This window comes from Triturus cristatus, chromosome 4_2 (assembly GCF_964204655.1).
Source record: "Triturus cristatus chromosome 4_2, aTriCri1.1, whole genome shotgun sequence".
Lineage (NCBI taxonomy): Eukaryota > Metazoa > Chordata > Amphibia > Caudata > Salamandridae > Triturus > Triturus cristatus.
Genome location: NC_140586.1, coordinates 791,002,104 through 791,146,282, shown reverse-complemented (window position 1 = coordinate 791,146,282; position 144,179 = coordinate 791,002,104).

The following is a 144,179-nucleotide window of genomic DNA, read 5'->3' as shown; positions in this document are numbered from 1 at the left end:
CAAGAGTATGATGGGACTCGCATTCACAGACAGCCTACACCCACCCACATGGCCCAGCAAGATCAACCTGAACCATACTCGCCTCACAGGGAGTGGGAAGGGACCGACAAGATGTCTGACACTGGGCTCTGTTGTGGGGAGCACAAGGCCATGCTGGCAAATGGCCAACAACAAGATAAAACTCTGTCTGTGACAAGCTGGGAAAAAGCAGTGTACAGGCAGGCATCTGTTATAAAAGTAGAAAATGTCATGTTTGTGAACCAACGATGCATGTAGAAACATAAATCACATTGTGTGTCTCTTCCAAACACAGGTCGTGCTGGGCACCCACTGACAAATGACGAGGATCCCCAGTCCCAGACTCTGTTGGACACTGAGCTCTCTGGTCTGACTCTCTCACTGTCCTCTTCGGATGACGACGACCAACCTGGCCCCTCCGGTTTGAGCCATTATGCAGCACCAGCAGCAGCAACATCTGCCCCCCCTGTACCCACGCCTCCACCATCTGGACACCAACAGGGCACCCCCACCAAGACAGACAGACCAAGGACAATCAACACCCACAGCACAGGGACACAGGACCCCCCGGAAGCTAAAGCCAACACCACTAGCAACACCACCCAAGGGGTCCCAGGGTCACCTGTGCATACCGCCGCTGGTCCTGCCCGTGTGGAGAGGGGTGCTGGGAGGGGTGGAAGGCACAGGGCACGCCTTGCAGAGGGGTCTGGACTGCATGATGACGCCCAACTGGCACGCATCATAGATGCGTACCAGGATAGCACCGGAGGATTTGGCCAGGTAGTGGGGATCCTCAAGGACATAAAACAGGAGCAGGTTGCCCACCATGCCCGCATGGAGGCAAAGTGGGATGCCCTTACTGCGGTGCATCGGGACATACTACAATGCCTCCGCCAGATCAACACCAACCTGTCCCCACCCCCCTGTGTGCCCACAACATCTGTCGCAACACCATCTGCCAGCGCCACAGGGAGGGAGGAGGACTCTGACGGAGAGTCCTCTGCACCGCAGAGGCCTGCACATGAGGATCCCCCCCCGGAAGAAGAGGGGTCGTCCGAAGAAGGACATGTGAGAGGCAGATGTCCCAGCACATCCCCCAGGGCCTCTAAACCTGTTCTGGACAATGTTCTTTGTGCGCAACCTGTTCACCTTGTCCAATCGCACACAACTCGCCCACATGACATGGAGGGTTCATGTTGGGCCAATGTATCAGATGACTGTGGACTTTACTCTGGACATTTCATCTACCAGCACTTCCAACTCAAATGTGAACTTTGGATTCCCAAACCACTGTACAGCACCCACCATCCTGTGCACCTCACTCACACATGTTTGTAAATAAATTCACCAGTACACCATACTTGCCTCTGTTGTGATTCCAACTTGTCATGTTCAGGGTGAAGTCAATCTGCTACACAACACAGTGCATGCCAAATACTGCAACAATGTGACCAACGTAAGGTCAGTCATGGGGATGTGACACATGTGAGGGAGACACACCACTATGGCAACACAAAACATACTCACCATGGCCATGTGACTCATCACACACAATGATGTTTACCTGAAACACATTGGCATGCACAGACACAACACCAAGCACAGTCAGTGGTTACAAGTCCACAGGTGAGGTAAGCAGATATCACTCAGATGTGGGAAGACAGACAACGCACATAACAAAGCGTAGCACAGGTTCATTACACATCAGCAACACGTTTATTCCACAATAGTTGCCCGGTAATTCTACGTAACAGTGGACACACACTCACAATGTTTTGGAGAATGGAAGTCCAGGGATGTGTGGTACATCAGTTAATGGGAATTGTCAACTTCCACGCTGGTGTTGGCTTCTGGGTGTTGGGGGTCAGTGTTGACCACACAACAGGCAAAGGACCCTGGGAAGGACAGACAAGATACAGTCAAAAGCACAGACGAACAGGAGAGAAATGCAATACACATGCACAAAACATGTTGCAAAACACCTACACAAACACTAGTTAGCAGTACTACCCTATTGTGGAGTACACACCACCTGAATGGACACATCACAGTACGCATCCAGTCAAGTGGCACACAGACACACTCAGACAGCAACAGAGCTGGCTCAACACATTCCTGGCTACCTCCATACATTCACATAACAACCCTGGAAACTCACTTTCAGGTGAAGAAGTTGTTGATGAGCTGGGAGCGGACGTCACCATCATCTTCATCATCACTGGCATCTTGGGCCAGGCCGGGATCCTCCACAGGAGCCGAACGTTGGTCGTCGTCATCGTCATCCTGGATGAGAGGCACCTCCTTCCGCACCGCCATGTTGTGTAGCATGCAGCAGACAAGGATTATTTTGCACACCTTTGCAGGCTCATATGGGAGGGCCCCTCCGGTCTTGTCCAGGCAGAGAAAGCGGCTTTTCAGGAGGCCGAATGTCCGCTCAATCCCCCTCCTGCTCCGACCATGTGCCTCATTGTAGCGCATCTCGGCTGGTGTCACAGGGTTCCTGAGGGGTGTCAGCAACCACGGCATGTTGGGGTATCCGGAGTCACCTACATACACAAAAATGAACAAGTAGATGAGTTTGGTAGGAGTGCGGAATACAACACTGACAAACACACACAATGAGAAACAGTCAGTACACACCGACAAGCCAGGCACGCTGAGCTAGCATCTGTGACATCAGCGTTGCAATGTGACTACTCCTCATTATGTAGGCATCGTGCGCCGAACCAGGGAACCGTGCACACACATGTTGATCAACATATCAGCAAGACAGACCACAAGAGCATTGATCGAATGGTAGTGCTTCCTGTTCCGGTATGCCTGCTCATGTGCCTGTGGTGGTATCAGGGGGCAACATGTGTCCCGTCAATGGATCCAATGACGTTTGGCATCCTCCCCAGTGTAAAAAAGGCATCCTTAATTTCAGGGAGTTCATCTTGGCTCGGGAACTTGATATACAGGTCGAGGAATTGCAACATGCCCTCCAAGACATCGCGTAGCACCCGACTAAACATCGTTTGCGACATACCACCAGCAGTAGCCACAGTGTACTGGAAGGTACCAGTAGCAAAGAAGTGCAGGGCTGCCACCACCTTCACCTCTGGGGACAGTGCTGTAGGGTATGTCCGGCCAGGTAGCAGATGTGGCGCCAACTGCTCCGCCAACTCCTCAATCAGTGGCCTAGTGAAGCGGTACCGTCTGATGCTGTGGCATTCCTGCATGGTTGCAAGGTCTGGGAACGGATGATGCACAGCTGGTGCCCTGCAGTCCAGAGATGCACAAAGGAAGATTGTCAGTACATCCCCCCATGTGGCCATGACCTCTCACATGCTAGTTCATGACATTACACAATGTACTGAGGTGTGTGCTGTTGGTCATGGATGCATATGTCACCTACAAGACCACCACCTCACATCTCAATTCCACATGTCCACATGAGTCCCATGTAGTGCAATGGGCTAATCATCTGGCTGTGTTACCCAACCTATGTGCTGCTGCAACGTTCAAAAAACCCACCCCAGTGACTAATGAGGACTCATGTCTCCCAGGCATCACAGATCTTTGCCATGCAGAAACCCAGCCTCCCTGTATTGCCTCATCAACACAGCAATGGACATGGCGTAGCACGTACACACCACAAGGCAAGCGTAAGTCTCACAGGTAGTGGCCACTGTTGTTCATGCCGGCCCTACATGTACGTCTCTTAGACACACACCCCATCAAGGTTGATGCATATACCACATGGATGTGGAGACTGTCACCCATTGGTAACATGTGATCAGACACATCTGAGACACAACATGCACACAGACTGTGGGTGCACATCAGTATTGGGGCTACAGGTCTCACTGTGATGTACATGCCATCACCCCCAGGACTCAGGGTGTATGTGACATGCCCCAAACATATCCAACCTGACACTGTGGCCTTCACTCATGCCCATTACTGTACAATTGCACATCACAGTGCTAATGTGCACAACACACAAAGGACTCTGCCCCCATGTACAAGATAACAGCCTGGGAGTGGCTGCACAAAGTGCCAGACAAAAAAACTGCTGTGGCCCCGTCAAACACCCAGGGAATGCAGCCTCACATGCCATGGGACACTGTGTGGCCAATGCTATAGTGTGGCAGGTGTGTGCAGGTGTCCATGGCGAGTATATGTGTGTTGCATCCGTCTAATAATCACACTAATGCGGTCCGACGCGGGTGACAATGCGTACGCATTGCACGGGTCATGTCCGAGCGGTGTGCATGCCTTGTCATTGAATGCAATGAGGTCCAACGCGGGTGACAATGCGTACGCATTGCACGGGTCATGTCCAAGCCGTGCGTACTCCTTGTCATTGAATGCAATGAGGTCCGACGCGGGTGACAATGCGTACGCATTGCACGGGTCATGTCCGAGCCGTCCGTACGCCTTGGCCATTGAATCGTATGGAGACGGGTGCATGTGTACATTCAAAATACGCGTTAAACAGTCAGTTGAACGAGCCAGGCGCACCCATTGGCTCAGGACTGTCATGGAGACGGATGCGGATTCAAAACTTGTATGAGTTGTGCACTTGAAATTCAGTTGGATGCCTACAACAATATTGCAATTTCAAGTGGTCCATGAAGGTGAAGATTTGAACGATGCGGAAGGCATGTACGAGTCGTACTTTTAAATGGATTGGCCAGATTCATAGAATGCAACCGTGTTGGACCTATCACTTTGGACACATGGCACAGAGTCTGCCTCTGCAGCACAGATATAAGGCTGGCTGGCCCCCAGGGGGCTCACTTGCCTGCACTACATGCTACTGGACCACATCCCTGCTACCACTGCTGCTGGCTATGCATCCTCTGGCTCCTGCAATGGCACGGACACTGGAGAGGGCCCCAGCCTTCACTGAGGAGGAGAACCAGGCCCTGCTGGACGGGCTCCTTCCAGAGTACAGAAAGCTCTATGGGACACCATGGGAGCAGGTGAGTGTGCTGTCCACTGCCTTCCTAATTAAGCATGTTTTCTGACTAGCAGTACTAGCAGTGTGTACAGCAGTGGCAAGCATTATCACTGACTACTTTCATCCACCAAAGTGTGTAGGGTCATGTACTGAATATTTTTCCTGCTGCTAAAGTGCATTTTTGCCAGCTTAAACTATCTATGCATTGTTAACATGTCAGACATGCATGTGAGTTTTTATTCCCCAGGGTTGCACTACCTGTGTAATTATTTTCCCTTTGTGATGATGACATGTATATCTAATTGTGTGCTGCACAAATCTGGGGCATGTGTGTTAATGTACTTTTCACTTTGTGCTCCTCACAGTTTGATGCCCACCAGAAGCAGGAGATCTGGCTGACCATCGCCCGGGCTGTTCGTTCTGTGGGGGTCTACAAGCGCCGCATCCGCAACTGCCAGAAGAGGTGGCAGGACCTTCAGGGCTGGACCCGGAGGATAGCTAGAGTCCAGCTGAAGCTGTCACCTCCACGCAGGAGGGGCGGACACTGGACCCTGACTCCCCACATGCTCCGGATACTGGCGGTGGTCCTCCCAGACCTGGATAGGCAGCTGAAGGCCAGACAGCAGCAGGAAGGGGGTAAGTCCATGCCTGATCTGTGTACTATGTCTGACATGCAAATAGCAGTCTTTTGTCCGGGTCACACTTCCACATTACGTAGGTCTTGTTGTCCCAAAATCAGGTCCCTCATCTGTGTGATGCACCCTCCTCATCTGTTCCACAGGTGTGGCCCCTACAGTCTTTTGATTGTGTCACTAGGGAACTGTGTCCCTGCAGTCAGCTATGTATCAGGTACCAGTCAGCATCCGTTCCTGTGACTCTGTTGTGTGTGTCATGGGTGGGTCAATTGTTTACACAATGCCTGAGATCTGACATGTGAACTGTGTGTGCCCTTGAGATGTGTACCAATTGCTGGTCTGACTCGCAACATGTTTCTGGGGTATTCAATACAAAACCATGCAGCAGGGTACTCCAATTTTTGGGCATCAGGAGTAGGTATAGCAAGTATGCCACAATTGCTTAGCCACCTGACTACTGTCCGGGGCAAAACACTGTTTCACTTAGTCCTGCCCAGTCCTGCCCCCTCAAGGACATTCAGAAACACTCTGTAATCCACTCCTGTGTGTGAAATTGCAGGTTGTGCTTTGTGACATGTGCCCTCAGGTCTGTGCCTCTGTGTCATTAGGGTGTGGCTTGTTGCTACGTACAACTGGGGTGTCCATGATTCCGAGGGTCAGCATGACATCTGCAATGTGACTGTGGGAGACAAGACCTGTGTGACATATAGGTGTGTGAGCATCTCACAGCGCACAATGGTGTATGCAACTGTGTCCCTCATGCAGCTGGGTTATATGCATGGCAGACTGTGATTTGTTAATGTACATGGATTTGTGTTTGCTGAGACTCAAATGTCTGATTTTCATGATGTGGGGTCTTCTGGGTCCTGGATATGTTGTTTGCATGGGATGGGCAAGTGCGCTGGTCATCTGCAGAGTCATATTTGCCCCTGAGCTAGGATTGTGACTCCGTGCATATTGTTGTTGTCTGGATGCCCTGCCCCTGTGACAGGAGACACTGTTGACTGACTTACAGGGCATCCCAGTGCCATGGCATTGAACGTGCTATGAGTGAGCCTGCGTTGTGTTCAAGTGTGTACCATGCACCCCATTGTGTTCTTGCCCATCAGGACATGAGTACATCATAGTGTGTGTTGCTGGCATGCATCCCAAGCATGTGAAATGAGTCTCTGCCGATCCCTTCATCCAGACACCTGTGCTGAGTCAGTCGCAAGAGATGTGCTGTGGGTCTAGTGACATACTCCTACATGTTCACTTGCATGTTCAACTAACATGTGGGTGGTGCATGTTGGAACATTGGGGTGTTAGCTAGGCCTGGGCAAAAATGTTGTTCTGTTCGCGGAAATTGCGATAATTTGACATTTTCGCGTTCCGCGGAGAGCGCGAAAATGTCAAAATTTCTGCTTTCCGCAGCTTGGCGATAATTTGTTTCTTGCTCGCGCTGTAAAATAATACATTCTCGCACGCGCGCGATCGCCTTACCTGAATCCCTGCGTTCGCCGACAAGTTTTCTTGATCCGGTCGCATTCTCCGTGAGATGTTGGATTGTTTTTAGCCATTTGCGCTGTCTCGCGCCCGCAGTGACGTCATGCGTTGCGCGATCACTTCTTTCTTCTCGCGATCATGCACCGCGAGACAACTCAAAACAAGATGGCCGCGCCCGCGAGCAACCACATGGGTAAGTTGGCGACCCACAACCATGCAGAAAATCTCGAGAACATGCGGGGAAAAAAATTCCGCATCTTCGCGATATTTCCGCTTGTTTGCGATAATTTTAAACATTTTCGCGATAATTTGCGAAAGTGGATTTCGCAAATTCCGCCCACCCCTAGTATTAGCATCCAACATGCAACAGACATATGTGTGCAAGTCAAGGAGGGATATGTGTGCCATGGTTGATGTTGGAAATGACAATTGTCTTATTCTAAACAATGTTGGCAGTTTGAGCTGTGTTCAGCTGATGATGCCAGGGCTTGCCCTGTGATGTGATATACTCACTGTGGTGTGTGCAGTCGATGCAGGTGACTGCTGTTGTTCTCTTACTTCCTATTCTTATCCAGATACATCCAGGGCCACAGGAGGGGACAGCTCCACGGAACAGGAGGAGCCACAGTGCCTTACAGGGACAGAAGGAGAGGAGTCAGGTGGACCCAGTGGCACGGAGGGCGAGTTGAGCCACACAGAGGAGTCGTCAGCACCATGCCCGACAGCTGAAGGCCACAGCAGCTCTGAGGATGACTCCCCTGTGGAGGTGGGTGTCAGCAGCCACCAAACCACAGCTAGTGAGGCTGTCTCTGCCATGATGACCACCACCACCACCACCACCACCACCACCCCCCTCCCATCAGCTCCTATCCCAGAGGTCCCTGTGGGCTCCCATGTTCGTGAGCATGTCTCCTTTGTGCCAGGCACCGCACCCCCTGCCCCTGTGTCCCCTGCTGCCCTGAGTGAGGAGTCTGTGGACTTACTTAGACAGATGCATGTGGGGCAGACATCAATACTGAAGGTCCTCCATGCACACACAGGTCTGTTGACACAACTGGTGTCATTCATGGAGGGCATTTACTCAGGCATGTCTGCCCTACAGAGGACCAACCAGTCCGTGGCCTCCTCCCTGCCGGCAGCAGAGTCCCTCCTCCAACAGTCCCACACCCCTCCTACCCCTGCAGCACCCACAATTCCTAGCACACTACCTGTCCGAAGCACAGAAACCCCCAAACCAAGGTCTAGACGTGCACACAAGCAAGCGCAGGGGACTGATTCCACATGCACAGGGGCTGGTTTGCTGACACACACATAGTCATCCACAACCACTCCACGGTCCTCCGAGACCTCTCCCTCCCAGCCCCCTTCCCTTGCCTCACCTGCAACCCCATCCCCCCAGAAGCACTTCCTCTGTGACCTTGGCCTCTTCCCCACCGACCCTGCAGATCCTGATTACAAGGGGAAGAGGAAGTCCCCACACACAGAAGGGAGTGCCCCTCACACCCGGACACCCTTCCCCAGGCGCACTCAGACCGAGACACCCACCCGCAAGTCCCCCGGCGCAAGAAGAGCAAGACCCCCCCGCCAGCACGCAGCTCCAAGGCAAAGTCTCCGTCCTCCATCCCCCAGGCCACCACTCCAGAGGTTCCCCGCCACTCCCTGCCCCGGGTTCCCCCACACACAGATACACCATCCCCAAAATGCTAAGGCCATCCCCCCAGCACTTGCTCCTCCACACCTGGTCAGACAGTTGCTGCCACTGATGTGGGGACCGTGTCACCACCCCCTGCCCTGCAGACCTCACCTGTCCCCCATTCCGCTCCCATGGATGCAGGCACTGCTTTGGAGTCCACGCCCACCCCGTCTGACTTGGGCACTGCAGTGGTGAGCCATCTGACCTGCCCACTGGAAATGTGCCGGCACCCACCCCATCTGACTTGTGCCCCACAGTTGTAACAGCACCACCACTTCAGTCATCTCCACTGCAGTTGCAAGTGTCTCGCCTTCATCCCCCACCTCTTCACTGCCTCCTTCTGCTGTGCCCTGATCCTGTCCCTGCGGTGCCTGGCCTGCCCCCATGTATGCCCCTCCGAGGGGATGACCCAGGTCCGTAGCAATGCAGGCAAGCAAGGTGTGACAGTTGTCACTCTAGTTCACTCCTTGACAATTTGACATGGACTGGCCATTGGCCTTTTGGTTGCACAGACGTTTCGAATTTCATATACTGAATTTGTAACTCTAGTTCACTCCTTGCCCTTTGGACATGTACTGGCCATTGGCCTTTTGTTGGAACAGATGTTTCACTTTTCATATGCTGAATAAAGCTTTTTACTTTGTCCCTGTGAACTTGATTTAGCTGTACATCATGTTGAGGTTGTTTTAGATTCCCTTGCACCTGTAATGCTTGGTTTACAATGTTGCATACTGATGTGTTGATGTGAGGTACTCCCTGTGGTCCATGAGATATGTATCCTATTCTGGTGGGTATCCATCTCATCCTTTGCAGCTACCTGGGTGTGTCTGGATCAACTATTTGTGTACATCTCTCTGTGAGCATTTAATTGCCATGGTCACATCTGTGGCTTGCACCCCTGCACATATGATGTGCTTCCCATTGTCCAAATTGTCACTTCCACATACTTCGTGCTCATCACTACTGGCCCTACAGGTGTGGGCATCATTTTAATAGGAGAAACTGGGTCCTCTGTGCAATTTGCTAGACATATGTTTGGGGTATGTGCAGCTGACTTAGGGGTGACTCCCATACCCAGGCTGTTGTGACCAGAGCCTTCATTGTGCGGTAACTGATGGCTGACTGACCAAGTGTTCTGCAGACATGAGTGGGACTTGCGGTGAATATGTTTGGCACAGCTGGGCTCCCACAGGAGTTGTGTCTCCTCAAGTTAGTGTGTTGTCCCGTGACATGGCCTGGGCCCATGGTGTGTGTTGTATGTGCATGTGTGTGTGTCCACATTAGGCCTGGGCTAAATATCCGTTCCGCTCGTGGAAATTGCGATAATTTGACATTTTTGCGTTCCGCGGAGAGCGCGAAAATGTCAAAACTTCCAAATTCCGCAGCTTAGCGATACTTTGTTTCTTGCTCGCGCTGTAAAATAATACATTCTCTTGCGCGCGCGATCGCCTTACCTGACTCCCCGCGTTCGCTGACAAGTTTTCCCGATCCGGTCGCGTTCTCCACAAGATGTTGGATTGTTGGTAGCCATTTGCGCTGTCTCGCGACAGTTCGCGCCCGCAGTAATGTCATTGGACGCACGATCACGTCTTTCTTCTCGCGATCATGCACCGCGAGAAGAGTGAAAACAAGATGGCCGCGCCCGCAAGCAACCGCATGGGTAAGTTGGCGAGCCGCGACCATGCAGAAAATACCGTGAACGGGCGGGAAAAAAACATCCGCATCATCGCGATATTTCCGCGTGTTTGCGGAGATTTGTAAAATTTTCGCGATAATTTGCGAAAGTCACTTTCGCAAATTCCGCCCACCGCTAGTCCACATCCCTGTTCATACACAGACAGTGTTCCCTTGATATGTTCCTGTTGTTGATGCTTGCTGAGTGGTACTGGGTTAATCCCACTACTTTTCCAATGGGCTACCAGATGTGTGGGTGCATGACTCACTACTGTTAATTGGTGTATCATCATTGTGATTTGTCAGTTCTGAGTGTTGATGATGTTGTCAGACACAGATGGGACACAGTGAGGGTTCCTCAAGGCACTTGTTTGTTCGCAATATCATGTAGTTGTCCCTAGGTGGTAGTTTTCAGTGATTGAGACATTTGTATGTGTGTGTGACTGCTCCCACTTGTCGGGTTCACGGCAGCGATGCTGGCAGGTGTCAGCATGGGTGCCTTGTGTTCCTCCTTGGCATCTGCATAGTCCTGGGACTGTGGCAGGGATTATGAAGGTCACATGAGCTTTGAGGTCATGGCCATGTACCGCATACTGTGCAGTGTGTCTGTCATTCCCCAGGGTTGTAAACAGTCCTTGTGTGGTGTGTGTGTGTGCCTTAGTTCCTGCCAACATTCCTGTGTTTGTCATGTGGGCATGTGCAATGTCACTTGTCCATGTGGGCTTCACAGATACACTTTGTTGCAGTTCAGGTGTGTGGTGTTGATGGTGGACTGATGTGAATGTTTGCATGGATGGTCCCCTAGCTCCCGTTGGTCCATGGATGAGGGGCCATGCTGAGTGATTTGTGTTTGTGTATGTGTGATGTACATTTGTGGCACAGGACACATGTCTGGGATTCCCAGTTTGTACGACATCTGCCTTTGTCATCACAGTGGAGATGTCATGCATGCTTGTGTCACACCAATGTCTTGTCCCTGGGGATTGTGCTGTTGTGTGTCAGTCTCTTGCTGTGTTAGTTGGTGTTCATTCCAGCTAGTGTCACATGTGTCTGTTGTGCTTCCTCTCATCTCCCAACACCAGATTGCCCAATGAGGGTGTCCCAATGATGGTTTACTTTTGTATGGCACTGTGTCCACATTTGTGTCACTGTGGTTCAGCCCCTCTCATGTGTTGTTTAGTTGCCTGTGGATACTGTGACACACACACACACATGTTGTGTCCGAAGTGCAGTGTGAGTTTGCCTGTTTGTGTTTGTGCATCTGCACCAGTGCATTGGTATTGCTGTTGTGGGCCTTTGTCTGGATGCTGTTTCTGTGATTTTGCATGCTGTCCCTGTGAGTCATTTCACATCATTGTGCACATTCATCCTGGTTGTTGGGTGCCATTGCTGGCATGGAATGTGAGTTAGTGAGCTGACACCTACAGTCTACACATGTTGTTTTGGTTGGTGTGTCTATTTTCGAGATGTGTGCATGCTTGGTGATGGTCACTTCTGTTGGTGTGTCATTGTACGCTGTGTGCATTGTCAGGCCCCATGTGTGGTGTTTGTCTGCACATGGCCGAGAGTGTTATGTTTTCACAGCACTGTTTGCCTCAACACATCTCTGTGTGTATGGGACACAACCACTAGTTTGCACCAGAAGTGTTTGATGTGTTGGGAGCAGGGATCATACATGCTGTTTGTTATTTGCAGCTTTGACCATGATGACACTTACCTTTTGGTCACTGTGTTGAGGGGGGTTTGGTCCCCATCACCACAATGCTCCACATCTGCTGCATTTTGTGAGCCACTTGACTTCTGTTCTACACAGTGAGGGGGTGTTCTTTTTACATTGCCACAGTGCTATGGTGATGCTTGCCTTCTGTATGTCATACTCATGTGTTGGTCACACATGTGTTGTTACTTACATTGTATGCTCGTAGCCATATTCACTGTTGTGGGCATTTGTCACAGACTACACACTGTTGTCATGATGTCGTGGGGGATGTATTTTGCGGACATACCTTATGTTTGCGTATGCTGGATGTGTTGCGCATCACCCATCCTATGGCTGGGGGTGGCAGGGGTAATGGCCAACAGGTCCCCTGTGAGTGGGGGTGGCAGGGGTGATGGGAAACATAAGCCCTGTGAGTGGGGGTGGCAGGGGTGATGAGAAACATAAGCCCTATGAGTGGGGGTGGCAGGGGTGATGGGAAACAGAAGCCCTGTGAGTGGGGGTGGCAGGGGTGATGGGAAACATAAGCCCTATGAGTGGGGGTGGCAGGGGTGATGGGCAACAGGTCCCCTATGGGTGAGGGTGGCAGGGGTGATGGGCAACATAAGCCCTGTGAGTGGGGGTGGCAGGGGTGATGGGAAACATAAGCCCTGTGAGTGGGGGTGGCAGGGGTGATGGGAAACATAGGCCCTATGAGTGGGGGTTGCAGGGGTGATAGGCAACAGGTCCCCTATGGGTGGGGGTGGCAGGGGTGATGGGCAACATAAGCCCTTTGAGTGGGGGTGGCAGGGGTGATGGGAAACATAAGGCCTATGAGTTGGGGTAGCAGGGTTGATGGGAAACATAAGCCCTGTGAGTGGGAGTGGCAGGGGTGATGGGCAACAGGTCCCCTATGGATGGTGGTGGCAGGGTTGATGAGCAACAGGTCCCCTGTGAGTTGGGGTGGCAGGGGTGATGTGCAACAGGTCCCCTGTGAGTGGGGGTGGCAGGGGTGATGAGAAACATAAGCCCTGTGAGTGGGGTTGGCAGGGGTGATGGGAAACATAAGCCCTATGAGTGGGGGTGGCAGGGCTGATGGGAAACATAAGCCCCGTGAGTGGGGCTGGCAGGGGTGATGGGAAACATAAGCCCTATGAGTGGGGGTGACAGGGGTGATGGGAAACATAAGCCCTGCGATTGGGGGTGACAGGGGTGATGGGCAACAGGTCCCCTATGGGTGGGGGTGGAAGGGGTGATGGGCAACATAAGCCCTGTGAGTGGGGGTGGCAGGGGTGATGGTCAACAGGCCCCTATGGGTGGGGTTGGCAGGGGTGATGGGCAACATAAGCCCTGTGAGTGGGGGTGGCAGGGGTGATGGGAAACATAAGCCCTGTGAGTGGGGGTGGCAGGGGTGATGGGAAACATAAGCCCTATGAGTGGGGGTGGCAGGGGTGATGGGCAACAGGTCTCCTAAGGGTGGGGGTTGCAGGGGTGATGGGCAACATAAGCCCTGTGAGTGGGGGTGGCAGGGGTGATGGTCAACAGGTCCCCTATGGTTGAGGGTGGCAGGGGTGATGGGCAACATAAGTCCTATGAGTGGGGGTGGCAGGGGTGATGGGCAACAGGTCCCCTATGGGTGGGGGTGGCAGGGGTGATGGGCAATATAAGCCCTGTGAGTGGGGGTGGCAGGGTGATGGGAAACATAAGCCCTGTGAGTGGGGTTGGCAGGGGTGATGGGAAACAGGTCCCCTATGGGTGGGGGTGGCAGGGGTGATGGGCAAAATAAGCCCTATGAGTAGGGGTGGCAGGGGTGATGGGCAACAGGCCCCCTATGGGTGGTGGTGTTAGTGGTGCTGGCCATGCAACCCCTATGGTGGGCTGTTGTTAGTGGCCAGGATATGTATCCCCTGTGTGTGTGTGCGCCATTTTGCGGGTACGTGTCATTTGTTTATGTGGTAGGTGTCTGACTTACCGTCTGCGCCGTCGGCGTCAGTCCCTGATCCGGTCATAGATGTAGAGTACTGGTATGACCTGCACGATGGGATTGATGATGTGTTTGTGTCGTACACGCTGCTTGTTGCTCCGTCTCGTACCCGCTGCAAGCTGTTCCGTCTCGTAGCCGCGTATTGATTTGTGGCGCGATTCGTAGCTGATATGCTTGTTTTCCGGATGCTGTGACGTGCCGTATGTGACGAGCCGTCCGGCGCGTAGGAAGTACGCATCGTACTTGTCATGCCGGAAACTGCTATGGATACTGCTTCCGGGCGACACGGTTCCTCTTTGGGAGTTACGGCTCGGACGGAGAATGGGTCTTGATTCACAGCCTATGTGTCGGTCATGTTTTTGGCACTTATGCGCATCGTACTTCCTATACAGGACGGACCGACTCCGGGTACGTGTCGGTCGCAGGGTAAGGCTACGGACAGCTGTCCGACCGGCCATCGGAATCAGCCCCTTTGTGTCTGTGAAATTTACAACACTTACACATCTTCTTCACTGCACTATTTATCACTTCTTTGAGGACGTCGCAGGCCGGTCTCTTCCTTTGATATTTACAATCTAACAAGCATTTGAGAAGGCTCTTTATTTTAATACAATAGGTCTTGCATTTGCGAGAGTTTAAGCTATTAGTATTGTAAAAGACAATGCCTTTTATTTCTGTTTTAAAACCCAAAACATAAATAAAGGGTATTGTCATTTACAATGCCAATAGCTCAAACCCGCGGGAATACGAGACCTATTGCATTACAAATGCTTGTTTTTAAAAGTAGGGGGTGCACAACCCCCTTCCCCAAGCCACTAAGGGCCCCTATCCCCTGGGGCCCATTCTTTTTAAATTAAGATGAGGGGTGTATGACCCCTCCCTGAGCCAACAGTGGGCCATTGTATTCCATCCAAGGGACACTATTTCTAATGGGTGTAGGGGGATCTAGGTCCCCTTCCCTGAGCCACTATTTGCCACAGTGACCCCATCCCTGGGGCCTTCTTTTTTATAAAGGGTAGGGTGCTCACTCCCTTCCTCTCTGAGCATATAGTGGCCCCAATGACCACATCCCCAGGGTCCCAGGTGCTTCTGAGTAGGTGCCCCAGTGCCCACCAGGGACACCCACCAAACAATACATTTGGGGACACATGGAAAGCCCCAGGGTCCCTGGGGACTCGACCGCCTCTAAGCATGCACCTATCATCGGTGCTGCAAGAGCCGAGCATGAGCAATCTGAGTTTCTCTGCCGGCAAGAGCGTGAAGGGAAACAAAGTTCTGCCACACCCATTGGAACATTCTTAAAGCCCCCGCTGAATGGAGGTAGACATTCTTTCCCTTCCTTTGTTCCTGCAAGGAGGGAGGCATGCCTGCGCCCATCTGGTGGGAGCTTCAGAAATGCTCCCTGAAGGTGGTAGAAGAGGTATGTTTCCCTGTTTGCACACTAGCAGGCAGGGCAACTACTGTTTCCCGGGATGGCCTTCCTGCGACAGTTTTTGAGTCAGTCCCAGGGAATGGGGCCCTGGGAGCTTTTACAGGTTTGGAGGGGGGGCGTGAACCCCCCTCCTTTTTATTTTAGATCTGCCCTGGGGGATGGGGTTCTCGAGGCTAATAGAGGCTCTGGAAGGGGGGCCCCAGGGCCTTTTTAGGCTCAAGAAGGAGATCAGCATGCTCCCCTCCCCTTTAGTTTGAAATCGATCCCAGAGGATGGGGTCCTCGGGGCCTCACTGAGGTGTGGGGAGGGGACAGGCAAGGACCCCTCCTCTATTTTTTCAAATTCAATCTGGGCACAGGGGATGTTGTGCCCAAGCCATGCACAGTATTGTTTTTGATTGTTTAAAACTGTATATTTTAACTGACATGTTCACTTAGCTATGAAGTCTCTTTAACATTTGTTTCTTCAGTGAATTTCATTATTTTTTTAAATGCAAAGTAAGATATTATTGCTATACCGAAGATTCTGTTTTTTTTATCTAAACGTGATATTTTATTACCATACGCAACACCAACCCCACGCCGCACACTGTGTTATCCCACAGGCAGCTAACCCCCAGCTTCACACAGTCTGTGGCTGTGTGCAGCGTGTGGTTGGCCACAGGGCTGGCCTGTGGTTCGGACCAGCATGTAACTCTCTTCAGGCAACCAAACCCCTGCTATACACTGCCTTTGGCTATGCGAAGCATGGGGTTCGCTGTAGGGCAACCAACCCCACTCTGGCAGGGGATTCCCCCCACAGCAAAACCACAGCTTTACTGAAAAGGGCCTGATTATAGTTGATAATGTGGTGCGCAACCTTGTGCACCTATGTGAATAATAAAAGGCAATATTAAAACAGATAAAACCTAACATCACACCTCCTACAGCTAAAGACATTAAAGAATTGATGAAAAAACTTCAAAAACAAGTATGTACAGAAAGACAACCAAGTTACATTGCTCAGGTTTTGCTCAAATATGCACATACCATCTTGGGTGGACTTTTTTTCTCATCTGAATTCACTCCTCCAGGGATAGGAGTGTCACATCTAATTATATATTTGGACTCCAGCTTTCTAATTCTTAATTTTAAGTATTTTTTCCAATTCTTCTTTACTTTCTTTAGCTGTGGGTGGAATGATGTATGTTACGGTTTATATGTTATAATATTGCCTTTTGTTATTCACACAGGTGCACCGGGTTGGCCACCACATTATCAACTATAGAGCAGGACCACTTCTGTTAAGCTGTTAGAACTGCCAACTTTAGGGTGGTCTTCCTCCAAACATTTTACCTTATTCCTCCATTTGTGCTAATTTTCTTTTTGCGGCCTTAGGACTCTTCTTTTTTGCCACTGCTGACCAGAGCTAAAGTCCGTGCTCTCACTCCCTACAGCACGGTAAAATTCGCCAACACTCAATTGACACATTTAATTTACTATTAAGGCCTTAGTAAAGTGGTGCTATCTGTAGTCAGGGCCTGTAAATTAAATGCTACTAGTAGACCTGCAGCATTGATTGTGCCAGCCACTTAATTAGCCCTTTAAACATGCCTCATGCTTCCGATTGAAACCTGTTTGGGCAGTTTAGACTGCCATTTTTACCTAACAAATTAAACATTTTGACAAGCTTAAACTTTTCTTTTTAATACACATTACTCACCCATAGGGAAGGCCCTAAAAAGCCCATAGGGCAGGGTGGAGTGTATTTAAAATGTTGGACAAGTTATTTTGACTTTTACATGTCTTGGTAGTGAAAAACTCTTACATTTGTTTTTCACTACTGCAAGACCTACTTCACCCATAGGATAACATTGGATTAACTTATTACATTTAATATGTGATAACTTTCAATTGGGAGCAAGTAGGAATGTCTGGGTTGGATTCTAAAAGATTGTACTTTAAAACCCTGTTTAATGGTAAAGTCAGATATTAAATACCAACTGTGAAAATGCCACTTTTGGAAATTGGGTATTTTCTTGTCCCAACCATTTGGTGCCTGCAGCCTGTATCCTGTGTCACATGATTAGGTGTAGCTGGCACTTGGTCTTTGGGTACTACTCCCAGACAGTGAAACAAAGAGGGAATAGGTGTTGGGAGGATGTGCCATCTCTGACTTGATATGGGGGAGGAGTTGTCACTTACCGCATTTGCACAGCACAAAGGCTCTGCCTTAGCACCCTCACAAAGTGTTTACACTAGTCTTTTGTGCCCACAGACAAGCTGTGGCCAGGGCAGAGAAGAAATAAATTCTCAACACCTCTGGATGTGGAAACCTCCAGAACCTTCTCCTACTTCAAAGCTGGCATCAGGTATAAAAATTGGACCCTCTAACTCAACGCTTCATTACACATTTGGACCTGTGGAAGACTCAAATGAAGGACTGTGGTGCTGCTTTGCTGCAAAAAGGACTGCTACTCTGCTGCCCTGCTGCCTTCGAGAACCATACCTGCATCTTGAACCCAGGACCTCCAGAATGGATCTAAGGGCTAGTTGGCGAGCCACCTGATCATAGCCTCAGGGATAGAAGAAGCACCAACTACCTTGAAATCAGCACCTGGACTCAGTCTGCTGTGAGTCTTGCCCCCGAAGTAGGCCACCTTAGTCCTGGACCCTTGAAAGTGGGCCTGAATGTGCTTTGCCAGCCCAGCTGTGGTCTTTTTGGCAGAACCAGTGTAACGCAATGTATCTTACAGCTTCGCATCAGAGCAGCATTTCTGACCCAGGCCCTTGCATCGCAGCCCACAGCAACTCCGAACCACTGCTGCGTGAAGCATCCCAGATGCAGGACCTTGCCTCATAAGCCTTTGTTGACGTCATCCTTGACAACAACACAGTAACTTGCATCACAGGTCTCGTTGATGGCCACATCAGTACCAATGCTGTGCGATGCAACTCCGATGTAGGATCTCGCAGCGCAGCCAGCAGCTTCTACGGAACTGATACTGCATGATGCATCCTCAACACGGGAACTTGCAATGCTCCACAACTATTTAAGTTACTTTGTTTAGCGGGACTAACTTGGTCCCTTCATTGTTGTTGGTTTGAACTTGTGACTTTGTCCTGGTCCGACGCTTTGTGCTTTTAGGCACTATTTTTACCTAAATCTTTAGCAATGCATATCTCCAGTTCTACCAATTGGATTTCGGACTTTTTGGCCTCATATAACCTATTAAATTTCACTCTATTTTTTTTATTGGTTTGGGATATTTCTTTTGTTGTGTTTTCTCATTATTACTGTTTGAAGTGATGCATAAATACTTTGCATATTTCCACTAAGTTAACCCTAACTGCTTTGTGCCAAGCTACCTGAGAGTTAAGCACAGTTAAAAAAATTGTGTGACTTCACCCTGACAGTAATTGTGGTTGCTGCTTGAGTAGGGTTGCGCCTCCCTCTACCAGTAACCCAACAGCCTTCATTGGTGTTCAGCGGTGATGATTAGGATTTCTGTTTGTGCAGAACCATACAGTGATTTTGAGTAATACCCATATAAATATTGTGGTTCTAACTAGAGTTTTCTTTTAATTCTCCTTGATTGGCTCTTTTGCCACATTTACTCACATTCCAACCTGACTGTCTGTGGCAATACCTGCAGAAATTGAATTTTAGTTCACCAACCTGTGAAGCTACACTGTTGTTGACATCAACAAGTTCTGCAGGGAAAAGGACTTGCTACCAAGAAAAGCACCAAGACATTGTACCTTCCGAAAGCTCAGAGGGCCTAGGTAGAGGCTCACCAGTTACAGACACCAACAGAACATATGGAAGATGGAAATGGTGTGAAAGAGCAAGAGGGAACTTGGGTGCAGGTCCTGAATTGTAGCACATAGGGTAGGAGGATGGCTTGTCTCCTGAATTGGAACTCCCTCCCAGAGCAGAAAGCAGTGCGTCCTCACAAGAACTGTCACCAGAAGAGCAGGCGTACAGGAAGGCTGAGAAGGAGCAACAGGCAACAGCCAGCCTAATTCAAGATGAAGGAAACAGCATCCCAGAGAGCCCTGGAGGAAAAGAAATTCGCCATGGAGTAGCAAAAAATGGCCCAGGAGCTAAGTCTCAATAAGCTGGTCAACAGAGCAAAACATGTGGAGTCCAGAAACAATGGTGGCAGCCTACCTGCAGTGTCTGAGGGGGCAGCAAGCTCCACCTACCTAAATACTTGGGACCCTATTACAGATTGGCACTTTTCCTGTTTGCACCACATCACACCTGTAAGCAGGTGCGCCAGGTACAAACAGTGAAAGTGTGCCCTATCATGTAGAATGCGCTACCATCAGGGCAGCCGTGAACTTGCACTGCCCCCAGGGCAGCGCATTCAAGAGAAATACAGAGCCGCTGTTTAAAAGCTGTTCCGTCTTTCTCTGTGCAGGCGCCAAACACCTTCACTTTAATGAGGGATTTGAGACCCCCTTTCTCCGATCCAGGGGCGCACTGACAGTCCTCCACCATTTAGGTGGTGCACTATCAGTGCGCATCCTGACAGCTTCTTTGCCTCTGCACCCACGTCTATAATACGGAGTGGGCACAGATGCAAAGGGATTCCCTCATTTGCGTGGGGCCACCCACCATGCAAATAAGGGAATGTCCACATGAGAAAGCGCTGGTGCTACATGTGTGCCAGTGCTTTCAGTATTACAGAAGGGGCCGCACAAGCGTTTACGGCCCCTTCTGTAATACTAACGTGCCACAGGGGCACGCAAAGCAGGTTGACATGCCTGTTGTGCCCTTGGGACATGCTCTGTAATAAGGCCCCTGCTGCCCAGCAATATGGTAGGGGATGATATTGACAAGTGGTTTTCTGCCTATGAGATGGCCCTCAAGATGCACAGGGTCACAGAAGCATTTTGTAGGGTATCACTCTGGAAGCACATACATACAGTGGGGAGGGATACATTATTTACACTGGATGCGGGGGACCAGATAAAATACTTCCGCCTTAAAGCCATCCTTGTTACCAAATGTGGCTCACTTCACAGAAGTACTGCATTAGATTGAGGGGTAGTCAAAAGATGCAGAAGCGGTCTTGGGTGGATTTTCTTGATGATACCAGCGAAGCACCAGAGTTGATGATTTTACTGGGTCAGACACTGAGGGGCATATTAACAAGGCGGCGATATGAAATTATCGCCGCTTTTGCGTCCGTTTTCGGGCGAAAAGCGGCGATAATTTCATCGCCTTATCAGCAAAGACACGCTATCGCGTGTCTTGCTGACTTAGCGCCCGTTTGCAGCACGCCTCCGATCGCATCGCTAATGAGATGCAAAGGAGGCGTGCCTGACAAGACTCCCTTGGGAAAATATCGCGAAGGCAGCTTCGCGATATTAACAAGGGAGGGTAGCGATTTTTACAATCGCGTTATGTATGCCTTAACGCAGGAATTTAACGTCTGTTAAATTCCTGACTAAGGCATACTTAACATGGGGGGTGGATTTTGTGGCTAAGACCACAGGCCCTATCATCTAGGATATCGCCGTTTTCCACCATGGAAAACGGCGATATCCCAACTATCTCTGGAATTCTTATCGCCTCGGCAATGTGCGTTGTTAATAACGTGCAAACCTGGCGATAAATTCCAGAGATAGCCGGCGATAAATATACAAGCGCTAAGCGCGCTTTGCGATATTTATCGCCGGCCCTTGTTAATATACCCCTGAGAGAGCATATGTTCAATATCTGTTTTACAGAGCTGAGCCAGCACCTGATTGATAGTAAACTCACTGACCCCAGTGACCTTGCAAAGGAGGCAGACCTCTGGGTCAGCATCAAAGTGTCCAAAAATGTATTGGGGCGGTGAGAGGGGGGTACTCACCAGAATGGTGTTCAGGGGTCTGCCAGAAGAAAGAGGGGCGAGAAAAACTTAAAACTAAGGAGTTCCATAAACGTCTCCAAAATAATTGCTGAGGGGACAGCAACCAGTCCCAATCTGAACCAAAGAAGAAGGGGTTATTTGGCAAACAAACAGGGAGGTCCGTCCCCCACTGTTCTGAGTGTTACATATATGGGTACTCCAAGGGAGGCACCAAATGTCCCTAGAGGGCGGATTGCCCCACTGGTGGGCAGACACCTGGTTGACCAGTGTAGCATTTGGAGAGGAGATGGTCTCAGTTAGCTTGGGCGAGAGTGCAGAGGTTACATTAGTGTCCCAAAGGGATAGAGAGATGGTGTCTAAAGCTCAAATGCCTTCAGACACTTGAAAGTACCAACAATGATCACCATCAATGGGCAAAAGTTGGAGACTGAGAGACACAGACGCCAGTATAACTACTATGAGGTGTCATCTGATGCCTCATAGCAAGTAATTCCTAATACATTCCACCCGGTCATAGTTGCAGACAACCATGAGAGTCATCAGCCAGTGACCCTTTGATTGGGGCCGGGTATCAGGTTTTCTAAAAAATAAAAAGCTGTGAGCCCTACCATCACTGTATATTGTCTGTTTTGCAATGACCTAGGAAGTAAAGCGCAGGTCACACCCAGAGATGTTAGGTTGGTTGAATGGCTCTGTATGACCACTTGGTCCATAGCTCCCCAAGAGTGGAGGCAAGGAAGTCTAGAGCCTAGAAGAGTGGCCCAGGCAGCTGCCAAGAGTAGAAAGGGCAGGGAGCAAGCGAAACAGCCCCTGACACTCCCATGTTACTGGTTTATGGGGTGCCTGAGGAAGCCATCCCTTAGCATACCGCAGAGGACATTGCTCTCCTGGTAGACCTACCTGAGCTTGCTGAATGGCAAGTTGAGGGTAGGTCCACCAGGGAGGCATTCTGCAAGACCCAGAAAGAGTGCCTAACTCTAGACGCTTGAGACAGAAATCTGAGACCCAGGCATTAGGTGATTCTTCTGGTGATCACCTTATCTATTGGGAGAAGGACCTTATGTATAGTGAGCCTAGGGTTCCTAGACCTGGGGCAGCCTGTGTGCTGGTGGTCCCCCAGTGTTACAGGGCCTTTCTACTGGGGATGGCTCATGGCATAGCCCTGGCAGGACATCTAGGGGCAGGACAAGACCTTTGTCAGGCTTGTCCTCCATTTCTATTGGCCCGGATAAAAACAGCCTTGGATACATTTTGTAAGGGCTGTCTCACCTGCCAGGCCAGTGGGAAGATAGGGCAAAAGCTGAAGGCTCCTCTGCTTCCCTTGCCTGGTTTTGGAACTCTCTTTGAGATAGTTGGCATTGACTTTGCTGGTCCCTTGGATCCCAAAACAGCCTTAGGCAACAGGTTCATCCTCGTTTCATTGGACCATGCCGCACAGTACCCAAAGGCCATCCCTCTGAGGTGAGTGACAAAACCTGCGGTGGCTAGGGCACCGATGGGGACTTTTACCCGAGTGGGAATCCCCAAGGAAGTGTTTTCACCAACTTTGTCAGCAAACATGAAGTCTATCTGGGATGTGTGGAGTAACCTACAAATTCTCCACATCCTATCTTCTTCAAACCAACAGACTTGTTGAGAAATTCAACAAGACCTTGAAAGGCTACCTGAGCCCATGAGGCGGAAGAGGGATGTCCTCTTGTCATGCCTGCTGTTTGCCTACAGGTAGGTACCACAGAAGGAGGTTGGGTTTAGCACATTTCAACTTCTCTATTTACACCCTGTTAGGAGACCTCTTAGCCTAGTAAAAGAGGGGTGGGAGCAATCTCCCAGGAAGTCCCATCAGGATGTAGTCAGCTGCATGCTGATTCTCAGCAACCAGATTCAGCGCTTCTGGAAGAAATCTAAGAAGAATCTTGAAGCCAGTCAAGAAGTCATGAAACTCTGGTATGACCAGAAGGACACTGTTGGAGTTTCAGCCTGGCCATAAGGTGTGGGTCATATATCCTGTGGAGCCCAGAGCTCTTCAAAATCATTGGACAGGCACATATTTGGTGAAGGAGCGGAAAGGGGCTACCACTTACCTAGTAGATCTCAAGACTTCTAGAAAAGCCTTAAGGGTGCTCCACATAAACTGCTTCAAACTGCACTTTGAAAGATCTGAGTTCACCATGCTCCTGGTAGAAGAGGAGAGTGAACCACTCCCTGACTTTCTATCTTGAAAGGAGTATGAAAGATCAATAGAGCGTGTCAACCTCTCCCCTGATCTGACTCCAGAAAAGCAGAGGGAATGTTGTCAAATGTTGGGACAGTTTTCCTCACTTTTCTCCCTCACCCCTTGGCTTACACACCTGTGTACCCATGACATGGATGCTGAAGACCGTATGCCTGTTAAAAACAAAATTTACAGATTGTTGGACTAGGAGAGAGCTAGAATCATGGAGAGGTCTCCATGATGCTGGCTTTAGAGGTGATTGAGCCCTCTTGCAGTCTCTGGTCCAGCCCAGTTGTGCTGGTGCCTAAGGCTGGCCCACTGGGTGCCACCCCAGAACTGAGGTTGTGTGTGGACTGCTGAGGACTCACTTCCATCACTTAGACTGATGCTCACCCCATCCCCTGAGCTATGAGTTCATAAACAGGCTGGGCTCTGCTAAGTTCCTCAGTATCTTTCATCTCACATCAGGGCTTCTTCCAGTTTTGGGTGATGCCCTTTTTTTAAAGCATGCCACTGCCATCTTTCAGAGGTTGGTGAATGGGGTCCTAACTGGGAAGGAGGCATTCTGTGCTGCCTACCTAGATGACATAGCTGTCTTCCCTTCCAGCTGGAAAGAACATGTACATCACCTCCAGTGGCAGGCGGGAATGACTATGAAGGCCAGCAAGTGCCAGATAGGGCAGGGGACAATTGTGCATCTGGGCCATCTGGTGGGTGGGAGAAAGGTGCAGCACCCTCAGGCCAAGAATGAGACCATCCTGGCCTGGCAAACCCTCTAAACCCAGACCTATATGAGGGCCTTCCTGGGCCTCAAAGGGATACTACAGGAGATTTGTTAAAGGGTATGGTATTATTGTGGCTCCCTTAACTGAGCTGACTTCCAAGAAGCAGCCCAAAAAGATGATCTGGGTGGAGGGCTGTCAGAGATTTTGACCCCCTCAAGGAGGCAGCACCTGTACTCAATTCTGACTTCTCCAAATCGTTTTTTTTGCAGAAGGACACTTCAGAGCATGGCACAGAGGCTCTCTTATCACAGTTACATGAGGAGTGCCTAGACCAACCGGTAGCCTTCATTAGCAGTGGGTTACTTATCTGAGAACAGAGATGGAGTGCAATTGAGAGAGAGCCCTTTGCTGTGGTCTGGGCATGGAAGAAGCTTAAACCATACCATTTTGGGACTCACTTACAGGGTCAGACAGACCACTGGCACCTTAGATGGCTCATGCAAATGTGGGGTGAAATTCCTAAATGGTTGAGGTAGGCCATCTACCTACAGGGAATGTAGCAAAAGAGTGAGAGGCACTATAATCACAATAAACACAAGTCAGAATAGAAGTATCTATTTATAGTTCCAAGTATTCAACTGGAAGTTCTTTTAATTTCAGTTTCATCCACAGCCAACGCGTTTCGCCCTACAGCCAGGGCTTCTTCAGGGCTGTAATCACATACAAACATATTAATGGCCAATATTTACAAAAAAAACAATGTTGTCAAAAAAACAACCTCTTTAGCCAGGAATCGTGCATGTTTGTTTTGTAATAACATCAACTAAGAAATATGTGACATACCCAGCAGAACACAGTAAGAGATAGCACCCTTTGTGTTGAGAAATACTTTAGAGATTTCATAAAAACAACTTTTACATCTTTATTCTTCTAATGAGGAGACGCAGATTATGTTCCAAAATAGAAATAGTAAAGTCCTATGTCATAATTATTCATACATCAGTTGTAAAACTATAGAGTAAGGTCCGAAAGTTCTCAGGGATAAAAGGAAGGCAAGAAAGAATTTGATCCTACACCCAACAAGAAGTGCCCATACCAGTTAAGTACATGCTACACCCAAAACACGAATGTGGGCTTACCACTATTATGAGTCATCAGAAAACTAATCTCTATTCCTCTGAAGGTATTCCAATATCTGTTCGGCATTGGGAAATATAGAAAAGTTTGAACTTCAGTGCTACTCCATAACATAGAAGCTTGGATCTACATACAGCTTTTGCCAGACGCACCCATGAACGAGAGAATTAACATAATTCACAACCAGCTCTAAGATACACCAACCCTCGCCAAGTGCTCGAGTAGGTCTAAAAAGTTGTGTATTTAAAAAGTTGCAGTCACCGTGAGTCAAAACGTAACTAATGCGTAACTGATGTAGATACTTTAAAACAGATAAGCTTATCCTGAGTTATATCTCAAAGGCACACACCACGGTGACAAGGCTAGTCAAAGAGTACCTGTAAAGAATATGATGCAGCATTAAGGGTATAGCTCTATGTAGTCCGGTTAGATATTCAGTAGAAATGAAGCAACAACGGTTCCAGAAAATACTTTCATAACCTTTGCCAGTAAAACAGATAGATGAAATAGGTCTACAGTACTGGCCATTCCAACAAATTGGCACTAGAGCACCATTCAGAACATCACAACTACTAGCTGTATTCGCCGCAAATACAATATTATAAATCGGCCCACGCACATGCTTGCGCAATGAGTGTCACTTGACGTATATCCACAGAAACTGCATGTACATCAGTACTCACAAGTATTATCGATAATCCATAGCACATCATGATTCCACAGTTTGTCAGCACGTCATAGTTGTCTTCAAGTTGTCCAAATGCATTTAGTGCCCCTACGACATAGCCATCCGCTGACATCTAAAAGGTGGCTACGGTACTTGTCACTCCCACACCACTGAAACAATGGCCCCAGTGTTCCAACTAAACAAAACCACTTCCGCCAGAACCTGAGATGCAACAAAGTGTATAGTGCTCCCGCAACACTAGACCGGCAACCATTATGCGTCAAGTCAATACGTATACTCACTTCCGCCATAATTCCCCAGTATTGTGTGTCTTGTGATGTCGGGTGTAGACCAAGAGTAGTGTCAAAAAGAAAGACACATGAAAATATAATACATGGAGGATATACAGAAAATAGAAGTTATTTCAAGACAAATTGAATATACCTCTAAGCTTGCAGTCTCCTATGAGAAAGCTCGGTAAGGTCTTGGGGGTATTTAGCTGGACGCACTGCTATTTGAAAGTTCAAATGTTTGTATAATTGTCGGGTCCTCGGGGAATCGCTCTCTGACCAAAGAGCGTAATGTGATACAATAAGTCGGTTGCGCCACTCGAACTGAGTGGAGTCCCCCGGGCTCCAATGCCCCTCAATTGGGTTTCAATAAAGTAATCAAAAGTTCTACATAGGTTGATGCTTCATGGTGTTTTATTCACACGTAAGTTTCTTTAAAGTTTTCTTTTAGCATTATTCCAATGCGGAGTCCCAATGCATTTCGGCATTAACATAACATGCCTTCATCAGGGGAAACGTTTCTATAATGTAAACAAAAAGCGTAGCACTCAGTAAATGATTCTGGACAGGTACGTGGTTATATGGAATAACTGTGATGTTACGGAATACAAAGTGTTTAAAAACAATGGGTATTTGTAAGCATTATCATAAAGTACTATACGTGGTGACAGCATTGATCCGACGTGTTTTGCAGTGAGCCGACTTTCTATTATACAGTTGTCCGTAATATCAGGAAGGTCCGTGAAGGCTAGCTAAGTGCATTGTTGAGTGAATACAGAGCGGGAATCAATGAAGCTGGCTCGGGGTGTATTATAATAAAACGTGCTAGTAAACGCGTGTGTTTTCGATATTAGTTAGAATGAGACAAATTAATTTTAAATGTGTGCTATAGTGCTCCATGCAATCCAATATGCGTCGCGGCTAAAAAACATGCTTTTAGAATCGAACAGTGATGTTCTTACCGAGTTAAGCGTGATGATTCTCGCGTAGTGTGCTCCGGAAGTAAAACCCGAGCATGTAACCCGGAAGTGTATTAAATGAACTAGGGTTGCTAAGCAACCGGGGCAACGTTGTGATAAAAGTGTTGGTTGTTAGTGCTAATAAAGTTAGCTATTCCGTGAACGGTATGGAAGGTGATAAGGGTCGAATGGTGATAAAAATAAAAATAAAAGCGCACTGGTAATCAAAATAAAAACGGAGAGTTAAATTAACTGTAATGGTGTAGACAGAACGTGTGTAGTGGGTGACATGTGTTCCAGCAAGGAGATGGTAACAGTAAATAATAACAAGGAAAATATCTGATTGAAGGAAAGATAAATGACACATTATACGAGGAATGAAACATTAAATATCATGGTGACAAATTACATTAAACCACATGGTAAAGGCTATAGGCAGGACCAAGGAAGCTAATGATCAAATATTAGCGCTGTTGTAACTTTAAAGGTAACAATTAAATTCCATACGGTCATTGAGACCATTTGGCTTCATGCTACCCAGAAGGGATATCCAGTAATTCTCTCTTTTGAGAAGTTCATTATGATTATCTCGACCCTCTAGTCTGGGAACTGTCTCTAATATGCAATAGCGTAATTGACTGATGCTGTGGCCTGCTTCCAGGAAATGCTGTGCCACTGTCGATTTCAACTGTTTGGTGCGAATGTTGGACTTGTGCTCGTTAAGTCGTATCTTAATCTTGCGTTCAGTTTGTCCAATGTAAACCTTCCCGCACGGGCATTTGATCATGTAAATAAGGTTTGCACTGTCGCATGTTGCTGTGGCTCTGACCTTGATATTGTTTCCTTTCATGGGGTGACTGATGGTTGTCCCCTTGATTACATTGCTACAATGGCCACAATTCCAACAGGGTGCTGTCCCTTTGTGAACATTGATTGTAGTTTCTTTGTATTTTATGAGTTCTCCAAGATTTTTGCTCCTGGTGTAAGCGAATATGGGGTCGGAATTGAAAATATTATTAAAATCCTGTTCAATTCGCAGTATTTCCAATGTCTTTTAATGATCTGCCTAAATTTGAAGCTAGAAGTCGAATATTTGGATACCACTGTTATGGAATCTTTGTTGGAAGGTGGACTCTTTTGAAGTAATTGTCTGTTGACATTGTTACAGCGTTGTTTGGCCTGCTCAAGTATTTGGGGAGGGTACCTTCGTGCAGTGAATCTAGATGTCATCTCTTTCAAATGGTCATCAAGCTTTGTGGGGTTGGATACTATACGTTTCACTCTTATGAACTGGCTATATGGTAAATGGTCCTTAAGAGGCTGAGGATGGAAACTAGAGTAGTGCAAAGTATTGTTCCTATCTGTTGTCTTTCTGAAGAGTTCAGTCTCAAATCTTGTAGCTGTTTTGATTACTCTCACATCCAAAAAGGATATGGATGAGTCTTGTATGTCATAAGTGAATTGTATCCGTGTGTCGATGATGTTGAGTTTTTGAAGCTCATCTTGGAGTATTCTTTTTGGTCCTTGCCAGATCAAGAAAATATCGTCGATAAATCTGACGAACATTTTACTGTGAGATTTCCAAACTTCTTTAGACAAAATCCATTCCTCTTCAAACCTACTCATAAACATATTAGCATACGCTGGTGCTGCTGAATTGCCCATTGATGTACCAGTAAGCTGCTGGTACCAATCCTCTTTCCATAGAAAGTAACTGTTGAACAATGTGAACTGTAGAAGTTTCATCAAGAAAACTTTGAAGTCCTCTGGCAAATCTGTTTCAGGATTCATAGTCACTCTTCAATCAGCCAGACAAGTTAGAATTTACGGAACATCGTAATGCATGGACATCAGGGATACACGTAAAAGGGCACAGTCAGAGATTCTGATTAAATCAGTATGGCTACAACAATAGAAATGCAGGAATGAGTAAGAAACCTCTATATACAAGTATTAGGTATCTGGTATAAACCAGAGGTAGTGTCAAAAAGAAGGATACAGGAAAAATAGAATATAACGAGGATATACAAAACATGTACGTTGTTTCAAGACAGATTAAACATATCTCCAAGGTTGCAGCCTCCTATGAGAAAGCATGTAAGGTGACACATTCAAGGTGCATGTATAACTAAAGACATGATATCGAATTCAGTATTCCTAGTCACTCTCCAATCTGCCAGACAAGTAAACATTTACGAAGTATCTTAATGTAAGGACATCAGGTATACGCGTAAGAGGGCACAGTCAGAGATTCTGAATAAATCAATATGTGTACAACAATAGAAATGTAGGACTGAGCAAGAAACCTTTATATACAAGTATCAACAATCAATAGAGGTTTAGGATTTTTATCCCTCAAGAAAGTATTGCATCTCATCATCCATATTTAAACCAGATTTGACAGATCGCAATTTGCAAATCCAGGTGGCCGCCAGTTGTCTTAAGCGTCTCTCCCTGTCCCCACGTCTTCTGTCCGGCACTGTTACATCAGTCCAATGAAATCTAAATTTAGACCTATCTGCGCCCTCTACACAATTGTGAGATACCAAGGCATAGGTGATGTCTTTGTTGAGACACACCCTGCGATGCTCCTGAATTTGCGTTTTCAGTTGACGTGTTGTACTTCCTACATAGACTTTGTTGCACACACAAATCAATACATATACAACAAAGTTTGATAGGCACTTGATAAAATGTCGGATATAGATTGTTTTGCTGTGTTGTAGCTATAGGTAAGAGAGGGTGCTTTCTCTTATGGTGTTCTGTTGGGTATCAATATCTAGAGTCAATGAGAATCATCCTCTGCGCACTGTTGCTACGGGTAAAACATACCTATACATTGAACATTTAATCACCACAGTATTAAGCAGTTGATGAATTCTTTAAATAGAAAACATATAATCCACGACAAACACAATGGTTAATGCAGTGTATTTGCATATGAAGATTCAAACACAGTTAAAAAAAATGTCCATAATCCTTCATAACGTAGCATATTGAATGTCAAACAATAAATTCTCTTTTGTCCATAAGTTTTCTTGATGCCCAATGCATTTCGGGCCACCGCTGGCCCTTCTTCAGGGGCTTGAACTCTATGAAAATAAACAAAAATATAATGCAAACAGGTAGGACACAAGCATCATCGATATCAAAGCAGCAAGAGAATAGAAGTCAAAAAATAATAATTTATAAGGTGAATTTGTGAAAGAGCAAACAAAAGGCCCTCCACCTTGGTGTATCGAATGTAAAGAAAAATACTCACTGAAAAAACTCAGGGAACTTTACTAATCTGAAATAACAAACAGTACGTAACTCAGCCAAAAGCTCCACTTCAAAAACCCATGGAAATGGACAAAATTAACACGTGGATAAAATGAAAAAATAATAATAAGTACCTCTTCAATCACAGTCAGTAGTATACTGGTTACCAAACGGCTGGTCAAACACCTGAAAACATCAAATCATACAAAAAATAAGCCCATGGCCCATGTAATGAAAGTAACAGGATCATAGTGATAACCGCATCGAGAAAATGAATGAATCAGGCTGAATTATAATACCTTATTAAGTGGCCGACAGTCCTTAGTGCCAGGACACACAGACGGCGAAGCAGACTCGGAAATGCTCTGCCGCAACACTGCACGGGTAAAATACAAACTCGCCGAATCACGGAAGTACGCGGTGGGCTCAAAAACAAACGACAGACTCATTATAGAGTGGATGAAACCGACCACCATATTGAAACAGAAAACGGAATAATCTACTGATGTCACCGCTCAAAACAACCTCATTCCTAAATAAATCAAAAGACCGCCATGTTGAAACAGATCATGAAATACTGAATGCAAATTACCGATCGCTCAATCAGAGAGGAACTACAAATATTCCAAACAAAAATGGGGTGAAGAGCACATACTAATCCAAAAATAAATGAAATGTGGAAGTGTGAAAAAATAGATAGTTTAACTAAATAATAATAAGTGAAAGGTAAAGAAGAAACATGGAAAATGGAGGAAATATTGTGCTGTGAAAGTATAATACATCAAAAATAGGTACATGAAATTGATCAAAATACCAGAAGTCATCATGCAAACATGCCAGTAACAGTAATAACGAGAATTATAGGTAACAGGAATAATTAATTCTGTCATTCATTCCTTTCTCTATCAAGGTGTCTAGACGTCTGATCCAAAATTTTCTCTTTGTAGAAGTGCTCTGGTTAAATCCACATCTGGGTGATGTGTGACTTTTTCTAACACCGAAAATTTAAGTTGGGCAATGCTGTGTCTCTCCTCTAGCCAATGAGTGGCTAGACTACTGCTTTTATTTATTCATTTATTTATTTATTTATTTATTTATTCAAGCTTTTGACTTAGTGGTGACTCTACTCGGTGGTGCGGTGCGTTATACCTTGCTGCCTTTTTCTGCTCTGTACCTACAGGGAATGGTCTTTACGGTGGAACAGCATCCAAAGCTGATGGTCTATCCAGGTTCTTCTGCAATAGTGTCGAGAACTCTCTGGAGGTTTTGTTGTTCTGCCCACTTTCAGATGGGGTGGAACATGTGTTTGAACTGTCAGCCTTAGGGTGGTCTTCCCCCCAATTGTTTGCCTGCCTCCTCCATTTTTGATTATCTTGCTTTTGTTGACCTTAGGACTCTGTGCACTTTACCAGTGCTAAAGTGTGTGTGTTCACTACCTGTAAACATGGTAAAATTAGCTTATCTCCAATTGGCATATTTAATTGACTTGTAAATGCCTAGTAAAGTGGTACTGCCTATACTTAGGGCCTGTAAATTAAATACTATCAGTGAGCCTGCAGCACTGTATGTGCCACCCACTAAAGTAGCCTTAAACATGTGTCAGGCCTGCAATTGCAGCCTGTGTGTGCAGTTTCAAGCTGCCACTTCGACCTGGCAAAATAGACCTTTTGACAGGCCTAAACCGTCCTTTTTGATACATATGAGTTACCCCTAGAGTAGGCTCTAAACAGCACATACGGTAGGGTGCAGTGTATTTAAAAAGCTGCACATGTGCATTTAACTTTTACATGCCCTGGTTGTGAAAAACTCTAACATTGTTTTTTCACTACTGCAAGACCTACCTCTCCCATAAGATAACATTGGGTTTTCCTTATTACATTTAATAAGTGCTAACTTTCAGTTGGAAGCAGGTGGGAATGTCGAGTTTGGTGTCTAAAGAATTGTAATTTAAAACCATCTTTAATGGTAAAGTCGGATTTTAAGTCACAATTCTGAAAATCACACCTTTAGAAAGTTATATGTATTAAAAAGAAAGGTTTAAGCCTGGCAAAAGTTTTTTTTTGCCGAGACTAATGGTAGTTCAAAACTGCACACACATGCTGCAATAACAGGCCTGAGACATATTTGAAATGGCTACTTAAGAGGGTGGCAGAATCAATGCTGCAGGCCCACTAGTAGCAGTTAATTTACAGGACTTGGGTGCATGCAGTACTACTTTACTAGGGGCTTATAAGTAAATTAAAGTGCCAATCGGATCTAAACCAATGTCACCATGTTTTAGGGAATTAGCACACGCACCTTAGCACTGGTTAGAAGTGGTAAAGTGCGCAGAGTCCTAAGACAAATAAAAACAAGATCAGAAAAAATGGCGGAGTAAGGCAAAAGGTTTGGGGGAAGACCACCCTAAGAGTAAGAGGTTTACTAATATAGCACTGCAAAATGTGGTTATCTGAAAACGCGGATGCAGAACCAGGAAAAATAGCTATGTGTAACCTACAGGTCACATATTTAATTCCTGAAAAGTCTAGCTCTTCATTCCTTCGTACCTGCGTTGATAAATCAGATGTGCCCCTGAATATCGAAGATAGAATATCCCGGTATAGAAATATTGACCTAACCCCACATCTACTAACCTAGGGGGCATATTATCAAGCCAGGCGATAAAATTATCGCCGCTTTAGCGGCAGAAAACTGCCGCTAAAACGGCGATAATGGGCTTGATAATATGCTCTATGGAATTCCAATTGAAGCCCATGTTAGATGTCCTTCACATTTAACATGGGCTTCAATTGGAATTCCATTGAGCATATTATCAAGCTCATTATCGCCGTTTTAGCGGCAGTTTTCTGCCGCTAAAGCGGCGATAATTTTATCGCCTGGCTTGACAATATGCCCCCTAGTCGCTATCTATCTATCTATCTATCTATCTATCTATCTATCTGTCTATTTATGGGTAGATCTGGAGTTAGAAATGGTAAATCTATACTCCCCCTGTATGCACTTACCTTTCGACATTTTCGACTTTTATATTTTGTCTGCCATATATTTGTATTGCGATATTCACATCCTGGCTATTCATCATTACAATCAGAAATCACTACCAAGTGTATTCGTTCTCAGCAGTTGAGTTGCAATTTTTTCCAAGGACACATAAATTCTGGATTAGGCGCTATGTCAGCACGCCTAGTTTTAATATGAATGCGCTCTCTTAACATCTGAGCGCAGATTGCTTCTGTCTTGAGAACTTAGCCCTGTCTTGATTCACCTCCTTGACACTCGTATTTTCCCCCTAATAGTCACTTATTCAGCACTCTGCCTGGAGATGATGTGCTCTTAACCGATTCACTTGGTTAAGTCTTTAACCTGACTTGTAATAATTTGATGACCCGGCAGGCACCCACATCATGACAGAATTGTTCTGCAAATGGAATCACTGTCGCTACATTACACGGAGGGCCGACAGCACCGCCTTCAATTATAGCAACAAGATCAGAGCTATTACCGGGGGCCCATTTATAACACAGACACATCCTCCTGTTAGCGCGCCAAAAAAAATGCCCGCCAAAAAGAGCCTTCTCCATGCTAATGTCACACAATTACCTCTTAACTGCCAAAACAAATGTCACAAATGGGGAAAGTGACACCAAATCAAAAACGTCACAGGTGATCGATTCGTGTCATCTCGCGCGCCCGCCGCGGCGGCTGGAGCGACAGACACGGTGATAACGCAACCCTAATATTATATTACAGCCTTCACGGTCCTGAGTGCCGAGAGATGAATGTGTGTCACTTTACATGTCGCTCACTCTCGGGGCCTGGGCAGGCAAGCATGGAAAATGGAGTGTTTAGGATTAATGATATTGGAAATGGCGGAGGGGAGATTGCACAGGCCTTCCTCCCTGAACCATGCAGATTGAAACGTACCTCAGAGCTATCTTTGTCCCTCCCGCCCCGCTCAGCCTCCCCCCTGTACACAGACATCTCTCACCTCATTCTCTTTCCTGCTAAGGTCCTTTCGTGGCACTTAGTTCAGAACACCTTTTTGTTTTACATTACCAAAGTCATTTATTTGTGTTTGTTGCGCTGCAGCGCCGGGCATCCAATCTTCGTGACAAATGGTTGGAGCCAGGAAACCGCGCGCCGCCGCTTTAAATATTACTGTCTCTAATTTCCAAGACAAATATAATGCAAAGATTTAGAAGCAAACAGAGGCGGGCAGCGCTGGGAAATAAACCCGGCTGCAAATGTTTAAAATTGAATGTGTCAAAGATATGACTTGATGGCTTTCTGCGAACATCCATCAACAAACTTTATGTTTGCAAGTTTGGAATGATGCATAGTCTCCTCTGGGATAATTACACTGAATTACAGCACTGTACATTGTGTGTATCCTCTGCCCCCCTGGCGCAATTTAATTATTATTTCCTCGTAAGAATTTAGGAAGCTTAAACCAACCACGGTGGGATCTGAGCAGCTTACACAGCACCAATTAAAATTTCCTTCTTTTAAAAATGTTCTTATGTGTTTTGTTATGTAGCGCCTTGCACGCCTCTTTCAAAGCCTCTTTGCACTGTATGGAGTAGCCCAGAGAATAGCCATAGGTTATCCCAAGGTAGCATGCTCCTTGTAGGAGGGGGTTTGGGGGTAAAAGATCTGATCTCATGACTTTCCACCATCTGGGAAATGTCATCAGTGGGATCTTTTCGGCAGATGTAGAATCTTCACCCCAAATCAGAGGATTTTCTGTTACTACCCAGCTCTAAATTATGCCCTTTGTCTCACAGAGCTGTCAGAGCTTGGAACTGTTTTGTTCACCTTAAGCATGCGAGTATTTGATTGCTGACTTGGACCATATCCTCATATGGAGGACATTCGTTCTTGCTCTTAGTCTCTGTGTTCTCGCTGTTCCCCAGCTTGTTATAACCCTGATCCTGGGTTATTTCTGTAAATGTCACCAGAAGAGTCCAGCTTGTGCCTTTAAACTTACCTTACAGCTATGTTGAGTTGTGCTGGGACTTCCATGTCAATGGATCTATTGAAAAACTATTTTGCGTATTTCAGTGGCATGTGTTTTGAGGTTAGTGGGAGAGGTGGCTGGAACATAGATTTCATAAAAGTTTTGGTGGTCACAGAGGCAGGCGGATTATAGAATTCTTAAAAGGGCATTCACACTGACACAATATATTGAATATGTTTTTAATATACTGTGAATAAATCTAATAATATGCAACAGAAAATCTGTGCTAAAAATTGTTTCTCACAAAAGTGGTAAGAAGCACACTGCGACTAAATTAGATACAAATAAGGGATGATGTAACAATATTGCTCTGGGAGCAAGATAATGCATGGTGTAGGAATAATTACAAGTTCTACCCAAGGTTATAAGAAAAAACGGTACTTTTTATGATCGTGATTGAATAATTACAGGTTCTACTCCAAGGTTATAAGAACAGAACTGTACTTTTTATGATCGTGATTATAAATGGCACTGTGTTGACCATCCTTGTTGCATCAATGATACCCTCTGCCCTGTGTGTTTCCAAGTAAGTTGAAATGTAGTGTTCTTGATGGACCCAGTATGGAAAAATTGATGATCAATTTCCTACCCAGTTACGAACAGTACAAACAGATAACATCTAAGGTGTAATGCACCATTGTGAGGAATGCAATATGGTATAGTCTGTTAGAGTATGATGAGGGGTGTGCAGGCTATTTGGGTGTATTTGAAAAGGCCAATATATTTTTTTGTATGCTGCAGCAGGAACAGTCCCGCTGCCGGATGGAGCCTCAGAAGGCCACTCACCTTTGTCAGATTTGTGCTATTGCTAAGTATCTGCCATTCACCTCAGTCAGAAGTCCCAGTTTGGGACTTCCAGCAGTGAGGGAACAATTGTTGATCCCTCCCTGGCAGAACTATTGTGTTTCTTCCTCGTTGCTACAAAGAGAAAAACAGATCCCTGTAGCCAGTTGTCCCATGCAAATAGTGTGTTGCACATCTGTCGGCTTGGAAGGGAAAATATGACTCAGGAGAAGCAAAGGAATGTTACACTTATTTGAAAAGTGAAAAGTACCTGTCGATGCCCAACTTCTTAGCATGAGGATTTACTTTACCAATCCCTACTTTTTGATATTTTGAGAACATGGCTGATTGCACGGTTATCCCAATGAATAGTGGATTTCTGAGTATTGCAACTTTCCACCAGACTTTTGAGACTATATCCATTACTTTTAGAGAATTTCCAATCCTCCAATGCACCTGCACGCCCTGTTAAGGGTCAGGGCATTTCCAGCCCCAGTGAGCAGTCATTCCCTGTCTACACGATAGGTGTATGCCAGTCTGCATTGACCATGTGATTATGTTTTTTTTTTTAAAAGCAACTCTTAACTGGATATTTTTTACTATTCAGCAATAATAACATGAGTACGTACATGCCACAATACAATGCTCATACATCTAAGTTACTTGCCAATCAAAATGTAACATAAGTAATGCAATAAATCCGCTCTCCATGATATTCGCAGAGAGGAGGATAGTGGTTGAGGAGATAAAGGGGAACCTAAGTGATTCTGAGATACCTGGACCCTGAGTAGGAGTGGACAATAAACTCCACTTCTCCGGCAGAGTTCACAGACATTTACCCACTCCCAGCTCTGCTGGGAGTGCTTAGTTGTTGAAAAACGCCACCAACCGCTGTGTGGTGGAGTTTTTCCTTGCATACGGCTCGCCAACGTTAAGCTGGTGAGTGCAAGCGAGATAATATAGTGCTAGACCACCTCCAGGTGAGATTTCTCAATGTGGGAGGTTGCAGGAAGTCGCTACCACTCACGTTGAGAAACCTGCCGCTCGAGTAGAAAATATACACGAGTGACAGACAGAAGTAGCTCCCTCTGTGTCGCCATGTGGTACAGTTTGAGCTGATTTTATAACGCAGGACAAGCTCCCAGTGCTAAACATCAGCATGACGTACCAACCTCTGTCGCTCCCAGAACTCCACGAAATCTCACTGAATTTTTAGGTAACTTAGTAGAATTCCCTGGAGTGAAACTCCTTGAGGTCTGTAGCCCTGAGTCATAAAAAAGTAAGGAAAAGTATAGAAATTCACAAACTTTCTCAGAAGTATGTCTGGAAAGCTGTGCCAGGCACAGGTTTCCAGGCATATTTCTAGGACGATCATATGCTATTTTCATTGAGATCCTAGTACTGCTGTGCAAACACACACTTTTTTTTTCTTCGCAGGGAAAATATGTTTCCCCATGAAAAAGGTTATTCCCCTGAACCTCTACAAAAACTTGGGGTGATCAATGTGCCTCTAACTCTGGAAAGGATGTTATGGTAGACTGCGGCCAAAGTAAAAATTCTACCATTTCCAGGTAGGAAAGGGAAATGAGAGGAATAACCACAAACATGCATGTTTATGGGCACTCACAAACTTCTGAGGCTAGCCAAGACTTGGAATGCTTACTGTCCCAATCCTTGATTGGGATGCATGGGTGCAGATAATTCCATATTTGTGGCAGAGATCTTCACACACCTAACTGAGTTTACACCTGCCAGGAATCCATTTCTGAATTACTGGCAGTTTTTAACCAAGTATTTTATTCATAAATTTACATTTAGGACTGAATGTAAAATCCCGGGTGAAAAGAGCGCGGTACAAATCTTCACAACATAACATAATGTAACATAACGTAACACAACATGATATAAAATAACATAACATAACATTGGTGCAGGTGAAAGTTGGGCATTATGACCGTCTATCAAACTGTGCAGGTTTACTCAGGTCTTGTGCACATATCAAGGCATGTGTCATCCTGTCCCAGGAGTGGGTAGAGTGAGTTCTCGTCTTCACATGCCTGAGATGGGGTCCTGTCCTTCCTAAGTTGATGTCTGCCCTTTTTGCGCTCTGTTCATGTTGTATCTTTTGATGCCGGGATAGTTTTGAACAGTGAGAGAATAGGTATCTCAGGGCCTTTCTGCCACTTTTTGAGCTTGGTCTAAGATATCTTGGGCCTGATTTACAAGAGGCCTGTGCTGCGGGAGCGTCACCTTTTTATGATGCTCCAGTGGGGCAAGCCTCTCAATCATATCTATGATGCGACGCAATGCCACCCTGGGTGGCTTTGCATGGCCTCCTAGATATGGGGTAAGGCAAGGCAGTGCAAAGTGTTCCCTGCCTTACTCTACGTCAAAGGGGCATTCCATGAGCTTTGCTGTGTTTTTCCCCTCGCAATACCCATGGGATTTGACACATTCCTAGATTTGCAAGGATCTGTAAACCTCGGAATGCGTCAAAACTGTGCACCTCCCTGGCAAAGGCATAAGAAATAGAAATAACTTTATTTCTCCTTGTTTTCTCCTCTTTCTTTTTGTGCTGCATTCTGCAAAAACAATTGTGCTAACAATGCCGACACTGATGTATTAAGGTGCAAGCTTGCCTGTGCTGGCGCTAGGCACCAATTTGTGCACAGACGCAGACAGAAAGGACAGGAATGGTACACTCCTGCCCTTTCCTTTTGACGCAGGGCAGTGCTGCAAGAAGTCTTGCGGCACTGCCCTACACCAAAAAATAGTAAATGAGGCCCTTTGTGAATAAGAATTAAACAGGAAATAAGGAAGGATCAGAACTGAGAGGGGAGTTGATTCAGTTTGCTGACGCCAGACATTATTGGCTAATTTGGGGAGAATGTTTCTAAATCTATACTTAGAATAGAAATCTGTCTTCTGAACACCTCAAATAGGTTCTATGTCACCAATAATGCCAATATTTTCATTGTTGATTTTATAAATCTTAGATTAATGAAAAAGTAAGCACATATCCAACTAATGAGCTAATAATACCTCAACTTACTGAGATTTCTTAGCAGTCATATGGGATCTTTGAAGTGGGCGATGGCCTAAAACGAAAGACCGATCCAGATGAAAATGTGCTTATTTCTTGGTTATGATTTAAAAAAAAAAACTTTATCCAAGGTTTCCATTTCAGTTATTCCAGTTTTACTCCCTAAATGTTTTTAGTCAGAGCGTGTTTTTTATTTATTTATCCACTCGGCATCGGTTACTGTGTTGTATGATACATCTATAAGTGATATCCCCCTTTTCAAAAAGGGAGCTACTGGACTAATATTGGTGCATCTCAGCCCAATGTTTCCTTCTCTGTTATCTAAGATGATGTGAATTTTCGAACTCTATTCAGTAAAGAAAAAGAGGGCGATTTGCTCGGAAATCGAAAAGAAAAAACAAATGCAGCCAAACATGAGAATTTAAATTTGCCAAGTCATTCTGGTTTATTCTAAAAACTATTTCCCATTGGCAATCGTAGAAAGTGAAGATAACGCGGGATAATGTATTGTTCTGTCAAATGATGTTATTTAATATGCAGTGTTGTTTTCCTTTCGTTTTCTGCTGTACAATAATTATGCTTCTGAAATGGAATCCATTTTACCTAATAGACCCCGACAAGGGAAGATATTAGCCTTATTTCGTGTTAATGAATGCCTGAAGATTTCACAGAGCGAGTGGTGTCTGTTATCAGATTTCAAATGTAGAGCAAATATGAAAAACACGTGAGACATGATTCTAATGAGATGCTAATGGCATGCAAATTAACTGCACTGTGTGAGCCAAATGGGCAAAGTTTTTTCTATTGCGCATGAAGAAAGTGGCATTTTGCGGTCCAGCATGGTTGGGCGAACAGTAAGTACTAGCACACGAGCAGCCAGGGCAAGTTAAAAAGATGCATAAAACAAGCACGACTCAGTAAAGGGCAAGGGGAAAATATAAATTGTTTCGGTTTCTATTGATTCAGCGAGACTTTAAACGTCAGTGTGTAAAGCTAGTTATTCCTGGACGCGGAGCCTGTTCCACATGTTACAGTCAGACCACTGCTTGAATAGGATAGAATTTACTCCCGGAACCCATCGATTGGGGATCAAGGTGTGGCAAAGGAAAGTGGGTGGCGTCATAAGGGGCGGAGTCCTGAAAAAAAGTCAACTAATACATTTATTTTAAAAAAAATCTGCTTCAAAGAAATTGGCAAAAAGAATAGATGTTACAGTAAACATGTTCTAGCTTACTTGACTGGTGACTAAGAGGCTGCATTTAAGACTTTTTACAGGGTTAAGACACTTGCTACAGAGATCTTTGGGTGCCCAGCAATTTTCAGGGGATCATGCTATGCTATGCTATGCTAGGGGATTTGCAAATCGCATGGCGACCTTGCGGCATCCCAGTGCTAGTTGGAAAATGTTATACCACTGAGGTTGAAGAAAACACCTGGAGAGTACTTCTTTAGGTCTTAAGAGCTTTTCGAAAGCGCAGCTCGTTGTCCATGGCTCAGATGGCCAAGGGGAGAGAGTTCCAGAGCTTGGCAGCATTGAAGCTAAAAGACTGTCCTCAACTTCTAAACTTTGGACTGTAGTGACGGTGGCCAGGTGTAGGTTGGAAGATAGTAGTGACCTTTTGGGAACGTAGGGAGTAACAAACTGGCGTAAGATAGACAGACTTTGCCCATGTAAGGCTCTATGGGTATTGTACAGAGACTTGAATTAAATTCTTTGTACAATGGGTAGCCAATGAAACTCTATCAATCCATGTCTGGCTGAGAACCGGGAATCCAAAGTACATGTATGCACCCGCATTTTGTATGACTTGTAGTTTCCAAGCAACGGCCGAGGGAGTGCCCAGATAATGTTAGTTCCCGTAATCCAGGCGGGACAGGATCAAAGCCTGAACCACCACCTGCCTCGAGGTCGGGGTGAGCAAGGGCAGAATCTTGCACAACATTTGGCAACAGGCTGAAGCAGCTACCGAAAAGTTTGGTAGCCGGGGCTTCCATTGGGAGGGTTTTATCAAGCCACATCCCCAAACCTTTTATAGATGCTTTGGCGGCTGGGGGGGGGGGGGACCAATTGGCCAGCCCAGGACATGATTGGGGGAGGAATTGCTCCCATGGATCATTAATTCAGTTTTAGCTCGTTGAGCTTAAGACAGTATTTATTTATCCAGCTGGCTACCTGCTCCAGGCAAGGTCCAAGGGTGGATGCTAAGGGACCCGAGTCCGGGGCAAGTGAAAACAAGCATTTGCAATGCAATAGGTCTCGCATTAGGAAAGTTTGAGCTTTTTGTATTGTAAATTGACTAATTTTTTATTTATGTGTTTAGCTTTCTCATGTACAATGTCAATAGTTTTAACTGTTGCAAATGTGACACCTATAGCATTTGTAATACAATATGTGTTGTATTTACATGACTTAGATGTATTGATATTACAAATAACAATGGCTTTTAATTTTTGCAAATAATTAATACTTCAATAAAAGTTTATGTAAATTATAATGGCAATCGTTACGTTTGTAAGCGCAGAAAGCGTGCAGGGTTAACTTATTATTTTGGTTGTTTGAGACTCAGATCTGGGCAAAGCTGCAAGAAAACACGGCGGGGGAGGGCGGTTGAGAGATAGGCGAGAGTCATGTGTGTGTGGCAAACACTGTTGGGGCGCGTGACATAGATCTGGGCAAAGCTGCAAAAAAACATATGGTAACTTAAATCCTTAGACGCAGAATTAATGGAGCTCATGTTATCGACCTTAGAAGGATGAAAAGGGAATGAGCGCGGCCCATGTTAAGTTTGTAAACGCAGAAAGCGTGCAGGGTAAAATTTTTTTTGGGTTGTTTGAGACGCAGGGGTGCGTGTGATCAGTGCCTGTGTGTGTGAGCAGTGGGGCTGTGTGTGTGAAGTGCCTAAAGTTGCAAGAAAACATATGGTTATTTAAATCCTTAGACGCAGAATTAATGGAGCTAATGTTATCGACCTTAGAAGAATGAAAAGGGAATGAGCGCGGCATATGTTAACTTTGTAAGTGCAGAAAGCGTGCAGGGCAAACTTATTATTTTGGTTGTTTGAGACTCAGATCTGGGCAAAGCTGCAAGAAAACATGGAGGGGGGAGGGCAGGGGAGAGATAGGCGAGAGGCATGTGTGTGTGGCAAACACTGGTGGGGATCAGAGCGTTCTGTTGCTGCCTTGCCTTGTATTTCTATGGTTCCTTAAACCCTTAGAGCCAATTCTTTTATTTTAACTAAAAGGATGGTAGTTAAATGGTGGCTACGGAGAAGCTGTGTGCGGAAAGGCAAAGAGAACACGGGCATGAAAGTGAAAGCGAGGATGAAAATGGAATGAGTGTGGCAGGATGATCGTTAAATGGTGGCTACGGAGAAGCTGTGTGCTGAAAGGCAAAGAGAACACGGGCATGAAAGTGAAAGCGAGGATGAAAATGGAATGAGTGTGGCAAGATGTTAGTTAAATGGTGGTTACAGGGAAGCTGAGTGCTGAAAGGCAAAGAGAACACGGGCCAAAGCTGGAAGAAAACACGAGATGCGAGAGGCATGTGTGTGTGGGTGGGGCTCAGAGCATTCTGTTGCTGCCTTGATGCCTGTGTGTGTGAGCAGTGGGGCTGTGTGTGTGAAGTGCCTAAAGTTGCAAGAAAACATATGGTTATTTAAATCCTTAGACGCAGAATTAATGGAGCTAATGCTATCGACCTTAGAAGGATGAAAAGGGAATGAGCGCGGCATATGTTAACTTCGTAAGCGCAGAAAGCGTGCAGGACAAACTTATTATTTTGGTTGTTTGAGACTCAGATCTGGGCAAAGCTGCAAGAAAACACAGAGGGGGGAGGTCGGGCTGTGTGCTGAAAGGCAAAGAGAACACGGGCATGAAAGTGAAATCGATGGATGGCAATGCGTCCGTGAGACTAGCCCTGTGGTGGGAGGGACAGTTGTGAGAGGCGCCATGAGGAAACAATCTCTTGGCATGCTGTGGCGGGGGCGGGGGAGCGCATTCCAGGCGGGGGAGCGGACCCTTTGAAGTATGATGCCGAGGCTGTGGCTACACGTGCACGTGCCAGTGGGCTGAAGCGCTTCCCCAAACGGATTGCATAGCGGCACGATGCACGTGATTGTGCGCGTGCTCGCCATGCAATCCACTTTTGAGAGCACTTTGAAATGCCCCTCTTACTAGAGTCTCGCATAGCGATTGCGTAAACGCAATAGCTAGGCGAGCCCTAAAAAGCTTCCACTTAAAGCCCTGGTGACCCCATGACAATGTTGCTGCTCCTGAGTTTCAAAAAGGGAAGGGAAATCCAGAGATCAAATGACTCTCTTTAAAGGATTTCCCTTCCCCTACACCGCTCACATTGCATGACGTCATGCCGTAACTTCGTCATGCCGTAACTTCTCCACTCGTGAGAAGTGAGCAGTGTCCACAGGATCTTGGAAAAAAAGGATACAAATTAGGCATGGATGCCTTATGTGGAGAAAAGGTTATGGAGGCCCAAGAGCGAACTACCCCAAATAGCCCCCAAAAAAAGGCTAGGGGGAAAAGGCCTAGCAGCAAAAGGGTTAAATGGGCGGTTATGTCTCCATACATTGTATGTTCATTTTAGTTATCTGTTAAAAGAAATACAAAATTCAATTCCCTTCAACCTTTATCCCATCCCTATTTTCTGACACATCCCAAGCGTTTCGGACTATGAACTCCCACATATCCTTTTCAATCTTTCTTCTCCTTTTATCAAATTCGTCTAACAGGCGTACATGTCCATTACTTCCAGTAACTCACAGCTTCCCTAGTTACATTATTCTATCCCTCCTCAAAACAAAGCATCATTCCATTACAACTTTGTTAAATGGACATCAAGAAAATTATGGAGTGCTACTGCACCAGAGTAGCAGAGTTTTAACAGGGGTGTTTGGCCTCATGCCGATCTGTTACTGCTGGTGAGCACAGAGCCATCACAACTTCATCTACCTGTGGCAAGACAATGGATCTATTGTGAGCATATTGGCTAGGAACCTAAGCAGCAGTGTGCTCAGGAATCTTCTAAACTGTATGCATCATGCCTGAGACAGATATGCCACACTGCATGATGTATGAGCATAATCATTGCTCCCGATAGCCCAGGTCTCAAAGGTCAACACTGCAGTTAACAAACTGTTTTAGAAGGGACAATGCCCTAGACAGAGGATAGTCCCAAGTTCCTAGACATCTGACACTCCTTTCAGAACAAGGATGTAACCAGAAGATCATTGTGAGAATACAATTCTGGCCCATGTCTAGTTTTACTTATGAGGAAACAAAAGAAAGACTGCAGAGTCTCCAAACTAAGTCAATACAGGACATAATGAAACCAGGGGAGTGTGCCAACCACTTTGCAATCAATTCGGACATTTTTAAAGAAGGGTCCAATCAAATGAGCATCATTTCTGTAGCCCAGTTGCACAAAAAGCTTTGCATAATCAGTGGGAGTAGCCAACATTGCAATATTCGTGCTTGCCTTTTTGTCTATTCGTAATTGTAGTTACTTCCCAGCAGACCAAATTAATTTAATTTCACACATTACTGGTGTTTGCTCCACAGAAGGCATGCTCAACTGCTTTGCGGTTTACACTCTACTCAATTATACAAATCCACTGTGTAATGCATTCCAGAGTTGAAGCACTGGAATACTATCCAGACAAGGAAACTCGAAGTCCAATGATCAATAGTGTAAGATCTGGAATCGGTTAGTAGATGTGTCCACCTGAGGATGTCAATCTGAGGATGACTCACTATCAAAACATGTTTTTTTTTAAAAAGTTTTCCCAAATATGAGTGTTTTCCACATAACGGTTCTAAAATGCACCATAAGGAATTAAAGCAGAGCTGGAGTGGTCCTACACTTTAAGCCCTGGAAGACATTACAACAGTGAACAAAACTGACTGAGCACTGTTGTGAGTTTACTGATACAACAGCCTAAGTTTTATGCCCTGCCTCAGAGGCCTGTCGTAAAGCTAAATGTAACATGTAGAATTGTACATGGGTATAAACACAACTATTTTCAGCTACAAGCTCAGAGTGACACCTTCGGTATACAACAGTCAAATAGACAGCAAAAGCTTTCCGCTAAAGAGCACCGAGACCTGTACGAAGCATTAAATGCATTAAAAGCCACAAGATGCTGCAAAATGTAAATATTACCTGGACCTCAAACCTCATCTCCCTCAATTATCAACTATTAAGCACCCTTAATTTAATTCTTAATGTACACACCACTCAATCCTACCAAGCATCCTAGCACAAATACTTCAGCAGCTTGCTTGGTAGTTGGTCGCAGGGCGTTGTTTAGAAGTCCCTTCCGTACATGTCCCCTCGATAAAAAATCTTAACTGCTACTTTAGTAATGCATAACTTATCCTGCATATTACCTACAACTGAACACACGACTGGATGACTCTCCCAACAAGGCTTTAAGTAGACAGAGAACAAGAGCGCACTGAAGCGGACGAGGAGGGAGTGGGAGGGGGGAGTGGGGGCAGGCACAGTGGTGCGGGCCGCAGTTGTAAAAGGCAGGGAGAGGGTGAGATTGAGGAAGGGAAAGATAGGGATCAAAAGAAACAAGAAGGGGGTCGCAAATGGTGTGCACTTTGATGTCCTCAATGGCCGCGCGGCTCACTGAGGACATCAAAGCAAGTGATCAGGCAGTGCTTTTCAGGCTGCCAAATGGTGCGCACACCCCGGGCACATGCACTGTATTTGGAGGCCTGAAAAGCACTGTTTGCACTTCCAAAACTCGCTTACTATAAGTCTCGCCAGAGCAGCGCTAAAGCGCTGTCTCAGACGAGACCTAAAAACAGCTGGGTGTCATCAGTGTAGGAGACTATAGAGATCCCAAAGGGCACATTAAGATCTGCCAGTGGCTGCAGGTATAGATTAAATAACGAAGGACTGAAAGAAGTCTCCTGCCGGACCCCACAGGTGATAGGAATAATTTCCGAGGAGTAGCCTTTGTCAAAAACCTGGAAGGTTTGCTCCTTCAAAAAAGAACAAACCTATTCCAGGGCTTTACCTACAACTCCAGCCTTGAAAACCCTTTCTAGGAGTGTGGGGTGGCTAACAGTGTTGAAGGCTGCACCGAGATCCTGGAGCACAATGCCCACCATGGCTACTTGGTGCAATCTCCTTTTTGCATCTTCCAACACTGCCAATAGGGCAGTTTCGGTGCTGTGCTTAGACTGGAAGCTGGTTTGCATGTAGTGCAGGAGGAAGCTGGCCTCCAGAAAGTCTGACAGGTGTCTATTAAAGTATTTTTCTTCAACGTTACTTATGCTTGGGAGCAGGGATATTGGAAGATAATTCCCCAGACATGATGGATCGAGGTTGGGTTTCTTTAAAATGGCTTTGGCTATGGCATGTTTCCAATGCTGAGGCACCATTCCCATCTCCAGGGAAAGGTTTACCATGTTGAGCAGGATGGGGAAGGTAGTTTCATTCTCAAGGGGCAGAATACTAGGTGGTGGAAGGTCGAGAGGGGATCCAGACTAGATTTTACAAAAAAAGAGCAGTAACCTCTTCTAAAGAAAGGGGGGATTCTGAGAGGATGGAAGGATTACTATCTCACCCATTACTCAGAGGGATGGGATTGTCGCTTCCATGGAACTCTACAAAAGTCTGGCAGATGTCCAGAATTTTAGTGTCAAAAAAGGACGCCAACGAGTTGCACCTGTCATTAGAAGGTTCAGAGAATGGTGCATTGGTGGTTGGCATAATAATAATAATAATAATAATAATAATAATGACAAGTTAACTCTGATGGTTACTGCAGGTGCAGGAGAGTTCTGTGTTTTGTCCAGTCACAGTTTAGACTCTTAAAGTAGCCTAGAGAGTTAATGTGCCTGCTGCAAAGCACATCATGTAACCTGCAAATTACAGATTTATAAGTGGATAACCCCTTTTGACACAGAAATCCTTCGTTATTTCCAGTTCATAAATTGCAATCCTTCTATTATAGCACAAGGATCTATGAACCAGCATAGAGGAGCTGCATGCAAACTTCAAGTCATGGGTTTAGATCCTTGTTATGTTTTTTTTCAATCTGTTGAAAAAAGTCATAAACCTGCCTCCAAATCATAGTTTCTCTAAAGTACACGTGAAGTGATTAGTTGTGTGCCTTTGTTTCCTTCAATTCAATTCAATTGCATTGGTGTCTAGGTGTTAGGCTCCAGGTGGCTTCCAGCCAGGATTGGAATTGAACAAAAGAAGGGCTGATGGCCCTTTAAATCAGGCCTTTGCCAGCTGGAAATGAAAATAAGCTAGAGAGAAAAATAACAAAGACACCTTGCCATCTGCAGGTTGCTGCTCTGCACAGAAAGCTGACAATGTGCCGACGCTGCTGAATTGTCTTCCAGTTTAAGAAAATTACACAACGACAAATTCAGCATATTTCACTGGCCAGATCCCATATCTGGCTCAGACATAGTTGCCAGAACTGAGATCAATAGCCATCTCCCTCTTTTCCTGCACTGATTTAAACGACTTTTTCATCAAAGGTGGGCAAAAAACTGAAAATGTTGAGCTAAAATGGTATGATTTTCAGTAGTTTTACACAGTTTTCAGTGTTAGCTTTTTGAATGATATTTAATCTATTTTGTTACATTTGAAGTGAACCTCCTGTTTAAGCTGAGTTTGTCAACAATCTGCATTAAAAATAATGTCATCATATGCCGCAGACCTGCTCATTTACACATGACCACTGTGTTTCACACAATATCGGCTCCCTTCACAAGGTCAGTCGGTGACGAGCCGATATCACCTGGTGAGTACCAGTTCAGCTGGAAACCACTGTGTAAAGTTAGTTTCCAGCACGTGTTTGTGGGATCTGCACAGCCTATGTCCATTATGATGTTTAAAATTGCACCAAAGCAGCAGAGGCAGATTGAGATGTTTTTTTATGTCCTTTTGGAGGAGAGGAGGTGGCAGGTAGAAGTGCCTCTCAAGAAATGGTCCCTCCTCACACTATGAAAACAATTTAGAAGTTTACAGGCCTGCAGCTGTGAGGTGCTAATAAGAACCTTGGAGGACTCTCATTTGAGCAGATAAGAATGGCTGTTCCTGAAAGGGGTTGCTGCTTATGGTTTGCTGCTTATAGTTTTTTCTCATCATTCTGTATATGTCCAGTGGAAAAACACAGAGGAAATTGAACTAGGTAATTAAAAATAAAAATATTAGACAAAATGTGCTATGTTATTATATGGCTGGCATAGTCACCTTTTTCACATAGTAGCATCTGCAGTGATTGTGTCGTACAAATGTTAGTGTGTTGCTCGGATATGAATTTACCTTAAATAATTAAAAGACAAGAGGCATTTGGCAAAACAGGAACAAGTTGGTTAAATTAAACTAAGCGGCTGGGAGAGTCTTGATAGAATGCGTATGAGGAAAGTCTCTCAGTGAACAAAGTTTTGGCTGACATTATATACCTCTTGTGAGGTACAATAAAGTAATATCTGCATTCTTGAAAAAGTATCTCAGTCATAAATTAACAAGTGTGGTCATCAGATAATGGCACAGATTCCTCTCGGCCTCGGGGAGAGCTAGTGTGGGCGAGTGTGTTTGTGTCCAAATGTCCGGCCTGAGATGTGCACGATCACTATGTGTGGTGTGGATGTCGTGTCCTAATTGGCTGAGTGTTTCTATCTACATGTGATATCTAGCTTTGTGGTATTTTTGTGAATTGCGAGCCTTTGGTCAATCGTGTTTTATTCGGGCCAATTGCCTCAGTCCTGTTTGCGGTGCAATTATCTATATATATGTACATATATATCTATATATATATGGAGAGAGCATTTGTCTTTGGGTTAAGAGAGACCCCACCTGCGACCTGTTATTCGATAGGCGTGTGTTTGGGTCGCAGGTCCTGCCTGGCCACGTATCTCTGACTCAGGGTTGATACGGAGGTCACCTTAGGTAAATCTGACAGCAAAGATACAAGTTCACTGGAACTCCTCAAAATAATATGGCTGGTATCATTTTTTTTTGACATTCTCAATATTGTGAGTACAGTTATCATAGTGTACGTTGATATTGTCTTTACTGATATTGACATAATTATGCTTTCCCAGATCATGGCGTACATTGACATTGCTTTTTTTTCTTGGTAATAACTTTGTCATTTGTGCATGGATTATGGCATATATTGACATCATTATTGCCAGTATTGTCGTTGTTGTGCAGGCATAGATTATGGCACACATTGTTATTGCATTTATGGGCATTGACATTGTTATGCGGGCACATGTTATACGTTGACTTCGCATTTGTTGGTATTGCTGTTGTCGGGCCTGCATATATCAAGGTATTCATTAATATTGTATCTACCCATTCCAACAAATGAGAAGTGAAGAAGGAAAAAAAAGTGCTGTCCTCTCTTCATGCACACTTGATAGTCATGAAGTAGTTGGTCTATGCTCCACTTTAGGCAGCCACTCGAACTCTTGAGAAGGGCTATGAAGGTCCCCATTAGAAGATATGTACAGTTGTATACAGCACAGTCTCTTATACTTCACTCCCCCTGTTGAATGCCTTCATTATCTCTCTCAGGGGGCTATGTGCAATCTTCACATGCTCAGATACTAAGAGCGCATCCCAGACATCAATAAATCACAGACATGGTGGTCTGCTGCCCCAAGCAGGCCACCATCCCTGTGATGGCAGCAATTCCTAGTGGCGCACAAATTGCGACCTACAGCATTAATATTCATGAGGTAGGTTAATTTGAAACACACTAAGAATTGCTAATTTATAATGTAACGTTTTATACATTAGGAATATGTTAGTACATATGCCCCTAAGTACTCTGATCACTCCAAGTTGCATACACCTTTACATAAATATACCACTAGTACTAAATCTGCAATGTCCACTGGCGCTGAAAAATGTCTGTATTCATGTCACAGAAAGCCCAACGAAAGCTAAGTGCTGTAGTGATGAATAAAAAATAAACATAAAAACGTAAATTTAGGATGAGGATGAGGCTGTGGGAGGTGTGAAGTGTTTATTTTGCTCTGATACAGTCCTTGTTCGCCATGCCCTGCTGAAGCCACCCTCTGCATCACCTTGTTTTTGGTTCCCTATCCTAGTGCTCGTTATTTGTTTTATAACAACTTCAGTCCTCATTACAAGTTCTCCAGTACTGGGACCAGTTTTTTTCCCCTCCCTGTGATTACCGATACTGGGGCACCTTCAGAAATGAGAAATTACAAGGAAATCCGTAATTCAGCACATTTTCCCTGATAATTCCGCATTTAGCCTCAAGGTTTCATGTGGATACCTCTATTTCAAGCACCTGGATACCCTTTCGGGTGATGAGTGTGCTTGATGAGTGTGCTATACAAATCAATATAACATAGCATATTCTTTGAGCAGTGAAAATGTCTTGGATAAGCCCATTGGTTCCATGGGGTGACCTTGGTTCTCACCATTCCAATGGGGCGATAAGGGCGCTTCATCAGAGGCGGCCAGTACGCTAGGTTAATGAGAATATCTTCTTTTCTCCATTCATTTTCAGCACTCCAATACTCCTTGAGAGGACCACAGACCCAAAAATCGTGTCTGTAATGATAAATTGTTCTGAGAAGGGCCTCAGGAAATCTGTAAACCTGAGAAGACTAGGAATTATCATGCAAGCCGGCGCCATCTTGTTTGCACACCGCCACGGTTCTGCTCCGGCGGAGCAGCACCCGCTGCCTGAATTTAGATAGATAAATAAATAAATTGAGAGACTGCAGTATTGTGGCTGGAAATGCAGGCAATGATCACTGTACACGAGTTAAGAAACGCGGAGCAGACACTTACCTCTAATGGGCGCACCTGTCCTCGCAGGCACCCATCTGTGCTGGAAGCTTCGCGCCCCCTGTAAATTGCAGCGCTTAAGGTACATTGGAACAGATAGAGCAATCTTATCCCGTCTTAGAAAATGGGCTGACGCCATCTCCTCTGCCACACGTCCAGGCCATAAGACAATATTGGTTTTCGGTTTCCTGCTGTTTCTCTTCTGGCCAATTCGATTCCCCTCTGTGAAAAGATGCGGTTTTGCAAGCCCAGCAAAAAATTGCAAGGAATCAGTGAACTTATCGCTATAGGAATCTCTTGACGATCATTGCTCTTCGCGCATCTTCTGAAGACTGATGGTTCCTCCTTGAGAGGGGTTGGGCAGAGGCACTGGCGGCCCTACTCGTTTTCAGATTTGACATTAAAATTGCAGAGTTTGTGAACTTTCTGTAATTCTTGCAACTAATACTGTTACTGCAGTCAGTAAACAGGGCAAAAATAATCCGAATTGATTATTTTTCGAATATCTACTTTTTTCCCTTACATCTGATTTAGTTGCAGGCCAACAAAGTAGTCAAATTTATTAAGTCATACCATACATAGGTATTTATTGCAAGCAATATGAATAACTGCTCTACTTTAACTCTCCTATACTTTCAGCGTATGCCATATGATGCTATGCTTAGATCTGTTATATTATATTGCAGAGTGCAATGTTGTTACTTCATACTTTTTTCTGTAGTATTCGTTTTTCCTTTTTGAGGTATGCGAAATTTGTGCAGGAGGCACAGAAACGCACAAAATTATTCTAGAAGGAGCATTGATTTTGGTATTTTAGGTGATTTGGCGTGTCAATAGAACAGATAACCAAAAGGGCATAGGAGTTTGTAAGATGAAACATTTTCGTTCCCAATGCTATGTCCTCACAGCTCTCAAGGGGTTCCTCTTTATACGCTAGAGGATAAGGGAGCCGAACCCCAATAATCCAGTGCACCTCAATATTTAGATTATCCCAAAAGTTGCCTTCATCAGCCCAGCTCCGATATACCCTGATCTTGCAGTAAGAGACCCCAACATCCTCAGCATCAAGCTCAGCAATTCAGCAGAGTAAACAGTAACTGGGCGCAATCAATAACTGAGTTGTAGATCAGGGCAAAGTTAAAGGATCTTTTTACACATTCTCAAAAGTCAAACAGTAAAGAATCATTTTTAACTGCCTTTAAACATGAATTCTAGGGGCCAAATATCTCAAGTTTTCACACAACGCAACACAAACGGAAGCAAGACAACTTGTTGCGCTGCGTGAAAAGGAAAGGGCAGGAATTTGCCATATTAGCAATATATGGCACATTCCTGCTTTCTGCCTGCGCTGGCACGCAATCTGCTGCCAACGTAGGCAGTTTTGCACTATAGTGCAAGGTTACCTGTGTTACAGGCAAGATTGTTATTGGGAAGGAAAGGACACCTCCACATTTTCTCCTTCTTTCACCTCCCCAGGGAAAGCGTAGCATTTTGACACTTTCCTAGGATCACCAGTGTGGGTAAATTTGGGAATTCATCAATATCCATGAGTGGATTCACGGGAACACCCATGGAACACCTTCCCAGGGCAGAATAACGCAAGGCAGTGACTTGCACTTTATTACTCCCGATATACCAAGCAACGCAAGGCCGCACAGGGTGGCCTTGTGTTGCTTGATAAATCTTCCTTAGAGGAATGCGTTGCACTTGTGACACCCTGCGTGACTCAAGGGAAATGCAATCCGTTGATAAATCTGGCCCTTAGTGCATAATCAGAAAACAGAATAATTCAACATCCCAAGTTAACAGCAAATCATTAGAAATTCAAGCAAAGCGAAAATGCTATATTAGGTATCACAAACTAACCCAACAGCATCTCCGAAGGAAAAGGGAAAGTCTATGAACAAATGGATAGTGTCAGGAGGGTGATCACATATGTGGAAGCAGGTTCCACGCAAAGATTTGTGAGTCCGTGTAGCACAAGAGCACCAAGAGTAAGCCTGTCCCCTGGGTCAATGCATATCGAAGTATCAGAGTTGCATGCGTACCAGTGACTGTGCCTCCAGCTTGGTGATCCATGCCATACACGTTTGGTGAGTACTGTTTAGACACATGCAGCAAAGGCAATGCATCTTGGAATTGATCACACGCTGGTAGCAGGGAGGAAGGTTAAGCTCAACAAAAGCGAGTAATGGGTGAGCATACCTTGTCACTCCTCCTCAGCTCCTCTGCTTGGCAGACACCACAAGTCCTGTGGTGACAGGTGCTGCAGTCGGACGTGGTGACCCACTGGCCAAACCAGTGAAAGAAAAGTGACCATGTTATTGTTACATAGCCACAGACACCCAGGTCAACATTTAAATATGCTGTTCTAACAAAAATGGTATGTTATTATCATTATAAGAGAGCAGCTCTCCCCATGTATTGGTTCTTGCTAATATTAAGACTTACACAGATGTCTGCTTTTACAGATGTCACTGTGAGCTTGGATCTTGTTTCAAGTGGACATGACAATGTTTAACCAAGCCTTTTCTGGGCATGAATGCAGAGTTTTGATTGCTACTGATGACTTGGGTGCCATTTGATTAGCAAGTGCTCCCCATGAATGGTCATAGCATAGTTTGCTCTTCTAACAAACCATGTGTTCTGTTTTTTAGAGAAGATACTGGGGTACAAGCTCTTTCTCCACACTCCCTGATGAAGGGGTTAGGTAACATTTTTGCACTCATGAATTTAAAACTGTAATGATTTTATTGAAACCACAAAAAATGTTACTGAGGTGATACCACTGACCAGCGTCCCCACATTGAAAATGGTTCCAGCATGCCTGTAGATACACCTGTTTTCTCGGAAATAGTTTTTTCTTATTAGAGATCAAGAAAGAATGAAATGTAGGTGCTAGCAATGCCAGCTAAACCCCGGTAATCTGGTCGGACGGATCAAGTAGCTTAGGTCCTTGTATTGTCAACCAGGTGGCCTTGTCCAGTAACCCCAAACATTTAGCCTTGAATCTGGAGCTGTCAATGGGTAGGTATGTGCTTCTTAAGCCACTGACTAAGTACCTGCAGAACCTCTCGTGTCACATGGCAAAATGGCCTGGCATATTTTGGCCCCGGGGACCCCATCCCTGGCACATTGGGAAATCTATTACACTAAACAGGAGCTACAGAGGGAAAAAAGGAGAAATAATGGGTGAACGCCACTCAACAAAGCACAACAACAACAAAAAACCCACCTTCTCCGTAACCCCCAGAAAAGGTCCATGATTCTAAGTCCCATGTTTATTATTAGCACTAAGGGCCTGTGGTGACAGTCAAAGCAATGTGACAAAAATATAGAGGAAAGGTGGAAAACTTGAATAAAATATGTATGACTTGCCTCATGTAGATAACCACCACAAGCCTGTCGAAGAGTGCTACAACTGGATAATATTTCATCATCGGTGACTATCCTATAGATGCAGGAGAAAACAGGGACAGTCCTCCAAAAACTACTTATTGGGAGAGGCTGTAGATGTATCTGACAAAAACACTAGTGCCTGTATTCACAAAGGTGAAATGAGAGTTGTGGCATCACTATCTAGGACACAAAGTGACCCAAAAACCATTAAACATTTGTCCAAGTATCCTCAGAAAGTTTTAAAGAAATGAGTTTTCGACGTATGATTAAAAACACTTCTTGTAAGAGAAGGATATTAGGGGGCGACACAACGTTAGATGTGGTGCCAAGCTTTGAGTACTTGGTGATCAAATTGACCAAGAACCTATGCTGTACAAGTGGAAAAAGCCCATGTATCCTTAATTGAACACACAGCACATATAGAAAAAATCCACAGGACAACAATATCAAGAAGGGCCGGTCCAGCATTGAAAATTTATAATTTGAAGGCACTAGGGGCTGTTCTCTATGGGGCGGAGCTGTGGGGTTACTCTCTCACTAAACGCCTATCCATAGTGGAGCAACGTTTTTCAAGAACCTTATTAAATCTGCCTGTAAGTACACCACTTCCCCTCTTTATTTACACCTGGGCCAAAAGAAAAATGCCGATAAGATTGAATGTAGAATGATTATGGACAACTCCTGCCTTCGAGCCTTATAGTGTGGGTGTCAAAGACCTTTTGGTCTCTGAGTACGCATGGAAAATACCCAGGCTCTATGCGATGAAGGATCTGCTTAATAGATTAAATTTGAATGAGTATTGGACAAACCCTAAAAGCATGTGCCTGATTGGTAAGGCCAGTATAAAAGGACTCTTGTGGCAAAAAGTGGCAGTTAACAATATCAGGATGTGCACGGGTTCCCTATCCATGTCTTTTTTTTTACCAGAAACCGTTGGCCACCTATGAAGGCACTATCGATGAAATTGCCCCTCCACTGGCTAGGGAACTGTATTAGCAATTTAGGTATAGTACCCTCCCCATAAGGTCATTTACCAGTCAATGGCAAGAGGAAAAGGGGCAAAAAGGTGTTATCTGCTCAGGCTGTGAGGAGTGTTTTGAAACACCTATTCATGTTTTTTTTTGTCCCTTATACAAACAAATATGGGCAAAATGGATTGTTCCCTTGTGTTAAATTCTGGGTTGCAGTGTGCACAGGCAAATGTTCGGAATATTACAGAATGACACTAGTCAGATAGTAGTCTGTTGTGAAGCCATATTTCTTAGGGCCTTTTGGATTAAGCATGTAAAACTCTAACGGTCTGCTATGGTTTTGATATTAGAATGGTTTTAATGTGGGAGGCACTGAGTTGAGACATTTTGTATTTTAAAGATGAAGGTATTTTTTATGATTTTAATACCTTAAACGTTTTCAGCAGTGATTGTGTAATGGGTATTAGAGCCACTTTTAATCAATATGCTTATTTATTGCCGTATTTAAAAGTTAACTCTTATGTATTTATGTATTTGTTGATTGTGTAATTGTTTGTCTATACTTTTATGATCGTTGCTGATCGAAATAAAGTTCTTATGATGATTAAAACACATTGAACATGCTCAGACCACAAAGTAATGAACATACAACTTGAGGTAATTTATCAGGCATGAAGACCACACTGTCACTCAACAAGGTACTGCTGCTAATGAGAAAGGGCAACAAAACAAAAAAATATAAAAATGTAAAGTAAGTGATCCCTACAACAAAGATAATCCAAAGAATATTTAACACATCCACACTGACCATTTCAAAATTACATTTATGATCATGCCACCTCGTGAAGCCCTACCATGCTCAGAAGAGATTCACAAGGTAAAATTGTTTGTACGTAACTAGAAGCTCTGGACCAACAAATTACTACTGTAGGTAAGGCCACTATACTGTACACAAGCAGGCAAAAACAGAACAGTAAAAAGTATTGGCAAGCATTGGCAATGCCAATAGTCTGGCACTGGCTACCAGCCTTCGGGCATTCTTGTTTTGTTTTGTCATGGTTTTTGCATAACTTTATTGTTTATTGTTTGGGAATATGCCAGGCCTCTCTGCAATATATAAAAAAAATATTTTCTAGAGGCAAAAAAGGTTTTGGGGTCTCAAAAACACACATTACCATAGTTCATCCTGACACTGAAGGGAATTACTTCAAAAGTCAATACATCTAGCATTGTCTGCAATCCTCTTGCTTTTGAGAAAGAAAGACAGAAAGAAAGAAAAGAAAGAAAGAAAGAAAGAAAGAAAGAAAGAAAGAAAGAAAGAAAGAAAGAAAGAAAGAAAGAAAGTAAGAAAGGGAAACAAGGAAAGAAAGAAGGAAAAAGAAGTAAGAGAAAGAAAGAGAAAAAGAATGAAAGAAATAGAGAAGGAAACAGAAACAGAAAGAAGGAAAAGGGAAGACAAGAAGGATTAAAAAAGAAAGAAGGGAAGAAAAAATGAAAGAGGGCAAGAAAGAAGGAAAGACAGAAAGAGAGAAGGAAAGAGAGAAAAGAAGAGAATGAAAAAGGCAAGACTGAAAGAAGGAAAAAGAAAGAAATAAGGACAGAGAGAAGGAGAAAGAAAGAAGGAAGGATAGGCAGAAAAAATTAAAGAAATTAGGAAAGAAAGAAAAAGAGAACAAAAAGTAAAAAGAAGTCCAGTGGGTCCTGTGCTCACTGTGCCACTGGAACCAAGCTATACCTGGCTGATGAGCCCTTATGAAGGAAAAACCAGTCCTAAGTTGCTTCTGTTATGGTTGAGGGACGTCCTGGCCTGGCAGTTCGGGCTGGATAGTTCCCATTGGAGCAGGGCCAAGACTGAATTACATATGGCTGGGTCCAAACTGAGGTGGCATGGTGGGCGAAAAACGATGGACTGGGATGCAATCCGAGCGATTGCATGTGGCTGAGATTAATTTAAGCATTCCATCCATCAACTTGTTGTGGTTATGATATGACTCAAGCAGAGCTGCGCGGGGAGTGCTCAAAGCTCCCTTCCTTGCTCTGTTGATGACTCTTCGGGGATACACTCTCTGCATAAGATGTTTTTGCAACACCATGAATTGTGCAACAAAGGTCTGTCTTTCTGAACCTGAAAAACTGTCCCGCAGGTAGATTATTCCTTATCACTCTTGGATGATAAGAAATATAATGTAACAGGGAATTCCTGTCCCATGGTCTCTGACGGACTGTTGTCAGCCAACATGAATTTTTCACAGTAATACCAAGATTCAGTTATGTGATGGTTTCACCACTAATATACCAAGTGAAGACTATTCAACCAATGCAGACATACCAGCAGATCTTCCTCTGATCCAGAGCATATACACAGTACATCATTTATAAATCGTTTCCATAGGATAATATTGGAATGATATGGATTTGAATCAAGTTGGATTTAAACAAGCTGACGTTGATGTATGCCAGGCTAGGAGCAAAAGCTGCACTCATAGAAGTTCCAGACACCTGCATATATATTTGGTCTTTAAAAAGGAGAAATTCATGGTGAGTGCCAGTTCAATACACTGTTGCACAAAAGATTGAAGGGTGTCATAAAACCATTCGTGAGCTTCGAAATTCATTGCCACGCCCACCAATGTTTCATTCTTGGGGATATTTGTGTAATGAGATTTGATGTCCATTGTTACCAGTATTTGTTTTGTGGCATCAAACTCCATATCCTGTAGAAGATGTAAGACATCAGAGGTGTCTTTGAGATATGCGGGTTGATTAATTACACTTTCCCTAAGGAAAAAATAAACAAGTTGTGACAGGTGTTCAAGAATAGATTTATTACCGGAAACAATGGATCTGCCTGGAAGAGGGGTATCTGAGGTTTATGAACCACATAGGAGGCTGGAGTCCGGATTAATCAGAAAATCTCGATCCTTCTTGGTGATTTACTGTTTCACCATGGTACTATCCACCATGTCCTTAATGATATTTGTCAACTCTGGAGTTGGATCTTTAAGTAGCAGAATGTAATGATGCCTCACACTCAATAGTCTATTCACTTCAAATTCATAGTCATGTAAGTTCATAATAATAATAGACCCACCCTTATCAGCCGGCTTAATGTCATTATTTTCCTTTGAGATGTTATGGAAGACTGTTCAAGAGTGGATAACTGTTCCAAAACTTGCTGATCCAAAGGCGCCATATCAGGCCCCCTGGCAGGCAGAGGAGGTACAAAAGTAAATGATCTTCGTAGGACAGTGGAAAACACTGAACTTGTTTCTTCAAGCTTGTCATGAAAAATATTTTGAAATCTAATCTTATGCAGAGTGCTTTGAAATTCGAACCAAACATGAAGAGGTAATGAGTTGGAGTTAAAATAAATGCCCGTCATTTATTGAGGACCCACTCTTCCGTCTCAGATAAATTGACTATGTTTGAAAGAACTGCCCAAGACATCAGCTCCTGGTGATCCACGGAGAATACCTCTGCCATTGTTGATCCAGGTGGCCCCTTCTCCGGCCCTTCAACCTTCCTCCTCGTCTATTGCCTCTCTGCTCTTGGCCTAAAAAAGACCTCAGTAGATCTCTCAAATGTATTGGGAGGAATGCAACAGTTGAGGTATTAGCCAATGAGCCCAGGACATCATCCACGAGTAGAGGTTGCAGAGTGGTGAAAGTAATATTGCATTTCACTGCATGTGTTTCTCTTCTCTTTCTCCTTTCACCTGTTATCAAGGGTGGACAACGGATACTCCAGGGGGAAATTTGATGCATTAATTGGATCCCTGGCAGGCCTGATGTCGTTTTGAGGAGTTTTGACACTCTGAGAAGCCCAAGTAGAATCTGTGACTCTGTGTCATGGATCTAAACTGTTTCACACTGAGTGACACCAATTGTGGTGGGGTGTTTTTCAAAATGATATGCTGATTTGCCAGGAGAGAATCACTGCCATTGCCAAAAAAGGACAGGCATGTCCCTCACCTAGAGCAGCTCCATGCTGCACAGACATCATTGATAGGACTACTAGTTGGTCCTCTAGGAAACACTTTGGTACCCAACCATCAGTTGCACCATAGATATTAGGTGCACCATAGATCACACTTCCATAATTCCACAAGACCTTCCCACGCCTCAAATGGCACTACTGGGTCTCAAGAGTTCTACTAGGGATCTACAAGAACTGGCACTGTTTACTGATCAATGTCATTTTCATATCCTTTGCCGTCCTGTGGCATTCCACACTCATAAGCCTAGGGTTGTTTTCATGCTCTTTTACTTGATTAGTGCAGTCATGGTTACTGTTGCTATTCTTCCAATGCATCTCTTCTGAACAGCACTTCTCCATCTCTTAGGACTGGTTGACTCTTGCTTGATTGTTATTCACTTGGAATCCTTCTATACTTCAGCCTTCAAAGTTCTCATTCCATTATTTGCTATGATCTGCATTAGTGTTGCCTATAACAGCGCCCTTGCTTTGGACTACGCTGTGTATAGCAATGGGCCTCCTACTCATCCGGATATACTTTCTTCAGGCCTCAGTCATGGATGTAGGCTGTGCACCCCAGAGCAGACCTTTTTGTACATATGAAAAGGATGGGCCCTTGGCTGCACTCAATTGGCGAGACACCACCATGTGTTTTGTAGCTAATGATTCAAGTTTATTTGGGTACTAATTAGAACTCCATTGGTTTGGACCTACTAACCAGAAGGAACTTGAAACTGACTGTGTGGAGTGATCCTGCACACAGTGGGGCTTATTTACAAGCCCCCTGTGCCACCAGTGCGTCACATTTTGTGACCCACCGCTGACGCATCCTCCGTACATTTTGCACTCCAAATAATAAGATATAGAGCTTTGTCAAGACTTCAACTTTTAAATAATGTCAGTACATAGCAAATAAATAACAGGCTAGGTACAACCACTCATCAATCATGGTCAAAATAGCATTGTAATATCAATCACAACCCTTGCCAGGGTGAGTCAGTGAATAAACCTGTTCTCAACCATCTGGTAGTTTGGCACAGAATACTGAGGCATTTATGGAATGCTCAAGCAGTAATAACGTGAAAACGCAACACAAGAAAAAATCCTAAAACAATTTAGAGATGAGATTTCACAGATTTTTTTACAACACTTTAGAAAAATCTATTCCACAGAGTATTTAGTGGGGGAGGAGATAATCCGAGAATACTTTGCAAACATAGATCTTTGTAAACTTACAGAAAATCGGATAGAGCAACTTGGAATGGTTATGAAGTTAGATGAAATCTCAATATCGATAAAAAAAACAGCGGGCGCAAAAGCATGTGGGAATGATGGATTCCCTATCGAATTCTATAAAAGTTTTTCAACTGAACTATTGAACCCCCTGCAAAGGCTATTTAATTTTATTAAACATGGAGGGTCAATACCCACAAGTTTTAAAGAATCAATAATCGTGTCTTTTGTAAAAAAAGATAAAAATCACGAAGATGTTAACTCCTATCGGCCAATAAGTCTTTTAAATTTGGACTACAAGATTTTTATAAAAATATGGGCCGAGCGTTTTTCCTTCGCTGCTCAGGAAACAATTCACGAAGACCAGACAGGATTTATAACAGGACGATCTATGGCAGCCAATACGGAATTCCTAATACAAGCCCTGGATTATTTTAATACTACCCTAACTCCAGTATGTATCATAATGGTAGATGCTGAAAAAGAATTTGATTTAGTTAACTGGTCCACTTTGTTTTTAGCCCTTCGATATTATGGCTTTCCAGTCCAGATAGTAAATATGCTACAAAATATTTATAAGGGGGCGACGGCCCAGATTTTAATAAATGCAAAACAAGCAGGAACAATATCAATAAATCGTGGGACAAGACAAGGTTGTCCCCTTTCGCCATTACTTTTTACGTTTTTTATTGAGCCTCTTGCAGTCAAAATAAGAAATAACACTGCAATTTTACCCCCCATCCCCCAAATGACTAAATTGAAGTTATTTGCAGACGATATAGTCTTATATCTGAAGCCCAATAAGGAAAATATAGAGAAGGTTTTAAGAGAATTTAACAAATATGAGCAAATTGGGGGGTATAAAATAAACTCAAATAAGACCGAAGTTTTGGCTGTGAATATAGATATTGATTCCCTTCCTCCAGGCTTGAGGCTACAAGCAGCCAAACTAGATCCAATTAGATATCTTGGGATCTTCGTAACTACTCAATATCATAATTTATTCCATCTAAATTATATTAAAATGAAAAATAAAATCAAGAAGCTATTAGATCAGTGGCTGCTACTCCCCCTTTCGATTATAGGCAGGGTTTCACTAATTAAAATGTCTATTGTTACGCTATTAGTGTTTTTATTCAGCAATCTTCCTATTAGAATTCATATATCTTTTTTTAAAGAAATAGAGATGATGTTTAGGAGTTTTATCTGGGGAAATAAGGTATCTAGGGTCAAACGAGCAGTGGTTCAACTCCCGATTGCCCAGGGGGGGCTTGCCCTACCGGATATAAAAACATATTATGAGGCAGCCTTTCTAGATATAGTGGCAGGACTGATAAGACTAAAATCCAATAGAGATACTTTTTTTTGGGATAAAATGATGTTGGAAGCCGGCTCTCAACTTTATGTATTTTTAAAAACCTCTAAATGTCCAAAGAAAGTTAGATACAAGACAATTGGAACTTATTTATTTAGACTTCAGTCCTTTTTTAAAAAAGAGGGCTCCTCGGGGCTGCAATATTTAAGTATAGGGGAATGCTCAAGCTTAGGTCTTCGAATTAGATACAATCATCTAATAAATTGGGCAAACTATGGATTTAAGGAGCTAAGACACTTTATTACCCAAAATGGCAGGAAGTTACAGCAGGAGCTAAAAGTCCCAATCCACCTATTTTCTTCAAATATCTGCAGATTGTTCATTTTTTGAGTAGTATGGAAGGCTTTATTAACCCAGTAAGCAATCGGGTGGTAGCCCTGTATGGGGCAGGAACGAAGGGTATGGGAAAATGGTATAAACTATTGCACAATCAAGGCCATACACAATTAATCGAAAAACATTTAGCCAAAATAGCTAATGAAACACAATGTGTTTTGTCGACCCGAGAGTGGGAAAAAATTTGTCATCTTGGAAGTAAAACCCTGCGTGCAGCTAATTTTAAAAAGATGACCTTTTTATCTCGATGGTTGGCCTATCTCACTCCAGAAGCTCTGGGGAAACGGTATGCGGAAGTTGAAAATCGCTGTTTTAGGTGTCATATTAATGGTCAGGGAGGTTGGCATCATATATTTTATACATGTTCCCAAATTCAACCTTTCTGGGAGGCAGTTTTTTTAGATATAAATTTGGCAATTGGAAAGAGACTACAGCCTGAAAGAGAATCAGCCTTGTTTGGTATATCCAAATAAAATATGTTATTGACCAAGGCTGAAGAAGTATTTTTATATATCTCTTGTACTGTAGCTCGATCATTAATATTGCAGAACTGGAAGTCCAGAGATATACCCTCCCCACTGAAATGGTATAATAAAATGAAAAGGATTTACAAATTCCAAAAAGCATATGCAAGCCGAGTAGGTGCTCTCAAAAAATTTGAAGTGAATTGGAGATATCTTGTAAATTTAGAAAAGGATAAAGGGGGTTAAAATGAAAATGTTTTATATGATTATTTAAATGGATTTAGTCAGCATATTTACAAGCATTTGCACTTTCTTTGTGGAAATAGTATTCATTAGATATGAGGAGTTAATAAGCACCTTGCACTTTCTATGGCTATTGCACTTTAGTCGAGATTTCTGTACACTTTTGTCAACAAGGAAAATTGATTATGGCAATATAGAGGTTATTGAATACTACTGAGAGTCCCTCGTTGTTTTTTCTCTGTATTATTAATTGTATTTTAAACATCTAATCGTATTTTAACATCTGATTGTAAAAAGAAATATATATTTTATTGCATGCCATGCTCAATAAAAACATTTATAAAAGAAAAAAAAAACAATTTAGAAATATGGAGACTCTGTTAATATATATTATGACAGCAAAACTGCAGAAATCCCATAAGTAGAACGGGAGATATTAATTTTTAAAATTTGAATTAGAAATAACAGCAAAAAGCACAAAGCACCAACCACGAGTATCTAGTTGTGCTAGACTCGGTCAAAGTCAAAAGTTAACGCTGACTGCGATGGATCGCCAGTCAGATACAGAGACAAGGTTCATCCCGGAAAACATTCACCTTCTGACTTAGGAACATTTATAGAGAAAAAAGTGGTAATCAATGAGTCATTGTTGGAACAAGAGGCAAGCTCGATCCGAAGCGGGACATGACAACGGTGGGCTGCTGAAAATTGGGGTCTCCGTGTGCTCCCCGTCAGGGGAGGAAAGTTTAGAGCAGGCAAAGTCGGAAGTCCATGCCCAGGAAGGCCTTGATGTTGATCGGATGCTGCTCAGTGTCAGTCTGGTGAAGCCCACAACTTAGACTCAGAAGCTTTTGTGGAAACCAGATCTCTTTCAGTGGGGTAATTGAGCACTTTGAGGCCAACCAGGGAATCAACAGTGGTGGCTTAGATAGCAACCTCTGTCTCCATCAGTTCTCCAGGCAGAACGTTGGTAGAAAGTCTAAGCTCCACTTCTTGCAGATTTGGGACAGGAGGACTATACTCTAACACTAGCCAAGGGTCCAGAACCTGGAGGGCACCACCTGGGGGTTAGGACTCACTTTAGCAGAGGCCAGAAACAGGGTCCAGGGCAGGTTCAGTTAGAACCGGTCAGATGGGCAGTTGCAGGGAAAGAGGTCCCTGGAAGCTTGTTGTATCCCTATAGCTTAATCAGCCAACAGATCCTTGCAGTCACTTGAGGTGTCGAGGGTTCGAGGCAGGCAGGTACAATCTTCCTTCAGGTTCCTTAAGATAGCAGAGCAGTCCTTCTGTTTCTTCACTAGTCAAGGAGTGTTCTGAGGAGAGGTCTTTGGGTTGCACTTTTTTGTCCAGTGCTAGTCTGTGTTTAAAGGACAGTCCTTGGTCCACCCCCAAACCAGGTCTGGTCAGTTCCTCCCCTACCACTGGTTTTGAGTCAACCTGACTAGAGAGACAAAAGGGAGGCAGGCCTAGGTGTGAGCTTCCTCTGCCAGTGGCATGGTAGGCATCCTTTGAAGCTCAGGAAGGGGTCAGAGAGAGTTGGACCCTGGCAGAGAAGCCTTTTGGTTTCAGGCAGGAAATTGACAATTTTCTAAAACTGCAATTTCCAAAATAGTAATATAAAATACAACTTGAACATTAAGTAGGATTTTAAATTATCATTAAAATGAATCCTTGAGTATTTTTCTAGCTGATCCTAAACTGAAATTAAGCATTACAAGTTGTTATATCGTAACTTTGGGCCTTAGAGTCATTACTATGTCAGTTGGAACGCATTCCGACCAACTCCTTGTCAGAATGGTTTCCTGCCGACTGGGTTTGCAAATCCAACCGACCGTTTACGATGTTTCCGAACACCGTTTATTCGGACACCCATTGATTTCAATGGGACTCTGTTTCCGACCGACAACACAGGCTCCCTTTGAAAAAAGAGGTGGTTGCGGAAAACCTTGCACCCTGTGGCACGTACCCCATGGTGCCTGCCGCACTGTCATAGTTGTAAACAGGGGTTCCATAGGTACCCCCACAGGTTCCAACCGGAGACCTCTGGGTGAAGGGGGGGGCCTGCTACGGGGCCCCAAAGTCTGTTTCCAACAGCTGTTCCGTGTAGGACAGACCGTTTCGGAAAGGCTGTCCAAATCCGACATTGTAATACGTCAGTCATAAACTCGTTCCATAGAGATATACGATTCAGCTCCGACTGACTCGGAGTCTCCGAATGCCGGTCAGATCCGAGTCGGACAGATCAAACGGTAAACTTCTATCATAATCAGTCGGTCAGAAATGTTTCCGAGTGGGTCGAAAACATGGGTTCCGACACTGGTTAGGAAAATCCAAATGCCGTTCGGATCCTTTCCGACCGACATTGTAATGAGGCCCACAGTGTTTTCCCTTGCCACAGTGAAAAAATATTTTGGCCGTTTTTACTGCCAGGACAAGTAGAACAATAATTACTACATGTTCTACTTTTCAATACTGGCCTTATGGGGGCGATAAGGCCCCCCGTAAGGAGGATTTATAGATAATAAAAAGTAAGGGTTAGGCCTATCAAAAGGATGATTTCTTCAGGTTTAAATGTCAGTTAAAAACGGCACACTCTGGCAGCAGTGGCAGAGCTTGGAACATGCTCTTACAGGGCTACTGCAGGGGGTGGCACATTGAGTGCTGCAGCCCAATGGTAGCATTTAATTTACCAACCCTGGGCATAGGTAATACAATATGCTAGGGACTTATAATTAAATTAAATGTGCCAATCAAGTGTATACCAATGTTACCATGTTTAAAAGGAAGAGCACAAGCACATTACGGCTGGTTAACAGGGTAAAATTGCACAGAGCTCTGTAGCCAATAAGAAATAGGGTTCAGCACAGAGGAACAAAAACCCGGGTGACCATGTAGGAAGGGCAAGTTTCCAACAAGCATCTCCATACTGGTGTCTGGAATTTTATTTTGAGCAATTTTTTTCATTTTAAGATAAATTCACCAGTGTGCAGGACGATACCAGTGCCAATCTTTCATCTGGTGTTGGGAATGGTAGACAGAAATGCCACTGACCTCTGGAACGCCCAGCGAGATGATGGAGAGTTGCTTGATCCCAATTTCCCTTCCACGCTGACACACAGGGAGCTCTGCTGTATCTCACTACCCTGGTAGGCAGAGCACCGGGGGAAAAGGGGAAAAAGGAGAAAACAATAAACACTGCTGGATTGCTGATGCACTGGTCGGACCTCTCTGAGATATTGCAGACCACCAGGACACAGAAGAACATCTACCTCGGCGGAAAGACCCTGTGTGCAAGAGAGGAGACAAGGATAAGATCACAAGCACACAGATCTGCTTTACCCTTACCTTGGCACCCTCCTCATTCATAAGCATGCTCACATCCCCAGCATATACCACAAGATACTGGTGAAAGAGCTATCTCAATATCCAGCAAGACGTTGTTCATATGCAAAGCATATGCCACACACGAGCTGCAGTATCCAACAGAGAGGCCCAAAGTCCAGCAAATAGAGCTCTTCACATGGAGTTGCCACAGCGAAGTACTGATCAGTTAGGTACGTGAAACGGGGAACGGAAACAATAACGAAAAGTCAAAAACAAATGATGAGAGCAGAACACAGAGCGCTCCTTCCACTTCGCTGATCCCAGAACACAGTTGCTCCCTGATACCTCACAGGAGCTGACAGGGCGGAAGCAGTAGAGAAGACGGGATTACATCGATCCCATAAGGCCTCTGAATACTGAGAGAGCGGGACTACCGGCACAGGCTGATGCCGGCGCCCGCTGCTTGCAGGGATAAGTTCACAGAGGTGAAGGCGTACCGCCGAGTTCAAATGCGCCTGAGGAAACAGGGGAAGAGGCAGTGACAACCGCAACAGAAACTAATGCCCTGAAGGAGAGCAGCGCTCAACCCCCGCTCGAGCAAGCCCAGGTAATCCAACCAGGTAGTAAACAGGAACAGCAAGTCACAGGATACTCCACCAGGAAACCGGAATGACAAGCCCCTGGTCAGTGAACAGGAGGGGCGTCTATCCTGTCCTCCCTCAGCTGCTGACCTCTGGAGCCACTTTCTGTGACAACCCCAGAGGATGCTGGGATATGTAGTTCAACAGGCACTTGTTTCCCATTCCTTCTGTAGTAGCCTAATGAGGCGAGTATGTGTCTATGTGTACCCCTGATATGACTATGCCTCACACCTGCCACAACCATGACATCTGGCTAGTTTCAGGCCTGATTCTTTTGTAGGTCCACCTGCGGAATCCTGGTTATGACTTTTACCTCCTCTAGATTGTCATGATTAATCATCATCAACGCTCAGCCTCCACCAATGCCCTTCCCAAGTTCACAGGAATGATCAGAGGACTTCCATAAACTCCAAACTGTAGTGGTGAGTGTTGGATTGCACCCAGACACAGGCATATGACAAGCACTTGCTGAGAATTCCTTGTCGATAGAAAATTATTGCAGTCCACAATCTCTATCAGAACTGTCAGTGAAGGAAGGGTATTCATAGACTATTTAAATCAGTGTATAGTTCATATAACCTATGCATCTACAGTTATCACAGGTCTGTTATTGCTCATTCATGTGTACAAAAGCCAGAAATCCCTTAAAGAACTTGAACACTGCTTGCTGTTGTGGTAACATAACTAGCAAGAATGGATGAGTTTTGTTTCTTATCATAATGAGTGTGACAACATCATCACCCACAGAGTATGCAAGAGCTCTATATTTGATCATCCTTTCTGTGTCTGGGCTGTGCGAGTTGTCCCATGTTAAATCAAATTAAGCTGCAGGCTCCATTTCTGGTGGCTCCTATCCACCAATGCTTTCATTTGTTACCTCTGAAACTATACTCATGACTGAGGTCACGATGCTCTAATACATCCAAACCAAGAATCTGTGTTTGACTCTATAGTCAATGGTTCAAAACTCTGGCCAGTCAATTGAGCTCTTTATCTTTCTGAGGTTGACGAAATTAACTCCATTGAGCTGTGTAACTATAATCATCAGTTATAGGCCACCGATGAATATGAACCATCTAAGTAGGACTCTTATGGTATTATTGTGTCATACTCCTTGTAAAACCCAAATAACTTGGTTTCATGGAAGGTGTTGAGTGTTTCATAGAAATAAGTCCCCTTGACTGCTGTTGGGCATTATTTATCATTGAAACTGCAATGATGTCTCCTCATCTTTGAACTTCCGAATTTGGTTCTTCATTAATGAAAACATTATTGGCAAGTGTTTTTCCTTTGTTTTATAGTATCCCAATCCATGAGTTTCCTTTTTGTTCATGGCCCCAGTTCCAAAAATCAACAGAAAAGAACCAGAATCCTTTTCTTTTCAAAGTAAACTATGCAGAACCAGAGACCAACAAAAACATTTCAAGATGGGGACAATAATAGATAAGTTTTGGGACATGCACACATTCCAGAAGTTCAGCACTCATCAGCAAGCGTTATCTCTAGAATTGCCACTGACAACCACTTAACAGATTGATTAGTCAAAGACACAGTAGCTGATTTAATGACACATTGGCAGTTCCACTGTATTGCTCCTGCATACTGCCACTTACATGGCTTAATTTCTGAGATAACCATAAGGTCCTAGCTGGATCCAGGAGTTTCGGTGGGGATGTATGTCGTTACAACGCACACTTTTACAACGCATGCACTTACAACGCATTTTTTACAACGCAAAATCCATTACAATGCACTCCATTACAACGCATGACACTACAACGCATTTTTAAAAACTACCTTTACAACGCATTCCATTACAACGCATACTACCTTTACAACGCATACCATTACAACACATAATATAAAATTGCATTTAAGGTAAGTATTAGATAGTATAGGGGTAAAAATTACTATTCTAACTCCAGGGGGTGCAACAGTAGGGTAAGTGTTGGATAGTATAGGGGTAAAAATTACTATTCTAACTCCAGGCTGTGCAACAGTAGGGAAAGTGTTGGATAGTATAGGGGTAAAAATTACTATTCTAACTCCAGGGGGTGCAACAGTAGGGTAAGTGTTGGATAGTATAGGGGTAAAAATTACTATTCTAACTCCAGGGGGTGCAACAGTAGGGAAAGTGTTGGATAGTATAGGGGTAAAAATTACTATTCTAACTCCAGGGGGTGCAACAGTAGGGTAAGTGTTGGATAGTATAGGGGTAAAAATTACTATTCTAACTCCAGGGGGTGCAACAGTAGGGTAAGTGTTGGATAGTATAGGAGTAAAAATTGCTATTCTAACTCCAGGGGGTGCAACAGTAGGGTAAGTGTTGGATAGTATAGGGGTAAAAATTACTATTCTAACTCCAGGGGGTGCAACAGTAGGGTAAGTGTTGGATAGTATAGGGGTAAAAATTACTATTCTAACTCCAGGGGGTGCAACAGTAGGGTAAGTGTTGGATAGTATAGGGGTAAAAATTGCTATTCTAACTCCAGGGGGTGCAACAGTAGGGTAAGTGTTGGATAGTATAGGGGTAAAAATTACTATTCTAACTCCAGGGGGTGCAACAGTAGGGTAAGTGTTGGATAGTATAGGGGTAAAAATTGCTATTCTAACTCCAGGGGGTGCAACAGTAGGGTAAGTGTTGGATAGTATAGGGGTAAAAATTACTATTCTAACTCCAGTGGGTGCAACAGTAGGGTAAGTGTTGGATAGTATAGGGGTAAAAATTACTATTCTAACTCCAGGGGGTGCAACAGTAGGGTAAGTGTTGGATAGTGTAGTGTAATATTATGCATTGTAATGGTATGCGTTGTAAAGGTAGTATGCGTTGTAATGGTATGCGTTGTAAAGGTAGTTTTTAAAAATGCGTTGTAGTGTTATGCGTTGTAATGGAGTGCGTTGTAATGGATTTTGCGTTGTAAAAAATGCGTTGTAAGTGTAGTGCGTTGTAAAGGTTGCGTTGTAAAGGTTGTTCCCCGTTTCGGTGGTATTGTGCCTTTCTTAAGTCAATCATTATATTCAGAGTCTGCAAATCCTGCATCAGATAGAACCATGTACTCTTTGAGCTCCTTCTTTCGTGACAAGTCCTGGTGCTGCTCTTGGCAGAGGCATCTGTAGGGCAGACCAGAAGAACCACCTCTTTGTAGTGAGCCATTTCTCCAGCAGAGACCCTCATTCACTAGGAAGTGGAAGAGGCATATTTGGGTAGAGACCACTTGATGCATGGTCTAGTTGCATCCAAAGTAGAAGGAATGAGCAAATGGGGAGGTCTCTAAAGAAGTGAATCATATACAGATAAGCCCTAGTGCTAAAAGATGTGATGCATTGCAGCAGGGGTCTAGGGAGTGCAGTGTCCCGGGCTGTTCAGGCTGATGTTTAAGGTCCCTGTTGTAGCTAGTTACGATGCTCCTGCGCTGCTCACACTTGGCTCCCTGAGGTCTGGTCAATCAGCCTAATAACTGAATTGCAGAGCTTCTGCCATGCTAGTGGCCAATGGCACGGTATATACAGCCATGGCAAACAGGAGCACTAGCAGTATCAGGGCCTAATTTAGGACCTGATTACGAGTTCATCATTTTTTTCCAACCCATGCTTAATCCCCTGTTTACTCACGGGTCAGAATTATAAAAGGTATTGAACGCATCTGATAATTATCGGATTCATTAAGTACCTCAAGCCTTGTTAAATTTCAGCAGGCCAAACCTGCTAAAATGTAATAGAGGAAATGTGTATTTACCTTACCATGCGGATTTTGTTGTGTTTTATTCCCCAGTAACTCGTAATAGGTGTTATTTATTGCACCTGATAAATAATGTGCCCACCAACACTCATAATCAGGCCCTTAGAGTTCGGCGGACTGGTTACTCAATCTCAACCGTGACATATATCCCGTCTGCCATTTTAGAAGAGCATGCTATCCAATGGCACTCAGAAATACTGCACGTTTGAGATGGAGTAACCCATCTGCAAAACTCTAGATCAGCTCCTAAGTGAACCTAAGCAGTGGGTCGACTGAGACTGGCAATGGGCTCACGTGACCGCATTGAGGGTGGCTGCAGGATAGCACGCTGTACTGAGTCATGAGATACAACACAGGTCGTGTGATCATGGAACTTGGACGACATTCTCACATGTGGTGTAACAACTGCATAGTTTCTTTGTCACATGATTGTTGAGTTTAGGGCGGGCCTAACTAAGAGACATCTGACTGGAACGTTGATTGTTGCTTGTGGGACAAGTGTAGGAGTCTGGGGACAGAATTAAGTGCCAGAGGAGACCACCGGCCACCTCCAGCAATAACTAATCACTGCTTTACCGACAATACCAGAAACATGCCTGGATATTTTGAGAAGTGAAGTATTGTAAACAAATATGTTATTTCCATGTTCATTCTTTTCATATCATTTAGAGTGCATAACAGAGTATGGAAAAAATCACTGTATATGGCAAAATTAAGAATATCAGAACCCAGGATGACTATATATCTTCTACAAAGACTGCTTTACAAGGGACGAGTATAGAAAGGCTCCGAGAGTCGGACTCGCTTCTAATGTGTGTGTGATTTCCAGTAGTCACACAAAAGTATTTATAGCAGTGACTGCAAACCTTTGCCTCTGGCATGTGTTGTTCTGGAGAAGCTGTGAAATGTACAGTCATCTGCTACAGTCTGTAGCAATAAATTGTACCTTCATTTTTATTAGTACATGTTAAATATGTTTTGAGTAGCTGATGAGTTTGCATTCACCTTTTTAGAAAGAGAAAACAGCCAACTAAGTTCAAAATGTAAGGGAGTCCGTAGTACATCCTACATAAATAGAAGATTCGGCAGGCACATAAATGGCAAAAAAACAGAATAACTAAAGTAAAGAGAAATGCTCAGGTAAAATGCATTACATAGTCTAAGACTGAGGCATGAAATGGTACATAATATACCCGAGGCATTGACCAGCTAATCATAAAACAACTTCATTCAATGCTAGTCTGAAATAATATACATATAGGTCAACTGTAAAATCATTTGTACAGGAAGAACAGAAAGAATAAAAAACACATTCACTAGCAACAAAGTGAGGGTCACACAGATCCATCGGTGCAATATTCAGAATGTCAATGGCCGGTTTATTTAAAACTGGTGAATTAAACAAATTCTTTTCTTTATATCTCTTTTTATTAGCTTCGAATGCAGTAAACGTGTTCACGGCGAACAGAACTAGAACATGTACAGGTTATTGAGCACCTCCCGGACAGGATTATGTATACCAAGAAATGAGTCCGTTTCTACGTCAGCACGCATCGGAGTTGGAAGAGCATGTTGTCCATTCACCCAAAATGTGCTCATGTTTCTCAGCCACCTCTGGATTTATATAAAAAGTGCTCCGCCTTGGTGCAGTAGGCCATGCCACATGCCCACTCCTATACAGAGCGGCCCAATTCGGACCACCAATGGTATGAAGTGTCCCAATTAGCTTCAAATCAATGTTATCAATGTTTAGTATCTGCATTGCCATCACTCTAGGGCCATACCTCCGGACCCTGCTTAAAACATGCATTATTGCGAAGAGAACAATCCCTTCCCCCTCCCTATCCCCATCCCCCAACGAGAATACCCACCCTCCCCCCACCGCCTCCCCATGCCCACAGGTTGCTGGCTCTTATCAGACTCCTTTAGATCAGCCCCCCTCCAACCCTCCGACCCTCCGTCCTCTGGTTGTATACGGTCAGATTCCTGGTTATGGGATCTGAGGTGGGCGTATCGGAGAGTGATAGTTGCCCAGTTTGGACTCATCCAGGACATTCATAGCTCGCACGTGCCTGGGGCAAGAGAGTTCTTTATAGTGTTTGCTCAAATAGGAGAACAATGGGCTCCATTGCGTAGTGAGCCAGGTCCGAGGCAGTGAAGACCTCCACTTGCATCAGCATTTCCTTCCTAATTGCCTCAGTGCCTGGCACGACCACAAAATGTGTCTCAACGCTCCCTCCTCACTGCACCCCCTCCAACACTTCAGGCTCTTCTCACCTCACATTGTTGCTAAGCACGCTGGAGTGTAGTTCCATGGGTAGGGAATCTTCAGAATAGATGCCCCCTGCATGTAATTCAAAAGCATTCCCTTGTTCCACTATTTCTCCCTATTGTTTCTGATCTACTGTTATGCCCTGCTCCCATACCCGTTGCAAAGGTAGCTTTGAAACCCCCCCTCATGTTCATTATCTTGTATATGTAGGCTATCACATGGGCGTCCCCAGTGCAATATAGTAGATACTTTTTGAAGGCGATGAGGGGTCTAGTAGCCCCTTGTTTAATTCTAGGGGGTCGGAGCCAATGTTGTAGTTGTAGGTAGTGGAATTGCTCTGCCTCCAGAAGCCGCGGCAGCTCCTCCACTATGACGGAGGAGCATCGCCCCCACTGCCAGCAGCCACAAAAAATGAAAAATCTAACAATAAAAAACTAGTGTTTGTTACTGTTTTATTTTTCACCGTGTCTAGGGGGGCGGGGCCAAGAGGATGACAGGCAGAGGGGGAGTGGTGGGCACTGCCTTCAGGGCGCATGACGGTTTGGCCGTCTGTCTCAGGCCGGCTAAAGTGGCATGCAGAATTGAAGCTCTCTCCAACCGCAGCTGTGTTGGAAAGAGCAGGCACAGGGTCACAGTTTACCTGGAAGCGCAAATTCAGAGTGCCCCAGCCAATCCTGACGATGCTTCATCAGGATTGGCCACAGGGGCTTCTGGGAGCCTGTGCCTGCAGGGCACACAGCCAGAGAGGAGCGTGGGAGGGGCAGGTAAGTTCCTTTTTTTTGTTTTTTTAGCTTGGTTGTCCATTGTCCCCAGCTCCCCGTACTTTGCAATGAAACCAAAAGTTTGTCTTTCGAAGGTCCCATTACAATGTACCTGTTGTTCGTTGCATGCAAACATGTCCTTCAATGTCCCACAGTGCTACATGCTGTTTACAATTTATTATTTTACAGCATAGCATGCAAACACATTATGTGAATATTGGAAAATATTGCAGGTACCCATTGCACTGAGTAGCAATTCAAACTCTTGATGGGTTTACTTATCTTATTGTTGGCCACTTTAGATGCTACTGTTCCCATGTGGATCTATGTTGTGCGCAATCCCTATATGTGTGTACCTCTATTGCTGTCCTGTGTTGTGCTAAAATGTACTTTACTTGAATTCTGTACCCTTGCGTCCTCGCAACACCAGGCAAATCGATTGACTCATGTCACAATCTCAATGCTGTACAATGCTTTGGCGCCCTTGACGCTGTGTCTGAATTTACAAAACTTTATAGATATCACTTTGCAGCATCAGAGCCCCAGAATCCGCAGATATTTATATATAGCTTTCATGAGGTGGGGCGCAGCCTCATTCCAAGAAACTGTCAATCAATATTTTAACAAGGATTAAAAAAGCTGAGTGTTAGAGTGGGAGCCAGGGGAGCTGCAGGGAAACTTCAAAAGCTAGAGAACCCGAGTGTTTCATTCAGTAGCGGCTCCTCGAGGGAGTGCTGCAGGGTGGTGGGCGGGTGAGGGGCAGGGGTAGTAAACTCCGGCATACGGCCGAATGGAGGTAAGTACATAAATAAATATATAAAACAAATAACATTGCGCGCGCTGCATCGCCATTTGGCTTTGCAGCTTGCGCAAAGTAATTCGTTTTATTGATTTATTTATGTACTTACCTCCGTTCAGCCGTATGCCGGAGTTTACTACACCCCACCCTTCCCCACCCCGCCCCACCGCCCCGCAGCACTCTCTCGAGGAGCAACTACTGGTTCAATTAGCTTTTTTTTGTTTTGTTGTCTGTCATCCCCGGCCCTACACACACCATCACTTTGCAAGAACACCGGCCGCTATTGTCTAGAAGCACATAATCGGTTTGGAGTTGGTCGAAAGTCTTTACGGTTACAGTCAAACATGTCTCTAAGTGTCTAACACCCTCTCTCCAACCACCTCTGGTAGGGGGTCCTGTCCAGACCAGGTGTGAACTCGGAGTTACCCCATAGGAGGTAAACGGTTCTGTTCCATACATCTAGTGTGGCTCTCTGTTACTTGAGGTCGGTTGAGTGTTGAGGTCTGATGCTCCCTCGGGCGCCACTGGATTTCCAACAATTGACCCACTGCATTGTAGGATCTATCATGCACCACCCCATGCATGTTTCTTGTCTTGTACAGTGGATTAAATATCATACATGGGCCGCTGCATAATAACCGGTGAAGTCTGGGACCCCAATCCCCTTGTGGGTACAGAGAGCATTGCTTTCTAGCCAGGCACTCCTTCACACCCCCCACAGAAAAGTGTTGCATATGGCCTCTAAATCTGTGCTATAGTACTTGGGTATCTGGAGGGGCAAGGTCTGGCAAATGTATAGAATCCTGGTTAAGATGACCATTGTATATGACACTAGGCTGTCCAGCAAAGATATTGTTTTATATTTCCAGTTTTTTATCAGCTTTCACTCCTTGTCATAGTCATTGGAGGTTAGTGTCTCTCGTTGCAGAGAGAGTAGGGGGCCAGTGCCAGTCCAAGGTAATTCATATGATCTGACACCCATCAGAAAGGAGTTACATTTATCAGTTGTTCAATTGTGGGCCTTGAGAGTTTGCGAAGCACTTTTTGGCTATTATGAATCCCAGTGCCACCACCATCCTGGTGCTCCATCTGCCACCCCATTCATCCATCAACCTCAACAGTATCAATTTTGGTTCTTTTCACAACCACTCTGTCCACTACCTGTGATAGAATATTACTGATTCCATGACAGTATCTCCGTATGATGGGGCATTCCCATATTGAAGGAACCGTGGGCCCCTAGGTGTTTTACATCTCAAACAATGTGGGTTGATAGACTTGGCATTCTTGGTGTGGTTTCCCCTTAACTTTTTGCTTTCAGACTTCCTGTTTTGCTGACTTTGCTTTTGCTGGCCATAGAACTCTGCACACTTTACCACTGCTAACCAGTGATAAAATGCTTATGCTCTCTCCTTAAAAACATGTTGAACTGGCTTATACCCAATTGGCATATTTAATTTACTTGTAAGTCCTTATTAAAGTGGTGCTACCTGTGCCCAGGACCTGTAAATTAAATGCTACTAATGGGACTGCAGCTCTCATTGTGCCATCTACTTAAGTAGCTTTCAGAACAGATCACAGGACTGCCAATGCAGTCTGTGTGTGCAGTTTAAACTACTATTACAACCTGGCAAGATAATTATTTTGCCAGGCCCAAACTTTCCTTTTTAATACATGTAAGTCACCCCTAGGGTAGGCACTGGACAGCCCAGAGGTCAGGGTGCAATGTATTTAAAAAGCAGGAATGAACGTTTACATTTTACATGACCTGGTAGCGCAAAACTCTTAAATTCATTTTTCACTACTACAAGGCCTACCTCTCCCATAGGAAAATGTGTAATTTCCGAATGGAAATAGGTAACCAGTTCATGTTTGGTGTCTCTGAAATCACAATTTAATATCCTAACTTATGGTGAAGTTGGATTTTAAATTGTAATTCTGAAAATGCCACTTTTTGAAAGTGGCCAAGTGGTGCCTTCACCCTGTCTCTGGGACACATGACTTGGTGTGGGTGACATTTGGGCTTTGTGTATTCTTCCTAGCCACACACAATGGGGAGCTTAGGTGTGACTGGACGGGCAATCTCTGGCAGGATGAAAGGGAGGAGCTGAACCCAGCTCCACTTACACTTGAATAGGCTGTGCTCTGTTTCCACACAAAGGTCTGTTCATCCCCCATAGTTAATCTGGAGCCAGGGCCAGAAAGAAAGGTCACCTGTGCACTTCAATGGCATGCCTCTAGAAGTTTATCCCCACTCCAAAGACACAAATGGCAATGAATACTGGAGCTCCGACACCTCCACTTCAGTACACTTCAGGACCTGTGGATACTCTGCCAAGAAGAAAGACTACCGTGCTGCTACAAGGACTGCCACACTGCTGGGCCCCTTCTCTGAAGGACCCGCTGTGCTGACCTGCTGCCTGCTTTCTTCTTGCCTAGATAAGGAGGACTGGACCTGCATCTCTTGAACCCAGAACCTAGAGTGACTACAAGGGCTAATTGGATAGCCTCTTGACCTCAAGCCTTAGGGACATAATAGGCTTTCAACAACTATGTACCCAGCACCAAGCCTCTGCCAGCTGTGAGTTCTGCACTCCCATTTTGTGCCACTTCAGTCCTGGACCCTTGAAAGTGGGCCTAAAGGTACTCTGCCAGCCCAGCTGTTGTCCCAGCTAAACTGATGCAGAGCAACACATCTCCTCCCAAAACTATGCATCAGAATGCAGAGCACCACAAAACTCCTCATCAGAACCCCTGCGTGACGCATCTCCAAACCAGGACTTTGCATTGCAGCCTTCAGTCCCCTCGGAACCGTCATTGCACTGTGCATCCTCACTGCAGTTCTTCGCATTGCAAGCCCCTTGTTGTTGACATCCTTGACAACTACGCAGGACTCCGCATTGCAAGCTCTGCAACTTCTGTGGAACCAGCCAGTGCGCGATACATCCTCAACACAGGACTTCGCATCACAAGCCCCTCATCTATGCCATCCTTTAAGACAATGCAGGACCTCGCATGCAGCCAAGTGGCTTTCCAGAACCACCACTGCACAACACATCTCCACACCAGGCCCTCGCATCACCTTGTTTGCACAAAACATCCTCAACACGGGATCTCGCAATGCTCCAGAAACAGGATTTAAGGTAATCTTGTTCAGCGGGTCTACCTTTAAACCTGTATCCTGTCTGCACTCCATCATGATCAGCCTGAACTTGTGACTTTGTCCTGATTGGGCGCAAGCAGAGAACCCCAGTTGCGCTTTTTGCATCTTGGTTCTATTTTCAGTTAACTCTTTAAAATTGCATTTCTCTTCTTCTACTGAATGGACGTTTGCCATTTTGGCCTTAAATTAATTAATTTATTTTACTCTATTCTTCTAAGTTGGTGTGGCATCTGTCTTATGTTGTGTTTTTGTGTTTCCCTTTATTACTGTTTGACTTGCTGCATAAATACTTTACACATTGCCTCTATGTTAAGCCTGACTGATCTGTGTCAAGCTACCAGAGGGTTCGGCACAGGTAAATTTGTGGTTTACTTGTTACTTCACCCTGACAATTATTGTGGTTGCTCCTTGAGTAGCGTTCCAACCAGTAACCCTATTTCTTACATATATATGTTTTTCACACTTGGACATATCTATATGTATATCTATATCGACATCTACACTATATTCACACACAAAAAAGACTAAAGTGGTGTTAAAGTAAGGTGAAAATGTAAGTTAAAATCTAACATTTTAAACTCCAAAAACCACTGAAAATCACCAGTTACAGGCAAATGAAATAACTCTAACTTTCACATTCGCCATGCACAGTGATGTCATTAATGATGTCATTTTAGCTGTCATCACTGATGTTATCACTGATATCATAGAACATGTCATAAGTGGTGCAATATGTGAAGTCATGTGAGGTCATAAGCACTTCAGTGCACAAGTTAAAGGTACTTCATTTAAATATAATTGGTGAATTTCAGTGTTTTTTAGGAGTTTAAAATATTATTCTTTAACTTAAATTTTCACCTTAGTATAATGTCACTTTAACCTTTGTGTTTTCAGCGCATATCTGGATTTTTTTAAGGTATAGAACAATTTGATAACCATTACCCCATTTCTTTGCACAGGCAGCCAATCCACACGTGTTTGGCCCAGCTACCCCCGGGTGCCCGGCCACACACTGTGTGTGGCATGGGGTTTGCTGAATGGCCTGGCCTATCCAAAGAGATACCCAGTTCTCATTTTTTTAATTGTTTTTAAACCCTGTGGGACTCATGCTGGAGAAGGGGGAGGGGAGTATACTGGCTCCTGCAAGAGTCCTGCCCGATCACGATAACTCAAAAATAAAATGGTGCCCTGGGGATGTCCCTCTAGCACCACCCCACAAGGTTCAAGGGGTCAGGATACCCCTACCATGCCTCCTTATACTTGGCTGTTTTTTTAATTTTCAGGGTATGGGGACCAAGCCCCTTTGTTCGGAAATTGCAGACGCAACATTTCTCTTTATCTTGCAGCCTGCTACGGGGCTCGGTGAAGCTTCTCGCTCCTGCAGGAGTGAAGCCTCAGATGGAAAAAAAGTCCCCTCTGCCAATCAGATTGCTCTTTTATTTAAAATTGCGTCCCAACCGTCCAGATGCCTATACCTTTTGAGCCTTAATTTCTCAAAAACTACTGAATTGATTTAAACCATATCATAAAAAGTATGATTTCTGGATAAAGATCTAACTTATGCCAAATTTGGTGCAATTCAAGTCAGACATTTTGGCTGAATAATTGATGGACGGAATGCTGAACAATGCAAACTTTCACCCCCAGTAACAAAGATCTGGGTTTAATCTATTGTTCTTTTGCTCACCACGCCACCCCAGTTTGGACTCAGCCATATGCAAATCAGACTTGACCCTGCACCTCATGGGAACAGTCCATCCCGAACAGCCAAGCCAGGTCCTCCCTGGACCAGAAACAAGCATGCTGTGACCGGTATCGGGGTATCGGTGTATCGTCCCTTATCAGCTAGGCTAGCAGGAATCCAGTGACATTGCCAGCGCTTGTTTTCAAATTGCATGCTGAGCATGCATCAGACACATGCACTCACATTGCTGACAATCTTGTAATGGGTTTTACTATTAAATAAAACCCATTCCCAGAAGGATGCTGATGCATGCGAATGCATCCTGAAGTGTGCATACACATATGTCGTAACTCAGGCAGACATTTTAGCATGGCGGGTGGCTATGTTAGTCCAGTAAATGAAAACTTATTTAAAGAGATGCTCAAAATGCAGTAGCAGTTCAACACCACTTTCCAGGTACCAGGCAATGGTAAAAAACAGTATATAAAAAAAGTTTGAATGACGTTTAGGGGTAGACAGCCAGTAGTGGGAGGAGAAAGAATAAGTGTCCTGATAGCCCTTTGTGGCTGCTGAAACCTCCGAAAACAGATAGCGATAAAAAATAATTAAAAAAATCAGATAGTAAATGGGGTGGCTGGGTGAGAGTAAAGAGACAGTTTGCTGGTGAATGAGAGGAAAGCAGGGATTGAGCAAGGAAACCAAATCTCTCCCATTGGAGTGCAAAAAGTAAAATAAAAAAAATGTTCCCTTAAACATGCATTGGAAGGATACAACTAGTCCAGTCAGAATACAGTTAGACTGAAATGGTTCTTGGCTGGACAACTACAAAAATAGAGAGGAAAGCTATCAAATCAGGAGCAACCAACAGAGATAGACAACAAAGTCATCCAATCCTGAACAAGAGGCTGACCCCAAACTCTGTTGGAAACAATAGGGCTTAAGATGTGTGCAGCCGAGACCTAATGATGACAAGATTGTTCTTCATGAAACAGCTTTTCCTGGTATGAAGTGTACGTGCTTGTTTCAACTGTTAAGAGCTCCAATCAGATTAGTGAACACTGCTTCCACTGCTTTATTCCAGTGGATTGTGGTAAATAATTTAATTACCGGGACTTAATTTGATACAGAAACATAATAAAAATAGCTCAGTAAAATAAGAGGCAGAATCCGTGGTATTAGAGGTTCGGAATGGGCTTTATTCCAATGGACGATTCGAATCGGTGACTCCAGGTTCCATCACCACGGAGGTTCAGGAAGTGAAGTACATACTTTATTGATAATTAATCACTTTTATACAATAGGCATTACAGTGAAGCAAATGCAAGAGGCGTAACAATTGATAGTGAAGATAAAACATACATGCGTAGCAAAAGTGGGCGTAACTGGGTGTAACTAAAGAACGTCATCAGGTATGATGTCATAATAGGGTGGTTCCATGAAAGAATTTCGCAATGTCAGCAGAAATACTTGGCAGAAATGCGCGTGCAGCAGCATGACGTATGATTGACGTGCAACTAGGGGGTGAAGGGGACTTGACATTTAGCTCTACATGTGGCGACAGAAGTCTGGAGGGTCAAGTCAACCTAATCCCAAATCATATCTAACATCCTATGTTTAAAGAACTATGTTATCCAAAAGAGAGGTCTCTTAGAGTAGAATCTTATTCTATACTGACTATACTGACTGTTAGTGCGTGTACAAGCGTCTAAGTGTCTACACTAGATGCGAGGGCAGAAATCTTCAATAATAATAGGGCTATGAATTACTTGCATAAAGACAGAGAAGCCGGGCCTCTGCTCGGTAGCTGGAAGAATGTTTACTTAAACTACTAGATAGGAATGTATTGGGCAGGGAGCGGAGCAGATAATTTCGAAGGTGAAATACAGTTTTTGGCAGGCAACAGGCTGATGTCAGGCATCGTGAGCCGCGCAGGGAATGAGACAAAGTTCATGGTCACAGATGCAGGCTCAGACTGGAGCTTTCGGAGGCAGAAGGCAAGGAAAGCTTGATGGCAGAATCAGGGCCTACTTGTCTGGACTGTAAAATGGCATAAGTGAACTATATAAAGCCGGTGGCCTTTCATACTTAGGAATGGAATATCCGGCCTATTCATGGCGGATCTGAAAGAGGACATGTTGACGGTGGACGCACATGTGTTTGCGTCTTCATAACTGGAACTGGAGGGAACATACATGTACTTGTGATTCATACATGAAACCGTTGGGGTCCAAGATAGGGGACATAACTGATCATAAAAATCCATATTTCCACATTCCCTCCTTGTCCCCTACTTGCCCGTCAAGAGATATCAATCTTCATCAATCCATTGATCTGTTCATATAGCATCATTTGTTCTTCTTTTTTCTTCTGGGATGAATGAAATCTTGGTGGTGGAATACACGATGTGGCACACAGACCACAGATCGCTGGTCCACATTGTAGACATAGACAGCAACTGAATAGTATGAGAAAGCCAATACCTAGGAAGGATAGGACCTTCCATCCAAAGGTAGATAATACACTCCAAAACCAACCGGACCAAGTCCAGGTGCCTGGATTTTGGTGTATCTGGCTTACAATCTTATGAAGGCGAGTTATGGCTTTATATACAGATGGTGAATTTTCTGGTATGAAAATGCAACAACTTGATCCGATGACCCTACAAGCTCCGCCCCTATCGGCCAGGATGACGTCAAGGACAAGACGATTTTGAAGCACAACAATCCGCATAGCAGACTGCTCTTCTGTTAAATTGCCTAAGGCGGAAATAGTTTCGTTCACTACTGCTTCAAGGGTTCTAGTTAATCTACGTATCAGCTTACTATTAGTAACGGTACCTATATAGGGAAATAGACCTTTATTGAAATCTGTGTATTTTTCCCATGCTGTTTCAGTGTAATCGACTATTGGGAGATCTCTCCTTTCTCTATTGTGTACTAAATGAGTATTTCTGTGATAATCGGGAGGAGCTAAGAAAACAGGTGGCAAAAGGAATCCGATGTAGCAGGTACCATCCCAATCTCGAGGCAAACGTACATATGCCGTCTGACCACATATGAAATAGGAATGGCGGGAAGCTCTAAATGTAGACTTGCCTTGATCACTAAATTCTATTACAGTGGTGCATCTACTATGGCCCATATGTATGGAACCATTCTTTCTTACACATAATTCACCTTTTACTGGAAATATTGACATAGCGGGCAAAATTGGAGTAGCTTCGGATTCGACATTTAGGATCATAAGATTAAGCGTAAAATTACCTAATCCATACACTTCATTTTCTAGATCAGTTCCTGTTCTCTTGGGAAGTCCCTCCTTGTTAGGGTAGCAGACTTCAAGCAAAACTAAGTTCAAATTTCCCCATACCCAGTTATCTTGATAAACTGCAGAATTTGAATCTAGGGAATTAATTAAACTAAACCATGCTCCACAGGAGCCATTGTGTGTGAACGGGTATGGAAAGAGAGGTAGAATTCCTTTATAATTCTGATAGGGAGGGAGTCGACCACATATCCAACAATTTGTAGCATTGCTAACCTGATGGGAATGATGTAACATACTGATAAACGTGTTATTGCGCAGCGCAAATCTATAAGACAACTCATGCGGAGGTAATTCACTAAAAGAATGTTCAGCAGTAACATTATAAACATGTCTAGAAATAGGATAATACATGTGCAACAATATACTTGCAGTAATTATTAAAAGACTTAAGAAAAACAAAATTAATAACGTCACTGTGCAATGACTACGCAGTGATTTACAATACGCATGTCGTTTCAACATTTTTCGGGTTTTTTCTCTATTCAGGTCTAAGGGATACATGTCAGAGACAAATTCAACCGCTTCACCTTGGAGAGGACTTAAACAATCAAATTGCCTGACTGGTTAGACCTGAGTTTTAGTTTATATTGTTCGTGATCACACAGTTCAATCAAAGGAAGTTTTGAGTCAATCGGGGAAGACACGCAAGGTGTGTCGTTTACATCCGATGGTAGTCCATGAAATTTCTTGATATGACTTGAATGTACCCAGCCTTTTCTGCCTTCGATCTTCACGGCTGTCCTTGTGGTAAGCAATACGAGCTGAGGCGACCTCCACCTAGGATCCAGCTGAGACTTCCGATCAAAGTTCCTCACTAAGACCAGATCTCCTGGAATTACGTCATGGGGTTTCACCTCAGTGTTGTCAGGAAAGGCTGCAGCTACCTGTGAACGACAAGATTGTAGTGCAGACATCAAGGAAGCCAAATAATCTGTCAGCATATTACAGTCAATATCAGTTATTTTGCGTGGTATAGGCGTCCCCCACATATTTGGTGGTCTGCCAAAGATCACCTCATACGGGGATAGCCCTGTTCGAGAGTGTGCTACCATTCTCATGTAAAAGAGTGCAACGGGTAAAGCTACTACCCAGTCGACACCTTTCTCTCTACAAATTTTGGACAATCTAATTTTCAGGGTCTGATTATGTCTTTCCACGAGACCTGCTGCCTCGGGGTGTCGGACACAGTGAAACTTCCACTGATAACCTAACAAAAGTGAAACGTGCTTCATTAGTTCGGATGAGAACGGCTGGCCGTTATCCGAGTAGACAACACGTGGTAAACCGTATCGTGGGAAGAATTCTCGAACTAACTGTTTGGCAGTAGTCGGGGCAGTGTAATCTGAAACCGGGTATGCCTCTGTCCAACGGGAAAGAGCACAGACAACTACGAGAACATATTTGAATCCTCGACATCGTTCCATCTGGATATAATCCATCTGGAGGACTTCAAAAGGGTGATCAGGAGGCTGAAATCCACCCTGTTCTACGGGAATGCTTTTTCCTGGGTTAAACTGACAACAGATCATACAGGTACGAACTTTTTGTTTAGCTGCTGCTCGTAAATGTTTGTTGAACCAAATGTGTTGAATGCTGTCTAGCATAGCTTTTTCTCCTAGATGCGCTGGACTATGTACAGTGTTAATAATGACTTGGACCATTGAATCAGGAAGGAACCACACAGAATTTTCCTTCGTCATCCATCCTTGATCCGTTTGGATCCCTCCTAATTCAGTCCATTTCCTTATTTCGTCTGGAGTAGCATGTGTCTGTATGTCAATTACGTCAAGAGCGGGATCCTTAACCATCATGCAATGTGTTGGTGTCGGGACTATTGTCTTTGTCATGCCGGATGTTTGAGTTTGAGCAGTCTGTTTAGCTGTTCTGTCAGCTAGATCATTGCCTTGAGAAATGATATCAGTAACTTTCGTATGAGCTTTACATTTCATAATTGATATTGCAGTGGGTAGATGTATTGCATCTAATAAGGCATGAATGAGGGGTCCGTGCTGAATGTGGGCACCGTGAGAAGTTAAATAACCTCTCTCTCGCCACAGCACGCCGAAGTCATGTACAACTCCGAATGCATAACGTGAATCAGTGTATATGTTGACTTTTTTATTTGTGGCTTGAATACAGGCTTGTGTCAGAGCGATGAGCTCTGCTGCTTGAGCGGACAAGGTATTTATACAATTTGTTTCAATGATTTCAGTGTCTGTTGTGACTGCATAAGCGGCCACTAACTCTCCTGTACCTGTTCTCATACATGAACCATCTACATACAACGTCAGGTCTGGGTCTGACAATGGGACATCTGTCAAGTCTTGTCTGGGATTCGTCGTGATTGTAATAACATCAATACAATCATGAGCTAGTGGGTCTGTTCCATTTACAGGTAACAGTGTGGCAGGATTCAATGTACTACAACGTCTGATTTCTATATGTGGCTGAAACAATGTTAATTTGTAACCAGTGAGTCGTGCTATAGTCAAGTGTTGTGTTTGTGTGCGGTTCAAGAGAACCTCTACTGCATGTGGTACTTGAACTGTCAATGGATGTCCTAATACTATGGCATCGCTTTGTCTGATTGCTAAAGCTGTTGCTGCCACTGATTTTAGGCATGCAGGCAAAGCCTGAGCTACGGGATCTAATGTACTAGAAAAATAAGCACATGGTTTGTGTGATCCTGCTTGTTCCTGTGTGAGTACTGACAAGGCAGTACCTTCGCGTTCTGTAACAAAGAGTGTAAACTGTTTATTGTAGCATGGTGTTGCTAGAACAGGTGCTTGGCATAAGGCTTTCTTTAGGCTTTCAAAAGCTTGTACATGTTCCTGAGTCCAAGGGAGAACAGTCGATGTGGCTGCCTCCTGTGTTGTCAATTGAATGAGTGGTTTTGCTAGAAATGCATACTGGGGGATCCACTGCCTACAATATGAAGTGAGGCCTATGAAAGCCCGCACCTCCTTTTGTGTCTTGGGTATTGGCATGTTAGCTATTAACTGAATGCGGTCGGGTGTAAGCTGCCTTCCCTCCTTGGACAGCGAGTGTCCAAGATAAACAACTCGCTGGACACAGAATTGCAGCTTAGAAGGGGACACCTTGTGCCCCTTTTCGGCTAGAAATTGTAAAACAGTCAGTGATGCTTTCTCACATTCAGGTTCGCTTCTAGCGGTGATCAGCAGATCATCGACATATTGAAGCAGGGCAGTGTTGACTGGCATATGGATACTGTCGAGTTCTCGTTTCAGTGCTTGGCTATAGATGCTGGGGCTTTCTGTAAATCCTTGAGGTGCGCGTGTGAATTTAAAGCTACGTCCATTTAAACTAAATCCGAACAAGTATTGGCTTTCCGGATCTATTGGGACGCTGAAAAAGGCATTCTTGAGATCAATTACAGTAAAGAATGTTGCTTCAGAATCAATAGCGGTCAGTAATGACGAGATATCTGGGACCACAGGAAATTGTGGCACAATGCATTTGTTCAATTCGCGCAGATCAATAACCAATCGATATACTGGCGGGGCCTTTGGATCTGTTCTTTTAAGAATCGGAATTATCGGGGAATTACATACATTGGAGTCTGTTTCCACAACCACTCCTTGGGCAATAAGCTCGTCAATGATTTGTAGTAAAGCCACTACAGCATCTGGTGGTAACTTGTATTGTCGCATTCGTGGTAGTACCACTCCTGCCTTTAGTGTAACTCGGTATGGTGTAATATTCATGCAACCAACATCAGTAGGGCCTTGTGCCCATAAATGTGTGGGTAAAGTCTGTAGTCGGGGATCCATGTCTCGAGACACATAGTGACCTTTGAAATCACGTAAAAACAATCTTACTCCTTCCGGAGAACAACATATTATAGCTCCTAGAGCTTTCAGTGTTTTTATACCTAACAAGTTTTCTGGACATGATTTAGTAAGCAATAAATCTGTAGTTCGGGTTAAGGGTCCTATCGTAAGTGGAAGAGGCTGTGATACTTCATTAACAATAGGTTTTCCTGAAAAACCAAGGGAAATATTCTGTGAGCCTGAGAGGGGTGCCCCTGGAACTTCACTACGTTTTATAGTTGTTCGACTTGCCCCTGTATCAAGTAAAAATTTTCTATCTTGGCCTAATAGTTCACTATGTACATAAGGTCCTTCTTGGTCTACAGGGACCTCGATAAGGGGTAAGTCAACTTCCCTCTCTAGGCTGGTTCATGCGTATCGTTGATAATCAGGATAGTCGTACTGTGCGGTCTGGTACAGCTGTCGTGTCGTGGTTTGTGTGGCAGCAACAGGCAGCGCTGGTGCAGCTGGCACAAACTGTATAGACTGTTGTGGAGCTGGCATGGACTGTGCATGCTGCGAGGCTCCTTGTTCATTCTGATCCTGTCTAGGTGGCCGCGGTCTTTCTTGTGTTTTACCTGTGGCGATATTACGCTTCAGGACTGGGCAATCGTGTATGTAATGACCTGGTTGTTTGCAATAGTTGCATGTCCCTTTTACAGGTCCTGCTGAATCACCGGACTGTGTCGTACCCTTTTTATGACCTTCAGCTGGAACTGTCTGGGAGACTAGCATTTTCATTTTTGTGTCTTTCATGCGTCTCTGTTCATGTTCTTGTTCCTCTCTAATTCTATTGTGATGATACTGTAACATTTGTAACATTTGTGATGGGGTATTACCTTGCCAGGTACTCTCGAATTTTAATACTCTATTCTTCACTTGGGGCAAGGAATTTTCAACTAATTTTGTCACAAACAGATGTGGGTATGATTCGCTACTTGCTTTTATGCCACTATTTATACCAAAACATTTTTCAAATCGGGCATAGAAATCACTAGTGTCTTCATCTTGCTTTTGTTTACAGGCTGAGATTGCACCCCAGTCTTCCTTCTTCGTAGTTAATAAACGTGGCAGTACCTGTACTAGTAAACCTGGTAGTGCTTTAGTTTTATCCCCAAGCCCCGAACCTGGACCTCGGGCCTTTTCTTCATTTTCTAATGCTGTCCAGTCTATTTTTTGGTCTCCCACCTCCCACTCTTTTTCCTTGAGTTTTTCATAAATGCCAGCAGGCATTAATACCTTTAATATTGTCATAATGTCGGGATAGGTATACTCTCCCATGAGTAACATGTCTTTAATTTCTCGGTGAAAACCCGCTGGGTCTTTGTCATGACTGGGTACCACTTTCTTCATTTCTAACAATTCTATTTTCGATATGGGCGTATATACAAATACACGTTTAAACTGATTGTCCTCGCCCTTTATTGGGTGTACCTCTCGTAAGGGATTCTGTCTGTCCATGTAATACGTCGTTCTTTCCTTGATGGGCAGTGAGACATGTTCTGGGCATACAAAAAGAATGTACTGCTTTCTTGATTCTAGTATTTCTCTAATTAACTTAGTACCTGAACCTCTCCATCTATTCGTGAGTAGTTCAGTCAATATATCAGGTAAGGGACCAGGATCTGAATGTTGGCTTTTATATAGTATAAGAAGTTGTTGAATCATATAAATCCCAGCTAAACGCTGTTCATCTGGGGTGAGGTTCAAGAATGTGTGTGCTACTGTATCATCACCATATTTTCCGGGACTGTCAACCCAATGAACGGCTGACCTGGCTAATTCTTGTTCATCCATAGAATCGAGTAAATGATAACCCCTTCGTTCTCGGAGTAATTTGTCAGCGGCTTGGAACGAATGCTCGGGGGACCTTATATTTACTATGGGTGTTTGGAAATTCCTGTTATTATCTGGGCATATCGGACGTATCGGGTCAATAAAACATCTAGTACTATTACAAGATCTTCCTTTACCTACATAGGCTATGGTTTCTGACTGTCCTGTGGGCAGTCCTGATCCTTCCTCCTCCTCGCTTTGTTCGAACTGGTCTACCGCTAATCTCTCTTCGTGTAGACGTTCTATTTCTTTACGGATCTTTCGGCACATGGCTATTATACATTTTTGCCTATCATGCCTCCCTTCTGATATATTCTGGCTCCATCTGGTAAGAGTTTCCATTGTTTCCGGATTTACCCCCGGTCGGTCTATATTTCTGATCACACAATTTATGAGGAAACGTAACAGTTCCCCCTGTATCTCCACTTTCTGGTATTCCATAGCTCTGTTAATACATTCAGAATCTCGCCCTGTTTGGACAAAATGATATATATTATCTAGATGCACAGTCATTCCTGGTAGCTTCCCTAAATACACTGCAGCTCGTCTGATACGTAATGATGCCAGGATCATTTCGTCCTCTTTGCTGGGCACAGGGGTCATATCTACAATCTACAAGAAGTTCTTTAGGCGTGCGGGAATTTATGAGTTTGGGCGTACGTGGATGTGCTGATTCTTGAAAAGTAAGTTTATTTATTCTGGGTGGCGTAGAAAAAATGTTGGTAGCACCTCCGGTAGCCCCGTCTGGGGTATCGGGCGTGAAAGGATTCGTTGAACGCGATACAGCAACTATAGGTGTGGACACAGCTGTAGTAGCAGCTGTAGGAACGGATATAGAAACAGATGTGCTTGCCGGAACTTGTGTCAGGATTTGTTGTTGTAGAGGTACAGATACGGGGTCTTGGCGTTGAACTTCCCCGGCGGACGGTCTATGTGGGGCGGGGTTAGCATACTCGGGAGCTGCGTCATCTAAATATGAGGAAAGAAAAACATCTTCTGCTGTTCTAGGATGCCCCTTAGGATGCATTTTTATTGGGAACAATGGGGGTGGCAAGTCTTTTGGTATCTCCGGAGTAGCCTTAGGTAATCCCTCAGCCAGGAGGGGATACATACCATTCATAAGGGCATTTCTTTGTCTGTCTACTTGCTCTGATTTCACTCGTGTACCTTCTTCAATTAATAGATTTTCTCGGACTTTATTTGAATTTTCTTTATTTTTCTCTTCCTGTCTGAGTGCTTTTTCTGTACGTCTATGAGATTCTTTACGCCATAACTCGACGGCGTCTTTCTGTGACTGTCTGGCTTTCCTTTTCCATAACTCTTCTTCTACTTTCATGATGCACTCGGCATCCCATGTCCCAGCTGCGGGCCACCTCTGACTTTCTGGTAATTCCTTGGTGTAGTCTACCCATAAATCAAGAAATAATATAGCGTCTAAGCCATGTTTCTGATACATGAAGTACCCTGGAGTGTCCCTAGGAGAAATAGGAACAGCTTCTTCGAGTACCCCTTTTCTAGTTGTGATTTGTCTTAATTTCGAAAAGAGCGGCATATTGAGAACTGATCTGATACTTAATCTTGAACAAACTTAATACAATAAACACAATAATGAACAGTCATTCACACCACAATATGCAGGACGTATTAACACATTTAACATTTAACATTTAAATGAGCGACAATGATGATGACGGTCTAAGAAAACTTAATCACTAAACATAATACTCGGCATGTAACTGAATTATTCTTAATTTAATATACTTGATATACTAGATATACTGCTAAACAGTACAGATACACTGCTAAAACAGTGCAGACCGGATTTGTGTACCCAAACCCGTCTTGACCGGCACAGACTATGTGCACGTCAGAACGCCTCCCCAGTGATGGTACTCACCGGGTAGCTCGGAACGGAAGGCCTCGGAACGGAACTGAACTGGACTGGACCGGACTCGACTCGAAAACTTCGGAAACTTCGGAACATCGGAAACCTCGGAACTTCGGAACTTCGGAACTTGGTGGGCCTCTGTATACCTCGGATCTTGCTCTCTCAGCTAGGCTCTGGTCGGGATACTTCGCACTTCTCACCGCCTCGTCTGGGTGTTGATCGCAGCCTCAGTCGCCCCCGCTTGACCGGAGGGAGATACAGGAAATCCTGCTGGTACGCGTTGTTGTCCGTCCAGCTGGGGCCTGCAACGCACCTCCGGCGCGTGAGATGAGAAAGTGTCCCTGTTCGGGCGCCATTCATGTGGTAAATAATTTAATTACCGGGACTTAATTTGATACAGAAACATAATAAAAATAGCTCAGTAAAATAAGAGGCAGAATCCGTGGTATTAGAGGTTCGGAATGGGCTTTATTCCAATGGACGATTCGAATCGGTGACTCCAGGTTCCATCACCACGGAGGTTCAGGAAGTGAAGTACATACTTTATTGATAATTAATCACTTTTATACAATAGGCATTACAGTGAAGCAAATGCAAGAGGCGTAACAATTGATAGTGAAGATAAAACATACATGCGTAGCAAAAGTGGGCGTAACTGGGTGTAACTAAAGAACGTCATCAGGTATGATGTCATAATAGGGTGGTTCCATGAAAGAATTTCGCAATGTCAGCAGAAATACTTGGCAGAAATGCGCGTGCAGCAGCATGACGTATGATTGACGTGCAACTAGGGGGTGAAGGGGACTTGACATTTAGCTCTACATGTGGCGACAGAAGTCTGGAGGGTCAAGTCAACCTAATCCCAAATCATATCTAACATCCTATGTTTAAAGAACTATGTTATCCAAAAGAGAGGTCTCTTAGAGTAGAATCTTATTCTATACTGACTATACTAACTGTTAGTGCGTGTACAAGCGTCTAAGTGTCTACACTAGATGCGAGGGCAGAAATCTTCCATAATAATAGGGCTATGAATTACTTGCATAAAGACAGAGAAGCCGGGCCTCTGCTCGGTAGCTGGAAGAATGTTTACTTAAACTACTAGATAGGAATGTATTGGGCAGGGAGCGGAGCAGATAATTTCGAAGGTGAAATACAGTTTTTGGCAGGCAACAGGCTGATGTCAGGCATCGTGAGCCGCGCAGGGAATGAGACAAAGTTCATGGTCACAGATGCAGGCTCAGACTGGAGCTTTCGGAGGCAGAAGGCAAGGAAAGCTTGATGGCAGAATCAGGGCCTACTTGTCTGGACTGTAAAATGGCATAAGTGAACTATATAAAGCCGGTGGCCTTTCATACTTAGGAATGGAATATCCGGCCTATTCATGGCGGATCTGAAAGAGGACATGTTGACGGTGGACGCACATGTGTTTGCGTCTTCATAACTGGAACTGGAGGGAACATACATGTACTTGTGATTCATACATGAAACCGTTGGGGTCCAAGATAGGGGACATAACTGATCATAAAAATCCATATTTCCACAGGATGAGTACCCATCAGCTCAAATCTACAACTGATAAGGCAAAGGTTCTCAGCTTTGGGCATGATTTTACTCTCAACCTGCAAGCTCACTGGCGTGATGGGGTCACCTTGGCCAACGTCCAAGCAAAAGCAGAACAAACTTTGGAGCCAAGTTTGACTGTACAAAATCAAATTAGCACAGTAGTGGGCATGTACTTCAGTTTGATGTGTATGCTAAAACATTCCTGCTGATCCTCTACTTGCCGTGAGGATTACTGTTATATTAGCCTTGATCGCATCCAGACTGGGCTACCCCAATGCCCTTTACGCCAGTCTTTTCACAATACCTGTTAAAGAAACGGCAAACTGTCCAGAACGCAGCGGCCCACCTGGCCCTCAAGTTACCTGGATGAGCATTGATCTCTTTTCATTCGAAGAATCTACGCCGGCTCCCTGTTAAAAAGAGGATCCTGTTCAAGATCCTGATCCTCATGTAGAGAACTCTGAACCGCTCTGGACCTGAATCCTTACCTTCTAGGATCCATCACTCATCTCCCCTCAGAAGTCTGCGCTCTTCTCATGGCCATCTGGCTAGAGTTCCAAGGGTCAGGAGAGCAAAAACTGGAGGTAGGTCCTTCTCCCTTCTGCCCCCCTCCCCCCGCCCCAACATGAAATAGCTTGTCTGCCAAATTATGTCAAATCAGAAGTGAGCAGCCTTTCAGAAAGCAACTAGGACTTGGCTTTTGTAGTCTCAAATTCGACACTCAGTGCTCTCTTACATTCCACTCAGCACCAGGACACTCCTCAGAATAGCAGTGCACTATAGAAAGCTCGGCATTCATTCATTTATTCGTTCATTCATTGTTGTATTTCTGTCCTGCTATCCCCCCCCGAGCAGCCAGCTTTCCAGTGCTAGAGGTTCGTTCCTGGGAGTTTCTCAAAAGCCCTGAACCGACTCCACATTGCGCAATTTTAAGGAACATCTTAGGTAAGTCAGAAGACATGCGGATATTTAGCTAAGAATTAGATTCCAGTGCAAGTTCTTCTATAGTAGGGATGTTTGAATAAGTGTTAAATAAGGTGCGCTTGGCACTTACTCCCCTTTTAGTACCAAAATATGTGCAAAAACTGATTGCTCACTTTCATTAGCTCCCTGTTTTCAGTTTTTACTGATTTTTATAGCTAAATACAGACAGAAAACATTTATTTTCTTGTCTGTATTTATTTTTAAATGTGGATAAATACCGAAATTGGGTTACTTTTCGAGTAATTCTAAATACTGTCTGCAATGATTGCCAGGCCAATAGCTGTGTGGATTGAGAGGTAAGGGGGCTAAAAAAGAAAGGAATTTTAGTAAAGAGGCTTTAATAGCAGTAGATATGCACAAGGTTGATACTGAAATGTGCATTTTTTCTTAAAAGTGCATTAATTTATCTTCTGCTGGTGTTTACAGGATTGAAACCTAGTAGACATTCAAGCATGAGTGCTCATTTACCGGTTAAATAAATGTGGAAATATACTAATTTCAGCTTAATTTTTCCACAAAACCCAAAATAAATATAGACAAATACAGATAAAATTTGCAACAAAAAAAATATGGATAAATACAGACGACAATGTCAAAAAACGAAATACCATAAAACCGGGAGCCCTGGTCATAATCAGTGAAAACTACTTGATACCCCTAGGGGTATTTTGACCAGTTGTATCCAGGCGTCCAATTTTCTGCTTAACACACTCTTGCTTACGCCCCACCTATAATAAGTGTGCATATTCACTTCAAGACAGTGTTCCTCAAAACTCTGGAACGGAGGTTTACGTGGAAAGAAAGCTGGATGTCACGGAGGTGTTTTAATCGTAGATTCTAAAAAGACACGTCTTGTCAACAAGAGCCAGCGGCACTTTCTCATTACTTTCCGCAAAAAACATTTTCTTTGCTTTCAGCGGCAGGATGAACGCTGTTCTTCGCAATCACCATCGCCAGCATCTCTGGAGGGACGAAGCCAACCAAGCCCGCCGCGACCTTGACACAGTTCACAAAAATAGCTGCTGAAACGTTCACGTTTTATCGTCTGATATCGTCGCTCAGTAAACGAAAGGCGGACACATTTTTAGCATATGCATGTGTATGTATTACACAAAAACGTGTAGGTGGAATATTTTTGTTCAGTGCTGTGCTGTTCCACATGTCGTCACACTGCTGCTGTTACAAGTAGCTTGGCTGTTCCATTAAGGCACCGCAACGTAACTAAGGTGCCATGAACCCCAGTGAAAACAAAAACACCAGGGGGCAGATCTATGTTGGAGTTGCGCCACTTTTACGCCACCGTTGCGTCACTTTTGTGGCGCAGCGGCGGCGTAAACCCTGCGCCACGTTGCGCTCTATTTAAATCGTGACGCATCTATGGAGATGCGTCACGGTGTAAAGCCCTGCGCCACATGAAACCTGCGTCAGGTTTCATGTGGGCGTTTCCACGCAGGGGGGCGTTCCGTCGCAGGAACGCCCCTGAAAAGTGACTCAGTGAAATCTATAAGATTTCACTGAGTCACTTTCCCAACGCTGATGCGTCAAAACCCTGCGCCTGCTTGAAGCAGGCGTAAGGCTTGACGCACCATGTTAGGTATGGGGCAAGTTGGAACAGCGCTGAAGTTGCGTCGCGCTTGCAACACAACTTCAGCACTGCGCCAACCTTACGCCGGAAGATACATCAAGCATCTGCTTGTCCTTGCGCCACGATGCACCGCATTGTAAATGCAGCACATCTGCGGTGGCGCATGGGCAAACTTGCGTGACGCATCTTCCCTGGTGCATCTATGCTGATTTGCAGGGATGCGGCAGGGAACATAAATCTGCCCCAATTTGTGTAGTGAAGGATGGCCATCATTGTGGTACAGAGGGCTAATCACGTGCATGGGCTCTGGTGCCACTGCACCTACCGCACTAGTGACCATTTGAACCTGCCTGACACAGTGTTTAGTCATCAGTATTCCACCCTTGCTAACATGGTTGCCACAAGATCTCAGAGCAGTGCCTTCCTATTGTGGTTTTGAATCCCCATATATCTACTGGGGCAGGGAGAATCAGGTCTTGCCTGAACTTGCAGTTTAATGTTGACCTCTCAAAGTTGGGTTTGACTTAATGACAATACAGGATCTTGGTGGTACATCCACCATGTGTCTTCTGTCTTGACTTGCTGCATTTATGCTCTTAGATCCCAGATTCATTTGAACTAGCTCTTCCAGAGATAATGTAGTGCTCTAAAATAGGGGTTATATTCTCATTCTTTCGTAAATTAAAGTCACAACGACTGCAGGATTTTGGATCTTTTGAATGAATGAATGCACTAAAATGTATAAAGCACGTCCCGCTGCTATGATAAGAATGCAATGTAAGTGCTGAAAAGACGGGTTTTCAGCATTTTTTTTTAAATGGCCTTCTGTAGCGATTGTCCTAGGTGAAAGTTAAAGGGTGTGCTGAAGCCTGGCTGCTAGCACAGAAATAAACAGGTGCATTTTCTGACGTTGCAGTCTTTTTTGGAACAAACAGTAGGAGCAGATTGGCTGAACGCAGATTTCTGTTGGGAGTGTGTTGCATAATCCTCTCTCTCTGGCACAGAGGTCCTCCCTGATAGAAGACTCTGTGGGTAATAACCAAAGCCTAGAAGTATATCTGTTTAGTTATAGGTAACCCATGTAGGTCCTCCAAATATGGCAAAATGGCATGTCAACAAGAATCTTCAGAAGCAGCCTAGTTGCTGCATTCGGAACTATCTGCAATCTGCATGGCATATACACTTGCGTAACCAGGGTACAGGCGCTGGCATATTCCAGTCTGGAGGCTTTAGAGCATGCATGATGTTCCTTCTGGTAGCATCCAGTATTCAAGGAAAGATTATCTTCAGGAACTTGAGCAGGAAAAATCAAGTTGATGAGACCAAGGAAATTTGTGGATGAAAGTTAAAAATATCGTGAAATTGGGCCCCTACATTTCTTGCTGTGGAGGTCAGTGTGAGGGGTGACCCAGTTTGCAGGCCACCTACGTGGTGATCGAGATTATCCTTGGCTCCAAAAAAACAGCACCTTCGACAGTTAGCCAAGGCAGCTAACCATCCTTTAAACTAATTTGCAATGCCTCAGTTGGAAGGAAAGTAATAGCTGCACGGTATCAGAATCTGGCATCACCTTGAGACCCCACAACTCCATAATCCTAACCAGGAGAGTCATATATATGTTGATCAATATGGGCTTCAGGGAGGAACCGTGTGGGATACCAAATCTCAAGGGTTTGGTGGAAGAAGAAAAAGGCGGCAAATGAACCACCTGTCTTCTGTCATGTAAAAACACAGAACATAGCCAGGAAAGGGCCCAGTCATTGATCCCACCTCAAGATGTGCAGATACAACATTTAACTCCATTGCTAATTCTTGCATTCTTCTGAGAAACTGATATACTATATCTTGTTTGGTTAGTGTATCAGAGGTCTCTGGGATTCAAGGGATAGCGCAATGCTTTACTTTAGGTACCATGGGGAATGAGAGAAGAATTAACTCTGGCTGGGGAAGGACATGAAATATTTCACTGCAGTGAAAGTAGTTTCCTTGATAAACTTAGATTGTACATGCCAGTCTAGGCCCAACTATGAGGTGTTAGCATTATGCAACAACTCTATCCATAACAAGTGACACATTCCTTAGCCTTGACAAATGTAGGCAAAGGCTCTTACATAGGTTTACATTAGTGGAAAAGGGTATAGCCTTAGGATATCTCATTGACATTTCACCTCTCCTTGGAGTCTTTTAAGGTTTAACATGGAATCAATATAAACACATTGTGACTTTCCATCCAATCATCCTCCTGTGGACTACCGATCTGCTTTACAACCCCAGTTTCCTGTACTTTTCCCACTAATCTCTACTCCCTCATCAGAATCCACACTGATAGAGGAAGTAGTAGAGATCCACCAGAACTCCAACTGTTCACATGCAATGTGAGACTCAGTTTGGTTCTTGCCCCTAGGGTGTTGCAGTGGCCCACCCTGGAAATGGTCTGTTCCTGCTACGTGGAGCTTGGACTGGTCTTCCCGTTCGGAGGTGGTTGTGTTCCCTTCCCAAGCTCACTTAAAGAGGTGATGAGGTTTAAACCACATTATTCCTCCTATGAAAGGTGAGAAAAGCTCTTACACAGCACCAGAAGTTCCAGCATTCCCTCACAGGACACTGTATTGGTCAAGATAATGAAAATTTCATAAGTACAACTTTATTTCTAAGAAAAGGTAGAGTGCATCTCTCAACTCCAACGTACGTGTGCTGTGTGGCTATTTTTGCGACCTTGTCTTGGAAAGTGGGTTAGTAGTAGTGGTAAAAATGCATCTACCACTGGCAATAAGGCAACTAACGCTGTCTAGGGCTCCGAATAAGTCTAGGTAAATTATATTTCCATGCTCAATTCTTGGTAGCTTGGCTGCGAGCAGGCAGGCTTAACTTAGGAGACAGGTATTTAAAGCATTTAAAAACACCAATTCAGTAAATAATTAAGACACAACACACAATAAAATTCCCAAACAAATTCATAAACATAGGAAATATTTTTATCTTTATAATGACACCAAAACGTGGGGCGCGGCCAACCAAGATAGCCGAGTGGATGTGATCCACGAGGGCTCCGCAATGCAGTCAGTAAATCATCAGGAAAGCACACACTCCCAGTGACATGGAAGAGACACAGAAGGCAACATAGGCGAAGTGAACCTTAGACGGTGTGTGATTGTCTTTCACATTCGGCGGATGCCTGCGGATTCTGGACGCGTGGCGCCTTACTGGGGACAGTAAAAGGGCCTTGGCTGCCTCGAGCCCGGACGAGCTGAAGGGGGAACCCGGCGGAGGACATCAGAGAGACTGAGGGACTGCGGTTTGAGCAGCGATGGTTACCAGTTGCTAAGTTGGACCCCTCCAGGAAGTGATCGACCAAGCGCTGGGATTGTACAACACCTGCCAGGGCGAGGTCTGGGCTGGCTGCAACGATAGACAGATGAACAAGGAGAAGAGAGGAGCAGCGGAGCGGCGGATAGTGCAGCCAGAGCCAGACAGGCGAGAGATATGCAAGACCAGACGACCTTCGAGAGCTGAGATATGTGGCGAGGCCGCTGGGGGAAAACGGCAGGAGGCCGACGCAGCTCTAAGTGAGGAAACTACCACAACAGAGGCCTACAACCACCACAGCCAGTGCCTGACTCTAAGATGGCTGTGAAACAGGCCCAGTAAAAATAACTCTGCTTCATGAACATTGCCACTATCAGCTGCATGCACATTCTGCCCCCAAGTGTATAATGCAGCCCTGCCCTACCTTTGCTGTGTGACTCCAGAGGGAGACAGGAATCTGGCCTCAGACACCTACTTAATTTGCAGGCTCTGATAATCTAGCGCCCAGCGGCAGAGAGGAGACCGGTACCCAGACATCAAGGAGATGGTGAAAGGAGCTCAACAGTGGTTACCCCCTGGGGGACCTGCATCCCAGCAAACATTTCAGAGGCCTGTAGTATGAGGGCTGAACGCACAATATACAATAACCCCAGATGAGACAAAGAGTCAATGCTCAGGTCGGGAGGCGGAATCTGACGCTACCACGTGAAACAAGCCAGAGGGGTAGCACACATAAGTATGCATGTCCAGAGACCTGTGCAACGTCATGACCCCATATCAGACACCATATGCCACTGAAAAAAAACAACAGAATACAGTATGCAGCTACTTTGCCCCAGCAGAAGCACGGAGCGGCTCCCCAGCCCACAGCACAGAGGACACAATGGCCCTGACTAAGGATGATCTTCTGGCATCCTTACAAGACTTTAAGAGGGAGTTCAGAGAAGAATTGAAAGTGGGCCTGACTGTCTCCCTTGAGTCCCTTAAGACGGACATCAACAACCATCTGGTAAAGATTCAAGGCGACATGGATCAGTAGGCAACAGGACACTAGACCTGAAATCCAAGGTGCAGGATTTAGAACACCGCGCAAATCAATCAATCAATGAATCATAGCATTTGTAAAGCGCACTACATACCCGTGAGGGTCTCAAGGTGCTAGGAGGGGAAGCTGCTACTGTTCGAAGAGCCAGGTCTTGAGAAGTCTTCTGAAGGTCAGAAGTTCTCCGGTCTGACGTAGGCGGATGGGGAGGGTGTTCCATGTCTTGGCGGCGAGGTGGGAGAATGATCTGCCACCGGCGGTCACTCTTCGGATGAGGGGGACAGACAGTGGCGAGGGTGCTGTCTGTGGAGCGGAGCTGGCGGGTGGGGGTGTAGAGGCTGAGTCGACTGTTGAGGTACGTTGGTCCGGTGCTGTGGAATGCCTTGTGTGCGTGGGTGAGGAGTTTGGAGGTTATCCTCTTGTTGACAGGGAGCCAGTGCAGGTATCTCAGGTGGAGTGTGATGTGGCTGCGGCGAGGGATGTCGAGCGTTCTGGATGAGTTGAAGCCGTTTCAGGAGTTTGGCCGGGGCTCCTGCGTGAGTGCGTTTCCAAAGTCCAGTCTACTGCTGACGAGGGCCTGGGTGACCGTCCTTCTTGTTTCGGTGGGGATCCACTTCAAGATCCTGCGAAGCATGCAGAGGGTGTTGAAGCAGTAGGAGGAGACGGCAAATAAGCAAATAAATAAGCAAATAAAATGGAGGACGCAGCACGCCTCCTGGAAGTGCAGCTCCATGACACAGTTCTCAGGTCCTGAAGAGACAATATCCAAATCTGCAATCTCGCGGAGGGGGAGAAGGCCCAGACTTTGATGGCTTTCGTAGAGGGCCTATTCTCGGAGCTGCTCAGTACCATGAACCGAAAGGTGAAAATTGAGCGAGTACATCATGTGTCCCTGCTGCAGGAGGGAATACAGATGATTGCACCGGATTCTTATCTCATCTTATCTTATCTTACCACTCTTAAGAATCCTCGGTCGACTGGATCTTTTTATCTGCTAAGAAGTGTAAAGTGGAGAAAACCAATGATTTCTATCAACAATTTAAACCAACCTAACTTAGACTCAGAAAGGACCACTGACTCCGACTTACAATTTAAGGGTTTTATTACAAAGCCAAAAATAACTTAACGTACAAGCACCTCATGACGAGGTTGAAGTGCTACATGGGCACTAATACAAAATTCATCCTACATACGAGTCTGATCCGATGCAGCATGAAAAGAATAAGCAATTCTAAAAAGAATAAACAAGCAACAACTGCTCCAATATCTAAAACAGTCTTCATCAGCAGTGACAAAAAGGAAAAATGTAGTTAACTCTGTCCCTACACTAACACTAAGGTGACATCCCTTCTTAGCATCACCCAGGCAAGATCAAGAAAAGGTGTCACCTCGTGAAGACTTCCTAAGAAGTACACTCATGTTAAATGGGTCAGAAGCTGAAGCTAAGTTTCCCTTCTAAGAATCAATCCCTTCTCCTGCCCTTCTAACAGCTCTCTGCTCGCATCTGCATCTCCTTCCCACGGGGCACTGTCCCTAATACAAAATGATCACTCGATAGAAACACGCCCCTAAAACACCTCCTCTGGCGGGGCACCTCTCATAGGTAACTTTCCACTGAAACTTGTACTCAATCCAACAACTGTTGATATGTCCTTGGGTCTCCAGCTTCTTCAGCGAGCTCCTAATTATCAGCATTCCACGATATACTGTTTCAGGTCTCCTCCATACCTAACTCCTAAAACAAAGAGCATCAGTCTAGCTAAAGAAGACGATGTCCTTGCACCTGCAATGGAAAGCATGTAAATGAGACAATCTTGCACGCACATGAAATTTGCTGACTGCCTTCAACTGAGAGCTCTTCCAGGGAAATACACTTCGGCCTACAGAATTCAGCTAACATAAGACGGTTTCAATAGGCCTTCTCATAGCAAAACGTGAACATTTATTTAGGCCTTTACACATCAAGAATTACACGCATTGATAAATTGCATTTATACGCATTACATTTCTTCACTTTAAGGCACAATTGGTCGTCTCCACACATGCAGACTTTATGATGCACGTTAAAATCTAATGCATTACATTACACATGAATTAATTCGTTAGGCACTTTGCAATAGGCAGTTACATTTAAATGTCGTTTTACTCTTTTGACTAACACGAACTACATTTCTAACATTACACTCACATTGTTAATTAGTATGTTTACATTTCTAATGGTCATCTGTTAATACAACACAAGTGTATATGCGGGTGCGGACTATGCATGATTATAATGCACCCCTACAATTTTCAGAACCTTATGGCGCTCTTCAGTTCCCCCCTATGATGATTAGTGTCATCACCAATATCACAATTCCTTGGAGAAAGAACCGACCTAAACAGAGCTCATAGCCATTCTTCCCTGTCAGAACTTCTCTAGATTCTTAATATTCTGATAGTGACTGTCCTGCAGTCTAGCCATCCTTATCTACTGCTCCCTATGGGATCTTTCAACTTGTTTCACCCTGTACCACTGGTAAGCTCTTGCAAATCCCCACAGGCAAACCACACACACCACAATGATAAAGATAGGCTTCAGAATATATCCAAGGATACCTTTCCCCAAATTCGCAAACCAGCTTCCTACCTTTCCAAACCCTTTACCAACCTTTTCCCAAACTCCCTGCGCAGTCAAATCCTTGATCTCATGATGGATCACAGTGATGTTACTTATATAATTCTCCAGATCCTTGCTGTTATCTGGTATATAAGTACAGCACACTTGAACCGTCAACATTTTACAGACACCGCCCTCTTTTGCTAGTAAGACATCTAAAGCAAGACGGTTCTGCATCACCATTGTCCTTATCGACAACATCTCCCCATCAACCAGTATTAACGACTTAGCTGTGTTTGTCGACAATAGGTCCACAACAGTCGCCAACTTTCTTATCTTCACATCATTCAAAATCACTCCCCAACTTGGTATTAGCGCTCCAAAAATATTTCCAATTACGGCTCCTGCACTTGCATCTCTCCTTGTTCTAGAGTGCTTTTTACCTTCCAAAAGTTCTAAATCCTCTCATACCCAAATAACATGTGCCATGCCAATTCACAGGCAATCTCACATACGCATCCTTACACACACATAATATACTGTTGGCACCACCTGCACCAAACCTTGCAGAAAGTCCTTCGTGGGCGCTTCCATAGTGAAAACATGATCACATGAACTCTGTCCTACGTAGACCTTAACTTAATAGGTCTGCACACGCTTCAAACACAACCTCTCCTTCTGCACTAAGTCCAATGCTATATGGCCATAGCTTCCCTTCGGTCTGTGAGCTCTCTCCTCATCTGTTCAGTCTACTGGACCTTCTCCTATGTGACATGTCTGCGTTAGCTGTCTATATCTATCCTCTATTTGATCTACAAAGTTCTTCTCTACATCTGTTAGTGAGCAGGTCAGGTTATGTCTATGGGCATAAGAGGTGTCTAATATTGTAGCCGGGATGAAATACTTCCCAATCCTATCCTCCTGTTTGTAGTAATCATACTTTTTTAGGTGTTTTTAAGCTGGCACTTCCGAAAGCACTGCATCATAATTCGAAAAGAAGTACTCATAATAACCTCTCCAATAGAATATACTAACCCCCATCCACTGAAGCAGGCAACTGCATACACACATAATAATCTTTCGCATCCATCAACTCCACGTACTCATATAGCAGATTGGCATATGCATTAAGCTTAAAATCACCTCTAGACAAATCTACATGCAATCTACGATTGTTCTGATCTAGCAAAGCCTTTTTAGCTCCTGGGATGCCCTCCTTCTTGGTTGAAGTGTAGGTACAGGTGTTCCCTTCACCTCCCCGACTTCTAGCTCATGTGGAATCGCAACTGACACTATGATAACTACGACTATTGAAACTATCACTCCTACTATGAGTGTACCTATCATACATTTGGACATTAGGTTCAGATTTCCAGCCTCCATCCTCGTTGTTGGTTTGGTTTTCAGCAAACGAACACTAGAGTCTCTTTTTCTCCCACAAGTTGCTGTCTTAACCAGTCCAAGCACCACTCCGCTATGCTGGAAATCCCCTTTGCAGTACTCTTGTTCCTTATTTACACAGTCCAAAGAAAACTTCCTTAACCCTCTTTCTTCTTCTATGGAAAGTCCCTAAATTTCTGCTTCTCCCACTCGGGCTAGGTTATCTTCTTGTAACACCTATTTACAAAATACAGTTCATTCGCAATCTACAATGAGTTCAGATCCAATTGCAGCTAGAACATGTTGCAGAATCTCAAGACGAACATCAACCATTTCATGGGGTGACAGTTCAAATCCAAATGTTGGGAAAACTAATCTGTGCAAGATCAGGATCTGCACCTTGCTCAAGACTGGGGGTTTCGGGACCGTGATTGTCAGCACTCCTTCGATCTCAAGTCCTGGCACTAGCAGCACCACATCGATTTTCAGTAGAGGATTCCTGCTGACTACTTTCACGGACCTCAGCCTCCCGGAACTCACTACTCCTGGCATCAGTTACTGCGTAAGCTCTCTCCTGGGCAGCATATCTCTGGCAAGGCACTCTTGTCCTTCTGGATCTCCTCAGGCCTTGAATCTGCTCTTCTTCGCTCTCTTCCGATTCAGAGACCTCAGACACAGGAGCAAGATCTCCCTCGGGAGCCAGTCGCAGATTCAGCCTTCTCTGTCTCTCGGGCCAAGCTTCTTCTGTGTTTCTAGCCCTTCTGCTTTCCTCTCGATCACTCTGCGCACCACTTCCTTCCACTGATTCTGCCTCTAAACCACTCCCAAAGGGACTTTCTTCCTCAGAGTCAGAGTCTGGGTTATGGGTAGAGTAACCCTCCTCACCTTGATCCGACGGGCAACCAGCTTCGCCGACAACCCTCATAGCTTGACTTGCCCCCTCTTGAGGCCCTGCCACCACTGCTGGATTTTCATTTGTGAGAGGAGCTGTTTCTTCCAAGGGTGCTGAAACACAGCGGGTATGTGTAGCGTGTACCCAGTTTGGCAATCCTCCGCACTTCACTGCCATGTTCGTTACCGGTATCACCTGATACGGCCCTCGCCAACGAGCATCCAGGCAGATCTTCCTCACGTGTTTGCGGACAAGCACCCAATACCCTGGTCACAGATCGTGGCAAAGATCACTTGAAGCGGGAACAGCGGCAGCCTGCACCTGCTGAGACACAGAACGGACCACATTAGCTAGTCCTTTGCAGTAATCAAGGATCAAGTCATCAGTGATGTTTATCAAAGCTGTGGCTGGTACCGCTGGCAACCGCATCGCCCTCCCCATAAGTACTTCATGCGGGGAAAGACCGGTCCTTCTATCAGGGACACTGCAAACACTCCTCAAAACCAAAGGCAATGCATCAGGCCACTTCAGGGATGTAGACGAACACACCTCCGCCATCCGTGCTTTCAAACTTCCATTAATCTGTTCCACTATTCCAGAAGCCTCTGGTCGGTAGCTACAATGGAGTCTCTGATCAAAAGTTAAAGCGTTGCAAAGCAACTTCATGATCTCGCTGTGGAAGTGTGTTCCTCTATCCGACTCCAAAGAGGGTGGAAAACCGAATCTAGGTATCAGCTCCCTCAATAGCAGCTTCGCTACAGTGAGGGTGTCACATCTCCGTGTCGGGTAAGCTTCCACCCACCGTGAAAACACACACACCACCACTAAAATGTACCTCAACCCATTGCACTTAGGCATCTCAATGAAATCTAACTGCATCCCATTGAAAGGCCATCCTGACCTTCCAATATGACTCTACATAACCACAGTTTTCTTTCCAGCATTCATCTGTTGACTGGTGACACCTCTGACACACAGCTTCAGCAACCGCACAAAATCGTACCACGACTGTCTGAACACTCGCCCCATCACATCCCTTCCAAGGTGCACCGCACCATGAATCTGCCTCACCATCGGGCTCAATAGGTCATCTGGTAACACTGCTCGATCATCATTCAAAACCCAAATACCATCATCCCCTTTCTCACATCCTGATTTGATCCATACCTCCTTTTCCTGCCCCAAAACGTTTTCCTGCAGATGCTTGAGTTCATCCCAAGTGTCTGCCATGGCTAACATCATGTTGAGCTCGGTTCTCTCTTGGCTCTCTACTGTATAGTCTCCAGTAAATATACACCCTTGTTCAGCGCAAAAACGTGCAAATTCATCGGCATACTTATTGCCGAGAGAAACGGAGTCTGTTCCCCTCCCATGAGCCGCTCATTTTACAACAGCAAGTTCCTTTGGACACTATAAAGCTTCCAATAACTGTCTCACATATTATCCATTTCTAATGGGAGAGCCAGATGATGTCATGTAACCCCTCTGAGACCAAAACCGTCCAAAATCATGAATCGCACCGAACCCGTACTGGCTGTCGGTGTAGATGGTTAGTCGAATCTGATCAGCTGCCAAACAGGCGCGAGTCAAGGCAATGATTTCAGCCACCTGTGCGGAGTATACTCCTTCACAAGCAGCTTCAACCACTCCCGTAATGGTACATACAGCAAACGCTGCTCTCAACTGACCAATATTGTCTCTTAAGCATGAACCATCAACAAAGAAGATTTCATCAGGGTCAGGCAGAGGTTCATCAATAATGTTGGGTCTCGGTTTGGTGCAAAGTTCACTCACATCGAGACAGTCATGGTCCTCACAATCTTCATCATTGGCATTTGGTAAAGGCAACAGTGTGGCTGGATTCAAAACAGAACACCTTATCAGAGTCACATTTTCCGCAGCAAGTATGACTTGCTTGTATCGTGTGAGTCTATTGTTTGTCAGGTGCTGTGTTTTAGTCCTTGTCATCAACAGTTCAACAGAATGTGGAACATACGCAATCAAAGGGTGGCCCATAATAATGCTTTCACACTTCTCAATGCTGACACCAGTTGCAGCAACGGATTTGAGACATCCGGGCAACGCTGAAGCTACTGGATCTAAAGTAGCTGAGAAATAGGCAACTGGTCTACGAACACCTCCATGATTCTGAGTCAAGACTGACAATGCACAGCCTCCTCTCTCACAACAGAACAATGAAAAGGGCTTGTTGTAGTCAGGCATTCCCAGAGCCAGAGCACGACACAGGCCCTCTCTCAACTCTAAGAACGCCATCAGACAATCGTTGTCCCATGGTACCGGATGACTCACATCCTTGTGTGTCAGCCTCTGCAAGGGTTTCGCCTTCATGGAGAAATTGGGAATCCATTGGCAACAGTAGCCAACCATCCCCAGGAACATTCTGACTTCCCTCTGAGTGGTAGGTACAGCCATATTCATGATCGCCTCAATTCGATCCGGTGACACCTTTCTCTTGCCTTTCTCTATTCGATGACCCAAGTAAAGAACCTCACTCAAACAGTAACTTGTTAGGGGACACCCTGTGTCCATTCTCTGTCAGACGATTCAGTAAGGCAATCGTGTCAATTCTGCAAGCATCATCCGTCTCTGACGCAATGAGGAGATTGTCGATGTATTGCACGAGAACAGAGTTCTGCGGCAACAAAAGACTCTCAAGGTTATTTTTCAAGATCTGATTAAAGATTGATGGACTCTCCGTATGCCCTTGAGGGATGCAACACCACATTAACACATGGTCTTCCAGCCGGAAGGCAAATAAAAATTGACTCTCCTCATGAAGAGGTATCGAAAAGAATGCTTGACACAGATCGATCACCGTAAATCACTCTGCTTTGCATGGAATCTGGAATAGAATCACTGATGGATTCGGTACCACTGGACAACATGGAACCACAATTGTGTTAACCTTTCGCAGGTCTTACACGATTCTGAACTTCCCACTCGGCTTCTGAAATCCCATAATGGGTGAGTTGCACGGACTGCCCCTTATCTCCTTCAGGATTCCCTGCTTGATCATAGAATCGATTACAGGTTTGATCCCTGCGAACATCTCTGATGACAAATTGTACTGAGGTGTTCTTGGGAACTCAACGTTTGGCTTAATCTGGATCTTGACTGGTTCAACCCCTTTGATCAATCCGATCTCTTCTCCCGTAAAATCCCACTCATCAAATGAGACAGAGTCTCTCAAGTCAAGTGGAAGTTCTTCCATAGTTAACACAGGGTACATCTCTATATACAAGTGCATTTGCAACCTTAAAGGTCGCATCATAATCATTGGTCTGCAATTCCACTCCCTTGGGGGATGCAATAGATGGTACAATTGAGCTTGCACAAGAGATCTTGTCCTAACAGGCAAACTGGACTTGAGTCGCACACCAAAAACTGGTGTCGATCTCAGAAAGTCCTATTCTCACAGGAATCGGCTTGGTCAATGGGTTAGTCATTTTCTTATTCGCCACTCCTACAACTTGGATTGATTGTCCCGAGAGAGGTAGGTTGGGAACTACTGCAGATCTCACAGTAGAATGGGTAGCACCAGTGTCAACCAAAAAGGTGGTAGGATGACCGTCAATATCCGCCTCTACAAACGGTCCCCTCTGGTCTACCTCTAAGACTGCCCCAAGAGTGCAGTCTTCCTCCCCTCTCAGGCACCATCATTTCAACGGGTCTGAGCTGTACTCATCATAATTCTCAAAAATAAATTCTCGGAGGTTGCGGAACTTGTACCTGTGGGGCCAATGTCGCCCCTTGCATAGACCTGGGTCTTGTCACTGTACCTGTACCATCTCTTCCTCTTGCTGGACCTGATTAGCTGGGTTCAACCTACACTCGCGCTTCCAATGCCCGATTTTGTGACAAAGGTGACAAGCAGTAGTCTTTTTCAGTGTCGCCACATCCATCCCTGTCTTGGGGTCTACTGGTTTCCCTTTTCCTTCTCCCTGCACATTCTAAGTTCCTCTTTGATTGTTTCCCTGTCTTCTCCCTAGCGTCCCTCCACTTGGCTGCATCTGGAGTTCCCTATCAGCCGTTTGCATTTGGACTAGCATCAACTTATCCTTAAGCTTCCTGTGTTTCGAGTGCACCACATCGCTGCATTACCTGGCATACCGTAGTATTTCATCCACCGACTTGTTCTGCTAGCAGATCAGGTGCTGCTGAATCATGAAACTAATTTCCGGTTCTCAGACCCAAGACGAACTCGGAAACAAACTGTCCCATGTCTTTAGGGTCTAAGGTGTCTAACCCACTGTACTGATTAAACGCTTGTAGAAGCCTCTCGTAATACTCATATACAGATTCCTTTGGTTCCTGAATTGTTCGATCTATCTTAACCCAATCAATATATTGTGTGGATATCTTGGACTTCAGCCATGTGATTACCTGTTCAAACTTTTTCATGACAATAGGTGAAGGACCATTCGTAACAGGATGCCCACAAGTCACTTGGTAGCACAATGTCAAACAATGTATTCAAATCAACCCACAACACCTTCGAGATCTTAACAAAAAGATCAACTAGCTTGTCTCATTCGACAGGCTTCTCCCTCGGCTGAGGAAATTCATTCGTAAATGCTGCCAAATCACCTCTACTCCAAGGCACATGCACATACCCCCCACTGGCTAACTCTCGTAAAGGGTAATTCTCCACTCCTTCAATACCCCCTCCTGGAGGTGGTGTCTCTCCTATACTCTTTTTGGCGGTCTTCTTTTTGGACCATCTTTCCTCCCATTTATCAAGCATGCTCCGTGAGCGTATCCCTATAATCAATTCTCAAATGCGAGCTTTCAGCCCTATAACTCTAGTCTCTTCCAATTCCTGGTCACTGTACTGCAGTCTGTGATTTCCCTGTAGCATCTTTGTTTTGGACATATCCACCTTGTATGTTTTTGCCAAATCTGTTAGTTTCTCATGTGCAGACCTTGCCTTGTGAGTTACATCCTTTGCTACAAACAGCAACTCATCAGGTTCATAAAGTTCCACCTTTTCCAAAGGCAAGTTCCCACTAATTATCTCCTCTACCTCCGCTTTCAACCTTACCATGTCAAACATTTTTGCCCTTATAGCAACCTTCAGAATCCCTAGACCAGATGCTCCACTCGATTCTTCATTCTCACAGCTCTGATCTCCACCTCGTTTCCCTCCTGCTATATCCCTGAGGGCTTGCCAATTTCCAGAATTTCCCCGATCACAGTCTCCTGTCATCCTGTCATTATGATTCCTCACTGGTGGTTCCGACATCATTAGGTCAAATCTTGAATTGGCCAAAGACCTCGGTCTCACCGTCCTTACATCCACCTGTCCCCTCGAGGAGTCTGCAGTGGCTTGCAATGGCGTACTCGTTTCTATAGGTCTTGGTAGGTGAACTGTTCCACTCACCGAGCCATTCCCTCCAGAGCCAGTTCCCTCTCCCACTGCTGACTGTGCCAAACCTCCATTTCTCGCTTGATCTGGATCATATACTGACACTATGGGACCAATGGTAACCGGCGCTTTAAGAGCATCCGGCACCTTTCTAACACCTGTAACCCCATTAGCTTTAGTACCTGCTGGAGTCTGCGTTCCCGTTCCTTCTGTTCCTGTGGAGATTCTCCCAACTACTCTCGCATTCTCCAATCCCCTCTATCTGCACTGCCTTTCCATCTTCTAAGTCTGGATTATAAGGAGGTGGACTTTCTGATAGTAACCTTTCTAACATGCTGTCATCTGTGTCACTATTGTCTTCCTTGACACTCTTCTTCTGGGTGTCTCCCACCTTCACCAATACCGGGACTAGCCTATCCCCCTCAATTGCTTCCACTCTCCATCTCTTTTCCAATGCATCCCATCGCGCATCTTGAAATGCCCTGATCGACTTTTTCACCCTTTCCTGACTTCGTTCTCTCTTCCTGTCATGGACTCCCCTAATCCATGCATGTAGTGCCTCAAACTGGGTTGGTCTAGGTAGAGGCCGCAATGAAGACATCACTGTTTTCAATTGGTACAACACTTCCAACCTGAAAGTACCATAACGCAGAAAAGTCAATTCTTCCTTTCCTTCAGTCATTTTATACCAATTCTCGAGCCAAAGTATAGTATGCAACCCCACATTCGTAGCTATATTAGCTGGGGTATCCTCAGGTGGAGCTTCCTCTTCTCCTTGAGTAACCACCCCTCTATCTCCTCTTCACATATCTCGTAAAACCTTAAATCATTTCATGATCAAATCAACTTTTATTTCTCAATCGTCTTTGCTCTATTTCCTGATGACAATACACCAATCCGAGGGTGGCTTCACACCAATCGACCTATCGCAGCGCGGCACTCTCTGACGTCACTCTTCCTCTGCTTGCAGCAGTTCCCCTCCTTCACAGTTTTGTCTCTCGCACACTCTCACGCGTCTCTTGCATACAATGAAATAACTGTTTGTCCGCAAAATGACCAAACAGTCACTTCTCTGACTGTCTGTCCACCAACTGACCGGACAGTCTCTCACAATTGTCGACCTCACTCTGGCAACCGCCTGTCCACTAAACGACAGGACAGCTGCCTCAGACTATCTGCCCACAAACGGCCGGACAGTCGTGTACTTAATCGATAGGATCCAAACACTCAATGTTCTACATACAGCAACCCAGGACCTGCGTCGGTTACCCACGCGCTCACACACATGTTTCTGTATCACCGGTGGGTCAGTCAATGACGTCTCATGACTCCCACAATCTCTTGTTAGACAATTTCAACTCTGGGTGTCTTCTACACCACAATCTCTTATCCCGGGATATTGAAATCAAATCTCATGGACCGCACGCGTTCGGCCCGAAACCACAATCACTCAACTCTCATTCCAAATCCACAAGACATCACACAATCAAAACAACACCGCAATCTAACAGACACACAACCCTGTTCATACTCACACTCCCACGAACTGCTGCTTCCTCCGCACCGTCACTCTCCATCAGTTTCCATCCGTCGTCCTCCGCTCACAATCCACAGGACAACCATCACCTTGGACTCTACGGGTATGAGGCTCAATGACTACATTTCTCTACATCTCCCCTTACTCCAGAGATAGCCATCCTCGTCTGCTACCAACTTATTGCGCCAGATTCTTATCTCATCTTATCTTATCTTACCACTCTTAAGAATCCTTTGTCGACTGGATCTTTTTATCTGCTAAGAAGTGTAAAGGGGAGAAAACCAATGATTTCTATCAACAATTTAAACCAACCCAACTTAGACTCGGAAAGGACCACTGACTCTGACTTACAATTTAAGGTTTTATTACAAAGCCAAAAATAACTGAACGTACAAGCACCTCATGACGAGGTTGAAGAAATATATGGGCACTAATAAAAAAATTCATCCTACATACTAGTTTGATCCGATGCAGCATGAAAAGAAGAAGCAACTCTGAAAAGGTTAAACAAGCAACAACTGCTCCAATATCTAAAACAGTCTTCATCAGCTGTGACAAAAAGGAAAAATGTAGTTAACTCTGTCCCTACACTAACACTAAGGTGACATCGCTACTTAGCATCTCCCAGGCAAGATCAAGAAAAGGTGTCAGCTCGTAAAGACTTCCTAAGAAGTACACTCACGTTAAATGGGTCAGTAGCCGAAGCTAAGTCTCCCTAAGAATCGATCCCTTCTCCTACCCTCCTAACAGCTCTCTGCTTGCATCTGCATCTCCTTCCCCCAGGGCACTGTCCCTAATACAAAATGATCACTCAATAGAACACGCCCCTAAAACACCTCCTCTGGCCGGGCACCTCTCGTAGGTAACTTTCTACTGAAACTTGTACACAATCCAACAACAATTGATATGTCCTTGGGTCTCAGGCTTCTTCAGCGAGCTCCTAATTATCAGCATTCCACAGTACACTATTTCAGGTCTCCTCCATACATAACTCCTAAAACAAAGAGCATCAGTCTAGCTAACGAAGACGATGTCCTTGCACCTGCAACGGAAAGCATGTGAATGAGACAACAACCTTGCACGCACATGAATTTTCCTGACTGCCTTCAACTGAGAGCTCTTCCACGGAAATACACTTCGGCCTACACAATTCAGCTAACATAAGACATTTTCTATAGGCCTTCTCATAGCAAAATGTGAACATTCATTTAGGTCTTTACACATCATGAATTACACACATTAATAAATTGCATTTATAAGCATTGCATTTCTTCAGTTTAAGGCACAATTGGTCATCTCTACATGTGAAGACTTTATGATGCACGTTTAAATCTAATGCATTAAATTAGACATGAATTAATTCGTTAGGCACTTTGTAATAGGCAGTTACATTTAAATGTCATTTTACTCCTTCGACTAACACAAACTACATTTCTATAATTACACTCACATTGTTCATTATTACGTTTACATTATTAATGGTCATCTGTTAATGCAACACAAGAGTATTTGCGGGTGCGGACTATGCATGATTATAATGCAGCCCTACAATTTTCAGAACCTCATGGCGCTCTATCACAGAGATGCCCAGGGATGTGCTGGCCAAGCTTCACTCTTTCAAGGTGAAGAATGCAATCCTCCAGGCAGCAGGCAAAGTAGGGGATGTTTGGGTCAAGGCCCCCTTCCTGCAACGCAATGAGCGGGCCATGATGCGGCAGCCTTGGACTCAATGAATATGGGACTACACTTGAAAGACACACCTAAGGCGAAGATACAGTCACAGACATGCCTTTGAATCAATCACTTTTCCCGATACTCATAGGCTACTGCTGAATTGCCTTAGCGGGTTCTGTCCATAGTACCTAAATAGAAGTTATACTATAATCGAAATGCTCTATTTGTATGAAATTTTTCTTTTACACATTACTGTTTGGGGTTTTGATTTTTGTTTATTAGTGGTACATGAAAATTTACCATCGCGATTGGAAGTGAAGGGTAAGAGGGAGAGACAGGATAATTTCTCATCCCAAGTGGATAGTGGGGGGAGAGGGAGGGAAGAGGGAGATCTGTGGGCTCATAGGCAGGGATGAAATATGTTGATTACCACACTAACGTGGAACGTGAAGGGCCTGAATTCACCCATGAAACACCATAGAATATGGAAATATATAACAAATGGACGACACAATGTAGTGGCCCTCCAGGAAACCCACTTGAAATGATTGGAGGACCATAGACTATGACAAAGAGCATACCCACTAATGTTCAAATCATCCACAACCTCTAAACATATTGGGGTGGTACTATTCATTCAGACGTTGCTGCAGTCTACTCCCTAGGTTGTGAAATGGATAAAGAGGGTAGGATAGTTATGGTGAAGGGTCACCTCCGGGGACGTCTTTGCACCTTTGCCACACTTTACGCCTCCAACACTAATCAAACCCCTTTATTGCAGACATTGTTGGACATGCTGGGGAGCTTTGCGGAGGGTGACATTGTGGTGTTGGGGGACTTTAATTTGACTTGGTACCCCAATGTGGATAACACGCTCCCATTCCAACATAACACTGGCAGTTTCTCCAAAGCACTGAAGAAGAAATTTGGAGCGCTAGGTTTGGGGGACACCTGGTGTGCACTACATCCAAATGGCAAGGACTACACCTTTTTTCACACTCACACATAGCTATTCAGGGATAAACTGTGGGGGATATTCTCAAGAACGTGTGATAATCATCACAAAATTAGCTTAACGCAACTTTGCATATCGCAGTCTATCGCGGGAAAATAACACCGTGTTAACGGTTTATTCTCAACCCGGCGGCACCATGTGATATTCCCACGAGAACGCGTCAAATCACTGTGCTAAAATGAACGTGACGCCCCAAAAATGCGAAACACGAACACGAAAAAAAGTGCGATGACGCCAATCGCGATACAAATATCAGCGAAAACCCGCCACAGGCCTGCAATTCCCGTGCGTCAAGCGGGAAAATGCACTATAAAAGTAGAAAAAAAACATACAAACAAAAGCCAAACAACAGCCAACCACAATGGAGGGAGCCGGAGCAAGTACAGAGGTCAACCAGAACCCCACAAGCCCCCCGGAGGACCAGCCGGGACCTCGGGGTCAGGGAAGGGCACGGACAAGAAGAGTAGGAAGAAACGGTGCAGTCCGCAGGAAAACAGGATCCTAATAACGGCGGTGATAGAACACGGCCAACTACTGTTCGTCACCTCCACTGCGTCACTGGCAACTAAAAATGAAATATGGCAGACCATCGTGGACAAGGTGAATGCAGTCGGAGTGCTTAAGAGGACAATGGAAGGTCAAGAGGTGCTGAAATGATGTGAAGCGCAAAACCAAGCATAAACTCGCAAAACAACCGGAAGGCAGCAATGCAGACTGGAGGTGGGAGCCCAGCGCCACAGGAGGAGCAGGACGAGATGGAGGAAATGGTGTCCACAGTCATCAGTGGGGAGACGGTGGTAGGAGTTGGGGGCCCGGACACTGCTCGACATGACCGGACACAACAGCAACAGGGTGAGTAACGACCAGGGACTGGGGGGACAGTGTGTGATGGGCACAATGGCACACATGCACAATCAAGCATAGCACATCTGCGGACAAACCATGCCCCAGACCCCCAACTTCCACCAAGAGACCAATGCACCCAAGTATGCAACATCTCAGCACTGTATAATCACAGAAGTCAGAGGCACACCGCATGTAATGGATAAGGTGCACAGACATGGTGGCACTGGATACACTGCGGCAGGCACAGGCACACCGCCACGGGACGGTGTCTTTCAGTGCACTGAGGTAGGGGCACCTAAAGTGCTGAGCAGGTGTGCAGCCTGCGATGATGCACCGTCCTGGCGGTCCGGACTGGTAGGATTAGTGTGAGCCCTGCTGGACCGCAGTGTAGGCCTGAGCCAGCGGGCAGTGCGGGCCTACCGGCACGTGGCATCACCCTGCGGTTCACAGAGTTAGTAGCACCTCAAGAGCTGAGCGGGTGTGCAGCCTGCGATGATGCCGTGTGCACTGATATGGTCTCTGCCATAGCGAAATCAAGACCCAGAATCAATTGTGTGACCTGGTGGCCCGCGGTGCGGTGCTGCATGATGTGGAGGGTGCCATGGTCACGGGCCCCGGGCTTGGAGCTCCCACCAGCACGTGGTGGGCCCTCTTGGAGACACGCCGGTGTCGGAAGGTGTGCAGTGAGGCCTGGTTGCGCTGGGGCAGGCAATCACTGCTGGGCAGCGGGAGAGGCTGGGGTGCAGCAGCCCATGTGTGCAGGGACGGGCAAGCGATGACGGCGTGTGCAACATTATGGCCTCTGTCATTCATGTCTCTGGAAACTGTTTCAGATAAGGGAACTGGGGGACTGCAGTGTATACTGGCACGTGGTTGGAGACACACCGGTGGCAGCAGGTGAGCAGTGAGGCCTCTCTTTCTCTCTCCCTCTCTCCCTTTGTCTTTCTCTTTCTCTCTCTCTCTCTCTCTCCCTCTCTCCCTCTCTCTTTCTCCCTCCCTCTCTCTCTCCCTCTCTCTTTCTCTCTCTCTCTCCCTCTCTCCCTCTCTCTCTTTCTCTCTCTCCCTCTCCCTCTCTTTCTCTCTATCTCTAACTCTCTTTCGCTCTCTCTCTCTCTGTACTTTGATGAGCACATGACACGCATCACCAGCAGACTGGACTACGGCAACACTCTCTATGCCGGAATCAACAATAAACTCCTCAGCAAACTCCAGACTGTCCAGAATGCTGCAGCCAGACTTATCCTCGACATCCCACGACCCAACCACATCACCCAACACCACTGTGACCTCAACTGGCTCCCTGTCGAAAGAAGAATAACCTTCAAGCTGCTCACACACACCTTCAAAGCCCTCCGCAATATCGGACCCCTATACCTCAATGACTGAATCTACTTGCACGCCCCCCAGGAGAAACCTCTGCTCAGCCGACCTTGCCCTAGCCACCGTCCCTCATCTCTACAGGACCAGAGCAGGTGGATGATCCTTCTCCTGCCTCACAGCCAATACCTGGAACAAACTTCCCCTTCTTCTCCGATGAAGCCTGACACTGCACTAATACAGAAAGGACCTCAAGACCTCACTCTTCGAATGACCCCAGCAGAGCTGCACACACACACACCCTCAGCGCCTTGAGACCCTCACAGGTGAGTAGTACACTCTGCAAACCTGGGATGCCATTAAGGCAGTGCTGAGAGGACAATGTATAGCCCTGAACTAATCTTTGAATAACCAGAGAGCCGGTGAGTGGCAGACACTAGCAACGTAAGCGCTGGAGAAATCCCGCAAAGAAAGTCCCACTTTAGCACCACAACGAAAAGTAACGGAAACGCTATTTAAACTAACTGGGCCAAAATTACCCTTTTGCGCCATCAACAGAAGAGGTATGACCAGGGTAACAAGGTGGGCTTCCATTTGGCATTGCAACTGAGGGTTAAGAGAGTGAAGGAATATACTGACGAAATTAGAGATGGCACGGGAAAGAGCACAGTGGCAAACACAGAAAAGGTACACATATTCGGTCCTTTCTATGAGACTTTGTGTAAGGCGGAGGAGACGGCGGTGCAAGCCCAGTTAGGCTATCTGGAAGGGGTCACCCTCCCCCAAGTGACAAAGGCATAGAACGACTGGCTAGGAAGTCTTATTATAGAGGAGGAGGTCCGAGCAGTGATAGGAACCCTGAACCTTCATAAGGCCCCCAGACCAGATGGGTTGACAGCCCAGTTTTAGAAAACATTTAGCTCTGAATTCACTCCACATTTAGTATCTCTCTTTAACCATATGGCAAGAGCAGGGGAGATCACCGTAACCATGAGTGAAACAATTATCTTGGTGATACCAGAACAGGGCAAAAACCCCAGAGCCTGTGGCTCTTACAGACCACTAGCTCTCTTAAACCTTGATGCAAAGTTGTATTAAAACATTCTAGCCACTAGACTAAATGCTTTACTCCCGGAATTGATCCACCCGGATTAATCAGGCTTTATTAAATGGCGCGCGATGCATGATAATATCTGGAGAGTCAAACACCTGGTAGAGAAAACAATGAAGTAATCGGTCCCGGCGATCCTAGTAGCCCTTGACGCCAAAAAAGCTTTTGAAGGGGTGGACTGAAAGTTTTTGTTTCACACCGTACTGAAAGTTGGCTTTTGTGACCAATTTTTTTCCATGGTCAAGGCTAACTCTATGGGTCCTAGAGCCAGAGTACTGGTCAATGGGTTGAGCTCGAAGGTCTTTCGGTTGGGGTGGGGGACTAGACAGTTTGTGCTGAGCATTGAACCATTGGTGACTAAAATACACTCCACGGCAGAGATACAAGGTGTCCAGTTTGGATCCACAGAGCATAAGATCTCTTTATTCGCAAATGACATCCTACTGTCTTTGAGCTTTCCCCAGACTTCGTTGGTAGTCCTCATGGGGAAATTAAGAAGATTTGAACAAATAGCTGGATTCCGAATCAACTTAACAAAATCCTTTGTGCTCAATTTGACTTTACCACGAGTGTAGGGGGACTCCTTGGAAAAGATCACCCACTTTCAGTGAGCCAAGAAGGACATTACGTATCTGGAAATAAAGATTACCCCTTGCTTAGATAGGTTATATAAGGCTAACTACCTCCTCTAATACACCAATTGAGATCAGAATTTAAAAGGTGTGCCCCACTACACCTGTCCTGGATCGGGACGCATCCAGGTAGTTAAGATGATGGTACTGCCCAAGTTCCTATATTTATTTCAAGGCCTTACCATTGAACTGGAAAAAGGGTTCTTCTCAGTTTGTGCTCTTTACTAATCCGCTTTATATGGCAAGGCCGTGGAGCTCGCCTATCATTCAAAGTGCTGCATCTGGTCAAATAAGCTGGCGGCCTCGCATTGCCGGTCTTTCACCTATACTATAAGGCAGCCTAATTATGGGTGATCCGGGAATGGTCAGCAAGGGAGTCAGATAAACACCGGCTACACATGGACAGAGAGCTAGTGGGGAAATACTTTTGGGACCTGACCTGGAATCCAAAGAGTGACCGCTCGGCAAATGTATATCTAAGCACCCCCTCACGGAACACACTGAGGGGATGGACGACATAAATAGGCAGATGGGATGGACGACTTTCCCCTCCCCTTCAGTCCCTTCACCCCCATACACTTTAACCCTGCATTCCCCCAGCACTCCAAATGGGACCCTCAAGGCTTGGCGGTAAGGGGATTTCATGGTAATGGATCTGGCTTCCTAACTTGAAGATGTAAATAGCGATCTATTAACTTTGATTCTGCCTAATTGCACACTCTTGATTGCGTCTATTTGTTTTTACTGTGATGATTGATCTAGCAAATAACTTTATTAATGTCCACTGTCAATGATCGCCCTATCTTTTATAATGAACATGCACTTTAGAAAAGAGACTTTGCCTAATTTGCATACCAACCTTTCTGAGGTTGGAGGCACTTCTGATGTAAGTTTCAATTGTAAGATACCCTTTAAAAATTTTACTACTGGCCATTTCAACTTTTTATTTTTTATTTTTATTTATATTGTCAAGTTTTATCTCATGCCTTGCCCTGTCCCTTTATCGACGTGGGCAATGCTTTGTATATTCTCTTCTTTCATGGTATTTTACCGAAATAAAGAGAGTTTTGATTGATTGGTAATGGATCTCTTCCATAATGGGGACATTAAAACTTTCCAACAGTGCAAACAAGACTCCCGTTTCCCTGACATAGAATTCTTCAGCTACACTCAACTTAAAACATTGGGTACTCTAGTCGGATATGGGGGAAACAGTCACTAGGGATCTAACCCCACTGGAACAATTCGTGAAGAGAGGCTGTGGGACAAAGGGCTGTCTCTCTTTTCTGTATGCACATTTATTAGAATCACTGAATACACCTAGGCCACAGCATATGACACAATTGGAACAAATCCTGGGAGAACTTATTTTGGACCATACTTGGTCTAGACTGTGGTGATATAGTACATGGTGCAATCACTCCATGAGTCTGAGAGAAGCACACTATAAACTCCTGTACGATTGGTACCTATACACCACCAAACTAAAGAGAATCTGTCCTCAGACTTTAGAGCTGTGCTGAAGGGGCTGCAGAATGTTAGGTGGCTTTAAACAAATATGGTGGGACTGCCCGACCATCCGCCCCTCCTGGGCGGAAATCCTCGCCCAAATCAAAGTTGTACTGGGTTACCCAATACCTGGGGATCCAGGATTTGTGTTACTGGGGTTGCGAAATGAAACTCTTAGCTATCAGACGAATGGGAACAAATCAGTGATGTGGCTGTACCTAGGAGCTGCAAAAATGACAGTTGCAGTTGCATGGAAAAGTAAAGCAGCACCTTCCCTGACACAATGGCATGCTAGATTGTGGCATGCAGTCACGATGGAACGAATGGCTGATATTGTCACAGACTCCTACAAGAACTTTGAATATACTTGGGGCTCATTGGTGAGCTATCTTTCCATAGGTTTTCTTCTGTGTGTGTGCCCCACCCGCATGAGGGCTCTCCACCTTTTCCAATTTTGAACTCAGCTTACATTTTGGATAGACACTGAGGCATGGACGCTACCGCTTTCTGACTTTTCACCCCTTCATGACCATTGGAGGGGAAATATATAGCTGACTCTCCAATACTCAAACTTAACAGCACCCATTTACCAAAGATTATGTTTTGGGGCTTTTAATGGGGAGGGGAGGGTATAAGGGTATTTTGAATTGTTTGTTTATACGAAAGACCTTAAAGGCGATAATGTAAGGTGACAGCTCTCATGTTATACATACTGTGTTTTCTACTTGCTATGTATGTTTCTGGGAAATTGTTCCTACTTGGAAATTAATAAAAACAGTTTTGACAAAAAATGACACCAAAATGACACACATCCTAGGTAGGGAAGCGGAGATATGATTTTTTAAAGATTTAGCACTATATAGCATTTAGAAACCTATAGCGCCACCTTGGGACATCTCGCCGTGCTTGACCAGGACAAAGTGAAAGTTTTAGGTTGACCGCAATGGAGTCCTGCTCAGATACCCCTTGTGGTAGGCTTAGGTCGAGATTTTACCTTCGGACTTAGAATCGTTTCTGGAGCTTTTTCTGCCAGGGTCTCTCAATACTCTTCACCAGTCGAGGTTTGGTGAGGGTTCACCGGCTTGCTTTCCAGAGAGCTCCCGGTCAAATTCTGGAAGTGGGACCCCCATGCAGGACCTGATGACACAAGTTTCCAGCTTGGCGAGCCTATTTCTTCTCTTAGTTTCGAGCATCAGATCGAGAGGCTCTGCGACTCTCACATATTTATTCAGTGTTCTCTGTGGGCAAGCCGGAGAGCACTCCTGTCCAATGAGGTACAGGGCAACACCCCTGAGATTGACCACTTCCTCCAAAGTGTGGCAATATCTTATCCCAAAAAAGCACTATTCCTTGAAAATTCAGTATGGCTGAAATCCCAGCAGAGGAGCAAGAACTAGTTAGACCAACCTCCATTATGGCTCATTTCCATAGCTCTCCCCCTATCATCTGCATGTTCCTGCCTTAAGGCTGCCATCTGGCTGGGTCAGAGGGGGTGGGGATAGATGGGTCTGGTATTTCCTGCTTGTCCTATCCCCCTTTCAAGCTTTATGCTTTACGACTCCTTCACCCTGCTCTGGCATTCCTGCGTAGCAGAGCTCTCTCTACCAGATAGCCTCTCTCTGGGTGAGCCACTTATCACTTCATCAAAGCAGCCTCACTAATCCTGTCAACTCTGACCAATCAGGGAAGACAGCAAACAAATGATGGACGGAATGCTGACAATGCAAACATTCTCCCCCAGTCAAAAGATCTGGGTTAAATCCATCATTATTTTTCCCACTACATCACCCCAGTTTGGACCCAGTCATATGCAAATCAGTCTTGACCCTGTGCCCCATGGGAACAGTCCAGACTGAACCGCCAGGCCAGGTACTCTCTGGACCGGAAGCAAGCATCCTGGGACCGGTTTCAGGGTATGTCACCCTTCTTCAGCCAGGCTAGCTTGAATCCAGTGGCACAGTGAGTAAGGGACCCACGTCTGGGCATAACCATCCCACTTAGGGCGAAAAGTGTTACAGCAAACAAATGATGGACGGAATGCTGACAATGCAAACATTCTCCCCCAGTCAAAAGATCTGGGTTAAATCCATTGTTCTTTTGCCCACTACGCCACCCCAGTTTGGACCCAGCCATATGCAAATCAGTCTTGACCCAGTGCCCCATGGGAACAGTCCAGGCCGAACTGCCAGGTCAGGTCCTTCCTGGACTGGAAGCAAGCATCCTGGGACTGGTTTTAAAGTATGTCACCCTTCTTCAGCCAGGCTAGCTTGAATCCAGTGGCACAGTGAGCAAGGGACCCACGTCTGGGCATACCCATCCCACTTAGGGCGAAAAGTTTTACAGCAAACAAATGATGGACGGAATGCTGACAATGCAAACATTCTCCCCCAGTCAAAAGATCTTGGTTCAAATCCATCATTCTTTTGCCCACTACGCCACCCCAGTTTGGACCCAGTCATATGCAAATCAGTTTTGACCCAGTGCCCCATGGGAACAGTCCAGACCGAACTGCCAGGTCAGGTCCTCCCTGGACCGGAAGCAAGCATCCTGGGACTGGTGTCAGGGTATGTCACCCTTCTTCAGCCAGGGCTAGCTTGAATCCAGTGGCAGAGTGAGCAAGGGACCCACGTCTGGGCATACCCATCCCACTTAGGGCGAAAAGTGTTACAGCAAACAAATGATGGACGGAATGCTGACAATGCAGACATTCTCCCCCAGCCAAAAGATCTGGGTTAAATCCATTGTTCGTTTGCCCACTATGCCACCCCAGTTTGGACCCGGCCATATGTAAATCAGTCTTGACCCTGTGCCCCATGGGAACAGTCCAGACCGAACTGCCAGGCCAGGTCCTCCCTGGCCCGGAAGCAAGCATCCTGGGACTGGTTTCAGGGTATGTCACCCTTCTTCAGCCAGGCTAGCTTGAATCCAGTGGCACAGTGAGCAAGGGACCCACGTCTGGGCATACCCATCCCACTTAGGGCGAAAAGTGCTACAGCAAACAAATGATGCTGACAATGCAAACATTCTCCCCAAGTCTGCATTCTGTCCACCAACTGTTGTTTTTGCATCAATCAGGGAAGACAGCAGGAAGGTTGAATTATGGCTTACGGACAAGAAAGTATTACAACTTATCTTCTGTACACTTTAGGATAAATTCAACAATAGCATTTTGATGGATTTATCAATACAATTCTCCTAAGTCCTAGAATGATATTTTTGTTAAAACCTAGTGATAGTTATGCATTAATAAACTATTGTCATGTTATCCTATGTGGCTGTGGATCCACAATAGGTACAATTAAATGTTCAATTTCTCCAACATGAGGGCCTATAAAACATATTTTATAAGGACCCTGCATATAACTACATATCCTCCCACCCATGGGACACCTAGAGGATCTCAATTTTATTTCTATGTCTGTTATTATCCGTTGTCATTCCAAATCTCCAGTGACATCTCCAGCAATCTACCTCCACTCTCTGTATAAAAGCAGCTAAAATTGGTACCGTTCATCATGCTCTTACTGATGCTACTCTAGTTAACAAATCACAGGCTTTCTTTCATCTTATATTTTTGTTATACCACTTCTAAATGGCCAATTTTCCTTTAACCCTTTCCATGTTTTCTGTGAAGAAGGCCTATTTGTTTTTTTCATTGAATCTGCAAATCCATTGCGATGACCCATGCAGATCCCCATGTAACTTTGCAGTGACTTCACAGATCCACACAGGGTCTGTGAGTGGGTGCATGTGTGTCTGAATGGGTCGGTGAGTGGGTGTGTGAGTGGCTGTGTAGATCTCTGATTACGTTAGTGGTTGAGTCTGCGTGGGTTGTGAATAGGTGTGAGAGTGTGACTGGGTCTGTGAGTGGTTATTTGAGTGTCTGCATGGGCCTGTGAGTGGGTGTAACTATCTCAGTGGGTCTGTGAGTGGTTGCATGCATGAGTAAGAGAGTGTGTGTGTGTTTTTATTCAGCAGAATTTATGACCCCTCCCGCGTTGTAAGAAACATTTTAGGATATTTTCTAACCCTTCAGAGGGCCCCTCACAAACCCCGAAATTGCACCCATGGGGTCAGGGTGCCTTTGCCCTGACCCGTTGTGCTTCATTACATCTTAATTTTTCCAAACGGAGACCGTTTCCCAATATCTAAAATGGCTGCTGCAACTTGCAACCAGCTAATCATGGCGTTTCTGGTGGCGCATTTTGGTGCAATTCTGTTCAGTGGTTTGGCCTGTAAAAATCTATATGGGAATTAACATGTGAAATGCATTGACACCCCCTGTCTCGCAGCCCCCGCTTGACAGATCATCCCGAAACATTCCTTGCACAACTAGACAAAGTGGGGCACTTTTTTGGGGAACATTTCGTGAAGATCCTAAAATTATAAGCAAGTCAAAAAATCTTTTCCTTTGGAAACTAGGACCTAACTATAACTACCGAAGTAGTTGATATATATTTATGAATATATATATCAACTGATCTATATTTATTACCTACTGGTAATACGATGCAGTATCCATAGGAATAGCGTTTTTTGATTTGCCAATAACTTCGACGCTGTTTGACGAATCTTAGCAAAATATTCGGCACAGTCACTTCAGCTACTGTCTTGACAATTTCGGGGTGATTGGTCAAGGAGGGGCAGAGAAAACGGGTTGTCCCAAAACACTTTTTCTCCATGTTAATTTCCATAGGAAACTTTAGACACAGCTACAGCCCAAACTGCTGAATGCATTTACGCCAAATTTGGCAAAAAGGTAGCGCTTGGGTCAGAAATTTACTTTTTTGTTAAATGGTGTATATACGTTCAATAGTTGTGAGAAATGTAAAGATTTCTCAGATATTCAAGTGTGACCGTGGTGGATCCGCGACCCCTCCTGATCTCATGCCTGGGATCTGATTGGCTGCCAAAACTTTAAACCAGGAAGTGTTGGCAGCCATCTTGTGACTCGGTTGAACCGAGTCACAATTAAAAAGATTTTAAAAAAGAGAAGGGGGCAGGGTGGAAACACCCTGACACCTAGGGCCAAAAAAAGCATTTTTTTTAAAAATCGTTTCAGCTGGAATCACGGTTGATCCGCCAATCCTGCTGACATTAATAAAAAAAACAAAGCACGTTTTCCCGCACTTTGTTTAATTAGGCCCAGGGGTGGGCCAGGTTTCAGGGGCAATTCAAAATAATGATAGGGGGTCTGCCCAATCCCCTTGCAGTCCCCGGGACCGCCACCTCCCCTGGGCTGAACACAAAGGAAATGCGGGGTGCCTTGTGGCCCCCCACAGCCTCGGGGACTGCCACCTCCCCGGGGCTCATTCCCATAAATTTGGGGGGCCTTGTGCCCCCCGCTACCCTGGGGACAGCCAACTCCCCAGGACTATATAAAAGAGTAATGCACGGGGGCTCCAGCTCCCCCATGAAGCCCCAGGGACCGCCAACTCCCTGGGGCTAATTGACTGAAATGCGGAGTGCCATGCAGCCCCTCCGTATCCCTGGGGACTGCCAACTCCCTGTGGCTGTATTTAAAAATAATGCATTGGGGTGTTCCAGCCTGCCCACACAGCCCCGGGGACCACCACCTCCCCGGGGCTTAATTTTTGTTGGAGTGGGTCGAGCGGACACATTCGTGGAACCATAGATGGCACCCCCCCCCCGATACCAGCTCCAGCAATGTCCCGGGCTACCCACCTCCCGGACATGGTAGTTTGCTATGGCTTGGCGGGAGCAGTAGCAAACTCTGCTCCAGTTCATGGAAGCAAGAGCAGTAAAAATGCTCTTGCTTCCATGAAGTGGAGCAGAAATTCTTTTGGACAGAGGGAGCTTCAAGTCAGCAGCTCCCTCTGTCCAAAACAATGCTGGCTCCCGCAGGAGGAGGGAGCCGGCAGGGACCATGGGGAACTTGAGGCTCCCATCACAGTCTCCAACATAGTGGCCATGCCCGAGGGATGTTGTCCCTGGGGCAATATTGTCCTGGGAAGGGAGGCAGCACTGGCCCCCTCACTATTTAAAAAAAAAATGATGAAGTCCTGGCCCTGGGATATGGGGTCACTGAGGCCGAAATAGGGCTGGGGATGGAGGTCATGTAGCCCCCTTCCTCTTTTAAAAAAAAAAAGATAAATAGAGGCCTGACCCCGAGGATGGTGATGTCATTAGTGATGTCACTGACTATGTCATGAGTGATGTAATATGTAATAAGCAATGCATTGTGGGGCACAAGTTATAGGTAACTCAGGTAACTATAACAGCTGAATTTCTCTGGTTTTGTACTAGTGAAATGTCAGCCGAACTATAACGTTCCTGTAACCTTTGTTTTTTTGTGAATTTCTAAGGTTTTTTAAATTCTATTTGATAACTATAACGTCCCTGTAACATTTTTTTGTTGTAAATTTCTAAGGTTATTTTAAATTCTATTTGCTAACTATAACCTCACTGTAATCTTTGTTTTTTTTAGTGAATTGCTAAGGTTTTTTAAATTCTATTTGCTAACTATACCATCCCTGCAACCTTTGGCTTTTCAGTGAATTATTAAGGCTTTTTACATTCTATTTGTTAACTATAACGCCCCTGTAACCTTTGATTTTTTTAGTGAATTTCTAAGGTCATTAAAATTCTATTTACTAACTATAACGTCCCTGTAACCTTTGGTTTTTTTAGTGAATTTCTACGTTTTTTTAAATTCTATTTGCTAACTATAACGGCCCTGTAACCTTTGTTTTTTAGTGAATTTCTAAGGTTTTTTAACTAGAAGTCACATTTGCAGAGCGGTGGAGAAAGGGGTCTGGGCCTCCAACCAGCTCTCAGGAATTCCACTGCCTAGGAGGTACCAGGAGGGATTCTTGGCCCGCACGGTCCCTCTTGAGTCAACATGACTTTATCCCCCAACTAGTAGGGCAAAGGGAGGCACATTTGCAGAGTGGTGGAGGAAGGGGGCATGGCCTCTCACAACTACTCAGCAATCCTGCTGCGTGGGACTTACTGTAAGTAACAGTAGGGATAATTGCCCCCCAATGACATCCTTGTGGGCCAATTACCCCTCCTGTTACCTCCAGTAAGACCCATACAGCAGGATTGCTGAATTCTGATAGCATGCCATAGCACCTTTCTCCACCACTCTGCAAACGCGCCTCCTGTCACGCTCTTGGTTGGGGGATGAAGTTCCCTTCACTGCTGAGGGTCCTTAGGGGCCCACCAGCCCACCTGTTATCTCTAGTAAACTCACACAGTGAAATTGCTGAGAAGTGGTTGCAGGCTAGGCCCCTTTCTCCACCACTCTGCAAACTCGCCTCCTGGTGCCCTACTATTTAGGGGATGAAGTCCCCTTGCCTCTTGAGGGTTCCTGGGGGCGAACTAGATCTCCTGTTACCTCCAGTAAGCCCCACAAAGCTGGATTGGTGAGAGGTGGTCAGAGGCCATGCCCCCTTTCTCAACCACTCTGCAAGCACGCCTCTTGGACCCCATCCATTTTTCTTCTTTTAAGGGAGGGGCCCCCTCCTAGGCCAATTTTGGCCTTGGGGACCCCAACCCCTTGAGACATGGCCATCTCCTTGGAGGCCATGTGGGTGCCTGAAGCCCCGAGGTCCCTGCCAGCTCCCGCCTCCTGTGGGAGCCAGCATTGCTTTTTACCCCCAGGGAGCTTCTAAGATGCAGCTCCCTGGGTGTAAAAAGCAAAGTGCTCTACTTTAAACAAGCAAGAGCATAATGCTCTCACTTGTTCAAACTGGAGCACTCTTTTGCTATGGGATGGTGGGAGCAGTGCTCCTGCCATCCCAAAGCAAACTACAACATCCCGGGGGTGGGAACTCTGGCCATTTACGGCTCCAGGGGGAACGGCTCGGTCCCCCTACCATTTTTAAAATAGCCCCGGGGAGGTCGAGGGGTGCGTGGACCCCCGCATTTTTGTATATGAGCCCTGGGGAGGTGGCGGTCCCTGGGCTGTGTGGCGGGGCCAGAGCCCCCATGCATCCTTTTTCAGTATAACCTCAGGGAGGTGGTGGTCCCTGGGGCTGCGGGGGCCACGTGGCCCCCCTCATTCAAACAAATTAGCCCAGTGGAAGTGGCGGTCCCTGGGGCTGCATGGGGGGCTGGAGCCCCCCCATGCATTACAATAAAATATAGCCCCGGGGAGGTGGCGGTTCCCGATGCTGCAGGGGCCCTATCGCGGGCCCCCGCATCTTTATCTGTTCGCGCCTCCAGTACCTGGCTCACACGGGGGCCTACAGTAAACAAAGCGCAGGAGCTTACTTTGTTTAAAAAATAAATTCCGGCTGGATTTGCAGATCTACTGCGAATCCCACCGAAAATGTAAAAAAATGAAATGCTTTTGTTTGGCCCTGGTGGTTCCTGTGGAGCCCTTGAACAGCTCTAGGGGGTCAGGGTGTTTCTACCCTGCCACCTTTTCTTGTTTTTTAACAATTTTTGTTTTGACACGGTTTCTGCAGTTTAGTAATACCGTCATATAATTAATATTGTTGATTTATTTTTGTATGATTTTTAAAAAAATGGTTACTGCACAAATATACCAAATTATTTTTATTTAATCCTTGTCAGTTGTATTTACAGCACACGTTCTAGCTTATTAAAAGGAAATGACAAACAAAACAACAATAGAAAGTGACAGAGTACCCACTAGGAAAAGATTTATTAGTGATTAATCAGAAACAAACCATGGCAAAAAGCTCGCTGAGAAGGAACCAACTGAGAGCTCAGCAGGCTACAGATTGAGAGGGGATTTCCTTTTACTACATCTATCAAACAAACAGAAAATACAAAATAAACGTGGAAGACTGTGAGCGGAAAAGATGAAGCATGTTATGGGGGCAAGAGGCTCTGATGCGTACACGTGCTCGGGGGCGCGCCATAGCTCTGGTGAGACAAGAGCAGGCGACCGATCCTGCACTTCAAAGGGAGATAATATTGGAAATACAAAAAATCCTGCGCGGTCTTGGAGAGTCATTTTTCTTTTTTGGGGTCGCTGAAGCAGCAATGACATGTCACTTGCTGATGAAAACCCCCATTCTCTCTGATTAGCTCCTTAAAAAATATTTCATTTGTCAGTGCCAAGATTTAAGTACTTCCCACTTGCGGGCAGCCAGCTGTGTCTGTTGACTATGTAGCACTTCAATTTACATTGGCGGGGACAATGCTATTGCTGGTAATATCACCCCCCCCCCCACCCCCAAGGTAGGCTAGAGCTCTTTCCCTCTAGCAGCACAAGGACAGCTATTCAACGCAAAGGAGAAGCGTGCCCTGATGTGGCTCTAATAAATTTCAATTTCCCACTTCCTCTGCTGCCGCTATTACCTGGGCCGCGCCACAACTTTGACTCTCGCTTCGTGTGTTTCTCACATCGAATGCAATCGTCTCAAATGAACCCTGCATATGGAACCTCCATTCCTAGGAAGACTAAAGTGCTGATTTTATGTTTATATATATGTGTATTTCTTTCTTTCTTTGAGGGGGGCTCACTAGAGGGTTAGTGCAATTAGTGACATTTTGGAGCACATCTGGATATTTTAGTAAATACTTTTTTTTAACAGGTTTGGAGTGCACTTGATGGGAACGTAAGAAATAAAAAACACATAACAAAAGGCTTCCAGTCTTCAAAAATGAAAAATAATCGAGAGCAGTCTTTGATCTACCTTACTGTTGAAGTCTGTGTGGTTTTCTACAGATGTGACATCTGGTTGCCCAGTGTCCTAAAAAAAGGTTTGGCATTTTTCAAATAGAAAATAAGTTTAAAGGTGCAACCTTCAAATTTGAAGTATTTTAGTAAATAAAAAAATAGTCCATTAAAGTCCAGGCCAAGACGTCATAGCAGACTGTAGAGCATGTACCTTATTTCCAATAGTGTTGCTGTGAAGGTGTCATTACCACTGTACACTGCAAATGAAAAGTGTGATGCACTTTAAAGACAATTCTACAGAAGTCTGTGGCCTAACTCCATGAATGAATTTTTATTATCACTAGATTGGCAATTAAAACGTTTAATTGCATAAATAACATTGTTTTTTATGACAAGGTGGTAATTTAAATTATTGCATATGAGTGAATACAATTTTGCTTTAATATCACTTGAAATCTTTTCAGATGGTTCCTTAAAACTTAAAGGGGTTTTTCTTGTGCGCTTGTGCCTTAACAAATGTGTTGAGCTACAACTCATTCACATGTAGTGAGCGACATTATGTTACAATAAATACCGCCGTTGTCAGCCCTGCAAAATTACATTTAGACTTTAAAAATTATATTACCTGACTTTTTTCCAGTGAAAAAGATTTGAACTAAAGCTAAAATAAATAAATAAACGTAAAGAACAAAACAGCAGTGCAGCAGGGGATGGCGATAACCTCGTATGCAACACGGCTGAGGTTCTTTTTAAAAGCGAAAGTAGATATTGTGAACAAATGCAGTGGAGACAAAAATGAAATATCTAGATCAGAATAATTAAAAAGTAAAACTCACACGTGCCCAAGAAAGGTGAAGGCGATATAGAATAGAAACTGTTTACGGATTACATAAAAAAAACAGATGAGGGAAGCGACTAGCGGCCCTTCAATTTGTGGTGTGCCAGTGTGTTTAGGGAAAGGTTGGAGGGTTGAAAGCAAGATTGCTCCTTACCCCTTCCAGTCTTATGCTTTCTTCAGCGTCCCGTTGTTCCCTCCTTCGGCTGTGCTATGCAATGGACATACAATGCCCGAGAAGCGTTTTGAAATCCTTATGAACAAACCGGTTCATTCCTCTGAAAAGAAATAACATTTGCTGACATTTTAGATGTTTTACTTGAATCTGAACATAAAACTTAGGGGTATATTTACAAGGGGCTAGCGCCACCAGAACTTCACTTTTACCGGCGTTCTTGTAGCGCTATGCCCTTCTCCATATTTGCAAAGCGATGCTAAGCGGTGAGCGAGGCAGGGTTAGACGGGGGAGTTGGTAGATGACAGAATAGGTATAATTAAATAAATAAATAAAACCTATTCTGTCGTCTGTCAACTTCCCCCACGCCGCGCCCCGCTCACCACGCTTACCTGTTACGGCCGCGCGCTGCGCTAAGCCACTTTGAGTGTCTTAATGCCGTCTTGTAAATAAGACCCCTTTAGGTGCATCACTTTTTGTGAAAGGGGCGTGCAATGAGTGTTGCTGTGGGCATTCCACCGCAACACGCATTGCTTTCTGATACTGCCACAGATTTACAAGGATCTGAAAATCTGATGCAGCGCCAAAAACTAACGCCATGCAATTGCAAGCGTTAGAATGGCGCAATGAGGAGAAATATTTTTATTTCTCCTCGTTTTTGATTTTTCTGTTTGCTGCATTCTGCAGAACACATAAAAAGAGCAAAACACCATTAATGATTGTTTATGTGCAGGAAGGTGTCTCTTCCGACACATAAACAATCGTTAAATAATTACGATTTGCTACTTCTGTGTGCTGCAGAATGCAGCACACATAGAAGCAACAAACTGAGAGGTGTGGCTCACTGGTTAGAGGCGGCAGATCCGTAAGCAGAGAATCGGACAGGGACCAGGGTTCAATTCCCGACGCGGCAGGGTCGTGGACCAGGGTCAAAACGGACTCGATAATTCTCGCCTCGGTACCTACTCTAACCAGGAACACACTCGGCATCTCTGGGCATTAGCTTGCCTCATCTCCACAATGGCCCCCCACATTCGCTGGGGATGCCTGGTTTCACCTTGGAGATACCCTGGAGGGACCATCTCACAGGGATAGCCAGGACGGGTTCCCCAGCGGTCTACAGCGCCAGGACGCCTCAGGGCAGCAGTGCGCTTTACAAGACACATACATTTACATTTATGTGCAGGAAGGGACAATTCCCTTCACATATACAATCATTCCCTGCAACACAGACACCCTTGCACTATGGTACAAGGGTTCCTGCATTGGCGCTAGGCAGCTATTTTTTGTGCCAGCCCTAGGTAAAACACAGGGGTATGCGGTATTGTTGTAAATATGGCGCATCCCTGCATTTTGGAAATGGCAGACGTCGTGCTGCCAAATTTCGCACAGCTCTGCTCTCTGCCATCCTAGCGCAAATATGCCCCTCTGTGTTATCGGTTTCTTTTTTCATACAACGGCTGCTAATAGAGGTGGACGAAGGTAAGAGGGGTAACTTGTGAAACTGTGATACAACAAACTGAGTTAGATGTTATGAATTCACCAGAATTTGCTGAAAAAAAGATTTACCAAACACCACCCCACAAAGGCTACACAATTGGGCTGTCAATCACCCAGTGCTGGGACAGCAACAGGCACAAAGGGATAGAGGGGATGATGGACAGATCCTCTTTTGGGGAAAGTGCAGCGTCAATATGAAAGGGGAAGATGGGTGGAATCTGTCCAAAGCCCTGATCTTCACACTGTGCAACGCTCGAAAAGTTTTAAAAAATGCACAAAACTGTGAGTTGACATGCTTTGTAACTCCACACACCCATATTTACAATGGCGAATGCCATTTTGCAGGTGTATATATCAACCATCAATGGTCCACTGTATATGTTTATGCAACAGTAATAATTAAGAGGTGGATGTAGCTACTATCTACTAAGGAAACATAAATCAGACCTAAGAGTTAGATAATGTCAACCACAATTCAGAATTACAAGAGCCTTAGATGCGTCACTCAGCTGGGGCAGTGCATCGGTTCCGAGATGCTATGGAGCTGTGGTGCAAGGGCCTGTGTCGTTGTTGTGGATCCCATCAACGGAACTTGCGATGTGAAGACCAGTGTCAAGGGTGTGTTGTGCATTCACGGCGATGTGTTGGTTACAAGGAGCTGTGAGACTGCCATGCGGAGTCTGTTGTCGAGGCTGCCGTTGGCAAGGGATGCGAGGGCCTACACTGATGAAGCCACATAAAGGTGCGGTTCTGAAGAGGCTGCAAAGGTGATGTGGGTCCTTGTGACAGGGAAGATCCATGCAGCAGCAACGATGCATCGGTTCTGTTTGGGGTTGTGCTGTGCAGTTGGTGGACCCACAGAGGCTAGCAAATGTCCTTAGGCCCACTTCCAAGGGTCCCGGACTGGAGTGATATCACTTGGCAGGGTAGAATCACAGATGGCAGAGTACAGATGCTAGGGTCGAAGTTGTTGGAGCCTTTTGTCCCTGAGGCTCAAGTCAGGAGGCTAACCAACTAGCCATTGGGTGCACTCTGGTGTCCTGGGTTCAACAGATGAAGGTCCAGTCCTTCTCACCTAGGAAAAAAAGGCAGCAAGACGCAGGTCAGCACAGCAGGGTCATTGTGGGGTTTTTCAGCAGTTTTGGGCGTTCCCTTGTCTTCTGGGGGTCACTCTCTGTCATTTCTGCTGCTGGCTCTGTGGCGCTGCAGGTTGTTCCTGGCCTTGCGGGCTATGTCGCGGGGGTGCCCTTCCGGGAGTTTTGTGCCTTGGGCGTGCTTCCCCTCTTCTGGGCCCCTTGTGCGTGTTGTTTTGAGGGGCCTGATTGCTTTGGCCTCTCTGGGGGTTCCCTTTGGGCTTAGGTCCCTGTTGTTTTCCTCCTTTTTGGCCTTGGCTGGGCGTCTTGTGTCCCTGTTGGTGTGGCCCTGACTTCTTGGTGTGCATGGTCGCCTTGGGTCTTCTGCTGTGGGTGTCCTTGCCGCTGTCCTTCTGACGGGGACGGTCTCTGGTCCTTTCTTGTTGGGTTCTCCTCCTCTGTGGTTGATTCAGAGGTGTTCCCGGTGAGGGTTGTCTGCCCTTTGAGTGGAGGCTTTGTGGTTTGGCTCCTTGTTTTGTTCTTCTTGGGTGTTTCCTGCTTGTTTTGGGGGATTCAGCTCTGTTGTTTGGTTGGAGCGTTGCTGGTTGTGTGCGCCTGCCTGTGTTTTTACTGGTGGTTTTCCCGTTTGCTTCACTTGGGATGCTATTTTTCGGTGTTGGTGTTCTTGGGAATTTGGAAGGCTGGGTTTCTGGCTTTGGTATGCTCCATATTGTAAGGAATGGGAGGAGGACTGGAGGGAACGGGGGTAATGCCCTATTACTTACCAGTAATCTTCATTACTCCTCGTCCCATTGACCTCGTCCCATTCTTTACGCCCCTCCTTCCCTCCCGGACAGCCGGCCTTCCTGTTGGTGGCTTCGAAATTCAGGTGGAACGCTGGGTAGGTACTGCTTAAGTACTCCCAGCGGGAGGGGGTGGGGTTAGATGTCCCAGCTCTCCTCTGTTCTTTTTTCTGTCATGGAGATGGTCATCTCCATTTTGTAAGGATTGGGACGAGGTCACCGGGACCAGAAGTAATGAAGTTTACAGGTAAGTAATAGGGCATTCCCAGGTCTACCACTCATGGTAAATTTGGGAATGCACCAAAAACCATAGGTGGATGCATGGGAACACCCACGCTCCACCCATGGAACTCCCCTTTGGGGGAGGTAATGCAGCGCGTGCGCGCTGACCACGCCCCCTAGAGGCCACGCCCCCTCCTCTGACTACTTAACCCTCGATCCTAGCAGCTGTCAGTCAAATCCTTTCCCAGTCCTGAGGCGGAAGCCGGGAGCTGGCGGTACTTGTTTACTTCAGCAAAGCATTTTAAAAATTTTATTTCACTGCGTGGTGTCACTTACTGTGTTTTAAACGCAGAGGGCATCTCGCCTGATATTCTGCTCACAGCGCACAGCTGATCACTAGCTGGCGCGCTTTCTCCTCTATTCAAAAGCGGCCGCCATCAGAGCCGGCGTGCGCGCTGACCACGCCCCCTAGAGGCCACACCCCCTTTCTTTCCGGGTTAAATGTGCATCTGGAGGAAGCGCAGCGGACGAGCGCAGCGGGAGCGCCGTTTGCGCGCCGAAGGCGCGCCTAAGGCAAGCCCGTCTGCGCCCGTCATCGCCAGGACATCGCCTCTCGCCAGACCCCCTGCACCAAATTCCCAGCTTAGAGTCTGCTATGACAGAGAACATCTTCTCGCACTAAATACCAACATCAGATGCGACAAGCCGGGAGGATGTCTCGGGCAAACAGCACTTCTCTGTGAGTCCTGTAAATTTACCACTCCTAAGCCGTGCCTAGCTAGCTGCATAGCGACTACACCTAAGCTTTCTCCCCTTCGGATTCTTCAACTGAATGTTAGATCTCTCGCAAAGCATCATGCGGAAGTCCATACTCTCATTACGGATGAAAACCCCGACATTCTGTTCATATGCGAAACCTGGCTTCATGACGACCAGACTAGCATTTTGAACCTTACGCTGCCCAATGGTTTCTCCGTAAAACTATTTAACAGAGACTCTAGGGGTGGGGGAATAGCCGTTATATACCGAACCACGTATAACTGCTCCTTCACGAAAGAAGACATCTGGGGTTGCGAATGTGCTCGCTTCAAGATCTCCATTTGCCCTCAATTCACCCTCTCTGGTCTTTACATCTATCGGCCACCAGGCCCCTCTGCCAGATTTATTGATGAACTCCTCGAACTATCCCACACTCTGGCAGTCTCCTCTCCCAACTTCACCATACTGGGTGATCTTAATCTCCACTTGGACTCCGTCAATGAACCCACCATTAAAAACTTGCTGGCCGACCTTACGGCCCTGCAGCTAAACTCCCTGGTCCACTCCCCCACTCATATTGCCGGGCACATATTAGACCCTATTTTTACCAACATCTTGGAAGCCAGTGCTGAGCCCCCTGAACCCATGGGTTGGACCGACCACTCCCTCATCAAACTTACTATCACGGCAAAAAAAACGCACGCTAAAGCTGCGGCTAACCCCTGCCACAAACGACCATGGCACAAACTGTCCTCAGAAAATCTCATTCAAAACCTAGGAGAATTCCATCTCCCCGACAATAACAGAGATATTAACACAGTCTACGCTGCTTTTCATGACTGGATTGTGACAGGGCTTGACGCCGTTATTCCTGCAAAATGGACTAAAACCCGCAGCCCCCCCTCCAACCCATGGTACAACGATACGCTTAAAACCTTACGGAAGGACTGCAAGAAAACCGAACGAGAATGGAGGAAAAACTACCTAGATAGCGACAAAGCCCTCTACCTGTCAAAATTGCGTATATATCACAAGACGATACGTACCACCCGAGCCTCCTTTTACGCAAAGGAAATTAAACAAAGCACCAACCCCACCAAAACGATCTTTAAATTGGTGCAAAGCCTCCAAAAAGTCTCCAACACTGGCTCATATATCACTTCCTCGAAACAGTGCGAAGACCTTGCCACTTTCTTCATTGAGAAAGTGAGGAAAATTTATACTTCTTTTCCTCAAGATGAGCCAGTGCCCATTAACACTTCCAACTCTGCAGTGGACACGTCGAAACTGTCAAGAATACCTGACATATCCCCCGACGACCTTGCAAAACTGTGCAGACAGGTTAAGTCTGGCTCCCCCACAGACCCCATGAGACCATCCAAATTCCTGGACTCATTGGAATTTTTTCTTCCCTCGCTTTCTAGCTTACTCAATCTCTCTTTTTCCTCAGCTGTGGTTCCCACCCGCTGGAAATCCGCTTGGGTCTCTCCTATTACTAAAAAGCCCACATTAGACCCCACAAAACCTGAAAACTACAGACCCATCTCGCTGCTCCCCTGGACGTCTAAACTGGCCGAAGCTCATGTCAATAAAGTGCTATCCCATCATATGCTGTCCAACCACGTCCTTGATCCTTCCCAAAATGGCTTCAGGCCAGGACATAGCACCGAGTCGGCCCTGCTGACCACCACGGAACACATTCGGGACGCCCTGGACGCTGGTCAAAGTGCCGCTCTGATCCTGTTGGATCTCAGCGCGGCCTTTGACACGGTCTCACACAGCATATTGCTGACTCGACTTGAGGCCATAGGGATCAACGAACTCGCCCTTGAGTGGTTCCGGTCCTTCCTCAAAGACAGGTCCTTTCAAGTTTCAGCCCCACCTTACATCTCCCAACCCCATTCCATCGAACAGGGAGTCCCCCAAGGATCGGCGCTCAGCCCATCATTTTTCAACCTATACGTCCAGCCTCTTGCAGCAGTGGCAAAAGAGTGGGACCTTACGCTTGTATCGTATGCCGACGACACACAGCTGGTCATCACACTCTCTGAAGGCCCTTCCACCTCGGCCACTAAATTCAAGGATGGGCTAGCGGCAGTTGCACAGTGGATGACAAACAACTGTTTGCAGCTGAACGCCGGGAAAACGGAGGTGCTTCTCCTTGGCAAAAACCCTAGCCATTGGAGTGACCATTGGTGGCCCTCTTTGCTTGGTCCCACCCCCGTGCCGAAAGACGTGGTGAAGAACCTAGGTGTTTGGCTCGACTCCTCTCTTAACTTCCAGTCCTACACAAAGAAAGTGGCAGCTACGTGTGTGGGCCTAATGAGAAGTCTTAGCCCGATACTCGGTTTCTTCGACTCTAGAACCCGCCAACTCATCATCCAGTCCATGATTCTCGCCCGGCTGGACTATGCCAATGTGCTATTCTTAGGGGCAAATAAAGCAGAATTAGCACGGATGCAGCGTATTCAGAACTCGGCCGCCAGAGCAGTGGTCGGCCTCCCACGCAGGTGCTCGGCCAGAGCTACCATCCGCAATCTGCACTGGCTGCCAATTGAATCCCGCATCCATTTTAAAACCCTCACCACGGCATTCAAAATTCTTAACTCGGACTGCCCTGAACTCCTACGCCCGCTCCTTGTTCCCTACACCCCTCAGTGTACTCTACGCTCTTTAGGACAACACCTTGTGACAGTCCCCCGTTCCAAGCTGTGTAGAATGGGTGGACGTTCCTTCAAGGTCTTGGGGGCAAGATTGTGGAACTCCCTGCCTCTACACATCCGCACCCTAACCAACTTAACTGCCTTTCGGAAAGAATTAAAAACGCATCTCTTTTCCCTTATCTAGTCCTCTGTTGGTTATCCTCCTTCACCCCTCAGGTACTGGTTGGGTTAGCGCCGGGACGCCCCGTTGCTGGGGCAGCTGTTTGCGCTTTAAAAAACTGGATAACATAACATAACATAACTTGGACTGCCTTGTGTTACTCCAGATCTACGATGTACTGCAGGGCCCCGCAAGGTGGCCTTGCATGGCTTGGTAAATGTGATTTAAGTGTTGCGTTGCCCTTGCATGATGCAAGGGCAATGCAACACTTTGATAAATCTGGCCCTAAATATCGAAGCTTGGTTTGATGTCACTGTGAAATATATGGTGATTGTGCTTTTACAAAGTATTCTGTTTTCTAACAGTCAGTGTGAGTGGAATTAGTTAGCACTCCGTGATGTGTCTCAACTACAAATCACATTTTGTTTTTTTCATGGATTAATATACTCCACACAAATGTGTATGATTGGGGCAAAATATGCAGGATCCTATTTTACAAACTATAGCAGTGCATTTTGCAGGGTGGGACTGCATACATTTAGTGGAAGCTGATGCTTCATACATGTTAGACCTCTCAGCCTTAGGGTGATCTTCCCCCCAACTTTTTGCCTCCCTCCTCCCTTTTTTCTGATCTCGTTTTTGCTGGCATTAAGATTCTATGCACTTTAAAGTGCATGAGCTCACTCCTTAAAACACAGTAATATTGGCTTATCACCCATTGGCATATTTAATTTACTCATAAGTCTCTTGTAAAGTGCACTACATGTGCCCAGGGCCTGTAAATTAAATGCTACTAGTGGGCCTTCAGCACTGATTGTGTCACACACTTAAGAAGCCCTTTAAACATGCCTCAGGCCTACCACTGCAGAGCCTTTGTGTGCAGTTTTAACCTGCCATGTTTACTTGACAAAATAAACCTTTTTCGAGGACCAAACCTTTCTTTTTGATACATATAAATCTCTCAGGACAGCCCAAAGGGTAATGTGCAATGTATTAAAAAAGTTAGGCATGCATTTTTAAGTTTTACATGCCCTGATAGTGATAAACTCCTAAATTCATTTTCACTCCTGAAAGGCCTAACTCTCCCGTAGCATTCTATTCTGTTCTAGAGTTTTTATGCAGCTCATGGCTATCCGAAGGCCTCCCACTCTGACACAGACACTGTAAACAATAGGGCTGCCCGAGGATCAGTCGTGGAACAACCAGGTCTTCAGGGCTTGACAAAAAGAAGGTTCAAACTGTATTAGTACGAGGTCCAAAGGCAAGGTTTTCCAAATTTTCATAGCTAGAAACTGAATGAGTGCTGATTCCATCGGGATATTCTGATCCTGGGAACTGTCAGTATCAGGGCTGAGTAAGATCTGAGGGTTCTTCCCAGCAAGTATGGGGAGGCTAGTGATCTCAGCAGAGAGGGACCTTTATTGTTGACTGCCCTATGTACAATGTAGAGGGTCTTGAACAGCACTCGGCGTTCCATCGGTGGTAGTAGACTGGTATTTTTGGGAGTGTTCATCAAAAGTCGTGCAGTGGCATTCTGCATGGTCTGCAGCCTTCTGATGACATAACGAGGTGAGCCAAGATACAAGGCATTACTGTAATTGAGGGCAGACAACAAAAGAGCCTGGACGATCACTCTTCTAGCTCAGAGTGTGAGAAGGTTGAGAACTTTTCTCATCAGTCTCCGGATGCCAGAACAGGTTGCTACAAGGTTTTTCACTTGATGGTCCATCGTAAGCATGGCGTCCTGCCACATTCCAAGATTTTTTATCACATTTTTTGAGGGAGGGAGCTTGCTCAGGATGTCAGGTAGGGGGCTCGGGAGATTGCTGCCAAAGTTATTACCCATCAGCAACACTCCAGTTTTGTCCTCATTAGGTTTCAGTTTGCAACTAGTCATCCAATGGCTACTTACTTAAGACAGGGAGTATGAGATCAATGACTAGAGCTGGGGTCAAGTGACAGTGACAAGACCAGTTGCATATCATCGGCATATGAGACCTATGACAGTCCGAATGAATGGATGATCTCAGCAAGGGGGAGCTTGTAAAGGTTAAACAAGGTGGGGCTCAGGGAGGAGCCCTGAGGGACCCAACAGCTAAGAGGGTGACTAGCTGAGTAGGAGGACCACTCCAAAAGCCAGAAGGAACCATTCTCCAGAAAAGATACAAGCCATTCTAGTGCTCTGCCTTGGATACCGACCTTTGAGATTCTATGAATGAGAGTGTGGTTATCCACGGTATCGATGGCTGCACTAAAGTCTAGCAGGATCATGGCCGTCAAGCCTCCTTGATAAAGGAGTTGCCTGAGCTCCTCAATCACCACCAGCAACGCTGTTTCAATGCTGTGTTAAAATTGTAGTTGCCTTATTACATTTTAAAGTGTAATTTCCAAATAGGAAGAGAAAACCCTTCAAATTTGGTGTCTCTGGAATCTTAACTAAGCCTGGGCATATTACTATGCTTCGCTGCATGCGTAGTTTGCAGTACTATGCAAAATGGACTTAGCACAGTGGAAATCTGTGCTCCAACAAGTAGCGTAGCAGTAATAGCTAAATAACCCACAAATGCTTTGCTACAGCAATTTTACATGCTAGAAATCATATAACCAATTCACAAAAGTGACCTGTGAATGAAAAATGTTAGGCAATGAGAGAGGTGATAATAAAGGGGGCCCACCCTAACCTATGGAGAGGACCAAGCTGAAGCCTTGAACACAAAGAGCATATCATGCTGGTGAACGATTTTGGGTTGGTCCCTTCCTCCTAGGACCACCCCAAGCACAGTTATGGGCAAAAATACAATCCCAGCCAAAGGCCCTGCAAAGCATTATGGGACGAGGTTAGCAGTGGGCAGTGAATATTATAGTGTCCAATATCAAAATAATTCTACAAAGAGCTGCAGTTCAACTAGTCGTTACTAGATGTCCCTCACGAGTCAAATGCAAAAGCATTGAAATTATTATTACATCAAGCTGCAGTTCCACTAGTCGTTACTAGATGTCCCTCACGAGTCAAATGCAAAAGCATTGAAACCCTTTCATGAAACTTTTGCATTTGACTTGTGTCGACTCGTGAGGGACATCTAGTAACGACGAGTGGAACTGCAGCTCTGTGTAGAATTATTTTGATATTGGATACTATAATATTCACTGCCCACTGCTAATCATGTCCCATGATGCTTTGCAGGGCCTTTGGTTGGGATTGTATTTTTGCCAATAACTGTGCTTGGGATGGTCCTCAGAGGATGGGATCACCGCCAAATCATTCAAGAAAATGTGCTTTTGTTTTCAAGGCATCTGCTTGGTTCTCTCCCTAGGTTAGGGAGGATCCTAAAATCATCACCTCTCTCACTGCTTGCTAATGTATCATTTTCACTTATGTGAAATGGCTATATGTGTTATTGCATATAAAGACAGAAATTCTAATTTTATCGTAACTTGCAGTGTGTAAGATGCTGTGTTATCAGCTATAGCTGAACGTAGATAAAAGTGTACACCGCGTAGCTACGTGTAGTGCTACTACACAAACTACGCCCAGGGATAATATTAACATGTGGTGAAATTCTTTCTGGAAAGTCCACTTTTAGAAAGTTGGCATTTTTTTGCCTTAGTCATTTGGTGCTTGCAGCCTGTCTCTGGTCACATGACTTGGTGTTGTTGGCAGTTGGGCTTTTGTATTCATCCTGGACAGCAACACACAGTGGGAGCTTAGGTGTGACTGGATGGACGATCACTGGCAGGATGGGAGGGAGGAGCTGGACCCATCCTCTCTTACAGCTGAATATGCTGTGTCCTGTCTCCACACAAAGGGCTTAACAACCCTGCAGTGTCACTTCAGCCAGCTTGGAGTCAGGGCAGGGAAGACAGGGACTTCCATGCACTTCAAAGACATTGTCGAGACGCTTCTCCCACCTTCCAGAACCAGGGCACCAGTGTGTAAAAGAAGAACCTCAGACACCACCACTTCAGTACACTTCTGGACCTGTAGATACTCTGCAAGGAAGGACTGCTGTGCTGCAACAAGGACTGTCACTCGACTGGACTGGTACTCTGAAGTAGTTGCTGCCTTTTTGTGCTAACTTACTGCATGTTGCCCTCCCGCCTGGGCAGGAAAAGCTGGACCTGTAACTCCATCTTTAACACAGGACCCCAGAGGGCTAGTGTGCTGGCCTTCTGATCTAAGCCTCAGGAACCCAACAGGCTTCCCAACAGCTCCTGGACCCGTCTTTAGTGAGCTCCTGTCCCCCAAGAGGTGCCTCTCAAGTCCTGGGCCCTTGATGTGGCTCTTGAGCTCTTAAATTCAAGCTTTGTGACTCTTGGCCATCACAAACATGCCTGTTTGCACCAAAACCACTTCTCTCGCACAGAAAATCCATGCGAGCCTCCGCAAGTTTGTCTTTTTACACAGCTAGCATCGCTCGCCCTATGGACCACCAATGTGAAGTTCCAGACCACACGTCCATGATGCCTGATCTGCTCCTCATGCCACGCTAACCACCACAAGCAACGCTAACCTTCTTCTCAGTGATCTTTATCCACGTGAATGGGGCTCTTGGCACAAAACTTGAGAAGGTATACCTTCAGCGGGACTAATCTGGGACTATATCCAACAAGCACTGCATTACAGTCGGCATAAACTTTTGAATTTTACTCGTTCTAGCATGGCCAGATGTCCGTGGTTGGCGCTTTATGCTTTTAGGCACTATTTTACAGTTTATTCATAACCCTGGTTCTTCTGATTGGATTTTTGTCAATTTGGCCTTACATTTATTACATTTTGCTCTATTTTTCTAACCTGGTGTGGGATCTTTTTGTGTTTTTTTCATTGTTTTACTGTTTGAAGTGTTGCATAAATATTTTACACATTGTTTCCAAGTTATGCCTAACTGCTCAGTGCCAAACTGCCAGGGGGTTTGGCACAGGTTAATACCGGGTTTGCTTGTGCTCATACCCCAGTCAACCAGTAATCCAATTTCTAACAATTCATGTGCATGAGCTATGTGTGGACCAACTCTTTCTTACAGAAGAGACATGATTAGCTGATCAGAAAGAAGTTCCACTGTAGGAAAGTAATTCGTAGCCAGACTCCGGGCCTCTTTAAGTTTTGTGGATCTGGAAGAGGCTGTCATTCATGGCTATGGGAGAAGACTTCAATGCCAAGATACTTAATATAAACCAGGGGTGCACACTCATCTGCCCTTGAAATGGCAGACAGAAATTCTTCCAGTGAGGGTCTTCTTTTTTCACAATCATAAACAGCTCTCTTACCCGAGAGTGGGTCCAGCAGTTTGTATAACTTGACTCGGTATGCGGAAGACCTGCCTGGCATCCTACCTAACTAGGAATTATGTTAAAATGCCCCCACATTCCACCCCTATCTTCTTGAGCACAATGATGCCGTTATTGTCCAGCTGGGCACCTTTTGGTGAAAGTAAGGCCACAATGCCTTCTTCTGCGATTTACAAAATGGTAGGACTGAGTGTGGGCTAGGATTCACTCTTCATCACTCCTAACTCTTCCCAACTACAACCTCTGCAGGTCACTGCAGAATCAAAGCAGAATTCTACCTCTTCTAGGCATAACTTCCATCCCCTCCTCTAGCGAATGTCTCCACTAAGTGTGGGCAATCCTGTCCATTTTAGCAGCCAAGATTAAAGCGCTATGCTGCTTGGTCTAAGTTTGATAAGGGACAGTGACCTAAATAACCCTGTGACAACGTGGGATTCACAACATGGCGGTAGCATGCGATAGTCTGCCGAAACCGTGGACAATGTCTGTGATAAAACCACCTCGATGGAGATAAAAACACAAACCACAACACCAAAAAACCTGTGATGAGCCAAAGCGCAATGAGGAAATCAGTGATAAGCAGCGCTAGGCCTGCAACACACACCTGGCAGGTGGGAAAAATCTCCATAAAAGCAGAAAAAACACCCACACACAAACTGACCTACACCCAAGCACAATGGAAGCAGCCGGAGCAGGTGCAGAGGACGAGCGCAACCCTACAAGTACCCCGGACGACCAGCCTGGGACCTCGGGGACAGGGAAGGGCAAGGACAAGAAGACGAGGAAGACGAAGTTCAGTCCGCAGCCGAACAGGATCATAGTCACAGAGGTGATGGAAAACCATCAACAACTCTTCGTCACCTCCAACGTGTCACTGGGCACCCAACTGCAATATGACTGGACATCGCCGACAAGGTGAATGCTGTCGGAGAGCACAAGCAGACAATAGACGAGGTCAAGAGGCGATGGAATGACATCAAGCGGAAGACCAAGGAGAAACTCTCTGCCAAACAGAAGGCAGAAATGCAGACCGAAGGTGGGGGCCCAGTGCTACAGCTGGAGCTGGATGACATGGAGGAGCGGGTGTCGACAGTCATCAGTGTGGAGACTGTGGCCGTAGTCGGAGGACTGGATACTGCTCGACAGGACACAACACAACCGCAACAGTGTGAATGACCACCAGGTACTGGGGAGATGGGTGGAGATGGGCACAATGGCACACATGCACAATCAAGCAGAGCACAGTGCACACCCACAATGACTCTGGGTCATCGCCCAGATCTACAGACTGTCACAATGTACAATGCCATGTTGTCTGAATGTCAACCTGTACCATGCGTCTACACACATGTGGACACATTGTAATACACCATCTACCCTTCACATCACAGGGGCACCGTCAACACCTCCTGCAGAGCAGTCCCAGCCACTCTTCATGGATGACCAGAAGGACAACGCCAGCATCAACACCCAGACCATCCAAGACATCGTTGACCTCATCCACCACTCACCTCCAGGCTCAGTGCAGCCCAGCTACATCGATGAGACCCCACCCACCACCCAAACCACCCAGCAGGAGGCACCCACAGCCCCGGCACCCTCCCAAGACCTCCAGGAACAACACATGGCCTTCCAACGCATTGTGCTGGAGTGCCAGATGGAGACGGCTGAGCAGGTGCGGGTGGGCTTTGACATCATGGCTGCCAAACTGGACGCCATCCTTAGGCGTCTATATCCGCCCCATGGTCTCCAACAATCCCTGACTGACATCGCTGGAGTCATGATGCAGAGAGAAGAACACCTGTCCGCTCAGAGTGGCTCCAGCAATGCCAGGCGTGACCTGGCACACATACGGATGCTCATGGAGGACATGGTGTGGATGGAGGTGGAAAGGATGGTAGCCACTGCTGCATATCATTGGAATGTAGCTGGGATCTATCATGCCCTACAGACCTCCACCATGGCATTGCCGCCACAAGGCGTGGCGCTGATGAATGCTGCTGCCTCCACACAATCCACATTCCCACCCCCTGGTGTGTCAGTGCCACCCAGTGTGGCAGCCAGATCCACTCAGGCCCCTGATGTGTCAGTGGCACACATTGCGGCAGCTGGTTC